General features: G+C 32.9%; 10 protein-coding genes and 1 long non-coding RNA gene across 12 annotated transcripts in view; 6 read left to right on the top strand and 5 right to left on the bottom strand.

Annotated features, from left to right (window-relative positions):
• Positions 1 to 9,571, top strand: part of LOC133186390 (fibulin-1-like) — a 10,354-nt gene extending 783 nt beyond the window's left edge. The window contains exons 2-11 of the mRNA XM_061321651.1: positions 4,882 to 5,051; positions 5,217 to 5,444; positions 5,550 to 5,690; positions 5,781 to 5,864; positions 5,965 to 6,036; positions 6,264 to 6,389; positions 7,310 to 7,429; positions 7,957 to 8,082; positions 8,996 to 9,130; positions 9,485 to 9,571. Of these exons, the coding sequence (XP_061177635.1) occupies positions 4,886 to 5,051; positions 5,217 to 5,444; positions 5,550 to 5,690; positions 5,781 to 5,864; positions 5,965 to 6,036; positions 6,264 to 6,389; positions 7,310 to 7,429; positions 7,957 to 8,082; positions 8,996 to 9,130; positions 9,485 to 9,513 (1,227 nt within the window). The 5' untranslated portion in view covers positions 4,882 to 4,885 and the 3' untranslated portion in view covers positions 9,514 to 9,571. The remainder of the gene's footprint in view (positions 1 to 4,881; positions 5,052 to 5,216; positions 5,445 to 5,549; positions 5,691 to 5,780; positions 5,865 to 5,964; positions 6,037 to 6,263; positions 6,390 to 7,309; positions 7,430 to 7,956; positions 8,083 to 8,995; positions 9,131 to 9,484) is intronic.
• Positions 9,572 to 9,921: 350 nt separating this feature from the next.
• LOC133186209 (uncharacterized) lies at positions 9,922 to 23,705 on the bottom strand. Its single transcript, XM_061321444.1, has 11 exons — positions 23,651 to 23,705; positions 21,020 to 21,398; positions 19,996 to 20,114; positions 16,383 to 16,437; positions 16,070 to 16,173; positions 15,493 to 15,657; positions 15,156 to 15,230; positions 14,694 to 14,892; positions 12,180 to 12,355; positions 11,082 to 11,222; positions 9,922 to 10,566 (listed from the first exon to the last, which is right to left on the bottom strand). Exons 2-11 carry the CDS (start codon positions 21,387 to 21,389, stop codon positions 10,399 to 10,401), a joined length of 1,572 nt encoding a protein of 523 aa, XP_061177428.1. The 5' UTR covers positions 21,390 to 21,398; positions 23,651 to 23,705; the 3' UTR covers positions 9,922 to 10,398.
• Positions 23,706 to 40,679: 16,974 nt separating this feature from the next.
• LOC133186380 (contactin-like) lies at positions 40,680 to 69,387 on the top strand. The gene is made up of 25 exons (XM_061321639.1): positions 40,680 to 40,823; positions 49,132 to 49,222; positions 49,670 to 49,764; positions 51,381 to 51,466; positions 54,547 to 54,686; positions 56,148 to 56,261; positions 56,659 to 56,994; positions 57,117 to 57,212; positions 57,459 to 57,686; positions 57,906 to 58,011; positions 58,137 to 58,321; positions 58,492 to 58,764; positions 59,304 to 59,600; positions 59,710 to 59,876; positions 63,119 to 63,245; positions 63,945 to 64,106; positions 64,242 to 64,394; positions 65,279 to 65,373; positions 65,963 to 66,058; positions 66,362 to 66,551; positions 66,962 to 67,083; positions 67,538 to 67,745; positions 68,152 to 68,267; positions 68,486 to 68,660; positions 69,012 to 69,387. Exons 2-25 carry the CDS (start codon positions 49,150 to 49,152, stop codon positions 69,125 to 69,127), a joined length of 3,756 nt encoding a protein of 1,251 aa, XP_061177623.1. The 5' UTR covers positions 40,680 to 40,823; positions 49,132 to 49,149; the 3' UTR covers positions 69,128 to 69,387.
• Positions 69,388 to 70,699: 1,312 nt separating this feature from the next.
• On the bottom strand, positions 70,700 to 92,763 carry LOC133195138 (VWFA and cache domain-containing protein 1-like). The gene is made up of 24 exons (XM_061331007.1): positions 92,639 to 92,763; positions 92,219 to 92,363; positions 91,614 to 91,676; positions 86,249 to 86,410; positions 85,926 to 86,134; positions 85,471 to 85,615; positions 85,055 to 85,268; positions 84,829 to 84,948; positions 84,375 to 84,457; positions 83,771 to 83,906; positions 83,362 to 83,638; positions 80,349 to 80,460; positions 78,642 to 78,807; positions 74,753 to 74,889; positions 74,474 to 74,646; positions 74,187 to 74,297; positions 73,897 to 74,016; positions 73,711 to 73,813; positions 73,523 to 73,618; positions 73,115 to 73,258; positions 72,519 to 72,625; positions 72,232 to 72,357; positions 71,958 to 72,076; positions 70,700 to 71,452 (listed from the first exon to the last, which is right to left on the bottom strand). The coding sequence occupies exons 1-24, from the start codon at positions 92,761 to 92,763 to the stop codon at positions 71,088 to 71,090; spliced, it is 3,558 nt and encodes a 1,185-aa protein (XP_061186991.1). The 3' UTR covers positions 70,700 to 71,087.
• On the top strand, positions 87,015 to 91,132 carry LOC133181147 (uncharacterized). Its single transcript, XM_061315690.1, has 3 exons — positions 87,015 to 87,363; positions 89,175 to 89,298; positions 90,484 to 91,132. The coding sequence occupies exons 1-3, from the start codon at positions 87,015 to 87,017 to the stop codon at positions 91,130 to 91,132; spliced, it is 1,122 nt and encodes a 373-aa protein (XP_061171674.1).
• Positions 92,764 to 103,501: 10,738 nt separating the features above from the next.
• On the top strand, positions 103,502 to 108,182 carry LOC133193410 (uncharacterized). Of its 2 annotated transcripts, XM_061329376.1 has the most exons (7): positions 103,502 to 103,640; positions 103,825 to 104,417; positions 104,583 to 104,795; positions 106,581 to 106,692; positions 106,770 to 107,035; positions 107,297 to 107,424; positions 107,784 to 108,182. In XM_061329376.1, the coding sequence occupies exons 2-7, from the start codon at positions 103,836 to 103,838 to the stop codon at positions 108,004 to 108,006; spliced, it is 1,524 nt and encodes a 507-aa protein (XP_061185360.1). In that variant the 5' UTR covers positions 103,502 to 103,640; positions 103,825 to 103,835; the 3' UTR covers positions 108,007 to 108,182. The 2 variants fall into 2 exon arrangements, with proteins under 2 accessions (XP_061185360.1, XP_061185440.1); XM_061329456.1 differs by lacking the exon at positions 103,502 to 103,640 and having other exon boundaries at positions 103,796 to 104,417.
• Positions 108,183 to 116,117: 7,935 nt separating this feature from the next.
• On the bottom strand, positions 116,118 to 118,081 carry LOC133193298 (cholecystokinin receptor type A-like). The gene is made up of 2 exons (XM_061329276.1): positions 117,774 to 118,081; positions 116,118 to 117,420 (listed from the first exon to the last, which is right to left on the bottom strand). Exon 2 carries the CDS (start codon positions 117,418 to 117,420, stop codon positions 116,218 to 116,220), a length of 1,203 nt encoding a protein of 400 aa, XP_061185260.1. The 5' UTR covers positions 117,774 to 118,081; the 3' UTR covers positions 116,118 to 116,217.
• A 5,947-nt stretch (positions 118,082 to 124,028) lies between these two features.
• Positions 124,029 to 124,791, top strand: LOC133193231 (uncharacterized). The gene is made up of 2 exons (XR_009721887.1): positions 124,029 to 124,139; positions 124,569 to 124,791. It is a non-coding gene; the product is annotated as an uncharacterized LOC133193231 (long non-coding RNA).
• Positions 124,792 to 125,232: 441 nt separating this feature from the next.
• LOC133195127 (uncharacterized) lies at positions 125,233 to 126,866 on the bottom strand. The gene is made up of 3 exons (XM_061330999.1): positions 126,607 to 126,866; positions 125,950 to 126,014; positions 125,233 to 125,402 (listed from the first exon to the last, which is right to left on the bottom strand). Exons 1-3 carry the CDS (start codon positions 126,864 to 126,866, stop codon positions 125,233 to 125,235), a joined length of 495 nt encoding a protein of 164 aa, XP_061186983.1.
• Positions 126,867 to 126,975: 109 nt separating this feature from the next.
• LOC133186198 (solute carrier organic anion transporter family member 2B1-like) lies at positions 126,976 to 136,619 on the bottom strand. The gene is made up of 11 exons (XM_061321436.1): positions 136,578 to 136,619; positions 134,969 to 135,630; positions 134,766 to 134,852; positions 132,998 to 133,201; positions 132,514 to 132,678; positions 132,123 to 132,309; positions 131,680 to 131,830; positions 131,386 to 131,540; positions 130,768 to 130,832; positions 129,256 to 129,550; positions 126,976 to 129,029 (listed from the first exon to the last, which is right to left on the bottom strand). Exons 2-11 carry the CDS (start codon positions 135,624 to 135,626, stop codon positions 129,002 to 129,004), a joined length of 1,995 nt encoding a protein of 664 aa, XP_061177420.1. The 5' UTR covers positions 135,627 to 135,630; positions 136,578 to 136,619; the 3' UTR covers positions 126,976 to 129,001.
• Positions 136,620 to 141,226: 4,607 nt separating this feature from the next.
• Positions 141,227 to 144,013, top strand: LOC133195116 (solute carrier organic anion transporter family member 2B1-like). The gene is made up of 5 exons (XM_061330990.1): positions 141,227 to 141,314; positions 141,408 to 141,494; positions 142,965 to 143,168; positions 143,513 to 143,677; positions 143,823 to 144,013. Exons 1-5 carry the CDS (start codon positions 141,263 to 141,265, stop codon positions 144,011 to 144,013), a joined length of 699 nt encoding a protein of 232 aa, XP_061186974.1. The 5' UTR covers positions 141,227 to 141,262.
• The last annotated feature ends 166 nt before the right edge of the window (positions 144,014 to 144,179 follow it).

The raw sequence follows: 144,179 nt of genomic DNA, 5'->3' as shown, positions 1-144,179 counted from the left end.
AGTTTGGGGGTGGAGGAGGAGGGGGTGGAGGAGAGGGGGCCGGGGTGGGCAATCAAACATTTTCAGTTGGGGGGCACTGCCAAGTAAAAATTCCTTGACAGACCAAGTCGTTATCATCAGTTGTTATTACTGAGGAGACACAAGCAAACTAAATATTTACAGGTCCATTTAACTAATGGTCAACTTTTGGACCCCCCCCCCCACTTCCCCTACCATCGCTACCGTATCTATCGATTCACAACAGAAATTACTGAGGAAATAAAACATAGTGAAACATTGTTACAAAATTAAAGATTCTGCGATTTTGCATTATTGTCATAGGTTATCCAACATTCAGGGGAAGTGGGATATATATTTATCAAAGTTTCTTGAATTTCCTTGTTTTGGATTCAAGTTAATTTGTTAGATCTTAAATCATAGTAAAATTAGATTAAATTTATATTTATACTAGAGGGTTTCATTTTTAGCTCTACTGGTCAGAGACCAGAAGAGCTTATGCGATAGTAAGGTGTCCGTCGTCCGTCCGTCCGTCCGTCTGTCTGTCTGTCTGTCTGTCTGTCCGTCTGTCTGTAAACAATTTTTCAAAACGCTACTCCTCCTACAGTTTTGGTCCGATTTCAATATAACTTGGCACACAAGTAGACTACACTAAGATACATAATTTAGTGCATCGGTTTTTGATTTCGATGGACGGTGTTGCCATGGTTACTAAAAATAGAAATTTCTGTGAAATTCCTTTAAAACGCTACTCCTCCTACAGTTTTGGTCCGATTTCAGTATAACTTGGCACACAAGTAGACTACACTAAGATACATAATTTAGTGCATCGGTTTTTGATTTCGATGGACGGTGTTGCCATGGTTACTAAAAATAGAAATTTCTGTGAAATTCCTTTAAAACACTAAACCTCCTACAGTTTTGGTCTGATTTTAATATAACTTGGCACACAAGTAGACTACACTAAGATGCATAATTTAGTGCATCGGTTTTTGATTTCGATGGACAGTTTTGCCATGGTTACTAAAAATAGAAATTTCTGTGAAATTCCTTTAAAACACTAAACCTCCTACAGTTTTGGTCTGATTTTAATATAACATGGCACACAAGTAGACTACACTAAGATACATAATTTAGTGCATCGGTTTTTGATTTCGATGGACGGTGTTGCCATGATTACTAAAAATAGAAATTTCTGTGAAATTCCTTTAAAACACTACTCCTGCTACAGTTTTAGTCCGATTTCAATGTAACTTGGCACACAAGTAGACTACACTAAGATACATAATTTAGTGCATCGGTTTTTTGATTTCGATGGACGGTGTTGCCATGGTTACTAAAAATAGAAATTTCTGTGAAATTCCTTTAAAACACTACTCCTGCTACAGTTTTAGTCTGCTTCTAATATAATTAGGCATACAAGAAGACTATACTAAGAGACATAATTTATTGCATTGGTTTTTGAATTCGATGAACAGTGTTGCCATGGTTACTTAAAATAGAAATTTCTGTGAAATTCCTTTAAAACGTTACTCCTCCTACAATTTTGGTCTGATTTCAATCTAATTTGGCACACAGTTAGAATACACTACGATACATAATATGTATTTCTGTTTTTTTTTATTTGGGTGAGTGGTGTTGTCATGGTTACCGTTACTAAAAATAGAAATTTCCGTGAAATACTTTCAAAACGCTACTACTCCTAGTTTTCATTTGTCATAATGATTTCAATATAACTTGTCACAAAAGTAGACTACATTAAGATACATAATTCTATTTATTGTTGCATGTTGCAATGTTTCAAATCCAAGTGCTACTTTTCTTTTGTTATACAAACAGACCAGTAGAGCTACAGTCTCATCAGAGACTTCTGGTTATGTTTTGCACTGAATTTCAGTATAAATTTGGAGAGGATGAAAAAAATAAGGATGTTTGATAGAAAAATTTCTTGACAAATATGTGTTTTAGCATATATACAGCCTGTATAAAATGTTCTACATAATATACTATTAAAAAAAAGAGACACATAATAGGAAAAATACGCTGAATAATATAAAATAATTTTACCATGCAATTTTAAAAAAAAATGACTATGATTCAATCGAGTAAAATGCATCATTTTTTAATGTTAAAAAAGTTATTGTTAACTAGACAGCCAGTCTACAAATCTCATAGACAAAGAGACTTAATTTGCAAATGCCAAAATTTTGTCTTTTTTAACTTTTTTATTTTGTTGGTTTCTCATCCACATCATTCAGGTACAAAAAGTTTATCAAAAGCTGGGGTTCTATTGATCCTCTTATTTTCGAAAATTGACCTAATTTAAAAATGCGGCATCTGAATGATGCACAACACAAAAAGGAAATTGGGAGATAGGAAGCATATGTATCACAGCCTACAATTGCAAGAGGTTTTAATATTGGACAAAGCACCATACCAACAGCATGATACAACAAATAATCGCCAAAAATATGGCAGAGTACACGTGACATTAGCAGCCCAGGATCGCTTCATTGGTTTGCGTCATCCTCATCAATGTTCCACAATGACGTCGTCTACAGCATTAGAACTTTATCCCTGACCTACACACAATATCAAACAAGAGGCATAAGAGTCGGAAGACATATTCACGCCATTGTTATGACCCTAAACACCGCCAATATCGACATCAAAGGTCTCAGACAAACAGATTATGGCCACAGCAACAGTTTGGTGTAGCTTTGAGTCCAGATTTTTTATTGCAAAGCCTGATGAAAGAGAGTGCATAAGCTTCGTAATGAACGTTTTGCAGAAAACTGCCACCGAGAGGTTGATAGATTTGGTGTTGTTAGTGGTATGATATGGACATCGGTTTTGTATACAAGCAGGGCGGATTTGGTTCATATTTAAAGGACTTTGACGGCACAACAGTATTTGATGACGATGTTCTACCTGTACATGTCTTTCAAGAAATGCAGCATCCTGGGGCCATTTTTCAATCAGACAATAGGAAGTCACATACGGCTAGTCTGACAATTGCATTCTTGAAAAGCCACGACATCTAGTCCTGCCTTGGCCATCCAATTGCCATCCTTCGCCAGATGTAAACCCATTAAGCATATCGTCAAAGAAAACGGCATCCCCAGACTCTGCAACGGCTGACCCAACCTCTACATTAAGAGTAGAACAGTATTCTAATACAGTTTTAATGCACTCATTTGCGTGCATGGGATGACGTTTTAGGCTCTCATAGGTGTCTGCAGGGGGCATACAGATATTGATCTTTAAGGACCTTGGACTGTCTATGAGAATTCTTGAGTTATTATTACACTTAGCTTGTAGACATATTGTTTACCAAATTTCTCGGTTATCAGTTCATCATTCTACTGACCATTTTGTTAAATGTGTCACTAAAATTTTCCTATGCGTTTCCTTTTTTTGAACAGTATATATTTTTTGAGTAGCCTATGTCCTTATATGCATTGTACGAGTAGTCTTCCCAGAACTAACCTTTCTCTATGAAATATTAAAGAGAAAACTTCTATATAACTGTCATACATAGAAATTAAGACATGAAGAAGTCAACAGTTATAAAGCAATATTCATTATATAAGTTTTTTGTAGAAAAATTTTTTAAGTATCGTTCTATGATATCAGTCTTCACAGTTATAATTTTTGATTCAATATCTTTATTTCTTAAGACCAGTCTGTGTTTATTGAATTTAGAGACACGTGCCGACATTAACAGACAGGATCACTTTTTAAAAATAAAACAGTATGATTGTTCAATAGTATATGTATCTTTTTATTGAATGGATAAAACCGTCATAAGTAGTGTTGTCAAATCGGACGATTTTTAGTAACAGGTTACTCGCTTAGCTTTCCGATCGAGTAACCGGTTACTCGGATGATTTTTCTTTAGACATCAAACATTTTTGTTCGCGATATATACTCAGCTGTAATATATACCGTATGTAATGTTGTTACCATTTCTATATTTATCATTTGTATATCGGTATACACAAAACACAAATAAACTGCATATGAACTTTATTTAAAATCACAAACACAAACTATCTTCTAAATAATTTTTTTTTCTCGAACACTCCGTAATCGTTGGCCGTTTTGCGCTTTATATATTGCTGGATTTACAGTTAAACTTCAGTTTGAGGTGGTTCAGAATGTTAGTTGTCCCACCCGTGTATGTTAATTCCATTTCACATGATTCACACCTCACAGATTTAAATTTAAGCTATTCTTTTAAAAATATTTCGATGGATGTGACGGCATCTTCTTTAATCTTGTACGAGGACTAGCAGAGGTTTACGGTTTATGTGAAGTAATTATAATTAAATGTGGTTTATTTGATGTAATTATACTCATATCAAGCCATCGGAACTTGTATACCCTTTGGCAATCAAAGCCATCAATTAGATAAACTGTGAAATACTAATTAAAATAAATTGATCGCATTTGTAAAACGCTAGGTCGAGACTTACGTTAAATAACTGTAAATAAAATGGGGACATCATAGACAAAAATACATTATTCCTACTGATTTACTTTATAAAATTCAATATATCCGAGTAACCGAGTAGCAGTTTTACTAACCGATACTCGCGTTGTCCGACGATTAACCGGTTAACCGGGTACTCGTTGACAACACTAGTAATCAGATTATTTTCATATTGCATATACTAAATAATAAAGATTAATCTCTTGAATAAAAGCCTCTTTTGACAATTCATTACACTTGACAATTGATGACATATTTTGTTAACTGTGGTAAATCAAACGATTTTGAGAAATTGATCAGTGGTCCAAGAAATGGCCAAGTCGTAGAGCTGATATCACGTTTGTTTTTTTTTTTTGTTTGTTTGTTTTTGTTTTGTTTTGTTTCTGCAGAAAGATGAAGCACCTGGTGATTCTGGTCCCCTTATTAGCTTCTTCTTTTGCCGTGCATTTGAGCCATGACTTATCCCTCCACAGTGAAAATCTAGTGCGCATGTTCAGTGATTATCTATTACGTGATGACCAACTCCAAAGGCAAGGCAGGGATGTGGAATTCAATGGAAGTAAGACTATGATACATAAAAAAATATGCAATAAAGACTTTAATATTAGATTGAATCTTGAAATATAACATGCCTTCGCATTAAAAGAACACACAATGAGCAATTTGTAGAGTAACACCTTGTCAGCGAAGAGTACATGTATGCTTTTGAAGTTTATAATTTTAGTTAATGAAGAGTACAAAGTGATGCGCAGAGCCTCCTCCCCATCCTACAAAGTACAAAACTTTGCAATATGGTATGAACCAGGGTCAGGAATGCGGTTTTGTGAAACAAATAATACGACTGTTTTTAAACAATGTATCGATACATCCAGCAACTGCAACTATCTGAACAGTACTCTCCAGATTTGCAAGAAACCGGAAGCAGCAAAGAATCTTGGGTGTCTGAAAACATGTCAGCTCTGTAATGGTATTGATATAAATTTGTAGTGTAAGACTGAGCTAAAAATTATTTCCAATTTCTCAAAGTAAAGCATGAGGAACATCATAAATCATACAGACCTTTTGTATATTATAGTAGATAAATGTGAAACGGGTAACCACAACTGCAACCGTTTGGCCGACTGCAAACCAGACGGTGACAGTTTTCAATGTACCTGTAAGAAAGGCTATGAAGGGGACGGTGTAAAGTCTTGCACGGGTAAGCTATATTGCAGTATATATAATAACATTTTGGAACCTTTTATTTACTTATTATTCACCACGATAATGAAAACTATCTGTGTTTCAGACATAAACGAATGCACCACCAACAAACATAATTGTCAACCAAGTCAGACATGCAAAAATATTGAAGGAGGATTTAGATGTATATGTAGGTACAAATTAATCATGTTTCTTTCTATGTAATAATAATTTAACATTATTTTATTTTAACGATGTGGAAACATTTATGTGATTTGATACTGTTTCAGCCCTGTCACTTGAATCACCGCCTGTAAAAACCTGTCTGCCAGGCTACACAGCTCAAAACGGAAAATGTGAAGGTAATACACACATTGTAGAAGAGATAAATGCTACAATCGAAACAGTAAAATTTCAGCATCACAACAAGGACAATAACTGAACTTTGACATCCCAGTTGCACAGTAGCTACCCAACAGATATAAAACAATACCATCCATATTTCATGCAGCTTCACTTTCATGCAAGACCCCCAAAATTGTTTGGTGAATGTAGAAAGATAATTTATTGATTATAATTACATTTACAGATGTAGACGAATGCAAAGATCCGAAGCTTAATAATTGTCACAAGGATGCTCTTTGTTCAAACACCGACGGAAGTTATAAATGTCAATGTAAATCGGGATTTATCGGAACTGGAACGACTTGTACTGGTGAGATATTATTTGACTTCAAAATAATTTGATAGGACTTCAGTTTGGAGTTAATAAGCATTTTAGTGACATACATTTATACACTAATTATGATGGCAAATATGTAGTTTTATTGCATATACCAGAACTCGAATTTTATGAAAACAAACGGCATAATTTTCTTTTTTGACTTAAACAGAAACTTAAATTCACAGATATTTGGAAGTTGTTGATTTTCATTTGTAGCTTTGATTGTTCCACAAAATTTATTCCAAGAAAATGTCACTTATGCCATGTTTACAATAGAACTGTTAAAATTTTATTTTTTGTTTTTAATTCTTGCACTCTCTAAAGAATGATCAGGAATATAGTTATCTTAACTTCTAATACGTTCATTTTAGGCAGTTTTTTTTTTTAAATATGATTAGAAGTGTCCTTGAGATGTGCAATAAGGTTTTGAAAGAATAATTATTTACCCCTGGGGGGCAATTGAGGATCAAAAACCTTAAAAAATTCTACGAACACGTGGTTCTCATAAATTCTTTTTCATGTTATGCAGCGGCCAATTAAATTATCTTTTGGAATATGATTGGTGGTGTCCTGTACACTGATATGCAATAAGGTTTGGGAATTTGCAATTTCATTGTGGAGGCCAATTGGAGCCGAAATGTTTTTAATACAAATTTTCCTTCTTTCCAGTACTCCTTTTTAAACCGAATTTATACCTCATTAAATTCTTTAGTTTTTAGACAGGTAATAAATTTAGTATATGAAATACTACCATAAGAGGTTCATGGGCCACGTGCTCACCTGAACATTATTTTTATGCTCTATTTGATACATGATGTCCTATCAGATTGATGACATATAATTAATAGAACAACGTCTTTCTTCTTCTTTCAATTTTTTTATTTATAAATTATATTTAAATTTTAAATCAGATATTAACGAGTGTAAAGGCAAAAATGACTGTTCCACGTATGCTACTTGTACTAACACTGCCGGTTCCTACGTATGTAGATGTCGCGTAGGATTCAGAGGAAACGGAAAATCTTGTCAAGGTAAGATCATCTTTTGAAATTCTGATTCTTTTCACAATATTTAAGTATATCTAAACAATAAAATGCTTTCTTTGTTAATGCAGGAAGTAAGGGTGCAACAATTGCAGAAAAAATACACAGTCTGCGTAAGCAGGTTATGTACATTGTTCATGAAATGGTTTTCAACGTTAACCCTGCACTAACAAACAAATACAGACATTTTATTGTTTATACATGCATATATAACGACATGTATATTGAATATATATATATATATATATATATATATATATATATATATATATATATATATATATATATATATATATATATATATATATATATATATATATATAATATTAATAATCATATAATGTAGGTTTAAGTATGTGGTATTTAAAAATCGTTTCTAATTAGTGTAGAGTTAATAAATTGATTAAGGAAAGTGGTTTTCATAAGAAATCAAGAAATCAAGGAGAAAATATTCAGTGAATGTAAATCCTAAATGATATGTTTTATTCAATTCCTTTTTTTTCCTCATGTTATAGATGTCGACGAATGTTCAAAGGGAGAACGCAATAACTGTAACAAACTAGCTTCTTGTAAGAACACCATTGGTTCCTTCAAGTGTACATGTCCGAAAGGGTACTATGGAGATGGATCTTATTGCAACGGTAATTTTTTTCTATTAGGGCCTCGCAAACATTAGCGGGAGCCCAAGTTATCATTTTGTTATACTGTCACAAAGAATTCTGTCCACAGTATTTTAAAAACACTTTTTATGACTCCGCATTTATATCACCATAGCGGAATGTTTGATATTCATTTTCAAATTTGGTATGTTGTATCAATACGTAACGAGATTTATTTTGATTACGAAGTTGTTTCTGTTTGTCATCTGATGGTAAGCAGAATTGAGCAGATTCCTAATTCAATATAAAAGGGAATTTCTTTTGAAAATTTTCATATAGTAAACTTAGTATAAATGGATAAAAGCTCAGTGAATCCACTGGGACTAATTTTTTTGCCTTGCTTAGCCTTTTTTTTGGGGTTACAATAAGATATATTAATAACCCTTAATGCAAGTGATGTTTATTTTCAAGTTAAGATCAGGTCTGATTGATGTTCCCATTCACTGAAAGCTGATAGTTTGTCAAATATTTACTTCGTTTCATTCCTCACCCCACCTCTGGGATTTCTCAGCGTCCGTGTTTTTGTCTTTTTCACGATTGAAATTTTTTTTTAATGTTTATGAGTTTGATTACTGTTCATCATCTTTATCTTTTTTTCATTTGGTTCAAATACACATTTACATTTTATTGAATCAAAATTGCAAAGAATTGTTATTTTATTGACTTACTGCTATTGTTAAAAACAAAATTGTTACAAAATATAGTTATTTACCTATCTTCCTAAATACTAATACAAGGATAGGAATAATTATTTTACAGGTAGTTTCATTAAAAAAAATATCATTAACTTTATATTTACCTTAGTAGTTTTCATATTTTTCTTCAAATGATTTACAATTTCCTTTGTAATTGTTTCTTTGTCAACTTATCATATTGTAGTTCCTTTTTATTGTAGATATAAATGAATGCAGTCGGCGGTCTACAAACAATTGTCACCGCCGAGCTAAGTGTACAAACACACCGGGCTCCTACAAATGTGCTTGTCAAAGTGGTTATACGGGAGATGGCGTCACAAAATGTAACTATAAACGTAAGTCATGTTTTCTTATTGTTGATAAACATCACCACCCGTAGTTCACAGAGGCTATCCATTGTGTTTATGAAAGTTGCTGCAAAATACTCGGATGAACTTTAGGGCCTTAACTCATTTTATTAACCTTTTTGTTCTTGAAAAGATTTTACATTTTTTGTTGAGAACTTGGAGTGTATATTTTCATTATTTTAGCTTCAAATCTGTCTTTGGACTGTCAAAATTACAAAATTTGTCTTCAACTGACATTTTTACATGAGGATTATCACTAAAGATAGAACCTAAAGATTTGAAAACAGAGCGAATCATCTTTTTGTTGTTTGCATTGTTCTCACGTTGCATTTTACATTTCAGAGAAAGTAAAGTGGAGCTGGTGGGGTTAAAACAAATACTGAATTTGTTATGTCCACATAGTATGTCTTGTACTAATACATATTACTCTGTGCTTGCAGTTTTAGTGTTGTATTTTAATTTAAAAAAAAAAAAAAACCCATTTTATTCAATATTCAAAAAAAAAAAAATTATTCGATATTTCAATTATTTTGAATATAAATTAAAATTATTCAGATAACTATGAACATTTTTAAAGCTATTATTGAATTATATATATATATAAAACTAGTGTTTGGTTGCTTGGTTGTCCTTTAACAATAACATTTAGAAAAACATGGAATAAAATATGATAAAAAAAAGTCTAGAAATTGTCTACAGGTGAAAATTTTTTTCCTGCATACAAAACAGAGAACAAATTTTATTAAGAATTTATTACAAACTTGATATATACTTTCGACAGAACAAAACAAGGATAACAATATTTGGTTTGAATATCACAGAATACAAAGGACCTGTATATACAGGTACATCTCAGTGTGTGTTGCAATAAGTAACAGCTGGTATACCTATGCATGAGATTTATATTTTCCAAGTTTAATGGTATAAAATAATAATCAAGTAATTCTTTACATATACATGTATTTTACATAAATTTTTAGTGGGGTAGACCAATATATGCAAATTATAAATTTCCCCCAAAACCCAGCTATCAATGGGATTTAAATAGCTTGATTTTTAGAGAAAAAAAAACATTGGAAACGTAAAACACCAGTCTTCTGTTTTTATTTTAGAACGAGAAATGTTGTTCTCGTAAAATGAAAATATTTTAATGAATTTTCAAGCTCATAAAATGCAGTAAAACTAGAACAGAAGTTGACATTTCGAATCTACCATTTTCAAATTTGGAGAAAGTGGTGTAAGAATTTTTGGAGCCTTTATAACCTGATGCCAGCATATTGCCTTAAGACCTCGTCACTGCAGTCAGCCTCCGCTTCCGTTGGTGGGATTGAGGACTTAGGGAAAGCACTTCCGAGATTAACATTGCACGATGGAAGTTTGTTTTTCTTGTAAAAATCAATCAATTTGCATAGACACTTGAAACCCTGAAATTAAATATTGGTTGTCACAATATAAAAAGAGTTAAATTTAAGCAACGAAGTATTGCAGTCGTCATTTGCAATGTACGGTATATTGTAAAAAAAAAACAAAAAAAAACAAAAAAAAAAAAAAACTCAGAATCAACACACATCTGCCAATCTGAGATTATACCGTGCATTGAAAAGTTATAAATTGGACTGAGTATACAGAAATTTGAAAATTTGGCGCTGTATACATAAAGAAATGGTTTCATCAGCGATATGACTTTAAAATACAAACATGTCGCTAAAATAATTTCAAAGATATTCATTCGTCCTTTATCTTTAAAATGTACTATTAAAATGACAGGAGTGTCTGAGTGAAGACCAAAATCTTTTTAGAATCTACATGTTATTCTGTGTTTCATTTATTAGCAACATCATTTGTTCTTGATCTGCACTGATATCTAATTGGAATACCTTAATTTTTTCATTAAAAATCAATTTTCAGGTAATAAAGTTTAAGAGTAATTTCATCTAACCTTACGGGAGGGATCTATTTTGTACTTTCTCTTGCGAGTCAGCATCACTGGGAAGGAAAGGACGTCATCCTGGTATTTTACTTCAAGGCAAAACCTGTTTACAGGGTGATTCTGTAGAGTCAACACTACCCAGTTTCCGCTCTACAAATCAAAATTGTGTGCTTTGTAAAGTAATAATTAAGAAACAAACATAAAGAGTTCATCTCGAATAGTATAAAACAAACCACATTTCAAAGGAATTACATTATTTGGCAAGCAGCCAAAATTCAAATCACGTGCAATTACTTGAAATGTTCCCATTAGGACTAAAACTCATTCACTATGTAACCCAGTGCCTTTATCAAACATTCAGGCATGGTAAGATAAATTTGGCATTTTTCATAAGATTTTAAAGAAATTGCAATTCCGTAGCACAGTAGGCCACAAGGAAAAAAATCTTCCTATCAATATAACATGTATAAAAACATCAAAGCTCACCACAGACATACCAAGAAAAGCCAAACATTTTCGGCAAAACAAACTAATAGAGAATTTAAGTCAATTTTTTTTAAAAATTAAATGACCCCGACCCTATTGTTAAACACATTATATTTATGATATATTCATAACAAGGTCCATAGTAATGGATAAGAAATACGTTTTTCTTTCATTCAATTATAATGCAATCTAATGCCACATCATCTTTAGCTCTCCTAGTAAGAGACCAGAAGAGCTTGTGCGATTGTTAGGTGTCCAAGTTGTCCATCTGTCTGCATGGCTGTCTGTCTGTACTACTCCTCTTACAAATTTGGTACGATTTCAATATATTTTGGCACACAAGTTGATTACACTAAGATACATAATTCTGTGTATAGGTTTTTAATTTCAAAGGGTGTTGCCATGGTAACTAAAATAAGAAATTTCTGTAAAAAGGCCACTCCCTTTACGGTTTTAGTCTGATTGCAATAAATCTTGCCACAAAAAGATACTAAAACAGGATCATTATTCTATTTATCGCTGTTGCATGGTTTCAAGTCCCAAGTGCTACTTTTCTCTTCCTTTGTTTTAAGTACAAACCAGAAGAGCTATAGTCTCATCAGAGACTTCTGGTTGCTTTACCTTTCCTTTATTGTGAAGACATTCTTTTATATGAGCTTTTTCGTTGTCGTCTTCAATGTCTGGATGAAAACCCTCTGATATGCAGGTAAACTTTGAACATGTTGCACTGCTCTCTCTCGGTCTGACGACAGGAACAGTCTCTGATAAGTTAGCAGCTGATCTCCAGATCCTACCACCTACGTAACAATTTATCTTATTATTATCTTTCTATTTCAATATTATTTATTATGTATTTGTTTTATTTTATAGGCTTTATTTTATGTCATAGACAAAAGATCAAAACATGACAAGAAACTACCTGCAAAACAGTAGCCTCCTGGAAAGAAAATGCAAACAGACATACTTTAGAGCTACCAACCCACCAACTGCACTATTTTGTCGCATGACCTGGTACTAATTCTCGCTTTATATGCATTCCTCCGCGTAAAGCAGATTATCCGGTAATTAAAATTTTTTTACTAACAACATTTTATATCAATTACAAGTCAATGGTCCCAAATAGCCCTCTTTAGCCTTGGAATGTCACAGTTTCAAAAACGTTGCTTCCAATAGCCATGTTTTGATAATATTTAGATACACCTATCGGAAAACTATATGCCTTAATCTATACGTCTACCGTGTTATTTATTTATTTTTAATTTTAAATTTCATTGATGACTTTTATAGACGATGAAGTTGACATTTAGCCAAAACACAATTTTATACTAGATTTCTTTAGTAGGCGCATTTTTCAAAGCAGGAGTATCGTATCACCCCAAAGGGGCTGTCAGTAGCAAAGTTTTTGATACTGTCACATTCAGATGCCACAGAGAGCCATTGAAGAGTAAATGAAAGGTAAATGAAGAGGAGAAGTAAAAGATAATTTATGTTTAATTTACGTAAACCATACTTAAGGCGGGGTAATGCATGTAATGCGAGAAACAATAGTACCCGAAACTTGTAACTAAAAAGTGTCACCGTTAATATTGTTTTTACAGTTGGTTGATCTGTAGCTCTCTGGTACATGTATATCTTTCAGAATTTTCTTACCCATTGAGATACCTTTCTGCAGCTAGACAAGTTATCTGTCAGAAAACCCGATCCACATTATCAAATGATGCCATATTTGCAAGTGCTAAGATTTGAATACAATGAGTATGAATGAAAAATGTATATACATAAAATTCTGTTCCAAGGAATCATTTTTGTCTTTCCAAGTACAATAGTTTACTGTTTAAAAAAAGTGGGGTGGGGGTAGGAGTTATACGCTGAATGATATATAATAGTTTTGTCATACAATTTTTTAGCCGAATATAGGATTAATTCCAGTATAATTTGTATATTTTAACGCTACTGTTACTGGACATAAATTTGAGAAAACTTCCTGACAATAAAACTGTATGTAAAATGCCAAAAATCAGCCTTTGTAACACTTAGTTTAGATTTTTTGACTTTGCTATTTGAATATGACACTATTTAAGAAATACCGCGTCCGAATGATGCACAAGGCATTGACCAAGTGGGGTGTTAGCTGGTGTACTAGTCCATAATCGACAGTAAAAAGATGGTTTAATGTTTCATCACTGAGTATCATAATTCGCCTTTAAAGCAGATACCAACAACATAATACAACAAATGATTGCAAAAAAATTGGCAGACCAGGACTAACATCAGCAGCACAGGACTGCGTCATCTTCATCAACGTTCCCCAACAGCGTCATCTACAACATTAGCTATCTTTGAGCATTGATCTGAGCTTGCAAAAAACGCCAATATCGACTTCTAAGGTTTCATACCAACAAAGTATGGCAACAGCAATGCAGGCGAACAGTTTGGTTTAGCTACCAGTCCAGATTTTGTTATTGCAAAACGTACTGGAATTGACAAAGTGTTTGGGCTTCGTAATGAACGTTTTGCGGAAAATAGCATCCTAGAGTTTGAAAGACCTGGTGTTGATAGTGTAAGGGCAACGGTATTCTATGCAGTCAAGACCGATTTGGTTATTATTCAAGGAACTGTGACGGCGCAGCGGTACATTGACGAAAGTCCTACATCTACATGTTTTTCTGCATCATGGAACCGTATTTCCGTATTTCAACATGATAATGCAAAGACACATCTGGCTCGAATTTCCTTTTTGCAAAATCAAAACATTCAGTTTAGCCTTAACCATATAAATCGCTAGACCAAAACCTCACTGAGCACGGATATGACAAATTGGGTAAATATTTGACCAAAGACAACCGCAACCATAGATAATACAGATCCGGCCAAAGCTCTACAGTTAAATTGGTTAACACTCCTAGGCTGTTTTTAGACACTTGTGGGAAAACGTTGTCATACTGTCATTGGTGTCCGTTTCGGGCGTACAAGATACTGATCTCTAATGGTCTTGAACTGCTTATGACTGTGAATATCTTTGGTGATTATTACATTTTGGTAATATACCTCTCTTTCATAACTGTGTCTTAATGTGTCAATAAAATTTTACCATTTTTTCAGTATATATATTCCTAAAAATAGTCGGAATGATACCAATTTTCTCAGATGATGACTCCCTTCTGGAGTACAAGCCACGATTGAACCTGTGCTCAGGTGGAGCTTTGTCTTCTGTCTCACTTTGTGTGGTCATCCTTAGCTCAGGTGTAGATGTCTGTTCCATAGGAGGGACAGGTCTAGATGTTTGTCCCATAGGAGGACTCCCCGGTGCTCCTGCACTGCCTATTCTGTATGCCTAAAATTTTATTGAAAAAGAGAAACAAATGAAAGACAAATTTAAGAAAAAAAGGTATTGTAAACGTGAATTAAAAAACTATACGTATTGGAAAATTTTAGCTATACGAAAATAATTTAATGTTAATACTATCTATCTACGCGAAACATTTCTTATGGCGTATTTAGCGTAAATTACCTCCACGTGTAAATTTCCAAGTTTACAGTCTTTTACAAACAAAATAGAGGGCTATTTACTAGTCTTCTGATTCACAAATGACTTGCCTGTGCTTTTGTGAACGGTTGATTATAGTTTACATAGTCAGCTTCCTGTACGCCTTCAACCACTGTCTTTTTGTTCTGTGTATGATAAATGTCGAAAAATTATAAATGCTGGTATTGCTTGTGCATTGTTTCATGGTGAGTTTGTGAATAACCTGTAAATTTTTTATACTACTTTTTTAAAATGCAAATTGTAAAAGCCTTTTGAACCGAAATAAGAGAATGCTATTTCTTTTAGACAAGGACACTTTCACATCTTTTTTTTTGTAATCTGCTGTTTTGTTTTAAAGAGAAATCATTTGGTGTAGATTTGTTGATAGGGAATAGTGTTGTGACAAACCTGGCTTATGTATGCACTGTTTATATATATTGTAGACCGCGGGCGGTGTAATGCCGCAGTTGGCGGGCGTACGTCTGGCACTGACGGGACACATTTGAGCTCTCCAGTATACATAACTGGGTCGTCTTCTGAGAGCTTTAAGTTAACCTCGTAATGAGTTGGAACCTTTTAAAAAATAATAAAACTTCGATCTTAATCAAGTTAAGATTTCTGGGATCCAACAAAAATTAGAAGAATATCATCTATTCATCTATCATAACGTCTATATATATTACGTTTGAATATGTTTTGGCCGTAGGAACCGTGGGAGGAGGGGGACAAGGGGGACGTGCCCTCCCCCATACTTTGGCCAATATATAATATACTGTAGAAAACATAGCTACTCAATGCGTTTGCCTCCTCCAGTAAAGCGTCTGATGACCTTTATTTGTTTGTCAAGGATTTTTATGCTTGGTATTAACCCCCCCTCGAACTGAAAATGTTTGGTTATGCCCCCTACACCCCCCACCTCCAACCCCCAAACTGATATTGCTTTATACAGATCTGTCAAAATCGAATGTTAGCGTTATATACTTACCCCATCAATTATCTGCTCAGAGGGTTCAAGTACGACGCTGTGAAAACCCCCTTCCATTGAGTTAACAGTATCGCTTGTATTGCACTCTGCCAGTGAAATGTAGTCTGAAAGAGGTAAAAAAAAAATCTAGAATGAAATTCTGTAGATAAATATCCATTTAGAAATAAAGTAATATTATTATTCGATTTCTAAATGATCTATGATTTTACTTATCAATTTATTGTGAAATGTAATCATGTGTCTGCTTCATAAGTGAATGCAGTCAATAAATATTGATTCACCAATTGCTGTAGATAGATTCTCTGGTACTCACTTGAAGTCGAAGCTTCTGTTTTTCCTTTAGCTTTGTGTGTCTCATCTTCTGTACCCTGAGAAAAAAGACGAGCGGCGAGTCAAAACCGACTTACAGTGCAAGCAACATTAATATAGATAAAACAAAACTAAGTTGGAGAAAACTCAAAATATATTCCAGTCCAGATAATTATTCTAAAATTAAAATTTTAATAATATTTGATTATCTATTACATTGCATTTTGATATATAGATATATGCATGTATTTAAGACATACCAGACATCATATATCTCTTCCACTGGTCATATATACATTTACAAATGTACATGGTATACATTCTATCTTTTATACAGACTAGAGGTAAAACGGGGGAAATCCCTGACTATGCCAGCTTCGTTGAAGGTTATACTCGGTCGTTTATTTTATTCAATAAGAGTATTAAATTTCTTATTCATTCTAGAATAATGAATTTTTTTTCACGAAACGTATTTTGTTCACACACACTAACGAGTAGAAGTGCAGCATCGTTCCAATTGTCTGTTATCTAAAGTTTACAAACATAATGATTTAAAGTTCGTTAAGTATAGACGATTACCATTAATTTTGATAAAGACTAATTCATTCAAACAGAAGTCTGCATATATAGTTACTAGAAATATTTAAGGAACCTCTGCGTTTCGTATTTGGTCAGATTGCAAAAAATAACAACTCTGGAGATGAGCGATGTGTGGTCTTCTGTGTGCTATTCTGGCGATAACTCCTTTGTAGGTCGTTTTGCTTAGTTCTGTCCTGATTTTTTATCTCTAAGCTTCACATATAGTTAGTTAGCCTTAAAACGGTAAATAAAAGAAGTGTCTCTTTTGTATAATTTATTAACTAACGTTACCAGTATTTAGTGGAAACATTGAAAGAGGTAAATAGAGGGCAAAGTAACTACTTTTTCCAGCAATCCGACAAGATGTGTTTGTGAAACACTAATGCCCCCGTATAGCGAAGGTTAAACTTTCTCAAATGCAAATCAAATATGTTGGTACCCAAAGTAAGGTCTTGTCTTGAAGAATAAACCTGTGAAATATGAAAGCCATAGCAGCAACCATTGAAAATATATGGAAAAGGTTAAAGTTTTTCAAAAGTGAGTCAAACATCAAGGTCATGGTCAAATGGTCAAAATTAATGGTGCCCAAGGAAAGGCCTTCTCACAAGAGATACACATGTGAAATATGAAAGCCCTAGCACCAACCATTCAAAAGTTATGGCCAAGGTTAAAGTTTTTCAAAAGGAGGTCAAACTCCAAGGTAAAGGTCAAAAGGTCAAAGTTGTTGGTATCCAAGATAAGGACTTGTCAAAAGAATTGCATATGTGAAGTGTGAGAGCCCTAGCACCATTTGTTCAAAAGTAATGGCCAAGGTTAAAGTCTTCCAAAAGAATGTCAAACTCAAAGGTCAAAGGGTAAAAGTTCTTGGTATCCAAAGGAAGGTCTTGTCACAAGAATTACATGAGTGAAGTATGAAAGCCCTAGCACCAACTGTTCAAAGTTATGGCCAAGGATAATGTTGGGTAAAATTTTTCAAAACTGGGTCAGACTCCAAGGTCAAGTCAAAAGGTCAAATATGATGGTACCCAAAGAAAGGTTTTGTCACCAAGAATACACATGTGAAATATTGAACCCACAGCTCCATCCAATCAAAAGTTATGGGCAAGGTTAAAGTTTTTGCGGACAGACAGACTGACGGACGGAGAGGGCAAAAACTATATGCCCCCGAATCTTCGATGACGGGGGCATAAAAAGCCGTGCTTATAGATGAACGATTGATAATGACATATATTTGCAGATTCACTAGGGTGGGAGGTCCGGTACTCTCCCCCCCCCCCCTTTGGACTTCGCGAAGTTATTACATAGTGAAGTACATAGTGGAGTAACAAAAAAGACCTTTGCCCCCCTCCTCCCCGAAAACGACGACCCCTGTTAAGTTGGTAGGAAGAGTTATACATATGAAGCTTAAGAAGTGTAGGAAAGCTGCTCATGATCAACAGCCCCCCTCCGATCCTCCTCAACCATTGGGCACCATCACAACTATGAAATAGGTTTTCACTTTTCACCTCTGGGAAAGGAATCTGGAAAATCCTTTCCCAGACGTGATAGTCAGGATTTTTATTTCTACGGATCGAACCCCACAAATACCACATTATTTTTTAATAACAGAACAATTTTTGCCGAGAAAATTTTCCTCATTAAAGTTTTGTTTATCATAATTTCATAAATTTCAATAAATATTACTTAACTTTAAATACTAAGTTTACAAAATGAATATGAGCTTTACATATCTGAGGCAATAGACATTCTGCACGCCTTGTTCACCCATTTCCTTGAGGGAGATAAATTAAGACTCATAAACATAGCATTTCTACAGGTGACATATCTGACATTTTTCTCTGTTTATTTGGAATTCAATATAAAATTTGTTTATAAACAGTCTTTCTTATATTAATATATGTTTTTATGTATGAAGTAAAAAGGTATTTAGGACTTTGGTATTGTTCCTGAATCGATAAGTTTCAACTTCAGGAAATAATTTGAATTTATTTCTTCCTTTTTTGTGCGCCTTGCTTTTTTAAGAAGACATAACATTGCCTTTTATTCTTCCAATGATATTATACATTTAATGTTTTTTAACGTTTGTTTTTGAAATTTTTGTTGTATTTATCCTCAAAGATCATGAAGCAATAATCTTCACTTCTGCTTGATACATTTTTTAAAATGATCTTGATATATGAGGAAAATGTTCATGATAATATTTTACTGAAAGTTAAAAAAAAATAGCCGTTTCCATTGCTGAATTAACTTTGTAACATTTATTCGGTGAACAAACTTCAAATATAGTATATTAAATATACCACGATAAATAAATAAATTTAATTAATTTCCAAAGATATCAATAGTTTTGGGGAGAAACTGATCCAAAAGAAAGTTACAATTATTGCAGACACCTTCTCAACAATAATGTATACATGTATAAGATTTAAAGTCTAGCAAAGAAAGCATATGATAAATATCTGATGACACAATTTGGCTAAGGGTAAGTCCTTATATGTGTGAATATAATATTAGGTTTTTTTGTTTTTTTTTTTTTATTTTTCTACGCCCCAAATACCTTAATAAATAATGACTCATTTTTAGATTACTTATAAACGAAGCTCATCTATATACATATATTAAAAAAAAACTTTCTGGTTCTTTTTCATGCAAGTTGTGGTATTCTATAGCGAGACCATTGAATTCCAAGATAAGTTACATGAATATGAGATATATATCAAAGGATATGCATGGAATGACAAAAGGAACATTATGTTACCAAGAAAGTCATAAAAGTAATGTAAAATATAGCTTAAAGTTAAAGAGGTTAAAACACAATTTAACTCGAAACGAGAAAATATGGAATGAATATATTTGAATACTACTTTATTATTTACAATATTTTAAACTATAGAAATGAATTGGACTGGGTAACAGGCAAAGCCTATTACACCTCCAAACAGAAGGCCGTAAAGTATCATACCGGGTAAATAAGTGAAATAGCCGCAGAATTACATGAAAATAATTCTCTTTTTCTCCTCTTCTATTAATTAATTTACCTTTATAACTGTATTAGGTTGTCTCAAAGAAAAGTTTTCTAAAACACCTGATCGCGAGGGATGTGGTTGCATATTTCCCACGTGACTGGAACTGCTTTGGTGATACTGATGAAGTGCAGCTGAAATGAAAGTAGTGCATACTTTAGTACTTTAGTGTGTAACATGCAATGAGTATGATAGGTATATTTGTACGTTTCGTTCAGAGTGGACTATTTTTCATTATGACAAGCCTGCATTGAATCATTTACAGTAATCCATGCAAATGATATTCTAGTCTGAGCTTATCTGTCAATCTTGCCATCAAAAGGCTCAGCAAAGCCATGATTAGTAATGTTCATATGTAGCCATCCTCAGGCACTATCAATTCAAGTTTTTCAAATCATGACCCCCCGGGGCTAGGGTGAGGCCACATTAGGCGATCAAAGTTTTACGTAGGGGCATATAGGATAAAAATCTTTCAAAATCTTTTTCTCAAGAACAGCAAAGCTATGGTTAGTTATAATGGTTAGTCATATTTATATGGAAGCATCCTCAGGTAGTGTAGTTTCAAGTTCGTTCAAATCAAGACCTCTGGGTGGGGTGGGGCGACAATGGACGATCAAAGTTTTAAATGGGATCCATGGGAAAAAGCTTTCAAAAACTTATCAAGAACAGCAAAGCCATGATTTCTTATATGTAATCATTGTTGGGTATTGCAGATTCATGTTTGTTCAAATCATGCTCCCTACCCTACCCTTGCCGGGGAGGGGGTAGGCTGGGCCACTTATACATTTTAAAAAACTTTTCAATACAGAACTGATTTTTGCTTTTCTCCAGCCAAAGTGCTCTGGTGAGCAATGTGGGCCATGAGCCTCTTGTCCTTCTTACTTAGATCTCAAAAATTTGTTTGGATAAAATTCATATTGGATTTAATGGAAATATGGAATTTTGATGTACACAAAAGAGAACCCTTTGAGAATGGATTTAAACTTGTCCTTTTCTAAATTGAAATAAATATCTTTCCCCTTTCCGACTAGAAACGTACGTGATGATGCGTATTGGTTGCCACTCAGAGGACTACATGGTTGAGGGGGTTGCTGGGTGAGTCCATGATAGACAGGTCCTCTATACATCCCCGGTAATGGAGGAGGCTCTCGATGATAATGCACCGTCCCTATATGTATGTGAATCCCAGAATCTCGGAATCTGCTTCTAAAATGAGGGCCCAGGAGGTCATCAATGAGTCCGCCATGAGGTTCACTCCCGTCACCAAGGCCCGAATCATCTCCCACACCACTGGGAGCCGTGGAGGGAGGCATCCGCTCATATAATTCATTCTGAAAATCCATGTGATACTCTTCCCGTCGTGCATCTGTTTTATCCTGGTGTGGCAAGGGTCCAGAAGCATCCTCCATATCGGATGTCTGTGGGAAAACAAACTAAAGATATATTATGATGTATAAAACAGCGTAAGTGATACCTTGGAATGTCTGTTTGTACACTTAATGAAAAGGTCATATCAGGAGGTGTCTAAAAATACAAACTAAAACATGTCTTTAGATAAGCCCGAGCCATACAAAAATGTCCTCAATAAACTATTTAACAGACGAACGTCTATTTTTCAATACACACTCAGAAAGACTGTCAGTGTAAACTAAAAATTTAACAATCTTGATACATATCAATACTCAATCACAACCCCACCAACTTTTGAATTAAAAATATCAAATTGGAAGAACCTTCATGATTAGGTGTAGATTCGAACTGGTATATCATAACAAAGCGTTTTGAAATCTATTTATATGAAAAGAAAATGTTCACAAATTCATACACCTGCTTATTAATTTTACTAGAAAATCTTAGCATTTCTTTATATTTATTATCTTAAAACTCAAATAAAAAAATGCTTAAATACAACCTTATTTGGCGTACGAGGCACATGGGATATAATACTCAATCATTTCTTTTGTTATTTCCAAAAATCTCAAAACAAATTGTTTAAAAACATATAAAACATATTCAAAAACATGAATAGTGCAATCTTGAAACCACGATTGTTCGCACTCATTCAGAAAAAAAATGGTTGAACAAAAACCTAAAGCTACCTTAAAAGAATCTCTTGCATATCTATCTGACAAACCGATAATATAGCATTCTTTTCTTCATCTTCAAAAGAAAGATTTTTCTTTTTGCAATCCTGATATTACTTGGAAAAATTCTATTATGATTTTGTGCATTCAAATGTGAACTCTTCAAACGAAATGTACTGTTTAAACAAGCTTCAATCATCACTAGATGGGATTGATTGAATATTGATTGGACAATCTGTAGTCCCTTTTTTCACATGGTTCAAAATATAACCAAAAAGAGTACTCTAAAGTACGCATGTTTTGTCTGTAAAAGCAATAATAAAGATACATATAAAACTTAAGTCTGGTCAACGTTTTATTCATTTGCATACTGGTATTATAGTTCATGCATGTACCCGAAAAGAAACATAATCCATGTATAATAACATCATTTTTGAAAGTAATCAGATAATTATGACAAACAATATGCTGCAAATGTCATCCGACAATTTAATTTCAATTTCGAACCCGAGTTGATGTACCGATCCTGATTCATTGGCTTACTTGGCTTACACCGACTGAAAGCATTTCGTTTTCAGTTTGTGTGGTAATTGTATATCATAAGGTTTACAAGTACAATATCGTTAGTTCATAAACATGCAAGACATATGCTAATTATCAAAGCCCTACCTCTCACAATTCAATACTTCTAGAAAAGTTATTCTGGTATATTACAAAAAGTCTTATGAAAAGAAGTGCACGTTCTAAGTATCGACTTACTTTTCACAATTCAAATAACATAGTGTATATGGATATTGTAAACAATTTTGAAAAGCAACTGAAAGGTCAAGTGCGAAGTAATAAGGTCAGCATCCCTTGCATTTTGCAAAAGGCCAGTGTACCAAACAAAATACATGTATGAGCAAAATATCAAACCCTACCTCTTACAATTTAAATGATATTAGGTGGGACAGACGCAACGGACAGACACCTTACAAAGTGATTCTTAAGTATTGCACTGTTTTGCAGGCAAATTACACACAAACAAAACATGATTCCATGTAAATTTTCATCTTGGCCTAAAACGTTTTTCAATTTTGAGCAGAAGCACTCTCTAAACAAAGCTAAACGCTAGTACATTGAAACTTTATCTTTCAAGGGATCTAAATCTCGATCTAAATTCACTGTTTCTTGACGGCAGAGAATTCGCCCTTGAAAAAAGATGTTACCCGTATTTCAACAAATATTAATAAAGCTCTTTTCTTAATGATGAAACAGAGTGGTTTACGGAGCGGATCTAAGAAGTGTGACTTTACTCAGATTAGGAATCAAATTATGAAAGGAACTTTAAAGACATGTATTGTCGATATTGAACGATAACTTTATACTGCATTTCTATTATTATATTCAAGGTTCAGTTTAAAGCCTCGGTCATGTCTCTGAATTTTTTATACAGTCACTGCAAAATACAAAAAAATTACGTTCATGGTTGGATGAACAGCTTGATGTCTTCCGTACCTTTATTCTTGGATTCTATAAAGCGTTTCTTTAACTTACCTTCAACATTGTGTTAACAGATTTATCTTAATATTAATTAAAATTCTTACCTTTGACTACAGTTAACTATCACTCAACCAAAGTGCTTTTTACAACATGAAAAATCTGAAATATCCCAATCTACTTCCTGTTTACGATACGCTTTACCTCTGCTAATTTACGTTTAAAAGACCTGTAAACTTTAACTTCATTTTATATTTTAAGCGGTATGTAATCTTCAATGAATACTATGCTATAAAAAGATCGGGTGCAGAAGGACTAGAATTTAAAGGACTACATTGCTTTTATATATATATATATATATATATATATATATATATATATATATATATATATATATATATATATATATATATATATATATGAAGCACTATGGACTCAGAACTCACTAGGAGAAATTTTTCCGAGAGAATGATCCACAAACAAAAGAACGCCTTTCAGAGTTAGACAAGGCCCCTGACAAATTAAGTAAGGAAGAGTTCCGCCTTACAATCTTTGAAAAATCGGAATGACATAGCAATCAAGAAAGCAGACAAAGCAGTAGTGCTTGATAAAGAGAAGAACAGGGCAGAGTCTCAAAGATAACTCTCAGACGAACATTTCTATTAGAAACTTGACTCTGACCCTACCAAACGTTTTCAATCGTAGTGACCAAAACTCTTGACAAAATGTTTGAAAATAACGAGATTGAGGTCAACGTCTATGAGACACTCAACTCTTTTGACTGTAGACCAGGACAATTTTACCTGCTTCCGCGGATACACAAAGAAGGTATGCTGGGTCGTCCAAGAGTTAGTGCAATTGGACACCCATGGAGAAAATTTCTGTATAAATTTACATCTTCGTATGCATGAAGAGAACTTTCCATCCTATCTCAAAGACACCACAGACTATATAAACAAGACGCACTCCAATGATCTTCAAGATCATACCCTTCTCGTGACTATGGACGTTACATCTAAGAATTCTAACATTCCGCACGATGAGGGTATTGAGGCCTGTAGAGAAGTCTGGGACAGTAGATCTGTAAAAAAAAATCCTTCTACTCATACCCTCGCCAATTTCCTTGAATGTGTTCTCGATTGTAATAATTTCATATTTAATGGAGAACGTTACCTGCAAATCAATGACACTGCTATGGGCTCTAAAATGGCCACGTCTTAAACAAATATTTTCATGGGCATATTTGAACGAAACTTGTTACTTCAGGAACCGTATAAACTTCTCACCTGATTGCGTTTCACCTTGAGACATTTACTTCGTTTGCCAACTCATTCCATCCATTAATTGAATTCTAAAATATATTTGTGGATAATACATCTACCCTGATTGATGGCAAACTTGAGTTCAGTCTCCACACGAAACCAACTGATTCCCATTTGTATCTCATAACGACAAGTTGTCATCCCAAAACAAATTCAAAGGTTTGTCTAAAGATCTAGCCACCATAATCCGTCGCATCTGTTGATCCTTTGCTTTGAACCAAGAAAAAAGCATTCTCCCTAAGTCCCATTTGCACAAGAATGGCTACAAAGCCCACAACGTACAAGCCGCTATCCCCATGAGACAGGAAACAGCAGCAAACCATAAAAAAGAAAAACAATACCAGCAGTCTTCCCCTGGTTAGTACATACCATCCCGTCCTTAAAAACCTCAACAGTAGTATTAAAAGAAGTTGCCAATTCTTTATTCCAACAAAAGAATGACAGAGGTCTTTAGGGAGCCTCCATTTGCTGCCTTTGGCGCCCGAGGAACTTATGGATATAATAATTAGACACGTCCAGTATTGGATCAATAATATGTATTAGCGTCTTGAGAAGAAATGACAAGCCATATCATTTGATAGTATTTGATAAGGTGTATTAAATATATGCAGTAAAAAATTAATATTGATTTAGATACAGGCATTTCTACTAAGTTAATACTTGCATTGGGATATACGTTGTATGCTATTGGTAGCTTTCTTTAAATATTGAGTATACAAGCCGTCTGAAAAGGACCTAAAGTTAATGTGACATTAGAAAAATGATATTAATGAGTACTCGACTATCGTTCGACTTAAAACTCCTAGTTATTAGACTACGCTGTCCAAGTGAAATTGCCATTCCTCATTTATATATAACCTTTAATCTGCAGCCTTTTGAACACCATATATTTGTCAAAACGAAGAAAACAATACAAACGATATCCGAGAATTTGGTGGATGTATCACAGCAAATAATCAAAAGCTGACATTCACACGTGGAAGCAACAATACACAGAAAGTAATCCCCAGGTTAGCTCTGGCACGAACGATCATTACCTTCGGAATGTTGATTGTTTTTTCTTCAATTCACAAGAGACAACCAATTTGAAATTAAGATAGGGATTTATAAGGATTTTCAAAAGAAACAATACGAAATGATATTCATTGCATGAGGACCTCTTGCGTTTCAGCTCACATTATAAGCTAAAGGAAATACGTGACTTGTTTCAAATCGTTTTGGAACAGTAGAACCATCGGTTTGTCTAGACACACATTTAGAGGTAAGACTTTTTTGTTCAAGTAATTTTCTTTAAGCTTTCATATGAATAGAATTCATTTTCATTTCTTCTTTTCCATGTATCCCCTTTACTAACCATCTTACTCCTATTTTTCATCTTTCTTATTTAAATTTATATATTGGTATTGTTTATTGACCCCGAAAATGATTTAAAGTTTCCGTAAAGATATCAAATACATGTATTTGTATAACTGGTCAAATGAAAGAAGTTAATCATTAATGAAAGTAATTCGATTTCTCTTTAATCAAACAGTAGTATATCTTAAAATCATCAGACTAAATTTATTTAGATATTCTGATGCTTATACTGTATGAGAAAGTTATTAATGTTGACATTTATTTATCGAACATTAATATATACGCAGTATATGCATTAGTGTATTTTTTTTCTACAGATGTATAATTTTTTTTATCAAACAGGCAGAGTATATATTGGTTTTTCACAGGGATAAGTCCAAAAGAAATATAGCTATAAAATTTTCTCTCTTTGAAAGTTATCCAAAAAAATTAGCAAGATAGTTTCATCGATATGAAAATATAAAAATCTGTAATCTGTAGAGTTTTGATTAAATTTATAAAGAGTATTGGCGTATTCAGTTTCCAATCTGTTTACGAAAGTAGCTCGCATAGAAAAGTGTTACATTACATTGAAATGCCTCGTTCAAAAAATGTTAATTTTTTGAGTCTGCTTAACAGTTAGCATACCATAGTATCAATTAACATAAATAATAAGCAGCTATAAGATAAATGCAAATGTATGCAAATTTCGGTTGGTGGAAAAAATAAATTGTTTTCGTTCTCGTTGCAACACAGTAATTTAACTTTATTTTAACTTTTAATTAATCAATTAAACAAAATCAAACTGAAAAACTACTTGATTGTTAAAAAAAGAATATTAACGCACCATGCAAAGATAGAACCAAAACTTGTCGATTCCTCATGGATAGGTTACTTTTTTCAATGGGCTGTCGTCGTAAAATACAAAATCTTTTTTAAACGACTATGAAGCAGCACTCTACATGATGGTTTTTTTTTTGGTGGGGGAGGGGTTATTTTTTATGGTTTCTTGTCTACTCCTCATATTTGCTCGTTTCTTTGAATTAAAATTCACACAAATAACATTTTAAAACTAGAGATAACCCAGAGAAAGGAAGTTTATAGAAAAACGTGTTTTAAAATATAACATTCTGTACTAAAAGACTCATCTAGCCATATATTTAAGGAAATCAAAACAAAATATCGGGAAAATATTTCCCTTTCACAGGAACCCGATATATGAAAAGAAATAGCTGAAATATCATGTGATGGCGTAGCAAAAAGGGTGTAAGAAGTCGCGGCTGCCGCCCCAATAATTTTGCCAAAAAAAGGTGGGGGGGGGGGGGGAGAGAGAGAAAAGGTTATAGAAATACAAATGTACGAAAATTGTAAGGCGATATGTGTTCATTGGAGCGACGAATAAAACGGCGATTCATGGTCAATGGATCGTGGATCTGCGAGGGTGCACTAACGCAATATGGATGTGGATACCTGTATCAGGCAGGGGATGACCACGGAGTATTAAAATGGCTATTCTCGCAGTTTCTGCGAGTTTACAATTATTCTTTGTAAAATAAATCAAAATTATAGATTGGTAGGTCGATGTTTTGAAGCGTTGGTGATTACAAGTATAGTAAAGCATTAAAAACATATAGAAAAACGATGTATGACATTAAAATCATGTCAAAATCTAAAAAATTTTTTTGTTAGTCTTGTCATATTCTGCATTCCAATTTCAAGAATGAAAGAAAAAAAATCTATCTGACAACTTGTATATTTAAATTTTTTAAGCTCGTTTTCTACAATTACAATAAAAAAACTGCGTCATGTCAACCCCTAGAAAAATAAAAGATCATGATGAAATATACAGGGCCATCCCCAGGTTTCTAGAAAGGTGGATGGGGGAAAAGATAGGGTGCTTCTTTCCTGAGCCAGATTTTCAAAAACACAGATTGGTACCATTTGCGTATGGTTTTTGCATTTTTCAATGTCCTTTTTCTCAAATGTTGTATAAAAATCTAGCAGCATTAGTGGATAATTATATTTTGTTTCAAAAATAATATTTCCGATTTTTTTTTCAAAGGAAAGGTGTGATCCCACCCTTACCCTACCCCTTTACGACGGCTTTGGTTATTATAATCTCAGTATGAAATATGAAGATAACGAACAGTATTCAATCTAGAAAGTCCAATGAAGCGATACAAATTTGGAGCACAGCAAACACGGACCTCAAAATTTAGAGGTGGGATCAGGTACCATGGAGGAGTGAGCATCCCCTGGTAAGAATGACAAATGACGTCAGAACCATTTCCCTCCATTCCGTATCAATACGTCTCCCAAGTGTTAAATACTTTCCACTGCCCATGGAATTCGTTCTTTATATACAGAAACTTGTGATTTAGATTCGATAATCTTGTGATTAAAATGCGATTATCTTGTGATTTATATGCAAAGTCTGATTTATTATCGAAAAATTGTTGTTCATATTCTAATTTTTTTTTCTTATGCAATAACTTGATATTCATATTCTATGATTTTGTGATTTAAAAGCGATAGAAGGCAGATTATTTTGCATATAAATTACAAGATTATTGCTTTAAATCACAGGATTATCACATATAATCATACTAACAACTTTTTTGAATAAAAATCGCAAAAATATCGCATATAAATCACAAGATTCTTGAATAGAATACACAAGTTTTTGCATATAGATAACAAGTTCTTTCTTAAATATGAATATTAAGTCTTTGCATATATAAATCACTAGTTTTAGAATATGAATAACAATTATTGAATATAAATCACAAGATTTGAAATATGAATCACGAGTTAACGAATATGAATAACAACTTTTCGAATGTAAATCAAAATTTTTTTTATATCAATTACAAGACTTTGCATATAAATCACATATATATTAATAAGCAATGTTTACAAGACATAATCAATGTAAAATTAGAATAGTTTTTTTTTAAATGCTTGCAGGATATTTCAGTTTTTCTCTCTCTCTCTCCCCCTCTCTCTCTTTATTTACATATAGTGTTCCCTGAAAATTTTGAGATTTTTTTCGTGATATATTTTTTAAAAAAATATTTCAAAAATAAAATATTTATAATAAAGATCAATTTTTGTTTCAAAGGACAATACCTTCTTCTCTCTTAAGTTATGTGCATTTTTCATTCATACTTACTGTTTACTTTGTGTACTTCCTGTTGATTGCTTATACTCAAAATGAGTGCTTTTGAAAACAGAAAGCCTATTGTAGATGTGTATTATCAAAGAATTGCAGAACTAAAGATGCCTCTGAAATACTGGGTATTCCACGGTCAATGTTTGTTTCATGTAGGACAAAATATTGAAAATGGAAAGGAATTCAGCAGAGGGAAAGAGCTGGTAAGGTTATGAAAGTTATAACATTTTTCTACACTTAGTGTTGTTCTTACTGAGCAAATATTTCCAATTGCAAGCCTTCTTTGATCTGTTGATGTTAGTTTACTAGGCTTACCAACGCTTTTCCTTGGACGAATTCCTCCTTTTTCTCAATGTTTTGTACCACGAAACACAAAGTAGACAGTAGAATTCTCGGTGTTTCAGAAAAATCAACAGGTTAAACAATCCATTACTAACATGTTAAATAGGCTTTCTATTTTCAAAAGCAGGAATTTTGAACAACAGCTGATAACACGAGGTATGTAAAATGTATGGAAAGTTATCCATGTTAAAAGTATGTATAATAAAAAAGTAGGGGATATTGTCATAAAATAAAAAAGTAACATTAAATCATATTATATCTAATTAATCCAATATTTTAGATAAATGTATTACATAAATTTTCAACAAGTTCTGGGAACACTAAATATTAAATAGTTCTAAGCATGCACACTAATTAATAGTACTTTTATCATAATAGTTATCAAGGAATACATGTTAATTATGTATTTAGGTAAATATGCTGCTATAGTTTATGTTTCTCTGCTACTCTGAATCTTTGTGTTATTTTTCTCACACAGCACACAGTAAAAACTGTTTCCATTCTAACAGATAATCAAACAACTTAACTTTCTTATTATATTTTGAAACTTATCATATTCTTAATTCTCAGTCTATGAAAAAACAAGCTAATTCAGAGAATTTGTGTCCCCCGTTTAAAAGGAAAAAAGAAGAGTATGCGAAGATCGGGGGGGGGGGGGGGGTCGACCCCCCCCCCCCGATTTGCATAATTATTAAATGTGTATTGAAGCAATTAAAAAAATGCCAATATGGATATATAGATTTGATTGCTTATTCTTTAATATGTGTACAGAAGATTCTTTTTATATGATATATTTATCACACTGTAATAATGATTTTACGAGAAGTTTGTACACGCCAGACGTCATAGCTTCTTCGTTTCATATGTTGAATACTATCATTTAGTGATCGAAAAAAACATTTTAAAAAAGTACGTGATTGTTCGGGATTTGAACGCGGGACCTCTCTTATGCTTAGCAAGAATTATACCCCTAGACCAACGAGGCGCTGGATTATAAAGAAAATTAAATGCAAACAGTAGGTCACATATACATGTTTATATTCACGTTCGATATTGTCAAAATTTTACATAACACATGGTGTCTAATTTAGCCTTTACTAAACAGTTCTATTAGATGTTATTAGACTGTAAAGTCCGCCGACAACCTGTATTTTATGTAATAAATCTCCAAATGCTCCTGTGCTAAAAATAGTGCCACGCAACTTTTAATACAATAAAAAAAAAAACGGAGCGGGACACTTTGAGAGGGGCGAGAGAGGCCATAGGTAGTTATGGTATAAAAGCTCAAAAGCTTCTTGAGATATTACCCGGAAACGAAAGTGTTGCACACAGAGAGAATGTATAAATTTACGACCTTGACCTTTGATCTTTTGACCTCAAAATCAATAGGGTCTTCCCTAGGCCATAGGGAGTTGTTATGTAAAATTTCATTACAAAAGCTCAAAAGCTTCTCGGGATATCGCGAGGAAACAAAGTGTTAAAACAGACAGAATTTATAAACTTATGACCTTAACCTTTGACCTCAAAATCAATAGGGATCTTCTTTAGGCCATAAGGAGTTGTTATGTTAAATTTCATTGCGAAAGCTTGAAGGCTTCTCGAGATATCACGAGGAAACGAAAGTGTTTCAGACAGAAATACAGACGGACAGACAGACCGAAATTAATAACCCCCACTTCCAGTGAAAGCGGGGAACAAAAAAATTTGAAAGACCAAGATGTGTATCATGTATATAAACTAGAGTGTTCCAAGGAACGCTTGTATCGCCTGCTTTATAGCATCGTTAAAAGTGCGAATAAACCTAAGAGTGGTCAGCAATTTATTTGCATTATAGTTTATGCATTTGCCTGCAAAGAAAAAGAGTATCCACTGATAGTAAGACTTCGATAGAATCAGAAGTATTATTTCCGAACCCTCAAAGCAAAAATTAATAATGAAATTGAAATTATTAGAAATAATTATTTATCGTTTTATTATGTATTTAATTAATCCAACAATCCTCCAGAAGATTTCAATCTGTCTTCACCGCAATTGTCAGTCTACAACCATCTATTTTGGCATATACTTATTTTAATAGTATTTAAACTTAAGTTTGTGTGGTAACTGTATATCATACAGTTTCGAAAGACAATGTCATAAGCTCATGAACATGTGATATAATTGCTTATTATCAAAACCCCGTCGCTAAAAATGCAAAACACGTAAGTTAAACTAAGGGTATTTTTGCAAATTAATTCAAAGGTCAAGATCAAGTGAACTGTAAAGCGTGTATTTTTTATAATATTTTATGACAAACTGTGCACATTGTAATTAGTAAAGACTTACCTCTTCAATGTCAAAAATATGCTGTAAATCGGCACTATGAACTATTTTGAAAAGGAGGTTAAGGTTAAGTTCAAGGTTGGTAGCCATGGCATTTTACAAAAGCCATGGTGCAAATCAGTAAGTGTGCAAATTATCAAATTCATACCTCTTACACGTCTCAAGATATAAGGAGTGACAGGCGGACAGACAAACAGATGTCGGGTAAGTGATCCCTAAGTGTCGCTCTTCTCTGCAGGCGACACAGAAAGTGTTTGCATAAAGACGTAATAGAAATTTTAAATACTTCATATGAATTTTCAGAGTTCTCCATCATGTGGACCTATATCCTGTTGCTGTCTGTCTGTAATGGTCTTGCATATGGAACAAAAATCACTCACTATTTGGAAAAGAACGAAAACAACGTCGATCTACAGCATCGGCAAAACGTCCTATCTCATTTCAGTGTTCAAAACGAGGTTAAGTACAAAAGAGGATTCTGGGATAAACGAGGATTTTGGGACAAAAGAAAGTCAAATAAAGGCATTATTTTTGCAGATAATGAAATGTTTTTGAATGATCTGCTAAATACTATGAAAGGAAATCTTCAAAGTGAAATTATAAGGAAAATGAAGAAAACTGTGCCTGGGATCGGATACAAGATTCATGAAACACATAGAGAGTCAGATCCCAAGAAACGTGGATTTTGGGACAAAAGATACACATAACTGTGTATGCCATACACTTTATTTACGTAAATCATTATATTTTATTAGATTTTAAAAGAGTCCTTCTATAATAGTTGGTGATTTTCGATATATTAATAAAAAGCAAATTTATAATTTTCAGCATTTTTTTCAAGATAGGAAGGTTGACATGTCTTTTTCCGTCAGTAAATGAAATACCAGTATATTTACATCCACTGAGTATTATCTCTTTTATTTCTTATGAAAACCACCGTCGTTTATCGCTTCATTAACACCACTAAACAAGTAATAAGTAATCTGAGTGTAAAGATTCATTGAACTGTGATTTTTTTCTCCATCTATGAAACATACAGGTATGTACATATCAATACTACAATATTTCACATACTTAAAACTTTTTTATATGATTATATATACAGACATAAATGTTATTGTCTTTCTTTGTTTGTTAGTACGAGACTTAGCAATTGTAGCTATATTGCAGAAAAAATTACATAACCAGCTTACGGAGATAATTTATTTTTTCCGAACAGCTGCAAGGTTCACTTACTAACAAGCAGAGCATTTTATTGTTTAGATCATTACATTTTTTTTACTCAGTGGTTATTTTTATGAAGATGGGATGTCAAGGGGTACTAGTATTCGAGTACTCGACTATCGTTCGGTTATACCTACTATCAACTTAATATTTTTCATTCGATTACTCGTTTAAAAAATGTGCTATTTATCAAATAGTAATTCTTAGTTTAAGACGACACGTTCCTCAATAATATATTATTTTTCCCAAGAATTTGTCAGTGAAGAATTGCTACTTTAGCAAGTTTTCTCGTTAAAAAATTGAGGTACCTTATCAGGTATTTGTGCAAGATACCAGAGGATGGTGTTTCTTATATAATACTATGGAAATCGTTATCATCACCAAATATCTCAATTGTTCGTGTATCTATTTTTTTAACACATTTTGAAAACATTCTAGAAATCCCAGGATAATGATAATTATGATTTATTTGTTGTATATTACGAAGAGATAGAAAGCAGATAATTGAGGAACGTTTCATCAGACCTTAAGCTAATAAATTGAGAATTTTTTTTAACTTCAGGTTGTCATTTGGTGTCAAAGCCAAGACCATCCTCTGATGTGGATCAAATTACTTTTTTTTAATTCAAAATAATGATTACATAATTAAACAAATAATTGGGAAGATAGATGTGTATGTACTTTGAAACTTCTTTGATGTCTAATATGAATTTCCTGATTAGGTTTGTTGTTTGCAAAAAACTGCATAATTAAGATGAATCGCAAGCTTTTAGACTTATATGTTTGCCCAAGTATTATTATACAAATTCTAATGTTTTTAAGTTCGAACAATTATTTAATTTAAAGAGCAAAGATCAATTGATTAAACTGTAAATTTATTGAGATTATAATTGAGAGAGTTTGCTCTCTTGGTTTATGACTGTCGTTTTTCAATGGGTTTATTCTCACGCATGCTTTATTGTAAATGTGTCATGTTTGGAATATCCTCTTCATACTGTTGTTACAGTCTATGAGAATAAATTATTGCTATTGTTTTGATAAGTACACTTTAAAACTGTATACTAGTTACGGGTCAGTGATTTAGCTAAAACTAGACTCATTTAAATGTTGTCAAGTGATAAATTGATTACATGTACATGTATTAGCGTCAGGGGAAGAAATAACTAGCCATAGTATCTGAAGTGTATTTAGATAAAAAAAAAAAAACACGGTTAAAATTTATTTAATTCAGATACAGCATGTACAGGTAGTAAGGGTATTTCTACTAAGTAAATAGTTGTATTGAGAGATACTTTGTATGTGGCAGTAGGTTGACATAAATATTGAGTGAACATACACTGTGCAAGAAGTCTGAAAAGGACACGTTATGAGAAAACTAATTTTGATAAGCACCCGACTATCGCTCGACTAAAGTTCACGATCATTCGACTAGGCTGTTCTAGTAAAATTAATACTCATATTATATAGACAATATAATTTTTCTATACATGAGAGACGGATTCATGAAGTAGTTATAATCAAAAGTTTGTTTTCTAATTAAATATTTACTTATTATACACATATTATAACTATTATTCAATGAAACAATAAATTGCTCCCTCTATTTGTTAATGCGGAGATAACGGTTCCGACACTGCAAAAAAAACAAAAAAAAAAAAAAAACAAGAAAACAAAAACAAAAACAAAAAAAACATATCCCTCATAGGCGGGTTATGTAAATTTTTTGCTGCAATAATTGCAACTGTTAATCCCTGTATAAACAAAGAAAAACATTTTCTGTTTACATTTATATCTGTATAAATTATTCGTATAAAGTGGGTGAAAATATGTATGATATTGTGTTATTGGTCCATGGGATACATAGATGAAATAGCCAGCCTTTAAACAGATGCTTTAAAAACCTGTGCTAACCAGTTTATTGTTAATGGATTGATAACAGCATTCAGTTTTTATTTCACTTTTATTTTATAAAGGAGAAAATATTCAATGGATGTAAATATGATTAGATTACCATACATGTATATAATGCATGTTTCGAGCTGTCAGCATATTTTAGGGGGAAAAGTCTTTTAGAAAACCTGTTGTTTTTCTTCTCATTACATGTTTTTAAAGCAAACAAATAAAAAATTAAAATAATGTCAAATTTTTGCAATTTTTAATTTTTAATTTTCATGCATGCATGTTGAAGTGGTGCACATAGGGCACTGTTTTCTTGTCTTAATTTCTTGTGACATTTTTAATGTTGAAGTAATGTGAATGAATGACATTTTCTCACACGAATCATTTTTACTAAATATTTTTTTTCATCACAATTTTGAATAATTGTATTGTTTCAAGGTCTTTGAAACAGGCAGCGTTTCTTCTCGTTACAATCAAGCAGCATGCGTAAGAAATAAAACAAATAAATTACAGACATACTTACAGTGCTTTAAGGTTGCATGTAACTCACATTTTCATGTAATCCAAGCACTCAAAATATTTTTACACGTTTACCCACATATTTATTGTCAGGTAGTTAAAAAAAATATATTAAGAAAGGCTTCAACCAGAAGTAATGTGCCTGGGAGCTGAGAATCATTCATATTGAAAGTTTATATATTTCGCTTCGATCAGTGAATTTTAATTTGAATTTAAAGATGGAACTCGTAAATTTGTTTACCTTGCCATTGGTCATTTGCAAAATTATTTTGTTAAAAACATTCTGATTGTACACACAAGTACTCCGAAGTTGATATTAAAAAGATGCTTGACTTTCTGATTGACAATATCTATGTAGTTTTTGGAGATCAAATCTTCCAACAATCTGTCGGAATTTCCATGGGTACTAATTGCGCTCCGTTATTAGCAGACCTATTTTTGTATTCATATGAAGTAGAATTTATTCAAAAACTCCTACATGAAAAGAATTAAGTCACTTGCTGTGGCCTTCAATTCAACATTTAGATATTTCGACGACGTTTTATCGATTAACAATATTCATTTTCATTCCAAGGTTGATTTGATATTAATATCCCTTTGAACTCGAAATAAGATACCACAGAGTCTTACACATCTGTTTCCTATTTGGATATTTTACTGGAAAAAGACGTTAATGGTAACCTAACAACAAAACTTGATGATAAACGAGATGACTTCAACTTCTCCATCATCAACTTCCCTTATTTATGTACCAATATACAGTGCCCATTGTCCAATCCGACAACTGTGCAATCCGGCACACTGGACTTTCCGACCTCATATTTTATTCCCAAAAATTTCTTTAAATTTTATATAAAACAAAACACTGTATATTCCGACCACTGTACATTCCGAATTCCGGCGCTTTTTTGTCATCATCAAGACTAAATAATTACATTATGATTTCACCTGGGTAATCCGACATAATTACACGGGTGTTCCGTAATTAGCCGCAGGCCAGGTGACATGAATGTCCCGTTTGGCCACAAGAATGGTCTACTTGGAGAGTAGTTAATTACATGTAAGTTTGAAAGTGTTTATGTAAGCGTTAAATGATCAGTTTTTTAATTAAAAAATTAGGCAATCAATTCTCTTTGTTGTTATCAGTTTTATTCTCGCATTCACGCGACAGAAAATAAAAAGAGTACATGATATTTTGATTACATTAAGATTTTCAGCTTGAAATTAAAATCAAACATGCAGTCAGTCCTTCATAAAGCCATGTCCCGAAAAAAAAAGAGTACGGCGAACGCAACATGTAGACAATACACAAGTTGAATGGTACATCTTGTCTAAAAGAAAAAGTTTCATTTCAGGGTTAATATACACTGAATTAAGCAAGGCTGTGCACATAAAGGATTTGCCGGAAGCAAAAATACCGCTTTAAGTTGCCCATTAAATTATAAAATATTACGATTGTTTGATAAAAATCACAATGTTTTAGAGTTACGTCCGGTTTTGTATGAAAAGTCGCGTGACGGTATTAATAGCACAGTCTATGTTGAGAAGTAAACAGTGGAGAAAATTCGGAGAGAAATGTAGTGTAGAAAAAAAATACCACTGTGTAAAGAAGGTACATGTAAACGAAATATTTACTTAACCATCTACTGCTTTAGTAAAATGCTAAAAATTAAATTGCAACATCTCGAAGCGATCGGCAGTTGATTTGTCCATTAGAAAAACAAACATCGTATATTACTACAGAGTTTACTAATGCTCAAAGAAATGTTAATTAACGAAGGTATATTTTATACAACAAAGAAACACACAATTATGCAAACATTTTGACAATTAAATACACGTGTACTCTAAACCTAATGAAAAATGGTTTTTGAAGTTATTTGACACCAATCATAACGCTCAGAAATATTCAACACTGAGTAATCCGACATTGATTTTATTTCCCGCAGCATGTCGGATAAGACAGGTTTCACTGTACCATTATCACCTATATATGCAGTTTATCTCTCCCATTTGATTCGATACGCAAGAGCATGCTCTGCGTACAAACAATTTCTAAAATGAGACAAGCTATTGAAAAATAAGCTGATGAAACAAGAATATCGACAGTCTCGTTTAAAGTCGACATTACGCAAATTCAATGGTAGATACAATGACCTTGTTAGCAAAATTTAATACAGTCTATTAACAAGTCGAATATTGACTGAAGTTTATCATACAAATTGTTAGGCAATTATTTTCACACTGAATTGTCTACGGACTTTTCTGTTTTACCGATTATGACAAGCAAACAGCGGGTGTGACCGGTCGACAGGCAATGCTTACTCCTCCATCCAACCTCTGTGTTTTTAGAGGTCCGTGATTGCTCTGCTCCCTATTTGTATTGTTTCAATGGACTTTTAAGCTTGATTACTGTTCGCAAGCAATATCTAATTGATTCGTTGTGACGTGATTTTTAGGTAACTCGTATATACAGGATATTTAATGAATACGTTGACAAATTAACTGTTCGTGGGGATGTTAGTTCGTAAATAAAGTTGACCCACGAAATCCTCGAACATTGGTCCCCTACCAACAATGATGATTCCACAGTAACTGCTTCCTATTATATGAACATGTACACTGAACACACCCACTTAAATCAGAAGTCTCCTGAAGATGCGTGCAGCTCATGTCTAAATACGTGTATAAAAAAAAGACCTTTATGCTTTGATCTCTTTTAGTAGTGTCCGAACTAAGTGAGATCTACCTCTATCTTATTAATATTATTTTCAATTGTACTGATCTTATTCCTATTCAAAATCAACGACATCGCGACATGATTGATTGATTGTATGTTGTTTCACATCCCATTCGAGAATTTTTCGCTAATATAGAGACGTCACCATATACCGGTGAAGGACTTCAAATTTTGTCCTTTACTCGGCACTCAGGGCCATTGAGCAGTGAGGGATCTTTATCGTGCCAACGCCTGCCGTGACACGGGGCCTCGGTTTTTAAGGTCTCATCCGAAGGACCCGCAACTTTCACTTCAAAGTGCCGAGCGTATGGCGAAGGAACAGTTGCTACCCATTTTTTTATCGACTTAGGTCAGTCGCGGCCGAGATTCGAACTCACGACCTCCCGATCACGGAGCGAGCGCTCCGTCGACTGATGTACCGTGCAATATGGCATCTTGTCTGAAATCGACTATATTTTCATGCAACTTTACCTCAAGTGAAACTGACTTTACGTCATTAAAATTCTAACATCACTATTAGTATTCATCGTCATTAGAATTTAAACTGATTTTGTTCATTATTGCTTGCATTGTAACGAGCAATTACCTTAAAAAAAATCAGTCAAGTAATTTCAGACAATTTTTTTTGTTTTCTTGTTGGACACGCCCCAGTACTCTATTTACCCATTTATTCGTAAAATCAAATCGAAATTATAGAGTATTAAAAGGTCTCCGACTCATAAAAAAAAATTGCTGTCTAATTACAAATATTTTTTGCCAGTTATAACACACACACCATTACTTTGGGATTAAAGTTAAAAGAATCTTGAATTTAAACGTATTACTAGTACTGCATCGGAAATTTTTTCATTGAAAAATATAATCAATTCAAAGTTAATGATTCTACAATATATGTTTGTTTGTTTGTTTAGCGTCCTTTTGAGATTTTGTGACTCATATTGAGACGCTGCCAATTGCCGGTGGAGGGCTGCAAATTTAAACATGTACTCGGCACTTACGGCTTTTGAGCAGTGAGGGATCTTTCTCGTGCCAGCACCTACTGCGACACATGACCTCGGTTATACGGACTCATCCGAAGGACCGGTCTCCGCATCACACAGTGGATTTGAACCCGTGACGTAAGGATCAACTCCTAAATTCACGACTCTAGAGCAAACGCTCTAACCCTGCGTCACGCGTGCGACCAACATCATTCCAAGGGTTTTAACTATTTCATTACCAAGTGACCTTAGCCTTGGAAAAGCGGCATACCTCTAGGTCATGAGCAACAACATATTGAAGTTTTAATCCATGTCAATAAAGATTACGAGAGAACTCAAGATAAACATGAAATAACGGATATACCTCAGGCACATAACTGTGCCGAAGACAACATGTATCGAAATCATGAGACAATTAACTGTTTTTTGATTTTGTGTCGTGCATGTTGATAGTGTTCTAAAAATATGAAGAAAAAATTGATTCTATTTTATCAGTTTCCAGAGACTGCGTGAGAACTTGTGTACTGATCTTAAATTGGTCGTCAAACAGTGTAGTTAAAACAACCATATCGCATATCACCCTATCCAAGATTGTAGGTTTGCATGTGTTGTCCAGGACGCTCTTTTATTCAGTTGTTCTGGTGGAATTTTACCTACGGTAGTGAGACTTCTACGCGTAACTTTTCAAATTCAAAACATGATACTATTATAGACTGAAGACTAACTACGTTTCAGGAGACGAAAAAAAAACTGCAGGAATAAATTTTTATGCAAGCGCTGGTTTACATTGCAATTGTTTACAAGAAAACGCATTTAAAAAACAAACAATTCAACTTCATACTGAGCATTTGATTTCGGATATAATACTTTTCTAAGATAAAATTTTTAAATATCTGTTTTTTAAACAAAAACAATTAAAATTTTATCATGTCATTTTATCCCGACATATCTGTAAACATGGTTGACATAAGAGAGATGATATGCAAGCATTCACCTTATTTGACCATCGTATTACCTGCTGTGTACATACCCTAACAGATAAGGATCGACCAATAGTATTGGGCAGCTTATCTCGGTCGTGTTAAACAATTTTGTGTTGATAGGACGAAAAATTTGTACGGGTGCGAACAAAAATGCACATTGTTTCCTGTTACTTGCATCTTACAATTTTATTACGAAACGCTCGATCATATTTCGCTTTAAAATAGGCAGTCACTGTGAACCTGTTAATTTCTTTGAGCTTCCTTTCTTTACAAATACGTCACAGATAGAACGATGAATAGCGGGAAGGTGGCAATCTTTTTCGAAGACGTCCTGTACCTTTATTTGTTGATGTAATATGATTCAGTCCGCTTGATTCAGTCAGAACATTGTTGATTTCAACCTCGGATAATTATAGGAGCTTTATATTTTACTGTTTACGGGGTAAGATTTTAATTTTTCTACTTTCACTATAATTTTTTAAAAAATATGTTAGGGCTAAGAGTCAGTTTTTATTTCTAGACTAAAAAAATTATATTAAATCCTAGCCCGAAGTCTGCCTTAAAATATAAAGAAAATATAAAATGCATTTTTTAAATGAAAAAAAAAAAGAATTTCTTTTTAGCTCATTCATTTTCTGTCTGAACTCAGATAACCTACATGTAATCCTTCTTTTCTTTTATCTCAAGAAAATTGCGATAATCTGATTTAAAATGCAGGAAAAGACATTTCCATAGGAAATTTTTAGTTTAGCATATTGTAACATTTAGGCGTAGTTTGTCAATTGTTTCGGGCAAACTGTATTTAGGAAGTATTTTGAATTAAATCTACGAGTCATTTCTAGCGAAATGTGTTAAATACTAGTCAAGGTAAGGGTATGTTTTCGTTATTTCCAGAAGCACATGAAGGTGTTTAATAAGATGGTCACGATGACCTGTCTTCAAAATAATGAGGGTTGGGGCTGACATCAATTGAATTTTAGTAGGTCATTTTGGCCATTTAACCCAGCCATAATGACTTACCCAAACAGTCACCTTGATTTCACTGACACCTGTAGAAGTAAACAATAGTTAGAAGTTTTCAGAAAAAATAATAGTTTAAATTAATTAGTTAAAAAATTCTAAATTAAATTAATTCTTTTTAGTGAACAAAAAAAAAAAAAAAAAAAAATGGGAAGAAACATATAGGTAGTCCTGAAATCTAGTAAAATTTACACCAAAAAGCAAAAGCAATTTGTTTTGAATGAGGTTCTATATTTACATTTATAAGCGCGTGAATACCATGAAAACATTTTTGAGTGGATGTTACTTTTTGGAATGGTGGCCTAAGAATTTATATAAAAAGAAATGAAGAGCAGTTTAAAAATTTGCTCTATGAAAATGCAATTCTATACAAAATATTAGTGTGCAAAATTAATATTTGAAAAAAAAAGTAATCAGGTTGTGGTACGTAGGTACGCTAGTATACATGACCATGACTTATGCCAAAGCATAAGGAAAAATGAATGGAAGTTTTGCACTTATTTTGCGGAATTTGCCCTACATTTTCATTTTAAATTTAAAGAAAGCTGACCTATATTTAAAACATCAAATAATTTCAGAAGCAGCATTATAGTTAATTATACGTTTCAATAACCGAACATTGATGTGAACAATGTTGATAAAGATTTTGCTGAACGAGATAACATTTCTGTTTCAATGGGACGAAACTGAGAAGTCGAATGACGTAGAAATTCTGGATAAAACCGAATTATTCTGTTTAGGTGATCAAATGACAAAATAAACACGGGTGACGCTAGATGTTAAAGTACAGTCTCTCATCCGTAAAAAAAAGAATTTCATAATAAAGAAAAATGGACAAAATTATTTGTTAACTATTTATTTTCACAAAAAGAGTGAGGTTTAATTATAATGTTAGATAAATTACCTACCATTATTCTACAGTTTTTTGAAGACTAGTTATTTATACATCCATGCATGAAAAAGTAAAGTCCAAAAGCAGATAAAAAGCTTTAAAAGATATTTTAATTGACACAAATTGGAAATAATAAAAGAAAAGGACAGAATTCAAGAGACAACTTTCAAAAAATCAGAATCAGATTTACGTATGTACCGACGTTCTGGATAAATGACACTGACTCCCCTTGAACTAATCCAGGTGAACAAGAACCGGACATTTTTTCGCCCTATACTCTCACCTACTGAAACCTTCCCTGCTGAGGATAAACTAAAACCCATGAATAGATTTGTTAAATAAACCATTATTTAGATTAGTAGCCATTGAACTCCGAACCTTCTGTAAGCGGAGTAGTTTCAAAAAAAAGATTTATTCATAGAAATCTATTTCTTTGGGAATTTAATCGCGTGAGCTTCAAGGACATCACTTCAACGTTTTACACAGTAGTAAATGTTTGAATGGTGTCTAATGATTGTGGAAAAAGAAATTTATAAAATCAGAGGAAAAATTCGATACTGTAGATTCCTAAATATATATGCTCGAAGAATTTATCATCGCGTAATTTCGCGAGAAGCATTACTCAACGAAATTAATTTACTCTCTTTGATTTTATATTGCTAAGATACATGTAAACCGTTTCAAGCAACTATTCCTTTTCTCGCGATTTGACGTCTACGAGGCATTTCGCGATACTAAGTACACGCGTAAAATAAGGAATCTACAACATAATTCTTAATTTATGTTGACAATAAATATTTTCATCCTTAAATAATCTTAAAAATTTTCAGTTGTTTCAGCAGAAGATCTTTCCATAATTTATTGTTTCTTTTCTTTTTTCGTTACCTTTCTCTACTTCGCAGGAAGGTTTTCAACAACTAAAACATCAAATATTTTTGAAAGGTTTTAATTTGAATTTGCTCATACAGTTTCAAGTAAATGCTAATTTATTTCCTGCACATCGCTTTTCTGCAATCTTCAACTTAAAAATGGCAACTTTTCAAGAAGTGAAAATTACATGTATATGCTGATTCGTAAACACAATGTGATTTTTTTTTCAAAATGATTGTTGCCTAATGCGTATACCAGGGAATACGTGGTTAGAAAAATAACTGGATATTATTTATTAAGGATTAGAGTGTCAAGTATATATTTTGTTGAACTTTTGAAAATAATTTTGGTAACAAATAAAAAAACAAACTTAAATGATGGAAACAATTTATCATGTATGTCTCAGCCTTGGCTGAAATGTTGTTCAAGTTTTCTCAAGTGTTTAACTTCTGGTCCATTTTAGACACCAATCCTTGAATTAAGGGTCTATGTACTGAGTATTATTCTTAAATAGGAAGAAATAAAGAAATGTAACAATGTGAAATAGTTAGTAGACATGTAGTTTTGCAAGTCTGTTTGTCAGATGTATATTTGTAAGAAATACAGACATTCTTAGAATTAAACTAACATTTCGAACAATCATTTTTTATGCATGTTGACTCATCTGTATTAAGGTAAAGTCATTTTAAACAGATATGTAATTAAAAAAATAACTCGAAATATAAAGATCCAACAATTAATCAAAAAGTGGTTGGTTGCCATGGTAACAGAATGATTTATGATGTATTATTTAATACAACATAAATTGAGTAGATGTATTAAAATCTTAAAAAAGAAAAGACATACAAATTGGAACAAAACTTTTACTAAAATGAATTTGACAACATATATTCTTCAAAAACTACTTAGAAAATAAAAGTTTCGAGAGTCGGAGAATCAAAAAGTCATCAGTATTCATTTTGAAACTGAGCAATATCGGGTTTATAAATTTTATATTTAAAAATTTGCTAGTAGCTATAGGATCTTCAAGATTGATGTGAAAATTTTGTTTTCAGCGGTCATGTTAAAAACCGTATTCAACCCCGAAAGAGTCCATAATTGTTTTATTATATAGTTTATATATTTGAATAAATGACATTGAAGGCTGTATGACGACACCATTTTCATTTACGAACTTCTGTCGTAGAAAAGATAAAAACTCTGTGGTATTTTGAGGCATCGGATGAAAATAACTTTCCTTGTTACAAAGAATCAGATGCAAATCCACTTGTCACCTGTAACGAAATTGAAGACGTTTTCAACAGAGAAATACTGTAATTTATTCGTAAATAAAAATGGATATTTTCATAGGTGTTCTTTTAACAGTGAAACACAAGTGTTATTTTCACACTATGAAAATAACAACCGGAACAATACTCGGACGTCAAACAATTCCACATGACAAAAATGGATAAATCTTAACTTTGAAATTACCATTATAAAGTTAAAATTTGTTTAATAGTTCAAATTACAAAGTTAAAGTTTGTTTAATAGTTCAAAACTAATCAAATTCTTTTTTATGACTGCATCATTCTTTTGGTCCAACATTCATCACACAATATATATTGTTTTAAATTTCAAAAGAGAATCATCTTCTAAGGACAAAAGGAAATGCAAAGAAAATATTATGTGACAGAATACTTTTATATTTTCATTCATGCTTTGCATTCATGACATTATAAAAAATATCCTATCCCACCCGTCAAAAAAAAAAAATCATATCCAACAATAAAACACTGAGTCTTCTGCATGGTGCAGTGGTCAGAGCGTTTGCTCTAGTTGCAGAGTTGATCCTTACATGGCGGGTTCGAATCCACTGTATGACGCAGAGACCGGTCCTTAGGGTAAGTCGGTTTAAACTGAGGTCCCGTGTCGCAGTAGGTGCTGGGAAAAAAGATCCCTCACTGTTCAAAGGCCGTGAGTGCCGAGTACAAATCTAAATTTGCCGCCCTCCACTGGCACGTGGTGGCATCTCAATACGAGTGAAAAATTCTAGAAGGGACGTTAAACAAACAAACAAACAAATAACAACAACAACAACAACAAAACAAACCATTGAATACCCTCTATATAATTTGCTAGACTGCAAAATATGTGCTAACAATTTGGTTAGATATTGCTTTTGTTAAACCCTATCTATTCCAAACACTATTTTCTTCATAATTTTAGGTAAAATCAGGAATGAACTGTTTTAAAAACTGCCTTTGGCCTTGGTATTTACATTTATAAACAAAAAAAATATGTATTTGTATGTTAGGTTGACCTATTTTTACCGTTATCTTCTTCAACCAAACCAAGATAAATCAAGATGTAGTATTATAAATAATACTATTTGGATTGACCTTCGTCTTGACTTTAAACCTTGAATTTATAAATGATACTTGTTAAAGGAGCTATTATGATTATCTTTTCATATTCAGTTATATATATTTATCTGAGGTCTTGTTAACTTAAACTTTTTTTTTTAAATTTTATAATGAAGTAATGAAAAAAGGTGAAGATAAACAGTAATCAATCTCATAAATCCGGTACATGTAAACGAATCGTAAACAAGACAATGAAATGTACACCTGGAAACATTAAAAATGGAATCAGGTGCCAAGTACCATCCTGACTATGGGTTACAATCATCGTGAACCCTCTGTATTAATCAGGCAAAAGGACGAATCCGTAGTCAAAAATTGCCTAAAATTTTGTAATGACAGTCAAAATACGACTCAACCCTTGGTTGCATTTTTAAACAAGGTTTAAAATTAGACCATAAAACTTACTTAAAACAAAACTGTTGAAATCCCTGTAACATCAACTTGTTATTAGTTTAAAAATTGATCGAACTAAGAACATGCTCTTGCGTACCGAATCGAATGGGGACATTAACACTAAATGCAGGTGATATTGAAATATTACTGCATGAATAGGGGGAGCTGACAATGGAAAAGATGAAGTCCTACCGTTGTTTTCAGATGTCCATGTTGGATCTGCTCATAATTTGTATTATTTAAATGGACGTTTGAGAATGATTACTTTTCGTTATATTCACATGTCGAATTGAAGGCCACAGCAATAGTTTTCTTCTACTCAATGTAGAATAAGTTCTGCTTCATAAGAATATAAAACCAGGTCGGCTGACAACTGAGCACAATTAATGCCAATTTGAACTCCTACGTACTGTTGGAAGTCCTAAAGACTATATAGTACATGTAGTTGAGATCAGGTATAATTTTAGTCAACTTTTTAATTAAACTGTGATCTTTGTTTTTGACCTTTCAATATGTAGATGAAATTCATTCACTTACATAATGAGAGTCCTTTTATAGCTTTTGTCATTTCAAGTTGCAATATTTCGAATGTTAAGTTGTATGCTGAATCTAACCTTCAAACTTTAATTGGAATTGGCAGCAACACATGTAGGCTTCAGCTTCAATTTTTAGAGGCAACAAGGACTCTATAACTCCGTTTTTCACTTGTCCTCCGTTTTCAACTTTTGAACAGAAAATGATAAAGCCATCAAGATATGAAAACTGAATTCCAAAAAGTAAACAGTTATCATGTTTTTTTCTTAATATGAATAGCGATTCATCTTGTCTTCTATAATAACAAGTAATCAATTATAGTGCTTCTCATTTACTGTTCAAATATATTCTGTATAGTTCTCAAAATCTATTTGAATTTACAAAAGATCAAACAAAAGTTAACTGACAATATAGATGTTCTCGAGTTTAAAGTGGGATAAATCTTGGTGGCGCCATAATGAATATTCAATTGTGAAATGGATACCGTATAAATATTTGAGAAAAAACTGAGGCAACTTTTAAATTTAAAAAATGTCGTTTTCCTTTTGATTCGTCTCAGGCCTAATTCAAAGCTTTATAAATATATAATATCATGCTATTTTTAGCATATTTGCCCAGTGCCAACCCTAAAAAAATATCGTCTTATAAGCTCTCCGATTTAAAAAGGAAGCCATTTTGAACAGACCTTATCGATATTTATTTTAGAAAAGCGTTGGTTTCCAATTTTTCAAAAAAATGTTGGTTATTTGTTTGTGAAAAAAAGACTTGGAACCGAAAGTTAGAAAGAAAAATAATACATAACTCTAAATGAAATATCGTTGGATTTCTGGGCTTGTTTGATGAGCACCACATTCATTTGTCACTAATGCATAAAGTTTCCGCTTCCAAAACAGAGAAACATTGCGCAGATTAAGTCTATGTATTTTAATTCTAAGAGAAAAAAGTGTAATTTGAAAGCAATACATTATGGATTGATTGTATGTTGTTTTACGTCTCGTTCGAGAATTTTTCACTCATATAAAGACGTCACCATAAACCGGCGAAGGGCTTCAAATTTAGACCTTTACTCAGCACTCAGGGCCATTGAGCAGTGAGGTATCTTTATCGTGCCAACGCCTGTCGTGACACGGGACTAGGTTCTTAAGGTCTAATCCGGACTCGCAACTTTCACTTCAAAGCGCCGAGCGCTTCGCGAAGGAATAGTTGCTACCTATTTTTTATCGACTTAGGTCAGTCGCGACCTTCCGATCACGGAGCGAGCGCTCTACCAACTGAGCTACCGCGACGGTAGAATACATTAGGGAAGAATATAATTTTAATCCGACAATAAAGTTTACTACGGTATTTGCATTGTTTCCCCCGTGTTCCCTTGAATATATATGTATAGGTTTTCTACATATTTACATTTCCTTAAGAAAATAAGCTGTGTTATTTTGTAAATCAAACAAATCAAATTTGGGATAATATAGAAGAAAAGAAAAATACAATCTGTACATTTGCACAAAAGATAAAAAGGTTATCATTGTATGTGTATTGATACACTTTATGTAATTTTTACATAAAATTCCTGAAAAAAAAAGTTATAAAGATATAGTTTGGTCCATTGAGAATAGGAATTATGATATTACAGAATAATTCTAACAAGAAAAAGCAACATTTATTTTTTTTTTGAAGGGGGGGGGGGCGGGGGTGCTTTTGATGTTTTTTAAAAAATGATTTAAGGGAATAACATGCATATACAGTGCGATAAATAATATAATTGTTTATCATTTTGAATTTTTAAATATCTTTTCAGAAATTATTTTCGAAATTACTTTAATAATAAAAAAAATGAATATGCAGTTTTTGTAAAAAAAAAAAAAAAAAAAAATAAATAAAAAATAAAAAAAGAAAAGATTATATGATATTTTTATAGAATTATTCTTTCTTCCCCTTTTGCAGTCTGTGCAAATTCACAAGGCTAATGTATTTATTTAGAATTTTCCTTTTTTCAGTCTGTACAAAATGTTTCCGCAAATCCACAAGGATGATACATTTAAAAGACTATTGCACTGTTTATAATATGAATGCAAGGCAATGTAATTTTAAAAAATATTTTTTAAATAATATTTTCAGCTGATTGATGCGATCAAAAAAAGGCTGAATATAGTAAAACTTCTTAATCACTACATAATTTTTTAAAATTAATCTGCATCTTAAAAATCTTTTTTTTAATTTTATTTTTATATGTTTTTTTTAAAAATAAAAACTAACTTCTTGATACGTTATTTACATTTCATACCTGATTTAAACTAAAACGAAATGAAATGATATTTGAATTCAAAATATCAAATTTGTATTCTGTATTACTACATGTGTAAGGTTTGTTTGAACTGGATAATGAGTTCCAGAAAAAATAAAATACAGTAGTTTCAAAGACGTCAACGAAAGCTTTTGGTACACTAACTTGAGAATTTCAAAGACTGTAGAGAGAGAGGCAACGTAGACGCAGCTACTTATTTTTTATTCGTTGGGATGCTTTTCTGTAAGATTTGATTGCATCCATCATTTTGCAGGGTGTGGTTTGCATAAAATACAGGTTGAATAATTATCAATCCATGGCTGCTAATCATTAAGTCTATTTTGTCCTGTTGCAGATGACGTGATATGAGAACATGCATTATAATAGATATGTAGCCATCATTCCAGTTCTGTTAGTTGGACTCACAGCAGCTCAAAGATTACTTGGTAAAGATAATTAAAAAATACACTTTGATTACAATTTTAAGGGTAAAATACTGTTATACTAAAAAAAAATTAATATTAACAAATATTGATTCTTTCACAGGCATGTGTAATTTTTGCACAATAAAATTAATAGCGTTTTTACACAATGTTAAAATAACAGCATGAACTACTAAGGTAATAAGGGGAGAAAACCCAAAGATAATGTAAATAAAGAAAAAAATCAATGATTTGTAGATAGATATGGAATTTGTTTTACTCTTGAGACCCATGTTTTTTCTATTTTAACTTACGCTTCCGAAGCAATCCTAAAAAAAATGTTTTTTAAAGAATCATGCCTCACTTGTTAGCTAAATGCCCATATCCAACAACAAAACATTGGATATCCTCTATATACACATAGAATCTGTTGATGTGCTATTTTCTCATGACATTTTCTTCCGTTGGTAGATTGTCCAGTAGATTGGTTCTCCTACAACGACCACTGCTATAAGTTCCAGATCTACCCCAAGAGAACATATGAAGAGGCCGTCAAAACTTGTGAAGTATGTTAGCTTACGTAGAATAGAAGACTACAAGTCCTTGGCAGACTTACAAAAACACAAATGTCCCCCTTTAATCTCGTGGTTTTTTGGTCAAATTATAAATCATGTCATAAAGCTTTATTTAAACAATAATATGTTTCTTTGTTGTGATATATGAGATGTAATGGCTGCAACATTGCAGAAAAAAATACTCTAATGAAAAAGGCGAAGATAACGAACAGTGATCGATCTAAAAAAAAAATCTACAAACAATACAAATTTGTAAATAGGGCATAAAACACGGGGACCTGAAAATTCCAGAGGTGGGCCCGGGTGCCTTAGAGGAATAAGCATTCCTGTTGAATAGTCACACTCGCCGTAAGCTTTATATATATATATATATATATATATATATATATATATATATATATATATATATATATATATATATATATATATATATATATATTAGGGATGTCAATTTTGTCAATAATTCATATTCGAATATTCAATGAAAGTATTCGAATACCGGTATATTCGAATATTCGATAAAATAGATATAATCTGGTTTATTTTAAATGTACATCATCATACTCTTGATGTAGAGCTTTGAAGGTGTATAATAAGGAATTCTACATTTGATATTTGTCAATGTTTGAAATAATTAATTGATTTAAGCGCATACAACATACAACCGAAATATAATTTTAACAAAGAATATATAAATACAAGCTCAAACTGACGAACCAGCCGTCTAAGCAGGGGCAAGATTGTCGCTAACTCTTCAGATTTGAATACATGTAATTAATTACAATTACCTGCCTAATAAGAGATGTTTTAAAAATATAAACAAACACTTCATAGACTATTTTCATAGGTCATTAGCGTTCCGATAATGATTTTAAAATTTAGGAATATATTCAACCCGAAATAATCAATTAATTGATGCATTATTCTAAAATTGAACCCTTTAAGATATAACAGACTGATTCTATCATAGATTAATAAAATTTATTTTCACAAGTTTACTCTTCATGTCTCTTAGGGCCGGTACACACGGTAAGGCTTGCCTTATAAGTCTAAAACCTTACGTTTTTGCAGGCCGTACGACTTTCATGTCCACACGCTAAGGCAAGACTTACAATATTATAAACAACATTTCCATATATTCCACGTTTTTTCAGTCTTTAACAGTGCATTCATTCATTAAAGTAGAAGACAATATTACTAGGGCGCTGTAATAATTTTAAATCATTCATATCAAGTGGGTTAAAGTACGTAAAATATCGTATTATTGATTCGTTAGTTACATAGATGAAATAGTTGAACTTCAACACTTCTTCAATATTTGGAGTTACTGATGGATTTAAAAAAAATACGGATCGAACTAGTTTAGATGTAAATTGTTGTTAATGCTCTTGTTAGCAGCAGTGTGGTTTTAATAAGAATTAAAGAAGAAGCAAACATTGTCAATGTAAGCATTTTTGCATTTGGGGCATAAAAAATTGAGGTGAATGAGAATAAAGTTCTGGGTTGCGATTTGGTCACAGACAATGCACTTCAAATAAAGATACACATACAATGAATCCTACTATCAGATTACAATACATATTTATGCTCTGTATTTTAATTTTCAGGGTTATGGTGCAGCATTAGTTAGTGTGAATTCTGTGGACGAAAATAATTTTATCGTTCAAAAACTTCGGACTATTGACCAATGGCGGTAAGAAAGATGTATTTACCTGATTAATTAATACTTGACATTCTCTCTCTCTCTCTCTCTCTCTCGGTATATATATATATATATATATATATATATATATATATATATATATATATATATATATATATATATATATATATATATATATATATATATATATATATATTCTTCTCTTTCTGAAGCTCTTCCCAATGTCCAAACAACTACCTATTAAATCCCTAAATCACTTCCTTCTTAATATTGATAAAGAAGCATGACATTGCAAGTTGCACACAAGTATTAATTTTTTCCATTAAATATTGTTACTGGAAAAGTGCATCTTAAGGTAGACGCTTTTTATTCAAATGAATCTTTGGTAGACACTTTCAATTTTCAAAATGTTGTAAATCAGCCTTTTCTCACCATTTTAATACAAATAAACATATATCGTCACTACCTGTTTCCACTAAAGTACAGAAGTTCATTTTCTTTCAATTAAAAGCAGGTGCTTTGAAATCAATTGCAGGTCTCATCATTCCTTTCTCAAATACAGTACAAAAAAAATTAAAATGCACAAATTTGCATATTCTTGTAAATTAGAAAGCTTACACAGACTCTCACAATGTATAAAAACAGTCTCTGTCTGGAGTAGAACTGATTTGATCCGGATATTGTTTTGCCTCTGCAAAGTTTTGACGGAAACCTTTAGAAAACTACTGATGCGCAACACATAATTACTTTAAGTCGGCAATGTTTTGTACTTTGGAAACCTGATGGGTACTTGAAAATTCCATCTGATGTGTATGACATTAAAACATTTTGTTTGTTCTTTATTGTGTAAAGGAATGTTCGGTAAGCCCATTTGGGTGATTTGTTTTGAAATGTTATACATTTTTGTAAGTCATTGAGTTCCGAGTTATTTATATACATCTTATTTGGATTTGTGCCAGTGTGGACTTCCGTGTAGTTTGTTCTTTACGAGTATAGTGTTTGGTCGCTATAATAAACTGAGACCCTGTTGCAAAATGTTGAATGGGTAGAAAAAATAATGTTTTGCCCTTACACATTTAGATATATCGACGACCTTTATCAATTAACAATAGTTATTTTCATTCATGTGTCGACTTGACATTTCCAAGTGAACTTGTAATAAAAGATATCACAGAGTCTACTACATCTGTTTCATATTTGGATTATTGACAAGATACGTTAATGGCCAACTAACAACTAAACTATACAACAGACTGCGCGACTTCAGTGTTTCTATCGTCAGCTTCTATTATGCATGTAGTAACATTCTACTAGCGTCTGTATATGGTGTTTATGTCAACCAACTGATTTGGTAGGCAAAAGAATGCTCTGAGTACAATCAATTTTTAATCCGAGGCAGGCCACTGACAAAAAATTTGATGTTACAGGTGTCTCAACAATCTCGTTTTAAGGCGGCATTTTACAAATTTTTGTGGTCGTTATAATGACTTTGTTTTATTTTGTTTTGTTTTATTTTGTCTTATTTTGACTGACATGTTTCATACCAATTGTTAGGCCATTGCTTTTGTACTAATTTTGACTATAGATTACTGTGTTTTCCTTATTAATACAGAGGGCTCACGGGTTTGCAACTCCTCCTACGCAACTGATCCCACGACTGGTGTTTCCAGGTGTCCATGTTTGTTGCCCTGTTCACAATTTGTATTTTTTAAAGGATTTATAAGATTGATTACTGTTTGTTATTTTTAACGTTTTCATTGGAAAGTAATTTTCCAATTTGGGTGAACAAGGAATGCTTTGGAAAGACTGGAGATTTCCATAACTTTGTGTTGCATTTATATCAAATCAGATCAAGTTGAAGTTTCGTGATGATTAACTTATTTTTGCCAAAGTTATGGACCTAAGACGGTGAAAATTTCTAATATATCTCTACTTTCCAAACTGATTTTGCAATGCTTGTAGATAATTAATATTATGATTTTTGGTCTCCTGGTTATGATGACTTACAGATCAAGTTGGAGTTTCGTGGTGATTCACCTATTTTTAAGAAAGTTTTGGTCCTTAGACTTTGGTGGAAATTTCTTATTTACTATTTTCCTGTATTTTTTTGTGTGTGTATGTAGAAAATGTTCTTTGGTTTGTCTCGTTGTATTTATGACTTAAGGAGGCTGGGGGTCAACAAATTAACCATCAGATATAACTTAATTTCTTAGATATGATATCTTAAGCTGTGAACTATCATTTGGCAAAGAAAAATTTCATACCTTTTAGTTTTAAAATTTGATCATTTTTGTATATCTTCATATGGAGCTCTTCTTCTAAAGGAGATCAATATAGTCTGAAAATGGCCACAACCACCCAGCCCTCTTAAAGATCAAATTTGAGTTTCGTATTGATTGACCTATATTTTCAAAAGTTATGGTCCTTAGACTTTCAAAATTTCTAATTATTCACTATTTTTTTTACCTATTTTTATTTATTACTTTGCTTGTAAGAAGACAGCATTTCACGCAGTTTAAGTATTTTGAGGTACAGAAAAATTATTCCAGAAAACAAAAGGAGCAATATGATAATTAATTAATTTATTTATTTTTCCCATTTCAACCCATTGATATTTGCAAATTTGTGGACTTTCACATATTTAAAACTTGCATGTCAGCGGGGGCATTCGTTTCACCGTTACGCATCTATTTTTTTTTTTTTTTTTTTTTTTTTTTTTGATACGTGTACTTATCTTATACATTAAACTAACTTAAACTATACATAAGGCAAGAAAGACAGTAATACATCATAAAAGGAAAATGTTATAAGGATGATATTTGACAAAAATTTTAGTGTATTTTGAGATATGTACATTTCGATCATTTTATTCTTTCGCAAACAAGTCTGTGGCTTTCTAGATAGGTTTGAGCGGCAGAATCTCAAAACCACATTTTGAAAATAATCTTTGTAGAGTTCACTGTGATATTTAATCTTGTCCATTGTGGTTTGTAAAATCTCTTATTTAATTAAAGAATTTTCCACCAGTGAAGTTTATTCAGCTGAGCAAGAGATTTGACATTTCAGGACAAATATCCTGTAAACATTATTCTCTATTTTTTTGTTCTTAGGTCCCTCTGGTACACGAGCGGTGTACATCAGGATGGGATCGTACGTTGGAATGGGGATGGTACCCGGGCTTCCTCCATATTTTGGATAAATGCAGCCCACAGAGACCTCGAACCTATGTTCATTGTTTACAGATACTCAGGTAAGTACAATAGGTGATTTGAAGTTAATGAATATCATGACGGTTAGTATGACTATAAAATAAGAGAGACTTTCGATTTCTATTATCCATAACTTTGAATAATATCCGTAGATTTTTTGTGATCTATCTGCCACTTTTTCTTATTTTTCAAACTCATCTAAACTGAACACAATATTGCAAAAAGATTTTTTCATTAAAAGGTGGTAATTCATTGTTTTTATTCTTGAAATTTAAGGAAAATTCATGTACATGAACATTTCGAAGAATATCACAATTTTTACGATCGAAGCTTTCTTCTGTTTTGATTGTAGAAAAACGGCTATCAAATATATATTTAAAAAAAAAACCCTTGTCATAACTTTCAGACAACCATAATGTAATAACCACTTTTATATTAATTCAATAAGTATTTTGATAGCCCAGTTACCCATTAAATTGCTTATTTCTTTCCATAATCCTCTCATCACTAGAACACCATACATGTATCTTATCCTCCTTCAATGAATAAAAAGTCTGTAAAATAGTTTGTCGTGTGTTGCCACCTTTGTGACGTTTAATAATTTGTTTGAAATTCTCAAAAGTATTATTAACAATGGCATATAATTTTAGCAGACACAAAATATAAATATGAGAAATAAACCAATTTTGTAAAGGGAGATAATCCAAATTTCCAGTAATTACAACTTAGACTTTACAGAAAAATCATGAAAATAGGTCTGAAAACGCTTAAAATATAAAATTACAACCAAAAATTTTGGCGGAGGCGGGATGGAAGGAGGTAAATGACAAACTTGAAAAAAAACATCCGTCCTTCAAGGCTGTAATTAGAAGAGGCAGAGTGACGCACCGCGTGGCCGGAATTTTAATTGTTTGATTTTGATTGGTCAATCTCTGCCTCTCCTAAGACATGAAACAAAATGACCATTATAATACATCACTATACAATATTTCAGACTTGAACATTCAAGGAGGACACTTATTGATTACAATAAAAAAATTTAAGTAAACTTAAATTTATTTAAGAAATAAGAAATATTGTTCTCATGTTATCGCATATATATGCTCATGAATATTAATTATTTACTCAAAAATAGATCAATATACTTTGCTATGATGGACTGTGTAGTGAACCTTAAATCTCTCCCAATCTACATTATTTGGTTCAAGATCATAATTTCCTGTAATTGTTGTTTGGGGGAAATCTTTATGATAACATGAATATATTTAAGTTTTAAATGTAACCATGGAAATATTAAGATTTTATCTAAATGCTTTATAATGTTGTAAATTTTGAACTTACTAGATGGGGGTAAATGCAAATTTACATAAAAATAAATAGTTGTCTTGTTGTAAATTTCACATTTAACTCCACCTAGTCAATTCAAAATTTACAACATGATAGATTTCTTTCAAAAGTTAATACATATTTTATACAAAAAAATCACTGGCAATGTTTTATAGATTACCTTATGGGATATGCATGGAGCAAAACCGAAGGAGATGAACCATATAATTTTATTTGTGAGATTCCAAAATCAGAATTAAGCCGCATTGTTCAAGAGGAGAGAGACTTTAGTAAGTACTAAACAGAGCAGTATACACATACATGCTTTGAAAAACATGTTATCGTTTATGTGAATTTGCACAAGCACTTTAGAGTGAATCATTCCAGAATGGACATATTCTTATCCATTTAAGTTTAGCTTCATTACTTATCAAAGTAATTTTTTTATAGTATGGCCTGTATAATAAAATTATATTGAGGACGTGTGGATGCTTATCTTAATTATTGAATAAAATTTGAGAGATTTTATCTCTTACTAAGAAAAAAAAGAAAATGGAATAATTTTGATTTACTTTTCACAGAGAAATGATTAAAATGATGAGCTTTAAAAAAAATTATCTATGGTGACTAATGATAATTTCTTCTTGTTCGAAAAATAAAAAGCTTTATAAATGATTTTTTGAACAGCATACGGTACCAACATAACAGACCCTTTAAAGGTTGAGAGAGCTCCAAGGTTTACTCTTCTTCCCAAAAATATAGTTCTAACCACCCGGTCTTACTACCCTAGCATTGAGTGTATAGCTATAGGAAATCCACAGCCGAAATATACATGGGAGAGGAAAAGAGTAACCGGAAGTGTGGAAACTCTGACCTCCAATAACGTGTACACCATTAGTAACGGCAAACTGACGTTTGATAGCACTCGTCTGAATGAAACACGAGACGCAGGATCTTACTACTGTGTTGCTACTAATAAATATGGATCCGTTAGAAGTGAACCTTCAACAGTTTCTTTTGGGAGTAAGACTTCTTTATTAATTCTTAAAATTAGGAATATGTGTGCGTTACAGAGATACGTTGCGATAAGGTAACTGACACTCAAGGTGAAGGCTATCAATGGGTTTATATGCATTGTTTTGCAGGGTTGGAACAGTTCCCAAATGTAGCCCCGGGTGCTGTGAATGTTGCCCTGTATCAGGGCACATATATACAATGCAATCCGCCATCTCACAAACCTGGTAAGTCATCTAAGTCTTCTGTGTGTTTCCATATAAGGCTTGGAACTATTTGGTATTTTTCTTTTTCATTCATTTGGCAAATTTTTTTCGTCATAGATCATATAGAGCAATTAACTCTCAAAACTAATGAATTGTTAGAATATGAAAGATATCCTTATTTAAAAGTAGAGAAAAGTATTATACACAAAGTATATCAAAGAAATGTTAATATGTTCAGATAAAATGTTTAACATTAATGTTTTACAGCATTGACATACCAGTGGATGAAGGGAAGTTCTTTCCTGTTGTCGGTATTAAATAAACATTTTTTCGTGTCCGCTGGCGGTAATCTGTATTTTTCTGAGGTACAAACAACAGATGCTGCAAATTATCATTGTGTTGTGACCTTGGCCGCTCTTCCCGGAGACACCATGGCAACCACACAACCTCCATCAGAAACTAGTCTTGGCATGCCACTCAATGTTCTTGGAGAGAGTAAGTTCCAAGTTTTCTACTTTCAATCAGAATAAGAGAACGTACCGAAGTAATGCGATGGTTACATCTTAAAAAACTAACCAGTGAGGTAATTCAAAATTTCAAGAAATCAAGCAATAATATACATTACTTTTGGTATTGAATGCTTGTATCTTGAATACATGCTATCGTTAAATATCGTTTAAAACCTTCTAATAATTTCATTAATTAACAATTTAGGTGCAGCAAATTACCCTCCACAAATCCACAATGATTTTCCTGCAGTGTTTCCTCGTATTCCACAACTTGGACAGCCTGTATCAATTGAATGTCTGGCATATGGAAGGTATCCAATAAAACTTTTCTATACACTCTGTTAGGATGCCTCCATATCAGTACAAAAATGTTGCTTTTTATTGTAAAGAAATATATTACATTACATTACCGGTATGAATATCCTATCTTTTGCAGGCTTCCACTTGAGTATTCTTGGACTAGAAAAGGAGGAAAAGGTATACCAAGTAAGGCTTATACGAAGGATTACAACCGGGTTCTTGTTATACCTGATATACAATTTGCCGATGAAGGGACATACACATGTACTGTGAAGGGTAGAACTAACAATGATCAAAAGGATATTTTGTTAACCATTGACGGTGAGGATTTGATAGTCTTCTTACACATTTCAGTTATGCAATGACCGTTTAGTAGCTAGTGCTTGATCACATTGAATAGGTCACTAAATATTGTCTGTTACAATATAGATCAATTTAATCATTCAGTTATGAAACTTTTCTTATGCAGTTTCTTTTTCTTTCTATCACAGCAAAGCCATATTTCCTGTATCCGTTGAAAGACCTCGTTGTTGACGAAGACAGTCAGGTGACTGTCAGATGTGAGGCATTAGGTAGACCGAGGCCAACTTTCTCGTGGTTTAAAGACAGTCAGCCATTAGTGTCAACACAAGGAGACATGGAAATTATGTCAAACGTACTGACGATTAAGAGAGCACAAGTGAACAAGCACAGTGGGGTGTATGAATGTGTAGCAGTCAATACTCATGGGACATCCATAACCAGCGCTCAAATCAAAGTTTTGTGTAAGCACTTGTATACTTGTAATATAGATTAATTTTTTAACATCATGGTCCAAGTATATGATACATAGAAGAGCTGAAAATATAAGATATATAAAGGGAAAAAAATCCACAAGTCATGCTTAAGACTTAAAAGCTGTTTTTATGGCACGCATGAAGCCATGGTTTGAATGTTTTATACTATAGAAGTTTACAGAATGATTTCAAAATCCTCTACCCAAATGGAAAAGGCTGCAAATCATAGCATTATACGCAAGCACCTTCTTTATTGTAAATTCAGGTTTCTTTAAAAATGTATGCATTCTTTAAAATTCTTCTCAAGAACTACAACTTTATGAGTTCTATCAAACATGTCAGCATTCCGAAGTGCTTTCGGTACTATAAACTTGTTCAAATCCTTTTTCATATGGCTTAGTGTGAATGAATTCGAGGGAGAGTAGTTGCATCTTGACACTCATATTGGCATATTGTTCAAGGATGATACCACTTTCTTGCTGTTGAAAATTCTATAATAGTAGAAATTTCTTTTGTTTTTTTTTTAGCTCTTAGACCAAATTTTATAAAACACCCACTTCACAAAACCATGTTAGCCGCTGAAAACGGTAACCTTACGATTCCGTGTGAGCCAGAGGCAGCACCTGCACCGGAAATCACATGGATGAGGAATGGCGCCCAGCTTCCGCTGAGTGTGACAAACGGAAATCAAAATGGAGCTCAGATGCTGATAAATGGTTACCTTAAAATAGTCGGAGTTAAGCTCCAGGATGCTGGCTTTTATACGTGTGCAGCCAAGAATGTGCACGGCGATGCACAGACGACAACTCAACTTACTGTGTCAAGTATGCCTTTTTTACAAATTATTTTGAACTGAGGAAAGTTTTGCAAATTAAGTTTTAAGAATTTTTGTCTTTCCATAGTGAGTTTAACAAGAGCTCGTATCTTTTGCAGGAGGAGTTTACTTGACTCCTATACTAAGTGGCTTCCACGTGGACAGAAATGGATCCCTATTCATACCATGCCAAGCGTCTTATGATTCCAATAACCTGGATCTGGTTTATATCTGGAAATTCAATGGCCAATTAATAGATTTTGAAAGGGATACTTTTTTGAGGAAGGTGTGCATTTTTCATCTCTGTCATTTTTGTGTCGCCTGCAGAGCAGAGCGACACTTAGAGTTCACTCAGTTTACCCGGCGTCTCTCTATATCATCTTATATCTTGAGAACTGTAAGAGGTATGCATTTGTTTTGTTTGACACTATGGCTTTTGTAAAATACCATGGTTACCGACCTCGCGTTAACTTTTTAACTTTATTTTAACTTGACAAAGTAGTTCATAATACCGATATACAGTATATTTTTGACATTTGGGAGGTAAGTTTGCGCTATTAAGCATATGCACTGGTTGTCGTAAGACACTGAAAAATAGTTGCTGTCTACTTGACCTTGACCTTTGACATACTATTCAAAAAAATGTTTTAAAATTCATTTGATCTCTTCTGAATATTGAGACGCAAGGGTTTTGATAAGTAGCATATATACTTCATGACTATGAGTTCATCACATGTACTTTTAAACAGTATGATACATATATTAAACTTTAAATACTATGAAATATTAATACATTGGGATCGGTATACAGAAATGGATCGTACTTACAATAAAAGCTGTAGACAAACAATTGCAGGAAAGACAGACTGAAACCTCTGTGAGGTTAAAATATATAAATGGTTATTTATAACATTTTTCAATTTCAATTTCCTTCGAGCTTTGAGGGTTGAGGAATCATGTTTCTATGATTGTCATACTTTATGATAAATGCATGAACTATAATACTTATTCAAAGAAATAGCTGACCACTCCAAGATGTATATGTATCTTTAATGGTGATATAGAAGTCGAAACACGCGATCCCTTGGAACATTCTAGTTAACAATTGTCTTTCTTTCAGATAGAAAAGAATCGTTTGAAATGTTTTTTAAAAAAAATTAAACATTCATAGTAAATACCAAGAATGTATCCTCTCTCACCTTCTCCATAAATAAGAAAAAAAGACAAAGTACAACGTACCTATTGACGAAATATATATTGGTAAAAAATAATTATACTCGTATACTAGCTCTAATAGTCGCCCGCATGCCGCAGTGGTTAGAGCGTTTGCTCTTAGAGTCGCGGTGAAATGAGTTGATCCTTACTTCGCGGGTTCGAATCCCACTATGGGACGTGGAGACCGGTTCATCGGATGAAACCTTATAAACCGAGGTCCCGTGTCGCAGTAGGTGCTGGCACGAAAAAGATCCCCCACTGTTCAATGGCTTTGAGTGCCGAGTATAGTTCAAAATTTGCAGCCCTCCACCGGCAAGTGGTGGCGTCTCCATATGAGTGAAAATTCTCGAGAGGGACGTTAAACAACAGACAAACAAAAAAAACTAGCTATAATAAACAACACCTCATTCTGAACAAGATTGATTTCTAGAATTTTCAGATCTTGGCATGGCACCATACTGTTGTTTTATAGTAATTCCTAGCTGTACACACTTTATTGCATATGAGTATTAAATGAATGTAGAAATTTTAACGTGCCTTTTTCCTACTATATTTTTCTCAAAATAATGTCAGCAATGACTGAACACACTTTTAAAAATTCTTTTCCATTTTCCAGTACTATACAATAATAGCAGCGAAGAAGTATTTTTGTATTGAGTTTCTGATACAAATAGAGGAAGTTAATGATAGTTAATGATATAAAAAATAGTTCGTGATTCTTAAAATCAGATCTGTACGCATGCCTGACACATCTGTTTCATATTTGGGTATTCTACGAGAAAAAGACGTTAATGGTAACCTAAAAACCAAACTTTATGATAAACGTGATGATGCAACTTTTCAATTTTCAACTTCCCTTACTTGTGTAGCAATATACCCTTATCACCTGCATATATGGTGTTTATGTCTCTCAGTTGATTCGATATGCAAGAGGATGTTCTACGTACGTACAATTTATAAAACGAGGCAGGCTACAAGTTGATGAAACAAGAATATCAACAGTTTCGTTTAAAGTCATCATTTTGCAAATTCTATTGTCGATACAATGACCTTGTAAGCAAATACAATCTATCATTAAGTCAAATGCTGTCTGATCTTTTTCATAATTAATTGTTAGACTATCATTTACACACTGAATTGTCCTTGAATGTTTCCGTTTTTCCCGATGATGGCAAGGAACACATGGCTGGTGTGACCGGTCGGCAGGGGATGCTCCCTCCTCCATGGCACCTGATCCCACCTCTGATGTTTTAGAGGTCCGTGTTTGCTCTGCTCCTGATTTGTATTGTTTGAATGGACTCTGTTCGTTATCTCCATATTTCATGTAAACTTTTTATAATGAATGATATATCATCTAGTAATTTAATTAAAATAGGATTGTAGAACGTGATCCTGCTAGCGTACATCTGATTGGTTGAAAATGAAGGGTCAGCTAGGACTTGTATTAAGAAATAGAGCATTGCTTTATTCTTAAGAGAATATTCAAGGCTAATACACACGGTAAGATCTGAATTATATAATACTTGTATAAGTATATGAAATTTTATCGTGTGTACACTTTAAATACAGTGTATCATCAAATTTTTCGAACCCTATAAAACTGTATTAAGTATAAAGCAATGTTCTGTTTCTTAATATAAATCCTAGCTGACCAACCAATCAAATGGTTCTGGTCATGTTTATAAAGCAAGATAATGTATTAAGCATCCTATATTTATTTATATGACCTTTTGCTTTGACTAGTAAATTCTATATAATTTACATTTTCTTTCCCTTTTTAAGCGACTCAGATCAATACAAAATGTTTGTGTTATTATGGTAGAAAAAAATAAAATAAGAGAATTACAAGTACCAAAAAGAGTGGTTCAAACATTACTGGATTTGCTTTGAAAAAATTATTATGGGAAAACATAATATAAAAGCGAATTTATCTACGTCTATTTATAATCTTTTAAAATTTATACTAAAGTGGTCACCCAGGAGAGTACTACAAGTATTATAATACTTGTATAAAAATACAAATCTTAAGTTACTGTGTGTACCGACCTTAATAAGTTACGAAAAATCTTATCACCTATGATATACTGTATTAAGAGTGTACACACGATAAAATTCTGTATAGTATTAAAATACAAGGTTTATAATAAAATGTTACCGTGTGTACTGGTCTATAGAGAATATGAGGAGATCCATTGTTGATAAGATTTTTTTATCAAACAGGGCAGTATATACACATTTTGTGGCTTAAAAATTTCTTGTTATGAAGGGGGTGAGTGTTTGTGTGTTTTTTCAAAATTAATTTTCCTTTTGTAGGGATCGTCTGGCAGTTTGAACGGACTTTTTATTAATTATGCTGATTATTTTCATGCTGGTCAATATGAGTGTGTGGCACAAACAACAATAACAAAGACCTCTATATTTACTGAGGTTACTGTTCGAGGTAATAACTGTTAATTTTACTACTTTGGGGAATAAAATTGTGTCAAAATGTCCATTAATTCAAGCCCAGTGTTCGATTTCCAATGTTTAGATCCTGTTTTCTGTCTATATTGATTAATTTAAAAAAAAATTATTTTAGGGGGGGAAACAATATCAGATGTTTATTTTCAAAAATCACATAAATTTTTCCACTAATGCCAAAGATGCAAACGTGGATATCACACTTTTTTTATTCCTTTATCGTCTGCAAATTTCAATGAATTGTTAGCTGAAAAATTTTAACAACATATTAAGTAATTTTTTTTACCAAGGCTTGCGCAGTGGTAGGTTTTCAAACTAAGCAGAAGAAACGTTAACTTTTCATGATACATTGAACTTCTTTGTACGACATAACATCACAATTTTACTTCAATCATATGTAATGATTTTAGTAGTTAATAGCCTTTTAATCACATATAAACAGATAAATTACAAGTTTTAAGTACATGTATATGTGTGATTTCTCAGTATATGTATTACAGAAATGTAACGCCATTCATGATGAGAAATTATTCCTTTACCAATTTTATGAAATAGAATTCTTTTGGGAAATTTCTCAAAAATTGAATTTTTATCACAACGGAAAACGAACGTCATTGTAAGAAATAAGAGGACATTTTCCACATCTTTACTTTATCATTTATTTTCTCTATTTTGACAGGCCCTCCTGGTATTCCTGGTGTGGTATATAGGGTGAAAGGATCTGAAACCCCCCACTCCGTAACTCTAAAATGGACTAGACCCCCGGACCATGGTTCACCAGTACTATTTTATTACATAGAGGCACAAACCGTCTTGAATTCAACATGGCGTCTTTTAACCAGTGAGTATGATGTTTATGTATACAAAAACACAGGAAGAGATGCAAAAAAATAAAAAATAAAATGAAAAAAAGTGTCATAAGAATATAAAGTTAAGTACACGTAATAACTAATAATTGATCTTCTATTGCCAACAGGGATTGCAGAAATGGATGCCCTGATTCCAGGGAATGTTGATGTAGACAAAAGACAATACACAGTTGTGGGACTAATTCCTTACAACAACTATCGCTTCCGGATTTATGCCACAAATTCATACATTGTACCAGGAGAAAGAAGTCGTCCAACAGGTATGTTTTACCCACTGAACGTGTATTTTGTTCCTGAATCCGCATGATTTCCAAAAAGTCCCTTTTGCAATTTTTTAAAGAAATTAAACTTAATATACGAAAGAACAAAAATGATTTATGGTTGCCCATAAAACTGCATTTATTTACCATGTATAAAAAGGCATTGAGGGAATAAAACTACTTGTTTAAGATACGGTATATACTCGCCTATAAGTCGGTTGAATTTTTTTAGGTTATTTTGGAGGGATTTGCCACTGACCCGCTTATAAGTCGGTACAACTTTTTGCCAGAATTAGTTGACAATTTTAAATCAATGCTCTGATGTTTTAACCTGGTTTCGATTAATATTTTTAAAAATGACGCCGATATTTAATTTTAATCATTAAGAAAAATACATAATGCACACTTCAGATAAAAATAAAGTTATTAAAATATGTAAATACTTGTACTTTATGTATAATCTTGGAATATATAAATGATATAATATATCCAGACTTTGTTCAACGATAATCGTGGGAAATGTTTATAAAAAAACTGCATTTCGCTGTCAAGAAAAATACTAATCTTTTTATGACTCGCCTATAAGTCGGACATAGAGTTTTGGACCAAAATTTAACTCCCAAAAAACCGAATTATAGGCGAGTATATACGGTACTCTGAACCTCATTTAATACTACATAAAATTATCAGCCTAAACTACATGTATAAAAATGAATTATTACACAAATTGGTTTAAATGTGGATATATATGTCATGTTTTGATTTTCAATTCTGTTCTTCTCATGGCTATTGTCTATACTTACTTCCTGTCGATAGTTAAGAAATTTAAGCACAAAATTACCGATTTAAGATAGATGGATTTTGTTTGGGTGTTATGTTTTCAGAGGAGATAAATATTCCTGGAGCCAAACCAATAGTTGCCCCCGAAAATGTGGGAGGAGGAGGGGGAAGTGTTGGGGTGTTGTCTATTACGTGGAAGGTGAGGATATGTGTCTAATACTAAATAAGATTCAACCTCTTTTTCTTTAACGTTAAATGACGGATATTCATCAAGGAACAGAAGCTCTGAAAATATGCAATTCAAATATTTTTCCTACATACATGTACATTTAAACGCATATATACTTGTTTTTTACATACAGATATTTAAACAATTAAATAGAGATATTTTCTGTTCATGCAAATGATTTATAAAAGTGTATGATTTTATCATAATAATGAAGCTGGGGGGGGGGGGACGTTGCAAATCAAAGAACAAATATGGTTGAATATAGAATTTGTAACACGAAATTAAAGCTGGATGTGAAATTTTCTGATAACAAAAATACAATATTATCCTTTTGAACATCTTAATTCTTTCTATTATTGAATATTTGGCAATTATAATATATATCAAACAAAAAAGTTAGATCACCTATACAGAAAAATCCTCACGATATCATAATTGCTAATTTATCGTTTTTACTTGAATTGTTGAGAAAATACACATTTTTAGTGCTCCTTATCGAAGACCATTATTTGTCCTTTATTTGTGATTATATAATAGGGTTTTCATTGGCTAATTTCAGATGTTATCTCAAGAATATAAAAGCGGACCAAACTTTGTTTACTATGTGTACTGGAGAAGAAGCAGAGAAGGCGACATAAATGTGGAGTTTCAAATGGTATTTCATTAGTGATATACGTGTAGTAGTATATTGAATTTATAACATGATATAGGAAATAAGTGGATGAAAAAAGAAAACCTATTTTGAAAAAAGCGGAGGAAATCGAAAACGTTTTGATATGTGCAATACCCCATAGCATCACGTGATATATTTTTATCCAATTTGTCTGGGGCAGATCAAGTCTAACAGGGGAAAGATTTTAACGTTTCAATATTTTTTGGATCGTGAAAAATATATTGTAATTGTATACTTTGCAGGAAATACTGGAGAACAATTTAATTGTCTTATTTTTCTCAATAGCAAAATCTTTCCGAATCGGACAAACGCCTAGTAAGATCAAACAGGAGTGATGGTATATATGCCACGTATACCGTGGCATTATCATCAGACGAGTTGTATTATCTTCCATATGATGTTAAAGTAGGAGTCGGAAATGCCTTTGGGAGAGGACCGAATAGCTCAATAGCGACGATATACTCCTCGGAAGGAAGTAGGTTAACTTTATACTATAAAAGCAACATGTATAATACATAAAAATATCTCTAGAAAATGACCAAATGCAAAATAGTTATAATTTTCTAATTTTAAACTTTAATCAATTTAAACAAGAGATAAACAAGATGTGTGTTTGAAACATTGATGCCCCAGTATGGCAACTTTTTCAAAAGTAGATCAAGGTCATGGGGTCAAAAATATTGAAACCCACAAAAAAGGTCTTGTCAAAAGGAATGTACATGTGAAATATAAAAGCCTTAGCACAAATCGTTCAAAAGTTATAGCTAGAGATAAAGATTTAGAAAAGTAATCAAACTCCAAGGTCAAGGTCAAAAAATGAATGCAAACTACATGCAATTCGGTCATTTTTGAGAAAAATACAACCGTCCTCTTTTGTCAATTTAGTTCCACTTGCACGACCAACCAATGTAAATGGTTATGAGATAAATTCAACAGCTTTGTGGGTAACGTGGGATCCTTTGGAAAACACCCGAGAGAAGGCGAAAGGTTCAATCAAAGGATACAGGGTAAGGAAACTTCGCTTTCTATCCACGGACTAATGATAATACACAACTACATTTACAGTATCGATCAAATTGTGAACGCCATGAAAATTGAGGATTTGAAAGATACGTGTACTTCTATCTTATTTCTTGGAATAGGGAATTGTTTTTGTAAGAAATTACATTTACGAAGTATTTGAGATCTTATTGGTATTGTTTTTAAGAAGCCATAATGCAGATTTTGTCTGAAGAACAATATGTTATGGACAAATACTAATCAACTTTAAAGGTGTAGAGTGTTGCAAAGGAACAGTCAACGTGCTTTTTTTTTTTTTTTTTTTTTAAATTCAACGCTTGAAAATTTATCGATCACTTTGAATGTGTGCATAATCTATAAGCATGTCTGTTAATTGCCATGCCTCATTCTCATTGCCAAAATCTATTTGAATATTGGGAAGGTTTACATTTTTTCTTGCAGATAACTGTTTATGTTGAGATGGTTGATGACGATACCAACGAAATAACATTTAAGAAAGTTGTGACGTCATATTATCACGGACAAATGTCAGGAAATAAGGTCATTGGTATGGAACCAAATACAGACTACTGGGTGACGGTAGAAATGTTTAATTCGGCAGGTCTCAGCAACCCCAGTGAGCGACAGCGATTGAGTACTTGCCTCTCAGGTATGAATTATGTTCACTTTTTGTCTACTTGTATGAGTTAATTTCAGGGGCTGACAAATCCCATTGCCCGACGCCCGGGGCTAGTGAATTTTAGGAGAGGGCAAGTTAAATTTTATCAACCACTTGCCCGTGGGCAAGTGACTTTTAAAAAATAAAATAAATATTTAAGTCATAGATTTAATTTTGGGCACAGAGGATTGCATGTTCTACTCAGTATTTTTCTTGCTATTTTTTTTAAATATATATAAATTAGTTTATGATTGGGCAAAAATTCAGGTAGGGCAAGTGAATTTTCACCATACACTTGCCCTTGGACAAGTGCCTAAAAAATCTATTTGTCAGCCCCTGAATTTAATATACAAATGAAGATTTTTAATTAAGCTGGTTTTTTGTCTTTTTCTCTTAGCACCGATTCTCTATCCGGAGTTTGTTAACATTATGTCTCACGGACCTAACAGTGTGTATGTAGAATGGCGAGGAGTGTCCACTGGATTGTTTGAGGAAACGCTATGGGGCTATAAGGTTTATTTATAAAAGAAAAAAACATTGAAAAAATTGTCCAAGAATGAATCACTGCAGTAGCATTTTGAATTATAAAATGAATTAATCTTTTTCTAGAACCTATTTCCCTGTATTTATTTATCAGATGTTACCTATTTCCACGTAATTATTTATCAGATGTTACCTATTTCCATTTATTTATTTATCAGATGTTACCTATTTCCATGTCTATTTATTAGATGAGATACTGGTTACAAGGTGACGATATCCGGACAGCTAACGACACCATTACAGGGAAGGAAACACATGGAATTATTTACGGTATACAGAGGGGATATGTGTATTCCTTACGAGTGCTCGGCTTCAGTAAAGGAGGCGACGGAAAACAGAGTCCAACAAAGTATTTTACTCTAGGCAAGTACCCTTTACAACAATGTATATATGTACTCCAACAAAACTTTACTACAGTTAACTATAGTGTACTATGAAACTTTACTTGAGAATGTTTTTGAGATTTAGGACCAAATAATTTGATTAAATTGAATAAAATCTTCGATTAACTATAGTAAAAACTTTGATACCATAGTAAAATATAATTAACTATGTATTTTTGTTACTATATATATAAATATATATGTATACAAATATAGATAATCATATTAATTATCAGAAAGCCCCATGAGGAAAAAATGAAAAATATTTGCATAGCTGTATTTTGGTTCCTCGGGTGAGCGCTGTAACTCACAGGTCGATTTGTCTTTGTAGGGGGACTGGTTCCAGTTGATAGAACTATCTCCGAAATTCGTGCTGCAGGATCAAAAGCGAGATTATCTTTACTGCTCACTTCTGTAATCATTTTATTTAAGTGTGTAATGTTTTGAATCTCTTAACATCATGTATGAATGCTGATGCTGACGACTGAAATCTTTTGTCTTTTGTGTGAAATCCATTGACTATATCATGATTGTTAAATTTGTTATGATCATTTTAAGAATACTTATGCATAATCACTGTTAGAATATACCGGTTTTTACGAGGCCCAGAGAGTCATTGTACAAGATTTTTGCGTTTAAGTAAATACTAGCTTGTAGTAGTGAATGTGTTTGTACTTTCGTATTTTTCCCTATACATACTCTTTTGAATTATTCAAATACTATTATTTAATATTGAATGAGAATTCCTGTTTTTTGGAATGATTTTGCAATAAAAGAAATAAAAATTTGAATTGTAAGTTAACTTCTTTGTGAATCACCAAATGCCAGCAATGTACACAAAGTTCAATAAATAAAAATTGATTGAATACAAAGAAAAAAGCAGCAAGGACAACTTGAACAAGACAACAACGGTAACAACACTACAAGGTAACAGCAGTAATCATTCTTCCATTATATCTTTATTTCCTCTTTTCAGAGATTTAACAATGCATACAATTTATGTTATGTTAGGAACATCAAAATGTAATTGACATTAAAAAAATGGAAAAGAAAAATATACACACAAACATAATTAAATGATCAGAAATATAAGGTGGAAAATTATGTTTGAGGGGAAAAGAATATTTCTCTTGCTCCATCCTCTGCTTCCATCAAACACAACAAACAACATGCACAAATGTACGATATTTAGGAATCAATCATTCAATGAATATACTTGATGATTTCTACAAAAATAAAACATTTTGATGTCAGTTTTACTTAGTTTTGTCTAAGTTTCAGTTGAGTATTTAATTTTCAGTGATGATTAATGAGTGATCCGATGACATTTTATTGCATGCATCCGATATCAATACACTGTGAACATTAAATATATACCAGTATGTGAATATGACTTGTCGGATATATGGAGAAACATAAAAAAAAAAAAACTAAATTCACACAACGATTTTTATGTTTTCATATTGCACATTTTTTTAGTTTTTATGTTGGAAAATAATATCTTTCAGACTAAACATTCTTTCAAGAATACTCTGAATCAATTATGATAATTAAAAATTTATTCTAGTTTTTGGAATAATTTTCGCAATAAAAAATAATAAATCTGTATAAATGTAAGTAACTTTTTCTCTAACACTGGAAATCAGTGAAAGCCAGAAATATTGAATTAGAAATTTGATGTACATAAAACTCCATTAATGAAAAATTCTACAATGAAAACAGCAACAACAAACAAAATAAGTAAAACAAAATATACATGTATATGCTTTCATGCTATTATATAACATGAAATAATCTTATACATTTCCGTGTACACTTTTAACATAATATATTCAACAAAAACGTGAAAACGATTTACACCAGATTTTTCTGGTACAACACAATAGTACATTTTCTGTTGGTCCAACTGTGCCTTTACCACTCGGTAGAAAATTCAAAATTAAGAAGACAACCACAACATGCATCAAATAAATAGCATTTAGTTTAGAATATTCAAGGAGAATACTTAATGGTTTCTACAAAAAATGAAACATTTTAATGCATATTTATTTTGTATAGATGAAGTATAATTTGAGTATTTATCTTTTCAATGATGATCATTGAATGGTGCATACGCATTTTCGAATGGTCCTGATAAAATTACAACATTGATACATATACCGATATCTGAACATAACATGGCGGAAATTACCAAAAGATGTTAATACTAGCCCATCCGGACAGGCTCCTGTACAAGAAGTTATGATCTTGCATTGAACTTTTGTTTTCATCCTTGGCCAATACATCTACCAGACTAAACACTGATCCTACCATTCATGTTCGAATGAGCAGGTTTTACTTCCTCTCTGACAAGACACCTTGAGGAATGAGACAGACATTTTAATCTTAACTGCAGTATCATTATTCATCAAGAACCATTTGAGGAACTGCATGTTAAGTACAAGTCTGTGGAATTTTCCACTGGAGGATGTGCAGGTAAACGTCTTCCATCGTATTTATTAAGTTGAAAGTCTCCTTCCGTAGAATCTGGTGTTATAGTGTGGACATATCCTACTTCGTGATAATGAGGAGCAGCGTCTTCCTTCTCTAGATCTCCCACCGGATCGAGATATGTTTGTTTCGGATTGTTTCCTTGTCGACATCGATACAGGATTATTACAGAAACAATCAACAGGAAAACTATTAACACACACACAATCGGAACAACAATTATAACAATGGAGTCATCTTTTTCTTGTGAATCTTTGGATGCACCACATTTTGGGGAGCAATCTTAAAGAGAGAAAAAAAATAGGAAAATGTACAAGTATATCATTTTTGTGAGAAAATGTGTTAATGGCTATTGTTATACTTAATTCTGATTAAATGTTTCATATACACAATGATAGGAAGGAAAGATAACTATTTTTGTATAGTCTGAAAATTTTTACATAAAAGCAAAGCCATACCCAGGGGTTTGTGCTATGCACCCCAAGATTTCATTCAACTTTTGATGCAAATTTTGATTTTCCTGCAATATGATTGTTTTGCGGTTTCTTCAACGCTGAAGAGTTCCACAAAGCTATACTCAAAGGTATGAAATATGCCATCCAACCCCGAGAAATTGTTATATACATCAGTTTAATAAAATGCTTATCCACTGGCTGTAAGTGAAATAGCTCTTCCATCAAATCCTTGGTAGGAACTATTCCCATCTGGCAAGCCCTCGGGGTTTGATAAAAGAGCTATCCCACTCGCAGCCAGTGGATAAGTGTATATTATTGAAAAGTATACTCACCGTCTGTCTGACAGACATGAGCTGGACAGGTCTCCTGTAGCGCACAGAATCCATTCTCCAATATATCTCCAGTCATAGTCTCTGTGCACCAGGAGCAACCAGACACATTATAACAGTCTCTGGAATTGAAAGGAAATTGAATAAAAAATTACCTGCACTCAAAATTCATTACGTTAGTCGAAAAATAGCTCTTCAGAGTTAATGTTTCTTGTTGTCTTATCCGACTTTAAAAATATTATATTATCTTATCTTATCTAAATTGTATCCTACTTACAGTTCATTTTTTCGACAATTGCAGTCATATGGAAAGCACAAAGGTAAATTCTTTGTCATCCTGTCTTCATTAAAATCAACTGACGTCAGTTCCGGGAGTTTGGCGCTGCATGGTAAGTGATTATCTCTGTGGAGAAGAAAAACAAAACAAAGCAAAATATGAACATTCTATAAACTGTATAATTTGAAAAAAATATGTGCGTGCAATTCAGTGGAATTAAGGGTACTACTTGCTTTTGAATGAGCTCACTGAATCATAAGACAGAAAACACATTACGCAGTACTTACATAATGGTATATGCATTTTCACAATCGTTGAAGTTTACTTGCTTGTAACATAGACAATCACAAACTTCGGAAGTGCATTGCACGACATTTGGCGACTTTTTCGACTTCTACAGACAAGAACATTGAATTTTAGAAATACATCTTTTTGGCTTCATGATTAATGCATATGTACTGTCCTTTCTGAAACATTTTATTTTCTCAAATGAATCTGCAAACTTACTATTTATTGACAAAAAAAAAAAAATAATTATATGTTTTTGAAATTTAGAAATAAAACGTAAAAGCCCTCGAATTTTTCTCAAGTCTATTTCAAGGTCGCTGTGATTTTCTCAAAATTTATTGCCGATATGAATAACATAAAACAAATCTTGATCATTGTATTATTCAAAGCAAAGAATTTCATAATATTCCATTACACAATCAATTTAAACAAGAAACTATATTTACAAAATCAGCAACACCGTCTCCTTTGTCAATGTATAAAGTGAATATGTAAAAGAAAATAAGGTAGCAATTTTACCTATGAGGACCTGTAACTGAATGCTAACATGTCCCCAATCAGTGGTTTACTAATAAAAAAGAATAAATGTACAAACCTCATCAGAACAACACTGGTAAGCTTCATCGTTCGATTTAGATTTGAGAATAAAAAATAAATTTGTGTCACGTATTGGACGGATCTCATATCCCTCTGTCGCCATCGCATCGATCCCATTTATGTGTAAGTATGTCAGAATGACCTATAAATTGAAAGAATACTTAAAGTTGCATCACTAAATATGTTTATACTAGTATACAATGTAATATGTACATCATATGTCATCTAACTTAATTTATCTAATCTTAAATTTTATAATGTGACAAAACGAAACCGTTCTCAATTTTATATATATATATATATATATATATATATATATATATATATATATATATATATATATATATATTATATATATCTATATATATATATATATATATATATATATATATATACTAATACCTACCCTGTACGTCATTTGTTCTCGCTCATTCTCCACGGACAAACATGGCTGTCTGAACATAACATTTCTTGTCATGAGGGATCGAGCAATACGACCTTCCTTTAAAAAAATATAAATTTAGAATAATACTAATCATGAACTTTAATGAGTAGATAATCTCAGAAAAACAAATGAAATACGGTAAGACGTACCATGTTTGTTATATGGATCTGTCGATCTTCGGAGTAAAACTCTTGAGATTCAATTAGAAACGGATGCATGACTAGGAAACCACTATTGTCTATTATCATACAGCTTAAATAGAAAAAAAGAATTATTATTTATGGTGCTTGCGTATTTACTGTTATTCTGCTATTTGCATTGGACTCTTCACTTACATATATTTCTTGTCATTACATTGAGGATATTTCTTTTTGACCATCTGATGGAAATAGAACATGGAGAAGTCGCTCACTAAAACAGCCTCTGTCACTTCATTCTGTGAGGATGACCTAGAACTGAAGCACGATTTAATTATGTATACTTTGTAATGGATATTCTTTTTACCACTATTAAAGTTTCATATCATGCGAATAATGATTTAGTAAAATTTGATTATACTGCTATATTCATATATTTCATTTTAAAGATTTTGATTAGTAAAGACTTTACAGGTCAGAGAAGATACCTTTTTGTGTTAAGATTACGACTGATTGAAATCACTTTTCCTGCACCCCAGTAATCGTTGTAAGGCGCTGATATAACGTTCATATTTCGATTGGCTAGAGTTCGTCGATACCTAACGGAGATTTCACAACAAATAGTTTATTTATCGCACAAAAAGACAAACATATGCATGTAAAATGTTATACTATATAGCTCAAATGTTCTTTTCTAACAATTTGTCTAATACACATATAATTTGAACTTGTAAGGTGAAAAATGACTAAACGGTCTGTAATTAAAAGCACCAACCACGGTCGAAGTTTGAAGTCATAGGCATCTGGCAGTCTCACTCCAGGGTAGACTCTGATGACGCCTTCCTGTGTAGCAAGGTATCGCCAGACGATAAACGTAGCCTCCTTCTGGTTGTTTTTCCAGATCTTTTCTATTTCCTCTGTCGCAAGAACACCGTTTATTGCCGAGCGCTTAAAAGGAGCATGATATTTCAAAACGGCCCAAAATTAACATTTGGGAAATTCGCCATCATTTACAATAATAACAAATAAACAAAAACAACAGATTGGTTTATACCTTTATTCCAGGGTTTGTGGTTATCACCCCGGAGACTAAGTCTTCCATTTTCCTAACATCACTTTTAGTTTCTTCCGTATCCAGATACTCGCCGGGATCGACGAATGCTTCTGGTGTAAGTTTAACACTTGAATGTTCTAAAAACAAGTTCAATCTCAATTATATTATAGCTAGGGATGTCAACGAATAGTCGACTATTCGACTATCAGTCGAATGGACCGACGATCGAATAATGAAACGACATTCGAATATTATCATAATTAAATAAATACAATAAAAGAGTGATAACGTGATGGAATTCTCATCACAAAATTGAGAAACCGTCTTTCCCAAGAGACAGTCGATAATTTTCCTCAACAAAGAACGGTTGATTTTCCATGTACATATAAAAAGTACAGTGATTATAAGAGCTTCACTACTGCCGAGTACTGCGGGAATTATTTAGCAGTAACTGCCTGTGTTGTGTTTGTAATTTAAAATCACTCACCAATTTACTAGGCTTTGTTTGTAAAATTATTAATTGGATTTGATCTTATACCATGTACCAATTATTTTTTGTTATTTTAAGATTGCTCAAACGCAAGGAAGAAACCATAACTTTGACATGTTTTGATACTCCGATAATTATTAAAACAATTCGCTTACATTTTAAACTGTATAAGGACATTTTGATAGCCAGAGCAAACAATAATCGAATAAGCAGTATCTAACTGTTTAACAATTTCACAGGCACTTGACGTGTGGATAGTGTGAGATTAACCCCCCCTCCCCCAGTTTATTTCATAATAAGCTTTAAAAAAAATCTCCTGGCATTTTTTTTCTTTGCTTGCTAAAATAAAAACTAAGTGCATGCACAGATTGATTTATGAATTCTGTTGACGGGGAAATCATACATTTTGGAGAATTAGGAAATGCTATCTACGCGTTACGTTGCATAAAGGATCATTCTCTATAAGGCCGTTTTGCGGCCTACAATGACTGCAAATTTTCAAATAGTATTTTTTCCCTTAAAAACTGCATGAGTCAGTAGGCTAATGTTCCAATTTAATGATAAATGTTGATTGGTTAATGATACAAAAGTATTTGTTATGATATAGGGTCACAAAGTAAGGTACTATCGGTCCGTATTAGCATTAGGGTAATGGGAAAACTCAAGAGGGTTGGTGTGTTAGGTAACTCCTACACATGTCATAACCACCTTTAACCAACACCAAAATTTGCATGTAAACTTCTTATGAACATAAAAAGTGACTACCAAATTATCAACTTGGTTAAAGGTGGTTATGACATGTAAATAAAAACTTTTCGTTTCATTTTTACGATATTTGCAGGAAAAGCTAACTACTTACAATGAAGGATATCAGCTTATGTAGATTATTTCTTATTATAAACTTCCACTTAGAGTACATGTTTCTATTGATTTACTAAGAATTAATATAAGCCATGCATGTTTACTCAAAAAAGGTAAACTTTTTACTTAAAAAATCTAAAATCAAAGGACTGAAATGACTGGTTGTTATGAAATTACGTGAATACAAGTCTCATTGAACTATCTGCTAGAAAGAAAGAAATTTTTTTATAGACTATAAGACATGAATATAAGTTACTTATTATAATTATATTTTTTATAAGAATAGTTTAGTTTATCTATGCTACTTCTTTGTATTTGTATTTCCTTAGGAGTACTGCATATTTGTTATTAGTTATGGAAATGATAAAAGCTATTTTTGTTGTAGCGGGAAGATGCATTTGCTATTTGTGTTATAAACTTAATTTTTCTATGGGTACACATGTAACTTTTATAGATAGAGAATTACTGATGGGATGGTTTCATGATGGAAATTCTCGCCTCGAGCTTTTAGAAGGACACTTTTCCGTATGAGTGACATAGGATCCATGTATTTTGTTAACTGGGTGTTAAGAGGACTCAATCTATTCATCACACTTCTTTGGTTGCATCAATATAAGTTATGAGAACAGTAGTTCTGTCTTAGAAAATAAAACGCCAAGGAGGAAAGGGGTTCCTAAATGTCACGTGATTGATAATTGAATGTTGCTTTACGTCATTTTAGAATTTTTCACCCAGATAAAGAGATCATCCACTTAAGGTGAAACGTCACAATTTTGATTTATGCATGGTTTCAGTATTGACCAACACCTACCATGGGACAGGACCTCCTTCTTTAAGATAATATCCAAGAGACCCATGACTTTTACTTTCAATGCTGAGGACTTAGCAAAGGAACTGTCACTACCCGTGTTAAACACCTTAGTTCTTGACGCAGCACGGAAAGAGAATTTAATTCTCAGGTTTCAAGAGTGCGAAAGGAGTGTCATCTCTTACGGTCCATTTTGTACCTGGGATGTTGTAGAACTCTGTTAGTCCATGGATATACTAAAAAGGAATTGTTGAAAATCTACTCCATTTTATGGAGTGCCGTCGGGGGGGGGGGGGGGGCTCGACTTTTATACATACATTTGTGTATTATAGTTAAGATAGCATTTTAAATTAAACATATTGTTTTAAATGCGTAATTAAATTGAATCAAATCAACTCTTACGATGTTATTTCATTTTACGTCGATATATATATTTTTAATACAACCGTTCTGAGTTTTATGTACTGACTATTAACATGTACTTGCATTAATATTTTCATCCTGTAAATTAATGAATTCTTAATTTTTTTTGCAAATGTAGACTATATTTTATAAATTACAACTTAATTTTGATTTAATCACAAACAAAATTCATTCATTGCTTTAAACATTTGATACACAACTTTTATAGTTCAAAAGAAACTTAGAAATCTCATTTCTTGCATGGGCATTTTATGCGTAAAATAGGTACCACATCTATAGAAACAATACACAAGTACAATATAAACATATATAAAATAATACTTTTAATTAAATGCTAATTAAACATTTTTCAACATCGTACGAGGTGCATTTTGTAAAGATTTACATTCAAAATATGCAAAATGTGAATGCATCAAAATTCTTGCCATAAAAAATATCTTCAGCCTTAAATTAAACAATCTTTGCTTTTATTACTTAAGTCTGATATGTTTCCGACATAAATAAACAATTTTTGATCATTTACATCTAGAAACATGCATAAAACTTGATGTAAATAGACCTACCCTCAATTTTTCTTTACTTGACGGCCGTTTGTGATCTTTAAATCACGCGACTTAGGTGATTGATGTTGAAAAACAAACATCAAAATCATGAAATATAATGATTAAAGTTACATAAAATCACATTTTTAAGTGATTTTATCGTAGGCCGGAAAATGGCCTTATAGAGAATCATCCTTTGATGTTACTTTTTAAATAAATTTAAGTAAAAGAGCTTTCTGAATTCTAAATACGTCATGTACCAGTGAAGTTTGAAATACAATTTTATTTTCGGAAAATGTTCCGAATATATTCGACTATCGTTCGAATAATGCAATCGAATATTCGACTAAGGAAAATAAATATTTTGACATCCCTAATTATAGCATAATTCTTTTATTTGGAAGTAAAGAATGGCAAAGAAAAAATGAAACAATGATAGGAAATCGTGTTTATGAAATACACGTACTCATTTAGGATATTACGATTAATATTTAAATTGAGGCTCAAGTATAAGAATTCCCAGTAAATTGTGCGTTACATTTAATTAAAATATTAATTAGGATGTTGCTGATGAAAGCAATGTTTCCTTAAAGTTATTTTTACTAAACCAGACAGTCAAATAGTTATACTGGTGTCAATAAATGACAACAATACGAAATTTTAATGCTTAATATCTGAGCTTACACGCGCTGCCAGACGCTTTTCTCAAAGAGTAAAATTTGTTATATATATATTTTTCAAAGTACAGTTTATTTATTATCCCACCTGTTGTAGCATAGCGAGCAAACTGACGACAAACTGGTGATGGCCAATTTGTTAGATCCCATCTATGGTACATAAAAGCCGTACTGCTTGCTGGTAAATCATTCAAATTCCTCTTTAGAGATTGATTTGGAAACACAATGCAAAGTGAGAAATTACTCCCCATTATCTGCAAAAAATGAAATTTGAAGATGACAAACAGTGATCATTCTGTAAAGTCTATTTAAACTATATAAATTATAAGCAGAGCCAACACGGACCTCTGAAAACAGAGGTGGGAACTGCGGGTGCCGTGGAGGAGTAAATATTCCCTGTCATCAAGTCACATCCGCCGTGTGCACCTTGTCATGATCCGATAAACGAAAAAATCTGTACACAATAAATTGTGAAAATAATGGCCTAACAATTTGTATGTAAGACGTTAGTCAACATTTGACATATCATCAAACTGTATTTGTAAACAGGGTCATTGTATCGACCATAGAATTTGCGAAATGTTGATATACATGAGATTGTAGATATCCTTTTGTCATCGACTTATTTGTCAATAGCCCGCCTCGTTTTAGAGAGTGTTCGTATCTAGAACACGCTCTTCCATATAAAATTAATTGGGAGACAAACTCCATATGCAGATAGTGAAGTATATTGTTACATAAATAAGGGAAGTTGACTATTAGAAAAAGTGAAGTGATCACATTTATCATAATATTTAGCTGTCAGATTACCATCAATATCTTTCTCTAGTAAAACACCCAAATATAACATAGAGACTCCGAGGTGTCTTTTTTCGTGTTCAGTGGGATATATTGAATCAACATAGGATTGAAACTGAAAAGTATTCATTGATAAAACATCGTCAATATATTTAAGTGTCGAATCGAAGATCACATCAAGAGACTTCTTTTTTCATGTAGAAGTTTAAGACTAAATTTAGTTTCACATGAATACAAAAAACAGGTCTGATAATAAAGTTCGACAATTAGTACCTTTGGGGATTCGAACAGATTGTTGGAGGACCTGGTCTCCAAAAAACTACATAGATATTGTGAATGAGAAACTCAAGCATCTTTTTTATACAACATCCTAGTACTTGTAGAATCAGAATGTTTAAAAAAAATAAGTGTGGAGATAACCATTGAAAAGGTATGCATATAAACGAGTTCCAATTTTTTAAAGAAGCAGTTGTATATGATGTAAGAAGGCTGGTCTTTAATCTATCGTGGGGAATGGTTGTATAAAGTGTTGAAATATGGTACGTTTTGATGGTACTAATCTATCGTGGGGAATGGTTGTATAAAGTGTTGAAATATGGTACGTTTTGATGGTACTGATCTATCGTGGGGAATGGTTGTATAAAGTGTTGAAATATCGTACGTTTTGATGGTACTGATTATATAACAAAAACTGGTTTCAAGAAAAAAATCCTTTCCGACATGAAACGACAAGGTGAGTCTTCTACTATAACATGATTGCATTTTACCTTATAACCAGAATTTTAACAATTACTTTTCCAAGACAACGCTGGGATATCATAAAGTAATCTTTGAAATTTTAGAATCTAATGCGTTCTTTCCCATATATATACATGTACCTTAACCTCAAGTAGTAAAAATCTTAGCAGATACATAAATATTTTTTAAAAAAATATCAAGATTTAAAAAGAGAAATGTCTATAAGGTGAATTGGTCTATTTGATTCCGATAAACTTACAGGTTCCCACTGGTACACAGCGTGGATAATTGTTCGTTTGTCGCCTTCCATAAGAAGATTCCCTCGGACTTGTGTAAAAGTTGTGTTAATCTCTTTACTTCCTGCATTGCCACTAAAAATAAAAAAAAAAAAATCAAAAACCGTGTTTACTGTAAATAATCACGTGCATATGCATATATATTTTTCCAAAGAATACTGTAGATTCCTTATTTTTCGCAAGTGCTTATTATCGCAAATTGGCTCTTAAACGTCAAATCGCGAGAACAATTATTCACGAGTGGACGGTTAATCAAGAGATTTTATATTGATTTAAGCACCATAAAAATAAAGTAATTTTATTTCGCGAGTGGTGCTTCTCGCAAAATTATGCGATAAATAATTCCTCGCGTATATTAGGAATCTAAAGTAAAGACTCTGTAATTAAATAGAATTAGCATTGGGGATTGAAATAGATCTCAAATCATCAAATCGAACCTTTTTTATATGTAGCCAATCAGTATTGACATTTCAGCCAACCAAATGTTTAGAATTATAAACCAATCAGTACTAATGGAGCAGAAGCAAAATAGTAATAATAAAGGGATCCATCTAGGTTTCGTTTACTTTTGGTGTAACTCATTGTCGGAGTTAGATTCTTAGGCTGTGTCGGGAACCAACAGAATTGTTTGTTAGACCACTCAGCTCAGAGACCTAGTTCCCTAGTGTCTTTGTGACTAGTAATAGTGTTTCGGTGACTTAAGCTTGTGTCTGTAACCAAAAGTAATAGTGTCTTGATGACTAGCTATTGTGTTTTGGTGACTTTAGCTTGTCTCTGCGACTTCAAGGAGTCACTTTAAGATAGGTGTTTAGGTAGTTGCAGACTGTGTCGGGAAACAACAGAATTGTTTGTTACACTACTCAGTCTGCTGCTTCAGGGATAAGTTTGTAGTTAGATTAGCATCATTGATTTAATTACAATTCTTCTGTGATAATTCGTTATTGCTTTGTTTGACAATCATTATCCAGATAGGACGTAGGAAAAAGTTTTTATTATAAATTTGTTCAATAATACAGGATTTTTGCATCCCTGATATGAACACAGGCACGCGCCCTGTATTACACACCCTGTATCAGCAACCATTATTTTACCCTTTATCACACCCTTTATTACACCTTTCCGGAACATCTCTGTATTTTTCATTCGGAGTACCTCGGATCTTTTTCTATTAGTTGTTTATACAGTTTATTTGAATTGTAAATTTTCATCAGATATTTTATGCTATTCAAAATAATTATTTGTTTAATTTATAATTATTTCATTTCTTATCGCTGTATGCATTGCCTTTGGAAAAAATAATGAGAAGGGAAATTCAACGAAAAGAAAGAACATATTCAATTATTAAGAATTAATTAATTTACAGGTTTATATATGATTTTTTTTACACTATTTTCAAATATATAATAAAAACAACAATACATGACAAAATCTGTATCACACCCAATATCAACCCTCGACCAATATCAGCCATTTGGCCTTCGCCCCTCGGGCTGATATTGGAGTCTCGGGTTGATATGGGGTGTGATACAGATTTTGCCATGTATTATTGCAGCCCGGAGGACCGGGCTGCTCTATACATATAAGTCTAAGTGTTGGTATATGGGGATTGAGGAGGGAGAAGTTATTCAGAATTAAAGGTTTTCTAAACATTAAAAAGATTGATAATCAGAATGTTCTTTCCCTTTATAAATTACGAGATACGCAATATATTTACTTCCATAAAGTGAATCTGTAAAAATATATATGTTTTTCATATTTAATATATAAAGTTGCTTATCATTTACTATCAAAAAAACGACAGGTCCCTTTTTTTAAGAACATCGAATTTTACTTATCGCATAATAACGTAAAAATGTACTTTATACACAGTTCGTGTTTTGTATTCTTAAAGTGAAAGACATTTTTGAAAATAGGTGATGCATGTGTCTGGTTTCAAATTATATTTTATGCAGCCAACATTTACTCGAGGAATTGATAAAGTTTAAAAGGGTATCGTTTTTGTTCGATTTTCATCCGACTATAAGTTTTCAAAATATTCTCGACTATCGTCTCCATCATTTAGACGCATGCCTTTTTCACACATATCGAAGCGGTTTGATGATCAAGACTCATTTCCATTGTCTACTTTATTTATTTCCCGGGCGACAATTGATGGTTACATCAATGTTTTCTTGTTCTCTATATATTACAGATTTCGGTCAGTTGTCTGTAATTTTGTAGTTATTCAAGATTGTTTTAATTTAATATAAGCGTGGTTCTTAGGAAGAAAACATAAGTGCACTCAATTAGTAATCATTTCTATTAGTAAAAATGTTACAACGATCAATTTCTAGAACAATCTAAATGGTGATCAATTTTGTCACAAACCTCTTGTTAAATGGGATACATTTTTAAACAATGCGTATAATGTAACATCAAAAGGTTCTGAAATGTTTCCTCACATTCTATTGATACAATCTGTTTATATGTTGCAATTTGCATGTTTATTTTAGGCATCAAAAGGATCCTTAGTAAATTATCAATTATCAGTTGGTCGCCCGCGTGGCGCAGTGGTTAGAGCGTTCGCTCTAGAGTCGCGGAGTAAGGAGATGATTCTAACGTCGCGGGTTTGAATCCCACTGTGGGACGTGGAGACCGGTCCTTCGGATGAGACCGTATAAACCGAGGTCCCGTGTCGCAGTAGTTGCTGACACGAAAAAGATCCCTCACTGCTCAATGGCCCTCAGTGCCGAGTATAGGTCAAAATTTGCAGCTCTCCACCGGCAAGTGGTGGCGTCTCCATATGAGTGAAAAAATCAATAAACAAACAAACAAACAAAAATTATCAGTTGCCTGCATCAAGGTTAGAAATATGCCACTGAAGCATTTTCATACACCCATATTATGCTGTATTATATTGGTATTTGTGTCCTTCGATTACCAAGTATAAATTAAATTATTCCTTAAATAAATTATCTTATCAAACCAGCTATTTACAGTTTCATTGACTCAATGACTGTTCTAACATCGCTGGCTGTTTCAAAGTTGTAAATATTGTTGACTTCGTACTCCTCCGCGCTGTTGTCTCGGGGGTCAGGAAGTAAAGGATGCACAAGAGTGCGCTCAAATCCGTCCATTATAAAGGAGTAAGTCATTTCCCCCTCCTGTAGGTACGAGGTGTCGGTGACAAGTTCACTCAGTTTGATGTCTGTACATACCACACCAATAAACTCACTGCCGAACATCAGGGTTAGACATGCTGATATGATCAGACCTGTAAAAGAATACATTGGTTTGTCACCATTCAACATTTACTAGAAAACTCATTGCTGATGAAAATAAAGTTAATTACTTTTAAAAGGTATTTGCTATTCCAACTTATTTTATTATTATTTAAAAGATTTACCATTATTGGAGAAATAATCTGTATAAGGCAAGGTAAACAGAGGTTTGACAGCTACTGGATTATTAGTATATGTGTAGAAGGAGCCCAAAGCTTCGGGTAGGTAAGTCACATCAGGGACTGGCTGATACCGGCCAATCTTCAAAGAATATTGAAATAGCATGAAATACAAGATATCAAGTTGTTGTACTGAGTTATTAATCCTACAATAAGTGGACATTGCATTAACATCAACAAGCAAAAAACAATCATTAATTTCTTCTTGCCTAATATTTGAAGGTATATTTTTATTTGACTATACTTTCCATTAAAATATATTAATACTCTCATGTTTCTTGATTTTTAAAACAAGTAGATGCTTAGCGTAGACAAATAAAATATCAGCATCACCTAAAGCAACATTTTTTCAATGATATAAGAATATTAAAAGTAACTTTTCAGAAAATAAAACAAACGATCAGTTCATATATTGGGGACACACACACACAGCACACAATACAGCTTAATCGATCGCAAGCAACGTTATAACCATACCAGAATGTGTGAAAAACATAGTGTAAGAAAAGAAGCATTTTCTCTTCAAACATATTAACAAAGAATGACATACCTTGATTTCTCCGTAAGTACTGTTACTTCCGATTTGTTCAGAGATTTTCCTCAGTAATGATTCAGCGGACGTAGATACATCTCCTAAAAATATAATTAAAATCCATTCTGTCTTGTTATACTACACGTGTACCGTTATGTCAAACTATTTTCATACTTGAATCACTATTCGTTTTATTATTATACCTTCCGTCTCTCATATTGTAAACAAGTACCATGCAATAATTAATCTTACAAAACACAACCTGCTGCTGCAGAAGACAGTAAACAAGCCAACAAATTTTTTGCCATTGCTTGCTGAAATTGTCTTTATTACGGTAATTTATAAATTTTGAGTACTGGAGGTTAAAATCACAATTGAATTATTTCTTGTGTTCAAAAACAAAATATGTAAAGTGAAATAAAGCTTATAAAAACGAAAAAATAGAAATTTCTACACAGTAAATGTCCCATACCTATTCCAAAGGTGTGTATAACAACTCTATTCCCTAGTTGGCTATTTCTGTCATGTATCACTTTTAAAGAATCTTCTGGACCAGCGTTTTGACCATCAGTTAAAAACAAGATGATTTGATCTGAGGAAAACAAAAATCAGAATTCAAATTATTTGTAGAAAAAGGGGAAAAAATTAATTATGAATTAGATTTACTGTTTATGTGTCTCCATTGTCTGATAGTGTACCTCTATCCGAGCTTGGAGAAGAGTTTTTGAAATAATCAAAGGCTTTAGTAAACGCATTGGCATAATTTGTATTCCTTTCAGCAGTTTTGGTGTTTATGAAAGATTTTAAAACTGATTTGGTTTTGCGGGTGACGGCTGCTAGTCGGTTTCCATAGCAAGATTGGTCGCTGGATGTTGGAACATAAGCATAGTCGTTAAACATCACGATGCCTACCTTAAAAAGACAACAAAACAATAATAAAGTTTTGTATATTTTTCCTAAGTAAAACTTGATATCCACTAAAGACCCTGTGTTCAAATTTAAAATAACAAAATACTGTATATATTCAGAAGAAAGTTATGATTTCTTTGATATCAAATGTTTAATTTCCAAGTTAATGTGTTAAACCTTGCTTTTTTGCAGAGAGGCATATTACCCTGTCGTTGCTATTCAGCGTTTCTAATACAGTATTGGCAGCGTCCTTTGCCTTCTGCAGGTAATTACCAGTCATGGATTTGGATGCATCAACAAGTACCACTACATCCTTCGGAACAGGGGATGCTCCAGTTTTATAAAAAGGTCTGTTTGTAAAAATTATAAATAGATCACTTATAAGGATACTGAGATACCCTAGTTCTGAGATCTGTAGATTCGGTAAGAAATTAGTTTTTTGTCTGTTTAATGTATGTTAACAAGTCAAACTGAACACTCAAGAAAGGAGACTAATCTTAAGATCCATAGGTCAAAAAAGTTATTTCAAATATCGTTATAGGCCCTACCAGTAACTTTTCAAGAATTGTAATTAACACGGCGAAATCGTGTTTGTTTATATGCGTAATAAGATTCATATTTGAAGACCGGAATTGTGGGTTTCGTGATATAAAGCCTAACCTGTATCTCGGATCGTATGCATTACAGTCTGACAATTTTGTAGCCGGATAATTAATAAGAACACCGCTTTCTAATCCAACATACTGCCACAGAAGGCTGGGGTTGTTTCTATGGTTTGTTTTCATTGCTTGAAGAACTTTATCTGTTGGATATTTCTTCTGACGTGATGACAACAAGGATGTAGTCACACAAATATTTTCAAAATCAACCTTTAAAAAAACATGAATGTTTTAATATATTAACTAATTTAAGTTTTAAAACCATGAAAAAAATATAATTAACATTGCTGTGTATCTGTACTTTAAATACACATGTTGTATTACTTTTGAACGGAATCGACTGTCGTATGAGTACTCAGCTTGGTCACAACAATCCCGTGACGTCATTTGTGACGAAAATAATTTATACTCCTCTTCAATTGTGGTCTTTAAGTTACCAAGAGCTTGTTCCATTTCTTGAAATTTGTACTGTATTGAATCAGCAGTCTAAAATAGGATTAAGTGAGTAATAGAAATATTTCATGACCTGACAATTATTTCGAATTCAAACAATTTGATACTTTATCAACATAATTATTTCATATATGAATATTTCGACTAAACAAACATTCCCTTTAAAAAATACAATTTAGGTATAATTTGCAATACGGATACTTAAATAAATGTATGCATCAACTTGACAATTATTGCAAGTCTTTAAAAAACCTCTTTTATAGACTTTATTCCTGATCAAAAAAGCAACAAATAATCAATAATATTTACAGCTTAATTTTAGAATCTAGTGTTGCAAAGCAATTGTCACATTCCTTTTCGATCTCTGTATAGTTCATAACTTTTTCAAAACATAAATATGTTCTGTGATGAAAGGAAATAATAAAGTTTATCTTCTCTGGATAAACTAGGTTATTTTGAGCACATAATTACTCACTATAGTAAGAACGATAACTCGTACTTTTCACAATTATGCAACTGGGCATGCTCAAGGGTAACTTCCTTTTCCTGCTGAACAAGAAAGCTGCTAGGTGCCAGAAATTTAACTCAAAGAAAACTTCTTAGTAGATCCAAAGCAACACGAAGAGAAAGTTAAACCATGTTGAGAGCCAATAAAGCAAGAGCATCGAAGGCAAAGAGCCCATATGCCCGGCCACCACCAAGGACTTCTGTTGAGCGTAGTATAGTAGCCACCACGGTGACCACTCAGGCATCCCCAGTATCATCCACTGAACCCATCATTCCGACAGTCACCGGTCTCCATTCAGAGGCTGCTATTTCAGTGCCACCAAGAAGTTACGTGGTCAGCCATGGATCGTTAGCCCAATCAGTACCCTTGCAGCCTGTTTATGGGACTGCAGACACCCAGACTCCTGTTGTACAGACTTTACCCACCCAGCCGACAGTGGAGCCACAGTTGCATATACCAACAGCTGGCACTACAGCAGGTATAAATTGTCAACTTGATATCGATAGGCCTACACCTTTTCAGAGTGTAGTATCAATGCTTGGTGCTCATGTCTCTCAGGCATTGAAAGAAAAAATCTGGAATAATGAGTTTGTTGCTCTGAACAAATTGCTAATCAAAGAACCAGTTTCAGATGTTCAGCATCACATTGTTTATCATGATGGATTAATTCAAGTTAAACCTAAGTACAAAGATGAGAAAATTGTGTCCATTTCAGAATGGACTGATGCTTTTTTTAATTTTTGCCTCCATTTACTGTGCCAAGCACTCTGCACAAGCTATGAATTTATTTCGTTACATAGCAACAATTAGAAAAGGTGCAGAGCGGTCACCCAACTCTTATGGTTGGAGGGATTATGACATCCAGTTTAGGCTGAAAAAATCAATTGATTCTAATCTAAGTTGGGGTTCTGTTGATGCTGAATTGTGGTTGTTTTATATGCAGCCTACCATACAAAACTATAATCAGAATCCCCCAAAACAATTTAAATGTTACTCTTACAACTTTCAGGGTACATGTGAAAAACACAATTGTAGATTTTTGCACATTTGTGTGAAATGTAATGGATCGCATCCTTCTTTAAATTGCAGATCTTCCCAGAATAACAATGTCAAACAATTCCCCCAGTTTAGGCCCGCACAACAGCAGTTCCGCCCGAGATTCCCACAGCGAGCAATACGACCTACACAATAAATTATGGGAGTTGGGCCATACTCCAATTAAAACTAACAATCTTCACAAATTATTAATAAATTATCCTGACAGAGAAGTTGCCATATGAAGGGTTGAATATAGGAACATGAAGTCTGCAGTTCAACATTTTAATGATTTAGAAGAAAAGGTTAAAAAGTAACTTGGATTGGGTAGGGTTTTAGGTCCTTTTTCAACCCCCCCCCCCCCCAATATCAAATTTAAGATGTAACCCAGTAAGTTTATTACCTAAAAAACATGGTGGATGGCGCATGATTACCAACCTGTCGCATCCTTATGGTGATAGTGTTAATGATTACATAGACCAGCAAGCATGTACTGCCAGCTATGCTTCATTTGATGATGCAATTAACAAAAGGGGCCCTTATGGCAAAGATGGACATTTCCAGTGCATTTAGGCTTTTACCAATAAATCCTCGGGAATTTTGTCTGCTAGGTTTCAAGTTTAACAATTCATACTATATTGACAAGTGTTTGCCAATGGGGTGTTCAGTATCTAGTTCACTGTTTGAAAAATTTTCATCTTTTTTACATTGGGAATTAGAACAGAGGTCACAAAAAGACGGTATTGTTCATTACTTAGATGATTTTTTTATTTGTTGGATCAGCTAACTCTAGTGAATGCACAGAATTAATGCATCATTTTCAAGAATTGAGTCAATTTTTAGGAGTTCCTATTGCACCAGAAAAAACGCAAGGTCCTTGTACAAAAATGACATTTTTAGGGTTAGGAATTGATTCCATGCAAGAGACAATTTTCGTTCCAAAAGAAAAAGTTGATGAATTGCTTGAAAAGATTAAGTATGTTCAGTGTAGTAAAGAAGTAACAAAGAAAGAATTAGAATCGCTTGTTGGATCACTTGCATTTGTTGTAAAAGCACTACCGGCTGGTAGGGCATTTTTAAGGAGAATTTACGGGGCACTACAAGATGTTGATAGATCTTTTCATTTGATTAGAATATCTAATGAAATTAAGTTGGACCTTCAGATGTGGGTTGAATTTCTACAAAATTTTAATGGACTAACTCGGTTTCCATCTGTAGATTGGTCAGATAGTGATTCGCTGCAATTTTATACAGACAGTTCTGGATCGTTTGGGTGTGGTGTTGTTTTTGGTGATGAATGGAGTGTGTTAGCTTGGCCGGAAAGTTGGTCCCAGGAGATAAGGAGAGCCATTACTTTGTTAGAACTTGTTCCAATAGTGTTGGGTATTATTATTTGGGTAGACAAACTAGCTTCCAACAAATTGTTATTGCATGTAGATAATTTAGCACTTGTTCACATAATTAACAACAAAACATCAAAAAATAAGAGAGTTATGGTTCTGTTAAGAGCTTTGGTCCTCAACACCCTGCAGAATAACATTCAGATCAAATGTCAACATATTCAAGGTATTAAGAATGATAAAGCAGATGCTATATCTCGTTTTCAATTTTCGAGGTTTCATCAGCTGGGTCCTGGGGCTCGGCATTATCCCTGTCCAGTTCCTATGCAATTTTGGCAAATTATTCATCAATTGTAGAGAACCTTGTAGACGCTAGTATTTCGGGCAATACAAACAAAGTTTATAAGCAAGGCATTCAAGCCTTTATTAAATTTAGGGTAGATAATTCTTTTCCACAATTATGGCCTCCTCCTATTGACCATGTCATCAATTTTGTTGCATACATGTCAGAGAGGAAATGTGCCTTTTCGACTGTCAAGTGTTATCTGTCAGGTTTAAGCTTTCTTATAAACGTTCATGGCTGGCCAAATGCTGTGGAGTCATTTTTAATTAAAAAATTGCTAACTGGTTACAAAAGGTTGACAGTGTCTAGTGATATTAGAAGGCCTATAACCTTGCAACTATTATTTCGTATCATAGATACCTTGCCATATATGGCACATTCTTTATATGAGGCGACATTATTTCAATGTGCCTATTCAGTAGCATTTTTGCATTGCTTAGAGTCAGTGAAGTGGTTGACCTTCAATATGATAGTGTTCAATTGTTAGAAGACTATGTTAGTCTCATGATTAAATGTTCCAAAACTGATCAAATGCACAGGGGTTCATCAGTAAAAGTCCCAAAGCATGCCCAGTCATTGATTTTGTTTACATTACTGCAAAAATTTCTAGTAATGCGGCAGACAATTTTATCAACTAAATTCTTTGTTCATTTCAACTCGAAACCTTTGACTCATTATCAGTTTTCAACAATGCTCAATAAATGTTTATCATTTATAAATATAAACACCTCTGTTTTTAAATCTCATTCCTTTAGGATTGGTGGGGCCACACATTTTTATTTAAATGATATAAGTGAAGCCGAAATCAAAACCATTGGCAGATGGAGTTCCGCTGCCTATAAGTCTTACATAAGGCCAATTGTTTAAAAGTTTGGTAAAGAATTGTTAAAAAAAAAATTGTTTCAGATTACATATGGATCATTGGATCATCGTTGATTTATTGGGCTCAGAAATATGCTCAACAGAGAGTGAATAGCAACCTTGGATTTGAATCGCATAGGATAATTTGGCATGGAATAAGGGGTATGGTGTGGTCTCAGCTTTATCCAACAATCCAAAAGAAGTTAAAAAATAACAACCCCCCAACAATCCTCGTAATACATTGTGGTGGCAATGATATTGGCAATCCACATAGTACTTTAAAGGGCTTACAAATGTACATGAAATCTACCATCGTAAATATTTCACAATTAATGCCAAAGACAGTTATTGTTTGGTCTCATATCTTACCACGAAGTAATTGGACCTTGTGTCTTTCTAACAAAGATGGAGAAAATTGGAGAAGAATTAATTCTGCCCTCGCTACATTTGTTGTTAAGAAAGCATGTGGGGCCTCCATTAAATATCCTGATATTTTAATTAGACATGTATCCCTTTTCCGCAAAGATGGTATACACTTGTCAGACTTGGGTAATGACATATTTGTAAATTCTTTAAGAAATGCTCTTGGGCTGTTTTTGTCAACTACTGACAGATTTTATCCTAATACTACTACTAGTCAAGCCTTGTCATGGTCAAACCTTGAATAGTTGTGAAGTTGAATATTTGCAAATGAATTGTTTATGACTAACTGTTGAATGTAAAATTGATATTGTATGGATGTATGCAAAATTGATCATGACCGCCTAGATTTGTTGGCGGATGTCCCACAAAAGTTTGTTTTGTGGTTCATTTGGCAGAATTTTGCATAGAATGCCACCTCCATGGGGCACTGTTTTCTCCAGGTTCCGTGGGTCAAGGTGGTATTTCTTCTGCTTTGAGTTGTTTGTGTATATGCTGCCATATCGATTTGAAGATCGGCGCATATTTTGTTGTTTTGTTAATAAATGTGAATAAATGGCCATGACAAGCACGCCAAACATTAATTATTAGTTATGTCTTAATTAGGAAAGGTCAGTAAGGTCTTTAGGATAATTATCAAATTTCTTATAAATTCTATTTATTTGTCATTCAATGGTAAAGAATAATGATTTGTAAGGGGCGCCTTGGTGTCTGAAAATAACAACAAACCTTTCTTGTGACAGATGGATAGTCTACCATAGATTCTGTATACTGTAGGCGATTTAAATGCTTCTGAAAAAAAAGTATAGATTTTGTGTTGGTATACTGTCCTCATACTGTTTTATTTCAAAATAAGATTTGTAGAAAAATTTGTAGAAAATTTGTAGTTTTTATGCAAATCCCACTATGTTTCACATTTATTGACCTTTGAAGCAAAGAATAAAGTCAAGGTTGGAATTTCTGGGCAAAGTAATATATAGTATGACCATCGAAATTCAGCCGATTTCATTATTTTCCCAAATATAATCAGTTTAAATTTTCATGTTGTGTGAAATCATACTATTTTCGGTATAAAAATCACACATGACCATACTTTACATCCTTTTTATAAAATAAAAACTCATGATAAGCAAATTCATTTCAAAGTGACTAATAAAGTTCATTCATTGCATACCCTTGAAACCCCAAGGTGAAATTAAAAGTCCATGAGCTGAAACATGAGTAACTGCAATTCCACTACTGTTACATGTAAATTCTAACAATACTTTTGAGATGGTTAGTTAAATTAAATTTTTGGTTCTGTTTGTTTTTTATAAATAAAGTAGATGAAATACCTGCATCTGAGTGTAACCCACGTCCTCTATAACTCGCGTTAACTCGTCTGCTAGTACGTTTCCATTGATTTCGGCCCGCGTACAATTCAGGGAACAACAAAATAGTAGAAAGGCTCTAAATATATTCATGCTGAACTGCGAAACTCTGTAACAAACAATACAAAATATCAGTAAAAATTTACTGACATATTATCTTATTATGTGATGCATTGATAAGGCAGAAAAGAGGAAAACAAAAACATATTTACGTAATGAAATACTGAAAAGCTGACCAAAAAGTGTATTTCTGACATATTTTCTGTGTATGAATAAACATTTTATTGACAAATAGAAAAATATATCAGAAAGTCAAAAGGAAGTTCCACGTTAATTATAACCCTTGAAAGAAAACAAACCTAGCCTAAATATCATTTACCTTACGTATCACATACTGTATATTCTAAATAGAAAGCCAAAATAAGATCTAGTGAATTTGAGTAAATAATCTTACTATCACGAGTATCGGGTTCTTCCTGTTGGATACTCACGATGAAGATAATTAACATGGCGGAAATCTTTGTTAATTGTTTATTCATATACATTATAAGAATTATATCATACTGATAAACACTGAGACTTTCTTTATTAGAAGGGGAGTACGTTTTTAAGAATTTATATTTTTTTACTTTTCTGAATAATTCTAATATATGTTAAGAATGATACAATCAATGCAACGATTAATCAGTTATTAGTTTAAATTCATACCTTAAACGAATGATGCTCGATAGTTAAATTTCTAATAATTTAACCCCCCCCCCCGAAAAAAACCCCCAAACAAACGGCAAAACAAACCAATTAACGAAAACAAATGTCCTATAAGGAATACTCACAGAACTTACTTTTATGTATGTCCAGTATTCATCACTGTTCACTCTGTAGATACACTATGAATTTCATTATTGGTTTATTTTTGATTATTTTAATTTTTTTGCAGTGCGTCAGACTTTTATTTACTAAGAGTTTATTTATTTTTTTCTGCATGTAATTTTCCACTGGGGTTTATTCAGTATTGCTCAATAACCAAATTTAAAAGGGGAAGTCCCGTCTTACATCTTTTTAAATACACATTTTCGGTCTGATAAACAAGAGGCATCGATTTTCTATTTTTCAATGGCTATAGAGCGTATCGGAGCTTAATGTAAGAACTTTATTACTATATCCGGGTCAATCCATATGCCCTGAATTTTTATTCTTATATGGTTCGGTGCTTTGTTCAAATGAAAAATGTCTCATAGATAAGATTAGAAACGAAATGTTAGTGACATCATAATAAGATATGATGAATTTTGCAATATTTTCAAAAGATGTTTTGACGAGCTGAGGAACAACTACATGATTTTTAAAACTAAAATTATGTTCACACAGTCCCAGTAAGTACGAATAGCACAACCCATGTGTCGTTAATCATTAATTGCTGGAAGAAAATAAAATCTTTTATCAGGTCTCAGCTAATAGAAGTTGAAATGATTTTTAGAAAAATATGCAAAATCCTTCAATTTTATAAAATAATTTTTTATTTCATATAATGTTTTTTGCAAAGAACTGCAAAATAATATTGAATATAATATAAAACCTTAAATGATAATTGATAAATGTTTAATTTTGTTTTTCAGATGGGATGCTGGGTCTATTTTTTTTAAAAATAATTTTGTTAGCTTTATTTGATACTGTAACGGGACAATAAAGCCTGCATTAAAAAAAAAGTTTGTGAGAATTTTCTGACTGTAAACAAATCAAAAATATACTAAGCGTCCTTAAGAACTGTGGAGAATAAGTAGACAGAAGCACTCTTTTATATAAATGATGGATAATCGCCCCCCCCCCCCCTCCTTTGTTATCTGAATATAAACTCTCCATTAATGCTATAGTAAGTCCCAAAACTGATCATTATAATGCTGTTAAATTTACTTGATAGTTAAATGTGTTGAAAAAATAAAATTTAAAAAATTCTTCACATGTCAGCGTTATTTTTTCCAGGCTACAGTGGACCTTCGACTGAAAACAAAATGAAAGTTTCAAACAGCATAGTGGACAGGTTCCAGTCATTGGATTGCTGAGTAAGCTTTCCATATGGAATTTAATTAATGTCAGTAAACGCTTGAGTAACGACGAGACAAAACAGAATATGCTGATTTCTGACTGGATAATTTGTGTATATAAAATGACTTTCAGCGAAGGTATTACAAAGATGCCTATTGATTAAGTTTTGAATAAGATTACAATGTAGTCTCGGAGATATTTACTAGGGGTTGTGATAATGTTACCGGCTATAAATACGTCATGGAATATCACTGTCGCACCCAAATTTTATATTGTCAAACTGCTTATCAAGTAAAAAATGGTACATACATACATCATACATTCATTGGTTTAAAAAAATGTTCACCGTAAAATATATAGCTTGAACATTTTAACAATGAATATGTGTACAAGCATCTACAAGTCGTTGCTTATGTTTTCATTGTTGTTATTGACAGGTAGATATACAGTAATTAGTTTTACCTACCTTTGCTGGTACAGTAACTCCGTAAGATTGACAAGGCACTCCGTAAAACACACGGAAGGCCATGAAATACAGTAAATAGTAAACAATATGAAATCGTCTTTAACTTCAACATAGGTTTAATGTTGAAAAGGATTTGTCAACAAATTAAAGAGTCTGCATGTATGACGCACGTCCTGTTTAAATTCCAAAAGGAGTTAGAAACACAGAGTATGAAAGGATAAAAATTATTGACTGTACACCTGAAGGTATAAAGAAAACGTTTAATTTTTTTTCATTATATATATATATATATATATATATATATATATATATATATATATATATATATATATATATATATATATATATATATAATTAATTGTCCTGAAACTTCGTTGTTTAAAACACAACAGTATCTAATGAGTGATTCTTTTATCCTTTGCAATACATAAAATCTTTTTTTTTTTCAATAGCAACCTCTTAAAAACAATACATCTTTTATCATCAGTAGTGATGAGACAGACCTTACACTGATCTGTATAGTGAAGGGGGAATTTAAGATCGATGAAACAAACTTACGCATTTAAATCAACAGAAAGTTCACTTTACTTTTTTTTCAGTCTTCTACTTTGTATGATAGAATTCTTGTACGTTTCTGAATTCTTAAACTGCATAGTGACGTTGATTCTTTTTTAATACATTTTCAACATTGAAATACTGTGATTTATTTACTGAATAAAAGTGATATTCTGTCTTAGTGTGAATGTCTGCTGTCTTGTAGTGTGTGTGTCCGTCTGTTTCTGTGCTTGTCACTCTCGCTTTCAGCTCCACCCCTGGCTATCAGTTCGCTGCGAAAAATAAGCAGAATGTGCAATTCTTATCTGCCAGGTACAGCCTCTCCACAGTTAGACCTATGTGGCCCAGATATGGAAACCTCCCCGATGTAGCAGATAGACATTGTGTACCTTACGGTCCCAAGCAGAACCACTGGGTCTTGTTGGAGACTAGGCCCCTAAATGCACGGCATGCATGGCCCACCGGTGAGTAGATATGCCATGGTGCCTGCAAACCTAGTCCCCAGGTATGGGTCAAATAGCCTCACTGCCTTGTGGGAAGGCTTGTGAAAGTCAAAGGCTATGGAAGAAAATCCAGACAGAAAATCCGTGTAGATGAGCACGAAAGCAATGGAACGCCATCATCTAAGGGAAGGACAACCCTGAAAGAAAACCAATGGCCCTCCGAGTTCAGGGGGTTATGCTTAGGGCAAAAAATCCTAACATGTCCAATAATGCAGCTACAGAAACCTTAAACAGATACCAAAATGATGGAAGAAGGATTGAAACCACTCGGATACCAGTTCCCACTCTGATAGATGTCCTTCGACCAAAAATAACACGTAGAGTGGACTTCTGGAACATCCTCTATGACCCTCTACCAAACAGGAAAACTTGCGCAAGTGGTGAGAGTAATGAAGCATTACAAGATCGAGCTCCTTGGAGTAAGTGAAACTAGATGGACAGGAAATAGGTCAAAACAACTAGTGTCAGGACATCAAATACTCGACTCTGGAAGAACTGATTAACAACATAGTAGAGGAGTAGCAATAATCATAACAAAACAAGTTTATAGATGTCTACTAGAATGAAAACTTGTGAGTGATCATAACAGCAAGATTCAACTGAGCTTTTGCCAAACTCACTGTAGTGGTCTGCTATGCGCCAACAGAAGATGCAGAAGATGATGAGAAAGTCTCTTTCTATGATAGCTTACAAGAGATAGTAGACAATACACCATCTCACGATGTTCTGCTTATCTTGGGAGACTTAAATGTAAAAGTTTGAAAAAGCAACCAAGGCAAAGAAAACATTATGGGTGAGCAAGGATTAATACAATGTAACAGCAACGGAGAGAGGCTGCGCAGTTTCTGCCAAGAAAACAAATTAATAATTGGCGGGACATATCTATGCACAAAGATATCCATAAGACAACATGGGACTCCCCGGATAGTCATACGAAAAAACCAAACTGACCAGTTCATCATTAACGAGAGATGGAGAAGTAGCCTCCTGGATGTAGTTGCAAAACAAGGAGCTGACGTGGAAAGTGCCCACTCATTAGTAATGGCTAAAGTCAAGTTGAAGTTAAAGAAATCAAGGAGAACCGCTTAAAATTAATATCCAAAAGCTTAAAGACACCAAAATTAAGAGATCTTTTCAATTAAAAGTTCAGAACAATTTTTCGGTTTTCATGGAACACTCAGATGATGAAATTGATATGGAAACATTTAATGAAGTATTATTAGAAATTGCTCAGCAACTACTTGGCCCAAGAAAGAGGAAAAAGAAGAATGAATCTCCGACAATACATGGAAAATCATAGAGCAACGGAAAGAAAAGAAAAAGAAAACCCTGTCCATCAAATCCAAGAGACAAAAAGATCAGCTCCAAGAAGAATATCGGGCTATAGACAAAGAAGTAAAGAATGCAAGAGCAGACAGGAAGGCATACACTGAAAAAACTAGCTAACGAAGCAGAACAAGATATGCAGGTCCTCTATAGAATAACAAAAACACTAGCAGGTAAATTTAAATCATCAGATTTACCAGTTATAGATAAAAAAAAGGAACTGTATTATCAAAAGAAAAAGCCATACAGAACCGCTGGATAGAACATTTTGAGGAAGTGTTCAATATTAGATACTGAAAATGAGGTCCTGATAACACCAGCCATATATAGACGCACTGGACATTACCTTAACAAAAGTTTACTATAGTTAACTAGAGTATCAAAGTTTTCACTATAGTAAATCAAAGTTTTTACTGTAGTTAATCAAAGTGTCTTTACTATATATGATTTTCAATTATATTTTAATTTTTAAAATCCCTATAAGCACTTTTCTTATATTAAACGGAAATATTACTTGTATATTTACATATTATTTCAAAAATTTACGTCAATGGTATTGAATTTAAGAAATATAAAGGTTCTAAATGTTCAAAAAAGTTCTACAGTAAAGTTTCAAAGTAAATCAAAGTATCAAAGTATTTACTATAGTTAAAACTATATTATACTATAGTTAACTATAGTGTTTATAATCAATCCGCGACGATTAATTTTTGCGACTGAGGAATCATTCTTTACAAATACAAAGCAAAATAAATGGTTCGCGGCGATTGATATTCGCGAGTTAAAATAGGTCGCGAAACAGAATCGCAGACATAGCAGATCCCCTACTGCGGAAAGAACAAGCAGGTTTTAGAAAGGGAAGGTCATGTGCCGACCAGGTACTCACTCTCAGACAAATATTAGACCAGAGCAATGAATGGAACTCTCCACTTCACATCAACTTTATCGACTTTACAAAAGCTTTTGACAGTGTTAATCGCCAAGCCTTAGAGAAAATTCTCAGTCATCATGGGATCCCAGAAAAAATCATCTCCATCATTAAGATGCAGTTCACAGATATAAATGACAGAGTTATCTGTGGATCAAACCTATCAGAGGTGTTTAAATTGAAGACTGGAGTAAAACAGGGATGTCTGCTCCCCCCTCTTCTCTTCACATTCTGCATTGACTGGATCATGCGAGAAACGACCAAGAATAAGCGGACGGGAATCAGTTGGGCTATGTCAGAACTGCTTGAGGATCTAGATTTTGCAGATCATGTAGCACTGCTAGCTCACCGACATCAAGATATAAAGAAAAAAACCAACCAGCTAGCAAACACAGCAGGAAAGATTGGTTTGAAAATTAACAACACCAAGACTAAGATCATGAAGGTCAACACTAAATCAGACGAACCCATCACCCTGAATAATATAAAAATAGGTCACAAACTTTGTCTATCTAGGAAGCAAAATCACTACAGATGGCAATTCTGAGGTAGATGCACTAGCTGGGATTTCTAAAGCCACAGGAGCGTATGTTTCACTGCGAAACATCTGGAGGTCAGCAAAGATCAGCATAAATACCAAAATTAGGATTTTCAAGAGTAATGTGCTTGGGGTCCTCCTGTATGGTGCTGAATCGTTGAAAATAACAAAAGTCATCTCAAACAAGCTAGACGCCTTCCAGACCCGTTGTCTTCGCAGAATTTTCTGGCCAAATTCCATCTCAAATGAAGAGATTACAAAAGGACCAACACCACTCCTCTATCCCAAGTTATAAAGAAAAGGAAATGGTTGCGGATAGGACACATAAGTATAATGCACCCAACCTCCTTCCCAAGGGTTGCATTGAGATGGACATCAACCGGTAAGAGAAAAAGAGGAAGACCAAAAGAGACCTGGAGAAGATCGGTGGAGAAAGAAAATAAAAGAGAACAACTGGTCATGGGGGCAGGTCCAGAGATGGACACAAGATAGACCAACATGGAAGTCTTTGGTGACGGCATTATGTGCTGACAAGCACGAAAAGGACTAAGTAAGTAGTGTGAAAGGATATCAAAGTAAGTAAAAAATAATTTCTGGCCTGTCATAAAATAGAGATAGTAACTAAACCATCTTGATAAAGACTAAAACTGCCAATTTCTCCCCAGTTATGTGTTAAAATCCATTTAAGGGTCGTCCACACCCCGTGATTTGTGACGTATATCGAGGAAAAATACTTTTACTTCCGGTTTTATATAGTTTGTGCACTGACGATTTCCCCGCCACAGCCTGTAAGAGAGTCTTATAAACGCTTTAGCGATGATGGTTTTGTCAAACAAAAATTATGCTCTAAACTGAGAGCGGCATCCTAGAGTTATCATAAACAGTGAACAAATGGCATGATCATGACGTGGCCGAAAGAAATAGGCGTCGATTTTTTCAATAAAAGAAAAACAGACCTTTGAGTTTTTGTAGCGTAATGATTCGTAGATAACAGGTATATCTAAGAGAAAAGGTTTTTGTTTATTTATACTTTCAGGCTAATCAATCCATCGCCATAATGTCAACAAAGTTTGTTGTGAAAAGTAGATATTTTTGCACACCACACTGATTTGTGCGTTTCAATAATACCTATCTCGTGTGTTTATAAATATTGATACTCTCTACTTTTGCTCATTTATGTCTGTCCAGTTCAGATGCCAATAACGAGTAACTTGAGTATGATGACGTATGCGGAGACCTACCAAAGTTTTTGAGCCCTGGGTAATAGGAAAGATAACTCTAAAACAAACTTTGATACCAATTGCAAAGATTTTGAAAATAATTTCTCTAAATCAATAAGTTTGATTTTAATTCAATTTTTTGTTGTAATTTAATTCATAATGTTTCTTCTACACTACCGGGAGTCTTCCCTAATTTTTTTGCTCCATGTATCTTAGAGAAAATGAGTTATATTTATTTTTATAACTTTTATTAATTTCTTTAAAAAATATGTTGACTGATAAAATTAAGTTTTGTGGTTTTTTTCTGACCTTAAAAATATAAGCCAGGAAAAAAAAATGTTGTGCTACTTATCAAAAAATGGTGGAAAAAAATTCTTAAAATTATGAAATTAAATTTTTAAAAAATCAGTATAAATTATATTCTTGGCCAGTTTTTTAAAGGTTGATATGCTTGTTAAAAGTAATGCTCAGTAATATGAGAACAAAAGCTGGGGGTGTGTGGAGGACCCTTAATACAATGTTTTCAATCTTACAATTGCTAAGCTATGATGACACAGCCTATGACACCGTGTAAAGAAAATGTAATAAACAGATAAATTCTATGTTTTGTAGTTGGATATTGAATTTATTCCACTCGTGAGACAGGTTTTTTTTTTTATATACTCGCGATTGTGAAGCACGAGTGAAAATATTTTTAAAAAATCCTGTCCCACTCGTGAAATAAATTCAACATTCAACTATCCTGTATATCTTCATAGGTAAGTGGATTTCATTATCTTCACAGAGACGTGTTTTTTATCTTTATAAGGAGGTGTGAATTATTTAAATCTCAGTTGAAATGATTTTTTGATTCAAGATATCTTATTACGACGATTTTGCGCGCATCAATTCTTCTAAACAGAGTAAAATTTAATTTAAGAAATTTTTCTTGAAAATCCAGTTGTTGATATCATAATTCATTTGAAGACATCAGCAATTCATTTATCGAGTCATCAGTTCAGCAATTTAGTCAATTATATCAACAACTACATGCCTGTATTAATTCAGAATTGAACCTATCATTATGATATGAAGAGATCTTTAATTGAATTGTTGTACGAATCAAATGAATTTGTTGATACATGTATCTTCAAATATTAGTAATTAAAGATATCTTCAATTATAATTTGAATTCATGTTAATTCTGCACCCCATGCAGGTGTTTGTTAATGGACCTTGTACGGAACATATTATCGTTCTGTACATTCAAAACTGGTCAATTCTTTTTTTGGATTAATTGGAATGAAAGTGGAAATATTGAAAACATTATGTACATGATGCACGACGAAAAACACATGCGACTATTAACTATAAAATTCTTAATTTAGATATTTTTTAAAGTCTTTGCAAGTTAACTCAATATTTTCGATGCTGATATAATTTCTTCGACTTAATTGAGTCAGCTTGATTAAAATTATTAAAATATTGTATAACTGAATTTACTTTAGTAGATAAACACAAATAAATACGTTAGTGCCTATGTACTTAGCCCCTATTCAGTAAGCCTAAAATTTATAAATTGACAATTGAGTTTTCTTGGGGGAAAATGCATGTATTAAAAATGGTGACATGGAGTCTCTCCAAGCTTAACTTTAAAAAGTTGACCGTATATCCGGTATTTTTGCGATGATCTAATTTTCGCATTTTTTGCGATCATTTTTAATTCGCAAAAAATAAAACACGCAAAAATTATATCGGTTATTGTGTGTCATAAAAATGTTACCTTTTTTTTTTTTTTTAATTTTTTTAAATCGCAAAAAATAACTTACGCAAAATAAAAACTGTACAAATCTACCTTTTTTTCGAAAAATTTGCAACACGCGAAAAAACCCGGATATACGGTAATTTATTTTTCCAAACAGATAAACAAATTGATTTTCATGAAGAATTATCTTTTATTTATTATCCTTGCTATGTTTGGTTTAGGATGCAACATAATTTTGCAAATTTTAAATAAAAACAAGGTGTTTTTAAAGATTGGCGGTTCGTAACTTGGCGTGTATTTTCGAAACAGAAGAAAAAAAGTGGTACAATATACGTAGTATTGGTAAACAGAGGTATGGTATTTTTTTCTTTTAAGCAAAAAGGTCGGGTGATTTTGATGATTACAAGTTTTAAAACTTTTTGACCTTAAAGGTAAAAAAGGGAAATAAAATTAGTTAAAACACAGTTGGCGACTTTGACAACACTTGAACACTTACAGACATTAATAATGTAAGAAAAAATTCACAGTCTGATCCATTCAAACGCCAATATCAGTTTACTAGAAAGCAAAGTTTATTAGCACAATTCATACTAGGAATAACTACATTACACAAGTTTTGTAGAAAGGAATATCGCAGAAAATACCTTGTAATCATTTGTTTTACTAGGATTTAATTTTGTGTGCAAATTCTTCCTCTTTGCTTGATATTTCTGTTGAAGAATCCATCAAATGAGTCGTAGTTTTATTAAACATGAATTTTAATTTATGGTACAATTGATTTGAAGATGCAAAATTAGAGAAATAGCAAAGTTCAATGACAATTTTCTAAAGCTTGCACTTGATACAGAGCTTGATACTTAACTGAGGCACCCCGAGTTCGATACTTATATGCATTGAGATAAATTGAGAGATAGGAAATTCAAGCTTAACATGTGATGTCAATATTATATGATTCATGAAATGATATACATGTACTTACAATTGCAACAAATTTTAATAAAGGACTTGCATTTGTTTTATAGTCAAGTTAAAAGAAAACAAACAATATTTTTACATTTCAGTTTTCCCTTTTGATTTTATTCCAGATATGAAGAAATAGAAATTATTGTATATGAGCACAATCACGTGCACCCTCAAGCTATATTAGAAATTGACAGAAAATAACATTTATTCTCTCACTCTCTCTCTTTAATTATATCTTCTATTACCATGGTAAAACACTTTTTTCATTCCTATTTTGTATTATCTTATACAATTTTAACCTATTTTTAATGTATATTGTATATTTAATGTACATTATTGTATAATGTATATTCCTGTGATTTGCAAAATATATTTTCTGCTGAAGAATCCTTCAACTGAGTTGTCTAATCATGAACCCTTCGATATTGTCTTCTCGCACTGTGGATTTAACTTTCAAGCCATATCTACCATCACAATGGATGAAGGAAGAAAGGGTTTATGAAACATAGTCGGTTTGATTCTAAGAAAATTAAATCAATGGAATGGCATTCATAAAAAAAGAAATGCATGAGAAACAAACTATAAGTACTTTAACAAAACTTACATTGTGTATTGTCGAAAAATGTTTAATATGCTAAATAATATGTCGGTATTTTGGTAAACACACTGAGCATTTTGTTGTAAAACCCATTTTTGTCAGCAAAACTCAGAACTCTACCATCATTTGGGGGGGGGGGGGGCTTTCTTTATAAAAAAATAACGTAAAAAAAGAATGAATGTCATATAAAATTACACATGGATCGGTTAAATGCAATTTGTTCCTTACAAAATGCTTTTTCATTTAATTTTTTTTTTGGTTGCTTTGGCCAACACTATTGCTGCGAAGCCTACAAATGTATCTCTCCTTTATCGTACTTCCTTATTCTAAGCAGAGTAAGCGATATTATAATTTTTTTAGCAGTCATGTAAAGTATCAAGTGTTTATCAATAGCCTCGCATCCAAATAATGTGATAATTCAGGATCTTAGTAATTTATGCATCCGGAGAGGACCATGATTTATCAGAGGAGACAAGGAGTTCGAACAGGTCTATAAAGAGATGTAAGTATCTTGTAAATCATTTCATACAGGAAAATTATTTAATTACTACCAATTATATCACTTTTTCATATGTTTTTAAAGTTCATTGATAACCGATACTTCTTATGTATGACATCATTTTTTTAATGGCAAATGAAAGACAGTTTAAAAACATATAAATGTTAGACTTTATTTTAATCCGCAGCAAAATCAAATATGGAGTATGTTCCTGAAGACAGGTTTATCAACGCAATTCTTGTGATCCTTACCATTAGCCTTATAATCTATGCATCCATACGTTTTCAAAATAGAACTTTAAGTAAAAGGATACCTGGACCGAGAGGATGGCCATGGATTGGGTCTGCTTTTCATCTCGGATTGTCAAGCCTCCATGTCAAACTATCGGAAATGCGAAAGAAATATGGAGACATGTTTCAGATTACCTTATTTGGAAAAGAGATTCTTGTTGTCTCTTCGTCTTCTCTGTGTAGAGAATTAGGCCAGACTGAGCCCTACGCCACATGGACGGCTAGCAGACCACACACATTTGTTAGTAGGGTGGTTCTACGGAATCGAACAGGGATCATATTCACACCTGATTATGACTCGGAGTACAAAAAGAGAAGAAAAATCGCATATGCTGTTCTAAGAGCTTATGGACAAGGTCTTCATAGGCTGGAAAACAGGATCAAAGAACAACTGGACTACATGATTTGTGATATTAAAAAACTGTCAGGAAAAATCGTAGATCCAGTTAGTTTAGTTGATGATTTCATAATAGGCAATGTGGAGCTATTGGTATGTTTTTGCTGTTTTTTATTTTTTTTTCAGAGTGAAGTTACATTAAAACATAACAATGTATGAATTTTTAATATTATATACTGAGTATTTTTTTAACATTTAATAAAATGATCAATGAAATAAAATAGTTGTTTTCAAACATTGTCCTTTCTTTTGATTAAGTTGATTGGGAAGCGGTGTGAAAAAGATAGCGAAATGCACCGATTATTGAAGACTTTTGACCATGCAGCCAACGTTGCCGGTGATCAGCGGCATAACGCAATATACAACATGTTTCCGTTCCTGATCAACTTTAAAAGTGAGTTTTCTACTGAATGTCATAAGGTCATGGACATCTTACAGAAACTCACAAGTGTTCTGGAAAGTAACTTGCCGGTAAGTGATCATATTATTTTTGTTATTGCGACATGCACCACTTGAATGAAAATCTAAACAGAGGCAATGGTTTAACAAATTTCATTTCTTAATCATTCATTCAAACTTTATGCACATTTATAATCTACACAATAAGAAAAGAAAAGGATACTAACCTTTAAAAAAAAGTTCCATGAAAAACAAGAAAATTTCAAGCAATCATTTCTTATATTTTTATAATTGTGTACCTAGAATTGTTCTTTTTTTCAAAATATTTTTTTTTATTTGGAAATCTTATTTCAAGAAAAAAATTCGTTAAAATGAGAAAAAAATCCTGTAACAACGATAAAAGGCTCCGGGATCATGAAACAGACTTATACTTAGGTTAAATTTTCAATCGCCTGTAAAATTATTATTGAATTAATCTCTAAATTTGTAGATAACAACACTTTTGTAAAGCAATTTTAAAAAATATTTTTATTTTGGTCTGCTTGACTTCTACAACATTTTAGTACAACATAAAGATTTTGACTTAAGGTTAAGATGTTATATACATACATCAGTGATCATACATTGAGAGCTTGTAGATGTGTCATTGATGGTACAGATCCCTGGACATGGTTTCAAACCAAAAACAAGTGCTGTTATGCAATGCATTCCTAAAATGAATTTCAAACGGTTATTGTACAAGAAATTCTTATCAATAATAGATTGAAATGCCTATCACCAGTGGGATATACTAAAAAGGTTGTAAATGTCTTATTATTCTAAACTTCTTTACATCAATTAACAAAATACATGTATGTTATTAGTAATAATATCTATTACCGATAGCCTCTCTTGAACAATAACTTGAAATTCATTTTAGCAATGAATTACACAAAAGCAAAAACAACTTCGTGTGAAACCTTATTTAGGGATGTGTACGGCCAATGAAACTAAACCGACATCACTGAAGAAATATACATATGAATTGACTTTCATCGTAAATTATTATAAACTGGTCCTTATTTGATCCATTGCCAATTCTTCATTTGAATCGAATCCCATCAGCAAGACCTCAATCGCGCATGCGATACTAAAGAATTAAGGACAGCGAGTAACACCTTAAACGTAGTATGTTATCAATAATAATTAATTCACTCAAGGGTATAGAATTCTTTTAAAAATATATAAAGCTTCATATATTGGATAAAATTACCCCATTGACTTAACTGAAAATCTAAGATGTGACAGAATGCCACTCAGTCGTCTTTTCAGATTTTTGAGTTGACTGAATGACGCAGTTTTGTCTTGTGATAAATATTTGTCATTTCTGTTTAAATGACGTTTATATGTAGATCACTGTAGCTGATTTTACTCATCAGCAAAATCAATATAATGTGAAATCAAAAGTGTAAATTTTCGATTACCATGAAGGCTGCAATTTACTCAATGTTGCTTCGAGTGTCGCAGAAATGTACATGTATATTCTTCGGTGCATAACGCACTGTTCATGTAAGTGATTAAGATAGACAATGGTAGGAGATGGTTCCATAAATTGAATTTTAAGAAATTTTTTTATACATTGAAAGTTGTCACTTAAATCTACACTGTAAAAAATATAAAATGTGAACTTGCTAGCTCATAAACACCCGTAAGTTTGAAAAAAAAACCCAATGCAGTCGTGATCAAAAAATTATGTCAGAATGTCAAATACATTGTGCAGAGGTACACACATTTATAGCTCGTAAACATGAAACGACATCTCTTTCTGCTTTGATGTAAGTTTTGATGTAAGTAAATCTTTTTGGATTGTTATTGAAGAACGATAACTCCTGTTCAGATGCGATGTATCCAGTTCTTAAAAAGACCATAGCAACAGGGGAAATCGACGAAAGCAGTGCATCCTCATTGATGGGGGACATGATGGCAGCAGGTATGGCAATTCTTAATACCTATAATATTCTTGCATTATAATTTATTATCAATATTAACTTATACTGATGTTTTTAGGTTATCTGACAACTAGGGGAACGCTGTTGTCCATGATAAGGATTTTACAGTGTAGGAAAGATGTGCTACAAAGAATGAGGGATGAGATTGAAAGATTAATGGGTGCCAAAAGCGGCATTCCCACCTTAAAAGATAGACCAAAGTTTCATTACGTCGAAGCATTTATTTTGGAAACTCTTCGTTATATCTCCCATGTTCCTATAACTGTGCGTAGGAATAGTGAAAGATTGTCAATTAGGGGATATGATATTCCAAAGGACACAATGGTATGCATACAAATCTATTGCAGGGTTTTTTAATTTTATTCAAATACTTTTACACGAAATATACAATTAGAATTGATTTCTTGTTGGTTTGCAAGATTTGTCGTAGAGAATTTGTCATATAATCTTTCTGAACAGAAATGTCAAAAAAATCATATAACCATCATTCATACAAACACATCAAAGGAGGATATCTTCATGATAAAAAATCCTCCCATATGCACAAATATTGACCCAATTAATAAATTGCTTGTTTTATTTTAGATGATAATTAATTTGTGGGACATAAACCACACTGACGAAGATACACCTACATCGTTTGATTTCAATCCTGATCGATTCCTGGATCCTGAGCAGCGGCTATTGGCTGCCAACACTCCTGTGCGCAAGAGGTAAACTTATCAATTATATTTCAAAATGTGAGAGGCATGTAGTACCAAGAGCTTTAGTTTTTAAGAACACCTGTCAATCGTTTAGGAATTCTGTTTCCAGCTAGGTCTCTTGTTTATTTTGGTCTTACTAGCAAGTACTGTTCAAATGAAGAAAAGAAGGAAAAATAAACGGATTTCAGTGTGATGTTTGCTTTGCATAAATTCGTTAATCCGAGGTTTCCTGTAAAATTAATCTATTATGAATAATGATACCAGAATTTGACCCATCAACTCAGACGTTTGCTTTCATAACTGACCTATTGGTGTTTAAAAGACGACTTTACAGGTTTACTTTTGAATTGTTTCTTTATTATTTCCAGGTTTGCTGCATTTGGACATGGAAAACGATCCTGTGTGGGAGAAAATTTTGCTAGAAGCAGAATCTTCCTTTTCATAGTGACTCTAGTGAGCAAGTTCTCAATTTCTGATCCCTATGAAAGAAATCCTCAATTATTTCACCCCTTGGAGATGAGCCCCGGTATAGCTCTACAACCACCGAACTTCAAATGCATCTTTCACCCATTAGACACAAAGTACGAATGAAGAAACATCCTAAGTAACTTGAATTATATCGGAGTTTTTATCTATGTCAAACACTTTGATGAAAGAAAATGTTTTTAAGTGCGACTGTTCTTGCAGAATTGAGTAGCAAGCACACTAATTATGCATAAAACAACTCATAAAAAATAAAGTATGAGGACTAATACTTTTTAAAACAATTTGAAGTGTTTTCATTTGCATTAGAATTAATATATTTGTTGTTTGTTTTAATATTTATACAAGAAGTGTAAAGTGGCAGATTGAGAGGATTGGGTAGGGTCTGGAAAATTCCCCCACTCTTTGTTTTTATTTTCAAGTGTCATTTTAACAACCCGTTTCGAAAATGAGACCGAACATTATTTTACACAACTGCTGCTCAAAGACGTAAGGAAACTCCTTTCGGCTTAAACCCACACAATATATACACGGGTAATCAACAGCATTGAGGGTGGTATGCATGGACTTACGGTACTGTTTTAGTGTTACTTTATAGTTATATTCTGGCTTAAATATGTGCAAACTTTTGCTGTTGCTGTTAAATGAGTTTTACTTTTTTTTAAGTACGCGAAGAAACTAATGGATTTTTAAATTAAAATTGCATACAGTGTCATATACAATATTTTCACAATAAACCTGGCTTTTTATCAGGAAAATAACCTCTCCTCCCTTGCAGTTGTGACACATACGAAAAGGCTAAAGCAAAAAAAAGTGCATTGAAGAGTTTCCTTTGTGTACATGGAAGCTATGATGTGATAGACTTTTTAAAAGCAAAAGACATATATATATATATATATATATATATATATATATATATATATATATATATATATATATATATATATATATATATATATATATATATATATATATATAATAATAATTTAAGGTGAAATATGTGTGTAATAGAACCATATTAACGGTAACAAGTTTATATTATTAATCGTGGTAAAACATTTATGTACTCTAGAAGCCATGTCGAAGCAAGAGAGAAGGAAACTAGAGATACTCTGAGCAGTGATCTCACAAAATGATAGCCTCACCCACATTTGAGTATAATGGGTAAGTCCATTTTTTGCTATGGGAAACCCCATCTATATGTCCGATCAAAATATAAAGTAGAATGTGTACAATGGCCCTTATAAAGATTCTGTGAAAGCATCATTAAATTTTATTCAGTGGTATAGGAGGATTTGCGGATAAAAAATGGGCACTCCCAATAAGAAAGAATGGCAGTTTCCATGTTTTGCTACAACCTCTACCCAGAGTCATCGTTCCCGCTTCACTCCACTAATGGGAAAAGTGTACCAATTATTTTCCCATAGAACTCTATACAAACCTTTTGCTCTCTCAGTACTATACTAATTCAATTTCAAAAAAATCCTTGGCACCATTTGAAACTTTATTCTGAGCGCTCATAAAAAAGCCCGAAAAAAAATATAGGGTCCCATGGCGTTTATAGGTCAAAATTGCAGTTGTTTACAACTTATAGCGATCGGCAGTAAATGACACTATGCCAAAAGTATCAACCCCCACTCCTACAATCTCCCCTGGTATTTCTATATTTTCTGTAATATTTCTACATTCCATCATTTATTTCAAACATTAATATTTTTACTTTAAAATGAAAATAATTATATACCTGAATTCAGCCGGAATCGGGTAACACACACTATTCAGTACTCTATACTACTTTGTGTAACAAACAAAACCACGTGTACGTCCGGGGATTCGGTACTCTCATTCCTATAATACTGTTGTAGCGTAGCGTAATACGCCCTCTGGGGAGAGATTTGTTTTATTATGGGAAACCCAAAATATGTGTCAAAACAAAAAATAAATTAGGAGGTCACAATGGCACTATGTAATAAAGATTCAGTGAAAGTATGATGATATTTTTCAGTGATATAGGAGGAGTTGTGGATAAGAGATCACGGTACCCCGGTATTATAGAAAGAATGGCAGTGTCAACGTTTTGCTATGGGAAACCGATCAAAGAAGTAAAATAGGAGCTGCACAATAACATTATATAATAAAGATTCTGTGAAAGTCTGTTAAATTTTATTCATTGATATAGGAGGAGTTGCGGATAAGAGAGGGGTACCCCAAAGAGTAACAGACGGACGGATAACCCCATCACTGTACAATCCCCATGTTTTCAAGCGGGGGATACAAAAAACAAAAGATTTAGTCATAAATACTTGAAAATGCAAAATTGTCGAGGGAGGCGCCCTAAACATACCTCCCATATCCTCCCTCTTCGGTCCACAAAACCCGACACATTGATTTCTGATTCCGCCACTGGTGTATTGTCTAGAAAACATTTTAGACACCTACCAGTGAAACCGGAGGGGACTATATTAAAAAGTTCAATGGGAAATGAACTTTGTTGGTCACGTGATCATATCCTGTGAAGCCCGAAGGGTTTCCTCGTCCTAGTCTCTCTGTCTGTCCCTCTTGTCTGTCAGTCTACCACTTGGTTTTTTCTGCACTTTTTCTCTAAACTCTTGTAGATATTGAGCAGGTTTTTGGTATGTGGGTGTATCTTGATGAGTTACAGATCAAGTATGCATTCGTGTCCCTTCGATGATTTTTTTTTTATGAATTACGGCCTCTTAATTTTTATACTAGGTAACCAGATTACACTTGCGAGTAGGGGACTAATGCTAATGCAATACTCTCAGAATACCTGTTTAAATGCATGTATATTATTCTGTAACATTTTAGCTTATTTAGATTTATTGAGATAGATATTCAAGTTTATTAATAAAAGCAAATATCCCCTATGAAAAATAGAAGAATGTGATTGGGGTATACGATAGCCAGACCCCGGTTGGTTGAATACACAATAAAATATTCAAGTAAAATATGTAATGATCTAAAATGATTAGAAATGTGTAAGTACAATACTATACGCCATAAGTGTCTGTGTTTCAACAACCTATATTGAAATAAGAAAACTGATTTGTATACATATACATATAGCCACAGGCATCATTTAACATGAAACTAAAAAAAAGCTGAAAATGCGTTTCCTTTCATCATTATACATGTATCGTGATTTTCAGTTCCTGATAGTTTTTTTTATCTTTGTTGTTCATAACCTTTTGAACATATTTAGCTTCTTCATTAAAAAATCTGAACTACTTTAATTTATTTTGTTATGTAACATCTACGATGAATAAGAATATTCACTGTAAATTCTACAGGAATGGGACTAGGGCTAGAATATAAATATTCATGTAATTCTTACTTAATTTCTCTGCTAAACACTTTTTTTCAATATTTTTATGAATAATCTCTAGATCTGTCCTTGATTCTTAACGTCACGTCCCCTAAATTGAGATTTCAGTTCTAGTGCAGGCACAGGTTGGTCATGTTTTTTTGTTGCTCCTTGATATCTTTTTGACATACTGTATACATGGTGATGATGACCCATAAAATTTCTACCTTTGTGAAATTCTTGACTCGTAGGTTAAATGTCTAAGTGTTTTAATAAGCAATGAGGTCTCCATAAAAGTTATGAAATTCATATTTCCTGGGTCCTGTTTTTAGGCTCAAGTTAAAAAAATGCTTGAGAAAACTAAATCTGCATGAGGAGTCATTCTCAATAAAACTATTACTAAACAACTACTGACCTTAAAGGCAAAGCAACTACCCAAATAAAATCTTCCTTAATTATTGAGTAAAGATACTAGTGTGTTCAGGGAATGAGACTAGGGCTAGAATATAAATATTCATGTAATTCTTACATGTAAAGCAATGAGGTCTCCATAAAAGTTATGAAATTCATATTTCCTGGGTTCTGTTTTTAGGCCCAAGTTAATAAAATGCTTGAGAAAACTAAATCTGCATGAGGAGTCATTCTCAATAAAACTATTACTAAACAACTACTGACCTTAAAGGCAAAACAACTACCCAAATAAAATCTTCCTTAATTATTGAGTAAAGATACCAGTGTGTTCAGGGAATGAGACTAGGGCTAGAATATAAATATTCATGTAATTCTTAAATGTAAAGCAATGAGGTCTCCATAAAAGTTATGAAATTCATATTTCCTGGATCCTGTTTTCAGGCCCAAGTTAAAAAAAATGCTTGAGAAAACTAAATCTGCATTAGGAGTCATTCTCAATAAAACTATTACTAAACAACTACTGACCTTAAAGGCAAAACAACTACCCAAATAAAATCTTCCTTAATTATTGAGTAAAGATACTAGTGTGTTTAGGGAATGAGACTAGGGCTAGAATATAAATATTCATGTAATTCTTAAATGTAAAGCAATGAGGTCTCCATAAAAGTTATGAAATTCATATTTCCTGGGTCCTGTTTTTCGGCTCAAGTTAAAAAAATGCTTGAGAAACCTAAATCTGCATGAGGAGTCATTCTCAATAAAACTATTACTAAACAACTACTGACCTTAAAGGCAAAGCAACTACCCAAATAAAATCTTCCTTAAATATTGAGTAAAGATACTAGTGTGTTCAGGGATTGAGACTAGGGCTAGAATATAAATATTCATATAATTCTTACATGTAAAGCGATGAGCTCTCCATAAAAGTTATGAAATTCATATTTCCTGGGTTCTGTTTTTAGGCTCAAGTTAAAAAAAATGCTTGAGAAAACTAAATCTGCATTAGGAGTCATTCTCAACAAAACTATTACTAAACAACTACTGACTTTAAAGGCAAAGCAACTACCCAAATAAAATCTTCCTTAATTATTGAGTAAAGATACTAGTGTGTTTAGGGAATGAGACTAGGGCTAGAATATAAATATTCATGTAATTCTTAAATGTAAAGCAATGAGGTCTCCATAAAAGTTATGAAATTCATATTTCCTGGGTCCTGTTTTTAGGCTCAAGTTAAAAAAAATGCTTGAGAAAACTAAATCTGCATGAGGAGTCATTCTCAATAAAACTATTACTAAACAACTACTGACCTTAAAGGCAAAGCAACTACCCAAATAAAACCTTCCTTAATTATTGAGTAAAGATACTAGTGTGTTCCAATCATGCCCCCTAAACAAGGTTGGGCCCAATGGGGGATCAAAGTTTTGCTATATTGCGTATTATTGCTATACAAATATCCCCATGTACATGTAGTCAAGATTATAGTTTGCTTAAATCATGTCCTAGCGTGGGGTCAAAATTTTGAGAAGGGGGTCAAATACTGACATGTAAATGTAAAGAATTTTTACACAAATTTTCTATAGATTGCTATAAATTCAAGTTTGTTCAGATCATGACTGGGGTTAAGTCGGGGTACAAAAGGAGCCAAGGTTTGACAGCAAGACCAAGGTAACTCAGGTGAGCGTTATATCCCATGGACCACTTGTTTATAATAGTTAGCAATGTGCATTTTACTAGTATTAGAAATTAACGTACCCTGAATGAGGGACTGTTAGAAGCTAAATTTAAACATTGAGTTTGAATATTTTTTTTTTTACTTCAAATAGTAAAAAATGTACACCTTTGGATAAATGTACTTATACATTGTGTATTTTTAATCAAACCTTGTAATGAAATAAAAGCAAGATCAAACGAATAGAAAGAAAAATGGGAGACTCTCACTTGTGATATACAAAGGGTATATTGGGTTTTAAGTTTCTAATCATAGAAGGTCATTTGGAGACAAGATTATATGAAAAAAGTATGCCAATACTTTTTGGATTTATAACTAAGTGATAAAGAAACTTGAACTATGGTACATGAAAGTGAATGTTTATGAATATGAAAAATTGTGCCTTTTTTGTTCCTGAAAAGAAGTTTAAAAAATAAATCTCTATAAACCCCGATTTACATGTAAAACTTTGACCCCTATTGTTGTCCCCCAAAAAAGCTGCAAGGTTAATGAAAACCAAACTTGTATCGAAACTATGGTTGTACTTCATTTTGATTAATCAATGACTCGTTGTTTCGAGAAGATTTTTTTAAAAAAATTCCTAAAATGTTATGCTCCTATGCCGAATGTTGATCCTCTGTTGTGGTTTCGACCGAACTGATGGGATCATGATTGTATCAAGCATACTATTTACTGGTAGTTTCCAATAATGATGCAAAGTGTTACTTACGTTTCCATGTGAAAACCCCAAAAATCTATTGTAAACAATATATGTTCAGGAAGTGTACAATAAGTGTACAGTAGGTGTTATCCAAGTGGTCTAAGCAACCGACAGTCAAGCGGATAACGGAGAAATCAGGGGGTCAGTTTGTTCAGCTTATCTGTTGCTATTGGAAGTGTACACTACACTGTACGTGTACCATTTACTGTGTACCATTTTGTGGTTCGCAACTCTTTAAGTCTTCCGTAAAACAAGCCTCGAAATATGCCGTACTGATAGGGAAATTATAAACATAAATATTTCAATGGGGATTGAGTGATCTAACATTAGTTGAATAATAATTTTTTCAGACAAAAATGAAACTACACAATCACTTCATCTTACAAATAATCAGCCATAGTACAGATATTTTAGATACAGAGATAATCTCCTTGTGACTTTTTATGCTCTCTATATATATTCATAAATATAATGCTTTTGAATATCTGTTTGAATAAACAAAATAATAATTTTCGTTTCAAATAGCAAAACATGCAGAAGACATGTCATCCTCCATAGTGTCATGATAAGAATCTATCCGCATGTGTTGTGTAAATTACCCGTCAGATCATATACATGTCTGTTAGCTAATTTTGATGTAAATGAGATCCGTATATCTTGAGGGAAGCACGAGGTCATATAAAAGGTCAACATATATAGATCTCGGATACTTTAGAACTTTTAAAAAAAAGATTGAGTTTTACTGTTGAGATCAATAGACAAAAAAAAAAGAAAGAAAAAAATAAAGAAAACACTGCGCTTAAGGCAATGTATAGATAATACATACAAAATAACTGAAGCTGTGTGAATTTTTAACAAAAATAATAAAATATGGATGAAAGCAAGGTTTTTCAAAAGGCTTTAAAAGCGCGCAAATACACCTGTAAATTATGGTATCATTTTAAAATAGATTTCTTCTTTGTAAATGTATATAGGATTACAAAGCATATATCAAACCTTGCTAACAGAAAAAAAATCGAATTTACAATGAAAATAGTGAAGATAACGAAGCATGATCACTCTCAAAAATCCTATAAATAATACGAATCGTGAATATGGTCAAAATACGGACCCCTGGAAAGACCAGAGGTGGGATCAGGTCAATAATACAGAGTACGGACCCCTGGAAAGACTAGAGATGGGATCAGGTCAATAATATAGAGTACGGACCTCTGGAAAGACCAGAGATGGGATCAGGTCAATAATACAGAGTACGGACCTCTGGAAAGACCAGAGATGGGATCAGGTCAATGATACAGAGCAAGGACCTCTGGAAAGACCAGAGATGGGATCAGGTCAATAATACAGAGCACGGACCCCTGGAAAGACCAGAGATGGGATCAGGTCAATAATACAGAGCACGGACCCCTGGAAAGACCAGAGATGGGATCAGGTCAATATTACAGAGCATGGACCCCTAGAAAGACCAGAGATGGGATCAGGTCAATAATACAGTGCACGGACCCCTGGAAAGACCAGAGATGGGATCAGGTCAATAATACAGAGCACGGACCTCTGGAAAGACCAGAGATGGGATCAGGTCAATAATACAGAGCACGGACCCCTGGAAAAGCAGAGGTGGAATCAGGTCAATATAATAACGAATATAGATAAGGAATTGAATGGAATTCCGCATCCATTTCCTTCTAGTTTCTGTTTGGAGGAAACTCGTTTATCCTGGTATCAGTGAGTCTTCGAGTTCTCGGAAGGAAAAATAAAATAATATTACTGTATATATCGTTAACTCTTCGTAAAGGGCAGTCGGTCCAGAGAATATTATGATTTTGTAAGGGTTTACATGTTGAGGATGTTCCTTCCTCTTGTCTTTCATAGACATTTTAATAATAAAGAGTGTATGTATCACGATGATAATGAAGAATTACACATTATATACCCAGACTTGATATGAATCTAAGACGGTAAGGGGTAGTACTTGGAAGAAGGAGGGGGACTGTGTTCAAAAATTTTGTATGCGGAGGACAAGCATAGCATTTAACATTTCGTTGAAAGTAAAATTGTTGAGTTTACCTGATCAATTTAATAAATCATTTAAAAAAGTAATACAAATATCATAGATACAAATTGTGTAAACAATTATAATACACGATAACCATATTAATCTTTTTTACATCTTAGACAATTTAAAAGCTGTATCTTAAATTTGCGATAATAGAGTTTACATTCCTCCCTAAATCGTTCGTCCATAAAGCTGTACACAATTGGATTTGTGACATTACTTATAAAGTATAAACGAAGAAGAATGAAAACGGATGCACCAAGTTTCATCGATATCGCAGTAAATGTTGCAGTGTCAAGCGCCTTGATGACCGAAAACACTGTATTAGGTAAGTAACCTAGATACGACACACTTGTTGCTACTAAAAACATCAAGGTAATTTTCTTAGAACGATTGATTTTGGTTTTCCTTTTCTGAATCTGCGACACACCATTGCCTGAGTGATTCTTATTCACTTTTAAATGTTCGTTGTTCAAACTTGATGGGTCATCTTCAATTTCGACTTTGTCAAGAGAAGCCATGGATCCCAGCGTTGCTAATTTGGTTGTTGAGCAGTGAGCGTTCAAAGAGTATGACGACAACGCATTCAATTTGTTTCGTCGTAACTGGGCTCTTTTGCGAAATTGCATTTGTCTATAGAGTACTTTTCCGACGAAAATGTATATAATGATACACATAACAAACACACATGTTGAGAAAAGTAGCAAAGCTCCACTGTAGATTTTAAAATACGATTTATATTTGGTCAGACTTGTACAATCTGATCCTAGAATTCCAGGATGAAATGTCTCAGATACGTTGGCACCATATATCACAACGGCAGGAACACCTAGTATGGAACTCACAAGTAATGTAATGATGCAAGCTATTTTTGCTTGTTTGAGTGTCATTTGAACTTTGGTTGGTTGGCATGCCTTTCGAAACCGTTCAATTGCTATCAATCCGAGAAGAAATCCAGAGGAAACACTGGCCGTGTGGTTGAGAAAGCGAAATATTTTACAAGCCCAAGAAGCCGTGAACGTGTATCTATATTTAATGTCATACATTTCAAATGGAATACTCACAGTGCACGAGAAAAAATCGACAGCCGCTAACCACAAGATAAATATACGGTGATTTGAGGGTTTGTAACGTCGAGAATAGACAACAAGAACGTGTAAATTTCCAAAAGTACCAACTACTCCTAGGATTAAAAGGTAGATAAATATGGGGAGATATTCCGCTATGAATTCGGAATATTCCAGTTCTTCAAGGTTGTGTATATGACGGGTCGAGTTTGTTGAGGCGTTCATGATCATCATCTATAAAATTCACAAAGTTCAGAGATATAAGTTTCATTTGAATCCGGCTATGATATTTAGACAATACATATTATGGTTATAAATATAACTCAGATGACGTCCAATTAACTGCAGACATTATAATAATCTATTACAACATTTTGCAGATATAACGTAGAAGCTCTCACGTGTACTTTATGACATTTTCCATGTCATCAACTGGGATGCAGTTTTAGATTATAATAAAGATATTGTTGCATGCAGTTAAATCAGATTAATATTCGTTATACAATTTCATTAGACACAGCTACTGTTTATTATTATTATCTATGATAAACACAAGGAAAAACATGTATGTACAAAAGCCAGCTTACCGATAGATATCTCGTGTCGTTAGTGTTTACGGAGATTTCAATTCCGAGTCCTTTTGCGCGTCATTGTAAACTGAAATAGTTGAAATATACACCACCAGGAAAGAGTAAAGCCACTTCAAATTGTTACATTTTAACTGTATTTAACAAACCTAAAGATCCACTTGATTAAATCATTTATAAGGAATGTTACTGTTCGCATATTTTAGCCAGGTCCCTTACTCGCCTTTCAGTCTTGCCGTTCCGGAACCACTTAGGGATGTCCGATACCTCTTATGAAGATTGACTTAACAGTGTCACGGATTGCGAGACGTTAATTACTCATACACTTAGATTTACCTTCACTGTAGCATCTACCTTTTACACACATACGAGTATATATATACCACAACACTGGTAAAGAACTACACATGGGTGGACCGTTTTGACCCTCATGGATTAATTTAATCCCCCTTTTTAGTTATTCATATGTGTACAATTTAAGGGTAGTGCCCATTTTGTATGGAAGATAACTTTATAAATGTAATAGTAGGTGGAATCATTTCAAATTCTTCTTTCATGACCCAGATTTAACAAAACTTATTTGGAACCTTTTTAATATAGTGAAAATTCAAGTTTGTTCAAACTATGGCCTTGGGACAGCGATGGTGCCACAAGTTAAAGGAAGTCCAAGATTGCACATAGAATTTTTTTTAGGAAAAATCTTTTTAAATCTTCTCTACAAGGGAATGCATTGTGAAACATAAATGCAAGCATCCTCTTATAAAGTACATTCAAATTTGTTCAAATCAAGGCGCCTAGGGCAGGGAGAAAGCTTAAAAGTGGTCAAAAGTTTAACATAAAAATACATAGGAAAAGTTATTTATTATAAATATTCATCTTAAAAACCGTGGGGCTTCAAATTGTCAAACTTGTATTGTATGAAAGCATACTTAAGATTGATCAAACCAGGGCCCCTGGAAAAAAGATTGGGACACAGGGGTTAGACGCAATATTTACTGGACCATAAAATTATATAGGAAATTCTTTGAATATTTTCTCAAAACATACGATGTTTCAAATTGTCAAGTACATTAGCAAGCATTTGTAAATAGTGTAGATATAAATTTATTCAATACATAGCTCGTTGGAAGGTGATGGGCCATAACGGGTTTGCAAAGTTTTACACAAAAATACATACATAAGCATGTAGGTGTATGTAAAATACAGGTATATGTATAACAAATCTTCTCAATAACCACAAGGCTACAACAATAGTACAGTGTAGATTAAAGTTTGTTTTCTACCATTACCCTTGGGACAAACTGGAGGATACAAAGGGTTGCGAAGCGTTTCATAGAAATTATTTAAAAGTATGTAATTTTTTTTTCTTAAATCATCTTCTCAACAAGTACCAGTCTCAAAATTATCAAAGTTATGTGCAAGCATTTTCAAATTATAATATTTAAACTTGTTCAATTTGTGGTCTTCGCGAAATGACATGTCCAGATCAACAAAGATGGTCCAGAACGCTTAGTTTTTCAAATTTGCACACAAGTCTCATGTACAGTTAAAAGTTTGTTTAAATCATATACCTAGGACAGGGTTGATGCCACTAAAAGGGGTTCACATTTCTTGCAAAGGGTAATATGGAAAAAAAAAATCTTTTTAATTTTTTTTTTTCAAGATTACGGGGATTCAAACAGTCAAATACATATACCTCAGTGTCACCATTTCCAGCACAGAATTAAGTCAGAGAGGCTAATATGTTTTTTTTTTAGTTTGTCATAAGGAAGTTTTTTTTTGTTAAATTAAAAGACAACACTTCAAATTGTCTGTATATTATTAATACATCATGAAGTGTAATTTCAAATCTGTCCAAATCATTTCCTTTAGACTAAGATGAGAAGCATACGGACCTTCAAGTTTTACATAGGATTAGATCAGAAAAAGACCAAATAATAATACTATTGCTCCCAAAAAACTGCATTTTGAAACTCGGATGGCCATAAAGGCCCATAAGCCTCTTTTTTGTGTCGTCATGATTAGGGAAAATATTTTTGTTCAACAAAGGTTGATTACATATATTTGACATAATAATCTAGACTAACTAAAGAATTCTGTAACAGAGAAGAATAGTCCCATTTTTAATGTTTTATTTTCTAAATATTCGTTTCGAAGGAAAAATAATTGTGGGTGTGCTTTATTCAGTATAGTTTTCGTCATTCATCCAAAAATGGAGTGCTGTGCCTTTTTTTAAAGTTTCAAAGTATAGAATGTACTCATTGGAATTGAACCCCTCAATTTAACAACAAAAAAATTCGCTAATTGAGGAAGTAATTCTGGTATCACAATTTCTTTCTTCTTTTAATTATGCAGTTATCATTACGTTCAAAATGCACTGCATACAATTCCAAATAGTACTTTACTATGAATATGCTGTATACAGGGTTATTTTCGCCCTTTCACACATGCAAACAATTTTGCCCCGTTTTGAATTCGCCCATTCATAGTTTTGTTTAAGAAATACTGTATTCTTTGAATTCGCCCCGTTTTAAATTCACCCAAATGAGGGTAGGGCGAAAGGGGCGAAAATTTCCCTGTATACAGTATTTACTTCGAAAAACGTGTACATCGATATTCTATCTGTTTCCAAATTCATTTAAATAGGCTGAAATAATGACCACGGTTTCATAATCCTCATTAGCATGAGGGCATGAACCCTTTTACTTAGAATTTATATATTTGTGTACAATTATTCGTTTTTACCCATTTACACAAAATGTCGAGTGAAAAAAAAAAACGAATAGTTATTTGGCATTGAATTTCTCAAAACAAGGTCTAGTAAGAGCCTTTTTCCTGGCCCCTCACGTCACAATAAATTGAAAGCACAATTCAAATAACAAATAGCTTTTAATCAAAAAACTTCTTACTGAAAACTTAATACTGTATCTTTTGTCGAAACTAGAGTTGATTTTTATTTTAAAAGAATATTTACAAAAGTCACATCTGTCTATAAATTTGATTGAACTCTATTTTAATGACTATTTTTATAAGTTCACTTTACATGTACTCTATTTCAAATATGTGTTTCTGTGTAAATCAAAGTTTTGAAATGACCACTTTTTTCACACTTGTGTATTCTTGATATCATAATGATAAGATACAATTATCTGAAGAAAAGTTTAATAGTGTACTTCAATGTATAGCTAATCGAGTATTCACATTTTCAAGGCCCACTACTCATTGCTGTCGAGTTTTTTTTTTTCGAAAAGAAAATTGGACAAGCACACACTCATGGAGTCAAGTAAAATACTTCTCTTCTAATTGAGGGCTTTTGACCTCAAATCGACTCTTTTCCGTTCATATGGATTAAAATATGCTTATTCATTGATTTTGACTTTGACTTTGATTTGAATTGTGGAAAGTTATTACATGAGAAAGTTATTTTTTTAACTCGACAGTTTTTCCTCCATGCACATCATTTGGTACAATTAGGAATTCAAAACAATCCCCGTTTCCCACGAACAAAACCATTTCAACATACAATTATGACTCTGTCCCACCAGAAAGAGTGTATGAAAGGATATTACAGCATGTCCATAAAATCATAATGATTAACTTTAATTGAAATGCCGGTTTTTGCACTTTAACTATTATTAGTCAAATGATGAATATATCCACAACTTTAAGTTCAAATGATTGGTAAAGATAAGTATGCTTGAACACAAATACATGTACTTGCATTAGATAAGCAGACAATAAAACCGGGGTAAAAAAATTGCATCATTGTAAGCACTGCAAGAAAATCTTAGAATTTGATATTTACAATTGATTTATACACATTGAAATGAAATATATGGAGATAATAATCCATTCAAACTATACAAATCAGGAGCAGAGCAAACACGGACCTCTAAAACATAAGAGGTGGGATCAGATGCCATGGAGGAGTGAGCATCCCCTGCCGACCGGGTCACACTCGCCGTGTGCTTCTTGTCATGATCCGTCCACAATTCAGTTGGTAAATAATGGCCTAATAATTAGTATGAAAAACGTCAGTAAGCATTTGACTTAATGATAGATTGTATTTGTTGACACTGAAAATAATGCAAACGTGTAGTGTTCACTTCTCTGTCTAAGGACTCATTGCTTCTACATATGATTGTTTGTTAATGTCTTCGTAGAATGTTTCAATGCACAATTCTTCCTACACATTGCATGTTTGACATCTGTAGACTTGCATTAGAAACTGCCAGTGTTACTTGGTATAACTGTAATTGATTCAATTTCAAGTTATTAGAAGATATATCTTCAATAGTTCGAGCATCAAGAATCAAAGTACGCGGGTATAACCGATTTCGATTTTTAAAAATAATTATCATCATGAATCAAACTACAAGTATTTGTATGGATTATCTGAAGGAAAAATTGAAACAAAACAAAAATGTATTTGAAAAGAAAAATATGCCAGAAATCATTTGTTTATGTAAAGATATTTCATTTGTTCATTAATATTTTTTTCGGTATTAGAACAGGACGATATTTAATGTTCTTAGTCCGTGAAGAATCTTTCATATACCGTCGTTTTCTTATTGTACTAAATTACAGGGTTTTTTAAATCTCAGTGTACCAGTATACTTGTTTGTTGTTCATATGCCTAGATGCCTATCCAGTGTAGTTAACTTTCACGATCTGACAGAACATGTCTTTTGTCAAATTGTCAGATTTCGTTGTCTCGTACATGGAACAAAGCAGGCAGCACAAACTTCTACTACACGGTCATGCCGAGGAAAATAATTCCAGCAGTCGTACAGCTCCCACACACCGGAAGATGAGTGAGGAAATGACCGTACCGACAGGAAGTATCTAACACCTTGCCAAGCAGTGTTGATTATAAACCCCAGCGTGTACTTTATTATTTTGTTTATTTATTTTTTTTTTTTACATAGTAAGTATTAAGAAGCAAGCGTCCAGTATTTTTTCAAGAAAACAAGAAAAAAAAAAGATTTGGTAAAACGATGTACATGATATTATGCATTACAAAGACTCACGTGTTTTGAAAGTGATCACTTTGGTTACGGCGTACTGACAAAGAACACCGGTAATTAATTGCTGTATATTTTAAGTTTTTGGTGATGGAAAGAATTCAACTTCAAATGCACAATGATTCAATATAAGTATCAGAGGTTGAAAAAAAAATGAAGATATAGATGTAGCCATTACGTAAAAAAGTGAAAACAAAATATCTAAAAAGAAACAACATTGATGGCGACCATTTCAGAACTGTCATCTAGGTGGTGGTTTAATCTGAAACATTCTTAGTAAGATATCAGATTATCTGTATTTCATTTTTTATAAATACACAGCATGGTTAGGGACAGACGCAAGAAATGTTATACATCCAATATATGGATATACATTGTACATGTCTCACTTTAGTAGTCACTCATTTACTCATTTAAGTTGATTGTATGCAACTCACTGTGGCAAAATAATTTATCTTTATTTCTTAGAAAAACAATATGGTATTAATGTACAACAGTATGTTCGAGAAGTGGCGTAAATCAGATGTGGATACTTAAAACCTCCGAGGAACTTTTAGTAAATTTGAAATCACAAAATTTTAAAATCAGTAACATCAAAACGTACGACTTTTCAACACTTTATTCAACCATTCCCTACAATAAATTAAAGTCCAGCTTATTGACATCATAGACAGTTGCTTTTTCAATAAAAATTGAACTCGTAAATAAACTTACCTTGTCATTGGCCATTTGCAAAATTATTTTGTTAAAAAGCATTTTGATTGTACACACAAGTACTCTGAAGTTGATATTAAAAGGATGCTTGAGTTTCTGATTGGCAATATCTATCTAGTTTTTGGAGAATTAAATTTAACTTTCTATGAAAATTGCGAGTAGTCTTATACTTTCTTGGTACTCGCAATTATTTGCGAGTTGTAATTTTAGGGAGTTTCTAACCCTGGAATATCGTCTGATGATAGTCACGTGGTTTTAGTCTATGGCAGGATAAGGATTAATTTAGAGAATGACATGCTTTTCTCAGATTGTATGCATTTACATTGTCGCAAATTTGATAGACTGATTTTGAAAATATAACATATTATATGTAATAATCGAGGGAATATATTACATGTATAATTTTTTTTCTTGTTTGTAAGATTTAGCAGAAACATAACTTGTTTTTGTACTTGCAACCCCCCCCCCCCCCAAAAAAAAGAAAGAAAAAAGAATAGTAAATTTGCTTTCTTTCAGATGGCCTGTGATGCCTCGTTTAGATTTGTAAACTGCGTTGCAAAATGGCCGGGTAGTGTACATGATTCCCGTGTGTTTAGAGAATCGTCTCTTGCTAGACTCTTCGAAACTGGTAAGGCATAAATAAGAAAACTGAAATAGGTGATTTTTCTATGACATATAAATTATTATAATAATGGTGATTCAGGATATGCTCTCAAGAGGTACCTCATGGTTCCATATTTGCCAATGTGTTTTTGGGGCATTGAATACGTAAATAGAATCGATATTTAAATAGATATATATACTAAAAAATAAAATTTCATTGATGATTTATTTGCATTTATAAAACTACGTTTTATTTAATTCTTTTTCAACTTCAATAACAATTTTTCTTCTTTTAGCTTCTCTTTTTCTAGACTTAAAACTTCAACTTCTTCTAACATCTTCTTTTTCTTCAAATGCATCAGCTCCATTTCTAACTCTAACTTTCTCTTCTCTGTCTTGAGAAGATCTTTCTGTAGAATTAATAAACTCTGTTCCTTTTTGTTTTCTTTATTAGAGCGAGGTGGCACTGAGGTGAACGTGTCTGAAGATGAGGTGGCACTGAGGTGAACGTGTCTGAAGATGAGGTGGCACTGAGGTGAACGTGTCTGAAGATGAATCTTGACCCTCGCTGCATGTTGAGATGGATGCCACCTGATCCCTTTCCTTCTCTAATTCCGTTAAAACAGAATGATGTAACTATTCAATGATGCATAAAATAAAAATATGAGTAACTTTGAGCGCCCCGTAACACTTTTATTTGTTTTGAACATATTTTTTGACAATCAAAAGGATCAGAAACAAGTTTTATCAACTTACTAGTTTCTCTCCTTAATATAACACAATAATTATCATGCAAAATAATATCAAAAAATATAAACGATTTAACACTTTTATTTCGTGCTTTCGCGCAAGGATTTTGACCCCTTTTCCAAAAAAATAAATCAATTGATTTAAAAAAAAAAAACCGCACGATTTTAGCGCTTTTAAAGTGAAAAATCTGTTGAGGATTTTAATACATGTACGTATTCTTTGCGCATGTCTAGTAAATAGACATATATATGTGCTTTTTTTTCACTTGATTTACTAGGTAATTCGAACTGCGTATATCCAATATAGTAATATAAAATCTCTCGAAATAGTATTAAGGTTATTACTAAAGGTGGTTACATGTATTTCATTTATATCAAGAAAGTATTCTTACCACCAGAATCAAAACCTGAGTCTAATCCCTGCAAGGACGGCCTTCCCTCCAAAGTATCCAACATGGCTTGCTCAACAGGCGTTGGTGATGGGGGCTTTGGACCTCCACCTGTCTTGGGTCTTTTAATTTGGGACAGTTTGTCCTTTGCTACGTTAAGAACAATAATAATAATAAAATTTATTTTAGCTTGTCAAACTCTTTATTTCTTTTAGAGACTCCGTTGTAAATAAAAGAGCGTTACCCATGCGCGGATCTAGAGGGGGGTTGGGGGTCCAGAATTTGCAGAGTTATTAAAAGTATATACTGAAGCAAGTAAAAAACGAATTTGGACCCCCTCTAGAAAACGTGGACCCCACCATCACCACAATTTTTTTTTCACGTTGGGGAAATGGATTTTAGATTGCTTTTGTTTTGTTTTGTTTGTTTTTTTGGTTTGATTTGTTTTGTTTTTTGTTTTTTTGTTTTTTTTTTTTTTTGCTTGTCAAGACATTTCTAGGTTGGAAATTTTTTGATTGGGGATTGACCCACCCTGGAAAAAATTCCTGGATCCGCGCCTGTTACCGATACATGTACATATATATTATAAAACGATGCTATAAAGATAAAAGACAAGGTTTGATTTTTTAACTGAAATGTGCTTTGTATTCAGAATATAGTCAGAATAACAAAAAGTAAATGATTTTTAGATGTGTACCTCTGGCTTTCAAATTGGCATACTGCTTTGATGCCTCCTTCCCTGTCCGAAAGTAAATATACCTACTCTGTAACAGAAATAAACCGGAAATAAGTTGTGAAAAGAAATATAGCTCAATACTTGCAACTCTTCAGCATGGAATGAATATGATAAGTATTATGAAGACTTCCTAGATGGGGGGGGGGGGGGGGGTTGCATGTTCCATGACACACATAAGTAATTTGCAAGTTTTTTCACACTTAAAAAATATCAATATGAAAAGTAAATTAAATTAACTGAAAAAATTTCTTTGCGCTTTAATCTTTGTTTCAGTGAAAATCTTTAAAAAGGGGAAGGGTAGCCCGGGTTATAAATAGTACAATCTTTTATGCTAAACCATTTGCTGTATGATATATTATCACTATGCTAAGTTTATATGGAAAATGGACCTGACATTTATTTTTTTTTTTTCTTTTCTGAGCACTTTCTATTTTTGCATTATATAGTCTGTTCAAAGTCTTCGCAGATGTTATTAACTAAATAAAAAGCTCATAAAATAATTTAACTTAACAAGATACAAGCAAGAATAATTTTAAACTTTAATATAGAATTTTTAAATGTATTAAATAAATTATCAAGGTAAGAAAATTTATAAAAAATTCTTTGAAATAAACATACTCGTTTACAGCTCTTGCTACATCCTCCCAGGCAGCTTCTCTCTCTACTTTTCCCCTCCCCGGTCCTTTAAACTTTCCAAAAAGTTTCTGCTCATTTTTTGAAACAAATTCAATTAAAACACTCTGTTCTAAGTCGCTCCAGGAAGGTTTCCTTTTTGGAGTGGATGCTGCGAGGGGAGTTTCGACAGCCTCGAATATTGTTTCGTTAATTTTGGAAGGATTTTCAACTATGATATCATACAGTACATCCATTTCTTCCATATTGGTGAGACAGCCGTTCCGTAGTATGCAACGTCATCAAAACAAAAAATATTACGTCACAATTATGTGAATTTGCATTATAGAGGTAGATTCAAAAGGAAAACAGAGATTATGTTTTTCATTATTTATTTTTCTTTTATTTACATTGCCAAGGCCACTTACATCATAAAAAAATAATTTGAGTTTTGTTACTCAGCGGAGTTAAGTTGCTTTAACTTTCGTGGCACACTTTTTTGAGTCGTAACTCAGGTGAGTAAAAAACTTAGAGTTAAACTCAGATTTGAGTTGAGTAAAATAAAACGTTCGTGGCCCCGGGGCTTTCAACAATCTTTTGGAAATTTCCAAGGGTACCAATTGCACCCCCACTTGTTAGCAGACCTATTTTTGTATTCATATGAAGCAGAATTTATTCAAAAACTTAGAACTACATGAGAAGAAGAAAACACTTGCTGTGGCCTTCAACTCGACATTCACATATATCGACGACGTAATATCAATTAACAATAGTTACTTCCTTCATATGTCGATTCGATATATCAAAGTGAGCTTGAAATAAAAGATACCACAGAGTCTGACACATCTGTTTCATAATTTGATATTTTACTAGAACAAGACTTAAATGGAAACCTAACAACAAAGCTTTATGAAAAACGTGATGACTTCAAATTTTCAATTGTCAACTCCCCTTACTTATGTAGCAATATACCCTTATAACCTGCATATAGGGTTTTTGTTTCCCATTTGATTCGATACACATGAGCATGCTCTACGTATGAACAATTTCTAAAACGAGGCAAGCTATTGACAAACAAGTTGAAACAAGGATATCAACAGTCTAATTCGAAGCATTTCCAAGTTGTCAGCAAATACAACCTGTCATTAAGTCAAATGCTGACTGACGTTATTCAAACTTATTGTTAGGCCATTATTTACATACTGAATTGTCTAAGGATTTCCCCGTTTTTTCCCGATCATGACAAGGAGCACACGGGTGTGACCTGTCGGCAAGGGATGCTCACTCCTCCATGGCACCTGATCCCACCTCTGGTGTTTTTGGAGGTTCGTGTTTGCTCTGCTCCCGATTTGTATTGTCTTAATGGATTTTGAGCTTGAATACTGTTCGTTATCTTCTCCATATTTCATGCAGCTTCGTGTTTCTTCCCTTTTGGCAATGAAGCCTAAAAACGCAATATTGTTTAGCAATTGTCTTTAGTGTGTAACTTCACATTTGTTCAAGTCAACAAATTCGCAATTGTATGTTATCTTTTTCATAATTCCACTTAAAATTATGACTTGAATTGAATAATAAATTATTTTTGTTTTCTTATTATGCCCCCCTTCGAAGAAGGGAGGGCATATTGCTTTGCTGATGTCTGTCTGTCGGTCGGTCGGTCTGTCTGTCGGTCCACCAACAGTTTCCGTTCATTTTCTTCGCAGAGGTTGCACATACTGATATGAAATTTAATATACAGATTCATCATAAAAATATCTGGGTCAACTTTTGTTATGCGCCTTGGACTTAGAAAAATTCCAAATATTTTCAGTTTCCGTTCATTTTCTTTGCAGAGCTTGCACATAATGAAATGAAATTTGGTGTACAGATATATCATAAAAATATCTAGGTTAAGTACTGTTTTGGAGATGATCGAGCAATTTTTGACAGAGTAACGCCTCTTGGACTTTGAAAAATTCCAATTATTTGCAGTTTCCGTTCATTTTCTTTACAGGGGTTGCACATACTGAAATGAAATTTGGTGTACAGATTTATTATTAGAATATCTAGGTCAAGTGTTGTTTTGGGTACGATCGAGGAATTTTTGACAGAGTTATGCCCCTTGGACTTAGAAAAATTCCAATTATTCGGGGGGGGGGGGGGGCATAAGTGTTTCAAAAACATCTCTTGTTCAATATTGTATTGGTGTAATAATCATGGTCTAACTTTGGGGACCAAGTACATGTAGTTATAGTATATACGATTTTTTGCTTGTAATGAACTCAAAAGTTCTCAAGGTAAAAATGTCTTTCTTTTGAATGTAAAAACGATCATTTAAAAAGGTTCTTAAAACTTTTTTTCATAATTAGTAACAATTGGTAACATTTCACGCTGTTCATTTTGATGTTTTCCTTGAATCTTGTTAGTCAGAATTTGGACTCAGCTGTTCACTGAAATAAGAAAAAAAGCTACATAAGTAATGCTAAAATATTATAGTGCACGATTAGTTGAAGTTTTCAAACCCTTTTAAGTTATTTTGTAATGTCTCAAAAAAGAAAATATTAATTTGATAATATCTGATATAATGGAATGAAAATATTACAAACAAACACGGGGTACACGTGAACATGTGATATTTTTTTCAGTTCATTCAGTGTAGAAATTAATGTGACGAACCCGTTAGTGTTTTTATTTTCAGTTGGCACTTTTGTATACTTTACGTCCACCCTATGATCTGACGGAACCGTTTTATTGGCATATTTCCAGTCTTTCCAATTCCTCGTCCATATAACAAGGCAGATTAAGCAAACTAATGATGCACATCTCATACCGAGGGAAAGTCCGTGGAAGGAAAGTCGGAAAGATCGAAGGTCATAAAGTTCACACGCGCCGGAAGATGAGCATGGAAACTGCCAAATGTGACAGGAACCATCCAGCACCTTGCCAAAAAGTATTGGCGATAATCCCCAGCCTGTAATACATTTAACTATCTAATAAGTACATGTAATACAACAGAGATGTTCTATCGACAAAAATCAGGGAATTGTTGAAAGTACATTGTGCTTTTCCTTATGGATTTATGAACATTCTGAACTTCATTATAATTATACGACCAGTGTGTAAATACATACCAGTGTGAATACTTTCAAGCTTAAAATTACAATACATTCAATTTGAGATTATGTTTTATATTCATACATGTAATTCTTAATATATTTCCAGAAAATTAATTTAAAACTTGTTTCGAGTTTCAGTTCGAGTTCAAATATACAAATAAACTGAAACGGAAAATGGTTTTTGTCGTTTAGTTTCGTATAAAACTTTGGAAAACGTTGGACGTACGTTTTTATTTAATTTCTTAAACACTGAAAGTTATTAATTCTACGATCATATAAATAGGTCGAAACTGCCGAGGTACTGAGATTGCATTGAATTAATACACGCTGTAATACAGTGCTGATGATACTTCTCTGATTGTTAAACCTTGGCTGTTTAACCTCTTAAACATTGTGATAAGACCTGAATAAGGCACACAGTTGCGGGGGATACGCAGTAAAGGTTATATCATCAGCTAACACGTAAGACCTGTATAAGGCAGAGGTTAGCAAGGAGAGAGGTGGCATAACACAGAAGTGGGGGAAGTGCCAGGAGGCAGCAGTGCCTGTGGAGTGGCAGGACCAGAGAAATTTGCTTGCGGGAGATACCCGTTGACCACAGTTAGTGGTCATCCAATCAAGAGGAAACCCATTGTGTTTATTTTGATTGTATTAAAGTTTGTAAATACATTGTATTTGGTCACCAAAAACCTGAGTTAACAGGTTAACGAACCTGAGTGTAACGCCTCGGTAATACAGACATATCACCACACACCAGCTCGGTTGCGCTGCACGTTACAAAACTAACACTGTATTCTGTCCCTCAGTGCTATAACTAAGTCCCTAAAGGTATTCATGTACGTTACTTAATAAGATACATAATATTCTATGTTAATTCAATGTTACATTTAGTGTCAACATCCATCCTTTATCCAATAGTAACCCAAAATCTCACGCAGCTAATATTTTGCTCTCAAGGATACGATAAATTGAAAAGGTTTCCAGAATGCTCGTGATTACTATTTATTTAAACTTAAGAATATTAAGTTTTAAAGAAAATAATTTTTATATGAGGGATATAAAGGAATTTTACCAAGAGCAGATACCAAACAGCTGTTCAGGCCAATCGCTGATGCTTTGTCCCTGTCATCAACAGATCTGAAAATAAAGATACAACTTAGGGTAAATCTCTTCTTTGGTTAAAATCATCACCCTGTGCTCTGCTTAGAGCCACGTGGGTATTAAGGGCTTATACAGTGGAAATGTATATTTCATGGGAAGGAAAGGGATGTAATTTGTATAATTTATAGGATTGAATCCTAAGCTACTGTAAACTGGTTCAAAGTTCCAAAGTTCTTCTATAAATGACGGAATAGGTGCACGCAAACATTTAATGAAGTTTGCTTTTTTAAATATTCTAGTATGTGCATTCTTTTCTTTCAAGTTTTTCCCATAAAAGCTCTGATAACAATGTAAACAATTTAGAGGGAAATGAATATACACAGAAGATGTCTTACAAGAATTTCATGCATTCATCATGTGACGACTCAATCAAGCATGAAAACCAGTATACTTTTTGTGAAATACTAGTACTGCATGTAATTACTTTGTCTTGATCCCTGTATGAGGAAATTATTCCAATATTTGTTGCCATCAATGATATTTGCATATACTAGTATACAACGGGTGTTTTATTCATAATTGCATATACCTTATGATAGCAATCACATTAGGTGGTATTTTCATCGCCGCTGATATGCTGGAGAGGAAAATAAAGATGACCCATGGTATCAGATAGGGACAGTTGGATTCACATAAACCTGCTTCCGCCTGACCGTCGGGTATACAGGAACAATTGGAGAACATCTAGAAAACAATTATGGCTAAAATAAACTTGGAGAAGCGTGTTTCTAACTCTTTTTCATAATATGTTACAAAGTCCGGAAGTGAGGTCATTGTTTATGTCAAACACCGACGTTAATTAACATTCTGCAGAAATACTTACACGACCATTTCTATATAATTCCTGGCATCCGGCAAAACATGGAGAATGGTAATTGACCTTATTTGAACCGCATATAGGGAAAAAGTTGTCATCCTGACATGTGCAATCAAGTGAGCAATTTTGTGAGGAAATGTCAACATACCCAGGGATGCTGAAATTTAAATAAAAATAGATATTGTTTGATAGATATACTAGTAGTCATTCTCTTTTTAGAAAATTGAATTCAATCCTTCTCCATATAAAGCTATTAAAAAGCAAAGTCAATAATAAATATATACTAATACCATTTAAAATTTCACCTTAATTTATTGCACAAAATCATATATAAATATGTTGTATTTATATGTAAACGAACCGAAAGTGGTATCATTATTTTATATCCTTACTTTTTAAGGAGAAGATATCAAAAATAGATTTACTAAGTGTTTAAAACAAACACTCACTTTTCTCGTGGACCAATGATAGTTGGTTGTGGGCAACTCATGACCATGGCGAGAGCCAAGAACACCACGTTAAGGATATAGAAACCTAATATCATTTTGTAAACGTTTCTGGGAGTCATCGCTATTTTCCTTGTGACGATACCTCCAAGAAATGAACCGCAAGCTACTGCCGATATATTAGCGCCAGCTAAGAATTTAAATAAAAGTAATAGAGAATATTGTATATGCAAGAAAAGCTGAAGATGACTTGAATTTAATTCCAATTTTGCCAAAAAAATTAAAAACTATGGTTTATAGCATAAAAATGCCTTCTTTTTTTTTTTTATTAAAATCACAAAAGATGTACTTGGATCAAGAAGAGACCTCATTTTGATGGTTACTGCATTCTTACCTAATATGTAGTTGGCAAGCGACAGTGGTATATTGAAATGTGTCTTCACAAATTTTGCCATGAAGCCAGAGAATCCCCCGACCGACATTATGGTGAAGATTTGATTGGCAGACGTGAGAAGAAAAACGGGATTTCGAACCACTTTCCAATATCCCTTAACGCTCACTGAATAAGAAGAACCTTTCTGTTATTAATAACATTAATAAATGGAGAGAAAAAGAGATAAACTTATACACTCTAATTCTATCAAAGAAAGTTTATATCTGATGTTTGATATGACCAAAGTTATACCGCTCCAAGAAAATCATCTTCAAGAGAAAGAAAATTCATTTCTTTTTTCATTGAACTATCCATAAAATGTATCAATACAGGTATTTACACTTTCTTTAAAATATATTCACATTGCATATAAGGTCAATCCATTTTTCTTTTCTTTTTTTTTTTGGGGGGGGGTTAAAATTATGTAATTGTAAATTTTAATTACATTTAAGTTTCTCAGAAAATGAGCTTTCCTGAATAATTGGCCTTTCTTGAACTTTTCCCTTTGCTATATCTTTTTTGGACATTTTCAGTTGTCTTGGAAACAGAGCCAGAGGGAATGCTAGGATAATGGACACCGAACCAAAGACAAGAAAACCCAACCACCAAGCTCCTATCCAGCGGGGGTCCCGTGTGTCCATATCAACATCTTCAACAAAAAAGTCATACATGTACAAAATGTAAACCATAATAAATACTAAAGAAAAGCGAAAACGACATTAGGCCTATACCTTTGTTTTTTTGTTTTTTTTTAATTATTTATAAATATACTAGTACATCATGAAAGGCAAAAAACTAGATAATAATAATAATATTTTTTTTTAATTTGAAAAGGAAGAAAAGAAAGACTTTTCTAAGGGTACATTTATTACTTCTTTGGCTTTTTGCTAAAACAGTATCAAACTTAAACTAGAGCAAACCTAAGACAAAAACTGTTTCAAAGGAAATTGACCCTCATTTCCAGCTGATGCAACATTGCTTTACCCCTTTATATAATACGCTCACATGACAAAATGTTATACGTGATAGGTTTAATTTCAGAACATTTTAAAATGTAAACGACTATTTAGAATTTTAAAAAAAATCTTGGATTCTTAAGTAACTGATTTTTTAAAGACAGATGTTAAGATTTGATTTGTTTTCAATCAGTTTACCTTAAGGTAGTCCAATCCTCAGGTTCTGAAATTCAGCTTTTACGTAATTGAAAATGCTCACAAAAATGTCTCTGATTTCACATAGTAACGTGAATTTATCCATGGTATTTCTTTCAAGTTCATCATTATAGTTAATCATATTATAATGGGAAAGTTATCAAATCTCAAATATAATTTCAGGAAATGCGAATAAAAACAACAGCTATGCATTTTCTAATTGAAAATTGATCAACAAATATAATTTAGGATAGAAAAATATAGGTATCCAGGCATTTTGAGAAAATTGCATCTTTTTTATGCTTATACAGTATTTTAGTTCTTTTTACTTCAATTGTCATATAATACATAGTGTAAAATGCTTGTAGTATCATTGCTAGACATCACATATCACATCTAATTTCATACCATGCTAATAAGCAGTGGTATCTAATGCTTGACTAAAGGAAAGTCGATTTCTCTAAAAATGAATTCATTTTTTTCTTTTATGGGGTACTAATGTCAACTTTTTACAAGACTGTTTCTAAGACTTCAAAGAACCTTGAATCATATTAAGATGCATAAAATGATAATTGTTGCACGAAAAAATCTGAGTTTCAAGATTCATTTTAAGACTTTTTAAATAAAATAATAAATTTAAGAGTTATCCTTCCTGGCTGAGGATCGGATATCCTTAAGTATTTTATGACTTTCTTTTCTATTTCTTGATACAAAGGAAATGACTAAAGGGAAGGAATCATCCTTGTTAGCTGATGAAGAGTCACTTTTCTTGTATTCTTTTATTATAGAAATCCGGTATGTTGGTTTTCTTGCTGGTACAATAGGAAAAATTCCATTTTGTTGTAAACTCACCATTGGATGAGAACACACATGCACTACCTAATTGCTGTATAATACTGACAAACACGAAAGGTGAAAGACGAATGTTTACGAATTTTAATTAGTGCCATTACCAGTAAGTTCACAGTAGATTCAGGCCTACCTGATAAGCTGTCAAGGTGAAAAACCTAGTGAACTCTCCCAGTTCTTTATTATTCAAACTTGAAACTTTATCAAACTCACCTTCTAAAGTTATGTACAGTCTGCTGAAGTATCCCCCGAGTCCAAATGCAATTGCTGGACCGAATATAGACGAAGCAATGGCAATACCTACATATTATATAATTTAAAGCAAATCAACATTTGAAATCTGTCAATATTTTAGCTATCATTTTCTTTTTACTAATTCTAAGTAAATAATAATTATATTGTAAAATTATATGTACCTGAGTAAAATCCAGTTTTTCTTCGGTCAATGTTGTCATCAACATACACCATGTAATAGGGACCCCGTGGGGCTTTTCCAATGCCCTGTAGGGTCATACCAATCCCAATCAAGACCAATGCAAGATTCTTAATTGAATAACTCGGTGCAGTTAAAACTTTGTTTGGGTGTTCTGTACTAGATTCGCACTCTTCTTCAGTGACATTGAACCCTGGGCGACAAAGAAGGTTCACTTTATCGCTATTTTTTGTGGCGTTCGTGACCACTGAATCCAAGTTCAGAGTAGGCAAAAGGCCTCTTGACACAGCGATGAAGTGGGGGATGCTGCATGTAAGTCCAGAAATTCCGTACAATAAAATGCATAAAAATAGCATGCGGGGGATGTGTACAAACCTAGCAGCAGCCGACACAAATAAAACAACCGTAAAAAATCCTATATCATTGAAGGCCATTACTAGTCCGCTCTGGGCGCTATTCAAACCAAACTGTCGCTCCAGATTTGGTACCTGTGTATTAACGTAGACGCTAAGAGTCTGAGATATCATGCCAACTATACTATACACTCCCACAAATGCATTGATGTTGGCAAAGTGCTGAAGGAATTTCGGTCGAAATTTGCCGATTCCACATTCAAAGTCTTCTTCACGGGTTGCAACCATTTTACTGCCCAAAAAAGACATAGAAATTATGAAATCATGATGTGTTGTTATGCATACTTGTGTTAGGAGTCTAGGAAGAATTAGATTATGTAAAGGTTTTTACTTGAGATTAATATATTATCTTTTCAAAACTGAAATTTGTGTTGTGGAATTATATTTAGAACTCTGAAACTAGCAGAGAAATTACAGGTCATTTATTTTCAGTTTTCCTTTTCACTGAACACACTGGTGCTGTGGATATTCTATTCTTATCAGCATATTTTGCGTGGTAGTTTATATCCTACCTTAATAAGTTGAAATTATTGCAAAGCCTTCAATGCCCGTACAAATTTTAATGAAGCATTTCAAAGTACTTCCAAAAGAAAGAGTCCAAAGAAAATACTCTTGAATTTTTAATACTGCACTGCATATTTTTATTTCAAAGTAGAAAAGTATAAATATTTATAAAAAAAAATATATTTAAATTTCAAATGTTTACAAATCAGCTCCACATATTGCAAGATCAATAGAAATGACATACCTTAATATTTGGTGCAAATAAATTATTATTCATGTATATGAAAATTAGAGATAAAAGGATAGAAATGCTATTATCATTAAACGAAGAAGATAAATAGAATATCCTTATACCCAAAATTTATATGTACCAACAAATTGCTGTAAAAAGTATCCTTGTCAGTTCATTTACTATAGAAAAGAAAGGAAATTTACTGTTATATCCCCTGAATAATAATTGCCAGTAAAAACTTTACCATGGAAATATTAACTAATTTATACCCCCAAGAAAAGTAAAATTTTCTTCTTCTTTTTTTTGTTGTTGAATTTCTGTTATTTTGATTTGGAATCTAACCTGTGATTTTTTTTTCTATTAACGCACATATGGACCATACCGCTACTGTTTTATCTTTTTTCCATTTAAAATTCTCATTTTAGCATAGGAATTATACTCACCAAATATTGGTTCACTCACTAAAAATACGTTCAGACTTTATTTTGTCTTCTCTAGATCTAAAATTTAAACCTGGATTAAATGTGTATATATACAATGCACAGTTTATGTAAGTAACGTTGTCATGACTGTGAATACGTATGAAACTATTAAAATACATGAGAGAGAGATATAGGAAGAGAGGGTAGAATATGGGACGGGTGTGATTTTGTTTTGTCCAGCCATGCATTAATTATTGAATCGTTACAGTTTATATAGTACAGTATGCATAACATATTTAATATTTTCAAGGCATCCATGAGTTTTTCTCTTTTCTGGTTGAATTATAGTCGCCGTCGAAAAATTGCTCATCTCTCTGTAAATCACATCAAATGTGGCAAACATCGGCAGAAAAAATATTTTGAAAAGGGTTAAGATAGCGGGGAAAAAAGCAACAAAATGATAAAAAAAAAATCAAGTAAAGAATGCGAATTGTGAAAAGGACAAAAAACGGACCCCTGAAGGTGGGATCAGGTGCCTTTATGAGGAGTAAGCATACCCTGTCGACGGTTAAACCCGCCGTGGGCCCTCGATCTAGTATTGGTCAGTTAAATGGAGTTATTGAAGTCAAAATTGTATAAAAACAATGGCCTAACATTTGGTGGAAAACATCTGAGTCAAAATATGAACCAATGACAGGTTGTATTAGTAATTGCAAACAAGGTCATTATACCGACCACAGAATTTAAAAATGTTGAAACGAGATAATTAAAAATTTTGTAGCATAAACTTATTTGTCTATTTCATAATTTTGATGTTTTTTTTTCAACACCGATTATCTGAGTCACATGATTTAGAGATCACAAACGGCCGTCAATTAAAGAAAAAAATTGAGGGTAGGTCTATTTACATCAAGTTTCTATGCATGTTTCTAAATGTAAATGATCAAAAAGAAATTGAAATGAAATTGAGGGATTTTAGGGAAAAGAATTTTTTTAATATTTGAAACAATCCCGATCAAAATTAAACTGATCCCGATCAAAATTAACACATGATAAATAAAATGATAATTTACTGCCTTCTTTTTGTATTTAGCACTAAGAAATCTATTTGATTATCAAGTTCTATTACTGTTTAACCTGTATTACACCTAAACAAACTAGTATTCTTGTGAAAATGTTATTTATTTCCAATTATTACAAAATTCTGGTTGGGATCAGTTTAATTTCGATCGGGATTGGCCAAAATTTAAAAAAAAAAAATTCTCTAAAATTTCGCAATTTCATTTCAATTTCTTTTTAAAATATGATTGCCTAACATATTCTCCCTAGTTGTGTCTAGTTTTATGAAGATTTTAACAATAGGTTTAAAAACATTCACAAATTATGTGTTTTATTTTCATAAATATTTTTTTATTCAAAAAGTTAAAATGTCTATCCAGCCTTTATTAACATATTTTATTAGACATTCATATTATGCATTTATTAACAGCAAATTTTTAACCCTTACGTATCTTATTTGCAAATAAAAATTTTTTCCATTTTCTATGAAAAATAGGAAAAAAATTCTTATTACATAATTAAGAGCTAATATTGGCCTTTTAATGCTGAAACCACTACTTATCAGGGATGTCTTAAAGGTCTATGAAATAAATGTTTGGTGTGGCATTCCTCCTTAAGTGGATGATCTCTTTATCTGGGTGAAAAATTCTAAAATGACGTAAAGCAACATTCAATTATAAATCACATATGACATTTAGGAACCCCTTTCCTCCTTGGCATTTTATTTTCTAAGACAGAACTGCTGTTCTCGTAACTTATATTGATCCTACCAAAGATGTGTGTTGAATAGATTGAGTCAAAAATACATGGATCCGTTGTCACTCATAAGGAAAAGTGTCCTTCTAAAAGGTCGAGGCGAGAATTCCCATTATGAAACCATCCCATCAGTAATTCTCTATCTATAAAGTTACATGTGTACCCATAGAAAAATAAGTTTATAACAGAAATAGCAAATGCATCTTCCCGCTACAACAAAGACAGCTTTTATCATTTCTAGAACTAACAGAAATGCAGTGCTACTAAGGTAATACAAATACAAAGAAGTAGCATAGATAAACTAAGCTATCATCATAAATAATAATAATTATAATAAATAACCTATATTCACGCCTTATAGTATATAAAAAAGTTTTTTTCTTTATTTCTAGCAGACAGTTCAATAATTTCATAGTCGCCCGCGTGGCATGGTTAGAGCGTCTGCTCTAGAGTCGCGGTGTAAGGAGTTGATCCTTACGTCGCGGGTTCGAATCCCACTGTGGGACGTGGAGACCGGTCCTTTGGATGAGACCGTATAAACCGAGGTTCCGTGTCGCAGTAGGTGCTGGCATGAAAAAGATTCCTCACTGCTCAATGGCCGTAAGTGCCGAGTATAGGACAAAATTTGCAGCTCTCCACCGGCAAGTGGTGGCGTCTCCATATGAGTGAAAAATTCTCGAGAGGGACGTTAAACAACATACAAACAAACAAACAATGATTTCTTAACATCCAGTCATTTCAGCCCTTTGATTTTAGATTTTTTTTAAAGTAAAAATTTAATCTTCTTTGAATAAACATGCAAGGCTTATATTAATATTTAGTAAATCAACAGAAATATGTACTCTAAGTGAAAGTTTATGATAAGAAATAATCTACATAAGCTGATATCCTTCATTGTGAGTAGTTAGCTATTCCTGCAAATATCGTAAAAATGAAGCGAAAAGTTTTTATTTACGTTATTTATTTATGTCATAGCCACCTTTAACCAAGTTCATAATTTAGTAGTCACTTTTGATGTTTATAAGAAGTTTACAACACGTTTAAATACAACAAGTTATTTTTATTTTTATTTTTTTTTTCTGTTAGAAACACTTGCTTATGTTCCACGTATTGCACTTTCTTTTGAAGGACAGCAACTAGTTGGTATATATAAATTTTGGGTATAAGGCTATTTGTCTCTTTCGTTTGGTGATAAAACATTCCTATCCTCTTATTTCTAATTTAGATAAACAAGAATTATTATTTATTTGCCACAAAGACTAAGTTATGTCATTTATATTGATCTTGCAATATGTGGGGCTGAATTGTAAATGTAAACATTTTTAAATAAAATTTTTTATACTTTTCTACCTTGAAATAAAAATATGATATAATACTCCACATGCAAAGCATAATATTTTTCATCTATATTTTTAATAAAAATTCAATTTTATGGTAATCTTCCTCTCTGAGTGGATTGGTTGAAACAAGACCACAAACTGCACCACAAACTGTCTTTCCTATTAGTTTTTTTAATCTTGTTACAAGTATAGTCAGCAATAAAAGTTTATATTGTCCTTAATTAAATGCGTTCCAACCTGTTCATGGCCGTAGGAACGGGGGGGGGGGGGGGCGTGCCCCCCCTAATTTTGCCAATATATAGAATACTTTATAAAACTTAGCTACTATATGATCGTGCCCCCTCAATAAAAACGGCTATGACCTTTTCTTTTTTTTTATTGTAGGTGATAGTGCCCCCCCCCCCAACTGAAAATGTTTGCCTGTGCTCCCCAAACTGAAATCGCTTCCTACGGGCCTGCTGTTACTAATTGATACTGAGATCCGAAATCAATATCTTTGATCATGTTGATAGCTCTCTGCCTATGCCAGGGTGATAATATAAATTGTGTTACAATGTCTGAAATAATTAAAGGGTCGAGTATATGATCTTTAGGTTAATAAGGATATCAATTATATAGAGCGTAAGTATATAAACGTTTATATAAAATTTTCTACTAAATATTTTAATTCGCATTTGAGTTTTAATACTCATTAAAATCCCGTCTGAGTTTTAAATACATGTACATGTACTTATTAAAACACTACATTATATAACATATAATGAAACATTTTAAAGGTATTTGTAACGTACAGTACAGATGGTTATTTACTTCTTCGGATTTTCACTGCAGCAATTGTTAGTTATTAACTAGCTAGAAAATTAATCCATAGCTCAAAAGAGAATCATAGCCTCATCCAATCTATGGAATTGAGATAAACTAATTTTAATGTCTTTTTTTGTGCAGCAAAATGGTTGCAACCCGTGAAGAAGACTTTGAATATGGAATCGGCAAATTTCGACCGAAATTTCTTCAGCACTTTGCCAACATCAATGCGTTTGTAGTAATTTATAGTATAGTTGGCATGATATCTCAGACTCTTGTTGCTAATGTTAATACACAGGTACCAAATCTGGAGCGACAATTTGGTTTAAATAGTGCTCAGAGCGGACTAGTAATGGTCTTCAATGATATAGGGTTTTTGGCGGTTGTTTAATTTGTGTCGGCTGCTGCTAGGTTTGTTCACATTCCGAGCATGTTATTCTTTTGTATTTTACTGTACGGAATTTCTGGGCTTACATGTAGCACCCCCACTTCATTGTTGTTTCGCGAGGCCTCTTGAATCTCTGAACTTAGATTCTATTGCCACAAATGCCACAAAAAATAGCAACAAAGTAAATCTTTGTCGTCCTGGGTTCAATGTCACAGAAGAAGAGTGTCAATCTAGTTACAAAACACACAAATAAAGTTTTAACTGCATCGATTTATTCAATTAAGAATCTTGCAGTGGTCTTGATTGGGATCGGTATGACCCTATAGGGCATCGGAAAAGCCTCACGGGGCCCCTATTACATGGTTTATGTAGATGACAACATTGACCGAAGAAAAACAGGATTTTACTCAGGTACATGTACTTTGACAATATTATTATTTATGATGTTAGCTAGAACAAATATGAACGGATTTCAAAACTAGATTTGCCTTATATGATAATTAGGTATTGCCATTGCCTCGTCATTTTTTGGCCCAGCAATTGCATTTGGACTCGGTGGATATTTCAGCAGACTATACATAACTTTGGAAGGTAAGTTTGTTTGATTAAGTTTTATCCACTAGGCTTTTAGCTTGATACACCATCAGGTAGGCCTGGATTACTGTGAACTTACTTGTAATATTCATCACTAATCAAAATTGGTAACCACTCGTCTTTTAGATATCGTGCACGTGTCTGTCAATATCATACAACAATTAAGTAATTCATGTACGTTCTTATCCATTGGTGAGTTTACAGCAACAGGGGATTACTCCTATTCTTAACTTTAAATTGTACCGACAAAGGAAACAAACCAGAAAGCTATAATGAAGGAAAAGAAGAACAGTGGCTTTTCCTCAGCTAGCAAGGATGGTTCCTTCCCTTCGACCATTTACTTTTTTGTATCAAGAGATAGAGAAGAAGGTTGATAAAAATATCTTAAGTAAAGTGGTTGAACACAAAAATAGGGTTAGCAATTTGTAACCGGTTAACACCATGTCCTTACTCAGTCTGTCGTTTATTTCTTAACTGATAATAATTAAATAACCGTGTACGGTGAACTCTGATTATTATATATATAAATATATATTACCCGGTCAACATCTACCCTTTGCAATTATCTGTTAAATTATACATGTATTTTTAAACAAACATTGTAAATTAAGTAATACACACTTAGTTAAAACTCAGTTTCTGTTTATGGTGATAAGGCAGAATGGCCTTGTCAATGTCTTTGATATCTTAAGACACACGTAGTTAAAACTCAGTTTCTGTTTATGGTGATAAGGCAGAATGGCCTTGTCAATGTCTTTGATATCTTAAGGATTTTTCATAGTTTCCTTTTTTTCTTTTGAAATTGATGTAAAATACATGAAGATTATTGTTAAATCATACACATAATACTACAAACGTCCTTTTATTAGTTTTCTTGTGTATATGAATAGAGTTTACTGTATAAAAATCAGAAAATTGTGTACATGTATTTTGATACAATTAACCGGTTAATCGGTCGGAACGTCCTGCGGTTAACCGATTAGCATTCTACATTCGATTGCCATCCCTAATCAACAAATCAAAACTTTGCATCTGTCTTCCAAATTTAAGTATCCAGTGATTTTCTTTGCTTTCGTATTAAAATTCTAAACAGTTTTTACTATTTTAAACAGTTCGGAAATATATATTTTCAAATTTTTTCAAGTAAGCATATTACATAAGGGGTGAAGTAATGTTGATGCTGGGATTGGGGATCATTTACGTCTGAAAGAGGTTATTGTCTGTTATTTGTACAGGTCAAGTAATCCTTTAAGCAAAAACCCAAAGAAGTAATAAATTTTCAATTTCACTCAAAAAAGTCCTGTTGGTATTTTTTTAATTTTAATTTTTTTATTTTTTATTTTTGTTTGTTTATTTTTGTTTATCACGATGTACAAGAATATTGATAAAATTATTTTTAAAAATAATTTCAAAATAAGTAAAAACCAAAGGTGTTTGTTACGGTATATGGTATTTTTTCTGTCGAAGATGTTGATATGGACACACGTGATCTCCGCTGGATAGGAGCTTGGTGGTTGGGTTTTCTTGTCTTTGGTTCGATGTCCATCATCCTAGCATTCCCTCTGGCTCTGTTTCTAAGACAACTGAAAATGTCCAAAAAAGATATAGCACAGGGAAAAGTTCAAGAAAGGCCAGTTATTGAGGAAAGTTCATTTTCCGAGAAACTAAAATGTGGGTAAAAATTACACGTACATATTTTTTTTCAAAAAAAAAAAAAAAAAAAAAAAAAAAAAAAAATTTGAAGAATCTGAGAGAAAATCTGGTTATATACACTGCGTATATTTTAAAGAAAGTGTGAATACTTGTAATAAAGTATTGATTGATAAATTTGAGAACAGTTTGATAACGAAAGAAATGAGATTTCCTTCTCTTGACAATCATGTTCTGAGAGTTCTTTTACTAAGTTCACATCAAACACCAGATAAAAACTTTAAATTAGAGTGCACGTATTCTTTAATCTCTAATTCTTCTCTCCATTAATTAATGTTATTAGTAACAGGTATGCTCTTTTTCAGTGAGCATCAAGGGATATTGGAAAGTGGTTCGAAATCCAGTTTTTCTTCTCACGTCAAGTAATCAAATCTTCAACATAATGTCTTTCGGGGAATTCCATGGTTTCTCGGCCAAATTTGTGAAGACACATTTCAATATACCACTGTCTCTTGGCAACTACATATTAGGTAAGAATGAACTAACCATTTTGATCAAAGTACATCTTTTGCATGAGTTAATAAGAAAAAAGAGCATTTTTAAGACATGAACCTTCGTATTCTAATTTTTTTTTTGTTATATTTTTTTAAATATAAATTTTACTTTATAATTTAGCTGGCGCTAATATGTCAGTAGTGGCTTCCGGTTCATTTCTGGGAGGTATCGTCACAAGGAAAATAGCCATGACCCCCAGAAACGTTTATGGGATGATCTTAGGCTTCTATACCTTCAATATAATTTACTTCGCTCTCGCCATGGCCTTGAGTTGCCCACAGCCAACTATCATTGGTCCACGAGTAAAGTGAGTGTTGGTTTTAAGCACTTAGTAAGTTTGTTGTTCATACCATCTCCGTAAGGAATAGGGTTTATAATTATGATCCTACCTTCCGGTACGTTAAGGTATCAAATCTATACATGAATTATATTTGACATGATTTTGTGCAATAAATTTAAAAAAAAAATTAAATGGTA

This window comes from Saccostrea echinata, unplaced genomic scaffold (genome assembly GCF_033153115.1).
Source record: "Saccostrea echinata isolate AGI-Se365-2 ecotype Australia unplaced genomic scaffold, CSIRO_AGI_Sech_v1 ptg000001l, whole genome shotgun sequence".
In the NCBI taxonomy this organism is placed as follows: Eukaryota; Metazoa; Mollusca; class Bivalvia; order Ostreida; family Ostreidae; genus Saccostrea; species Saccostrea echinata.
Note: the sequence above shows the minus strand (reverse complement) of the source record. Positions and strands in the feature narration are given on the sequence as shown.

Bases quoted from the DNA above. Each gene is read 5' to 3' on its own strand.
- LOC133186209 (XM_061321444.1), bottom strand. From the start codon at position 21,389: ATGGAGGATGCTTCTGGACCCTTGCCACACCAGGATAAAACAGATGCA. The intron at 20,115-21,019 runs GTACGTTTCTAG...CTTTCATTTCAG, and splicing joins CAACCAATACGCATCATCAC to CTGCACTTCATCAGTATCAC. The intron at 15,658-16,069 runs GTAAGTATATAA...ATTTTTTAAAAG, and splicing joins CTGAGCAGATAATTGATGGG to GTTCCAACTCATTACGAGGT.
- LOC133186380 (XM_061321639.1), top strand. From the start codon at position 49,150: ATGCATTATAATAGATATGTAGCCATCATTCCAGTTCTGTTAGTTGGA. The intron at 57,213-57,458 runs GTAAGTCATCTA...AATGTTTTACAG, and splicing joins TCCGCCATCTCACAAACCTG to CATTGACATACCAGTGGATG. The intron at 65,374-65,962 runs GTGAGGATATGT...GGCTAATTTCAG, and splicing joins TGTTGTCTATTACGTGGAAG to ATGTTATCTCAAGAATATAA.
- LOC133181147 (XM_061315690.1), top strand. From the start codon at position 87,015: ATGTTGAGAGCCAATAAAGCAAGAGCATCGAAGGCAAAGAGCCCATAT. The intron at 87,364-89,174 runs GTATAAATTGTC...AATTTTATACAG, and splicing joins AACAGCTGGCACTACAGCAG to ACAGTTCTGGATCGTTTGGG. The intron at 89,299-90,483 runs GTTGGGTATTAT...AGTTTGGTAAAG, and splicing joins TTAGAACTTGTTCCAATAGT to AATTGTTAAAAAAAAAATTG.
- LOC133195138 (XM_061331007.1), bottom strand. From the start codon at position 92,763: ATGTTAATTATCTTCATCGTGAGTATCCAACAGGAAGAACCCGATACT. The intron at 83,907-84,374 runs GTATGTCATTCT...TATTCTTTGAAG, and splicing joins GTACTTACGGAGAAATCAAG to ATTGGCCGGTATCAGCCAGT. The intron at 78,808-80,348 runs GTAAGTTTATCG...CATTTTTTGCAG, and splicing joins CTGTGTACCAGTGGGAACCT to ATAATGGGGAGTAATTTCTC.
- LOC133193410 (XM_061329376.1), top strand. From the start codon at position 103,836: ATGGAGTATGTTCCTGAAGACAGGTTTATCAACGCAATTCTTGTGATC. The intron at 104,418-104,582 runs GTATGTTTTTGC...CTTTTGATTAAG, and splicing joins TAGGCAATGTGGAGCTATTG to TTGATTGGGAAGCGGTGTGA. The intron at 106,693-106,769 runs GTATGGCAATTC...TGATGTTTTTAG, and splicing joins GGGGGACATGATGGCAGCAG to GTTATCTGACAACTAGGGGA.
- LOC133193298 (XM_061329276.1), bottom strand. From the start codon at position 117,420: ATGATGATCATGAACGCCTCAACAAACTCGACCCGTCATATACACAAC.
- LOC133195127 (XM_061330999.1), bottom strand. From the start codon at position 126,866: ATGGAAGAAATGGATGTACTGTATGATATCATAGTTGAAAATCCTTCC. The intron at 126,015-126,606 runs GTATGTTTATTT...TCTGTTACAGAG, and splicing joins GTAGCAAGAGCTGTAAACGA to TAGGTATATTTACTTTCGGA. The intron at 125,403-125,949 runs GTACACATCTAA...TTCTTAACGTAG, and splicing joins TGCCAATTTGAAAGCCAGAG to CAAAGGACAAACTGTCCCAA.
- LOC133186198 (XM_061321436.1), bottom strand. From the start codon at position 135,626: ATGGTTGCAACCCGTGAAGAAGACTTTGAATGTGGAATCGGCAAATTT. The intron at 132,679-132,997 runs GTAATTAAAATT...CTTCTTATTCAG, and splicing joins ATTTTCTGAGAAACTTAAAT to TGAGCGTTAAGGGATATTGG. The intron at 131,831-132,122 runs GTGAGTGTTTGT...TTTAAATTTCAG, and splicing joins ATCATTGGTCCACGAGAAAA to CATCCCTGGGTATGTTGACA.
- LOC133195116 (XM_061330990.1), top strand. From the start codon at position 141,263: ATGGTTTATGTAGATGACAACATTGACCGAAGAAAAACAGGATTTTAC. The intron at 141,495-142,964 runs GTAAGTTTGTTT...TTTCTGTCGAAG, and splicing joins ACTATACATAACTTTGGAAG to ATGTTGATATGGACACACGT. The intron at 143,678-143,822 runs GTAAGAATGAAC...TTTATAATTTAG, and splicing joins TCTTGGCAACTACATATTAG to CTGGCGCTAATATGTCAGTA.